The following is a 144,179-nucleotide window of genomic DNA, read 5'->3' as shown; positions in this document are numbered from 1 at the left end:
GTATTACTAAACGTAATGTATTAGTAATGTGTTTGCAAAAGTTCGTACCCTATTTGGGATAAATAACAGTTTTATTAATCAATTATATAGTCTGTAACTCTGTTTTCTATAATTGTCTCCGAACATTTTACAACCTGTGATTTCCTTTTCCGTAGAAGTTGCACGTTTAGTTTCAGACAAGTTCACGAGGTAAATTGAGTATGAGCTTTTGCAATCATCCAATATATGAAATAGTGCATGTTAAATTGAAGTGCTTCAGTTTAACACAGTGTCTGTGATCAGAAACAGGGATCTTGGAAAAATCCGATCCTATAACATCAAATAATCTTTCATTACAAATGACGTACTACATTGCTGCAATTCGTTGAAATATGTTTAAATAAATCATGAGAGCTTTTGATACTTCTTCTCGAACCTTCTTTTTTCGGCGCCCAATCTAGATCGCCTTTGTTATCAAAATTTTATCGTGACAATCGATTTTTTGCAATATTTCGTAATCATATAACACAAGTGTAACGCGTAACATTTACAGAAAAATTTTTTTTTCGAAATTTCGTATTCATAATCGGCGGGGGTCATTTATTTTGTGTCCATTTAAAGGTTCCGTAAACTCAGTTCTTTGGCGCGCGCGAAATTTCATAATCGTAATTGTGGTCCCTTTTTTTATAATCAATTTTAATAAAAATTAACCTGACCTGGATTTTATTTTTTCCTTACAGATGTCAATCCAAACTATATGAAACATTGAAACCGCACTCTTAAATCTAACCGTTTAACACTATTCCTATCCGCACGCAGCCTAAAACCTAAATCCTTAATTGCTAAATTAACTTATTCTATGCCATTTTTCACTACTTTTTGTCGCTCGACACCGCAAATTTATATGGCGACCTTCGGGGGAGGTTCCTGATCCCGCCTGCACCTTTGACCTTGACCTTGACCTTGAAAATCTGAAAAAGATTTCCAAGACCTTTGGCTTTGTCAGAATTTTCAAAGTTAAAGGCACCTCCACTCTGACCTCGGGATCGAGATCCTAATGCCCTCGCGACTCCAAATACATACAGAACTTTTCTAATTTACGAGAAACGCTATACGCCCTTCGGATGACCTCGGAGGCGCACCTAGCCTATGAGGATCAATACCTCTTCCCGAGCTCTTTCAAATGACACCCTACTCGGGGGTGGTAGGAACAAAATACTAAACTTTGCGCCTGTCCTCCACCAGAATTTCCTCTCTTTTTAGTTCAGGACTGAGATTGACTCTGATTCCCTCAAAACTCCCGGTATGACCTAGCGGGTCGGGGGATTTTGTCGGCCTCGGGGCAATCTAAACTAATTTCCCCTCTCCGCGGGGGGGGGGGGGGTGTCAGGGAACATCAATATAAAAAAGAAGTTTTTTTCGACGTTTGAGTTTACAAAGTCTGGACTTCTATCTAATGTACCATCTTTATCGCACTAGTGGCTGCTAGCTTCGTTCCGTCTCTGTCCTAACCATAAGATCCGAAATTTGTTCGAAATTGAGGAATTTAGTTTCCCTAAGCGGTGTGGCGGCCCCTTAATTTCCTCCGTTGCTGTTACGCAATTTCCGCGCGGTTTTTAGAAATCTAGCGTTGGGCTCAAGCTGATCTCAATCCGGACCGACTTACGAACCACTCGCGGATTGAGGAAAATATTGTTGAGGAGCGTATGAGGGTTACTACAATGTGTCTCTGATATGTAAAACTAATCAACATTACAGCATTTACATTAAGCTACTAGTGGCCAGGGGTCCGCGCCGCTTAAGGTTGTATCACACTGCACAAAATAGTGATTGATGTATCTCCTAGAACCGCTCCGTCCGACGGTGGGTTAAACATCATACCTATACCACTCCCTATGTCATTGCAAGAAAACATCTTAAGATGTAAATTTATGTTATCTACATATTTCATAGCGTATTCCAAAATGAAACATTTTCATAAGGTATTCCAAACAGAAACATTTCCCTAGAGTTTGATATACGGCAAACAAATTCAACGATTTATTTCCAGATGCGTGCACTCAACAGCAAGTTAACATAACAATGACAAACATAAATTCATCCGAGCTCGATCCTGATTGGTCGGGTCACCGAACCGGAACAGGCGATCAACCGTAACCAAGGGTATATAAACCCAAAATTTGGAACAGTAGATCATTAGAGATCCTGACGCTGCAGCGGCAACATGGAGTTCTTCAGGTCTTTCCTCCGTGCGCTAGGACTACTGGAACCTGCCAAGTTGGATTTCATTTCTGAACTCCCGCCGGAGATATCCCAGCTGATTCTACGCAAGTTGGAGCCTAAGTCTCTGCTTTGCGCTGCTCAAGTGTCACGGAAATGGTTAAATGTATGTAGGGCGGACAAGATCCTAAGACAAACCGCTAGGCATCATAAGCAACGTGCAATGCGGATAATGAATGAACGTTTTCGAGGGGAAGCTGTGGATGAGCCGAGAACGATTGTACAGAGGGATCTAATAATTCCTGCACAGGTGAGAAGAGTTGTTCCTTTCGTCAGAACCAAAACTGGAGTGGTTCGAAAAATTCCTCGTAATCCAGTGCAGAGTGTGGCGAGCGTGGGTTCAATAACTTCGAGGCGTAGTAGATGTATTAGAATGTAAGATGTTAGTCAATTTTATCTTGACGTGCTCTTATGAGTGAATTGACTAGTTGTTAGGATAATGTAGTCTAAGTAAGTACATATAGTCCATTGTTTGATCACAAGAAAATCTTGTTATAATTTTCCCCTATATGTATAATTGACTGATGTCCAAGTGTGGACAGTATTTTTTTAAAAATCTAACTACTGCTTCCCATAAGCGATGCAGGATATTTTTCGTTGAATATATTAATAATATGTTTATATTTAAGATATAATATCTTTTCGTCATTTTCTAAAGTCCAGGACCAATGATTCTTTACCAGATCCTTTAACAGCCTTCAATCGTTAGCCAATAATGTATTACTAAACGTAATGTATTAGTAATGTGTTTGCAAAAGTTCGTACCCTATTTGGGATAAATAACAGTTTTATTAATCAATTATATAGTCTGTAACTCTGTTTTCTATAATTGTCTCCGAACATTTTACAACCTGTGATTTCCTTTTCCGTAGAAGTTGCACGTTTAGTTTCAGACAAGTTCACGAGGTAAATTGGGTATGAGCTTTTGCAATCATCCAATATATGAAATAGTGCATGTTAAATTGAAGTGCTTCAGTTTAACACAGTGTCTGTGATCAGAAACAGGGATCTTGGAAAAATCCGATCCTATAACATCAAATAATCTTTCATTACAAATGACGTACTACATTGCTGCAATTCGTTGAAATATGTTTAAATAAATCATGAGAGCTTTTGATACTTCTTCTCGAACCTTCTTTTTTCGGCGCCCAATCTAGATCGCCTTTGTTACCAAAATTTTATCGTGACAATCGATTTTTTGCAATATTTCGTAATCATATAACACAAGTGTAACGCGTAACATTTACAGAAAAATTTTTTTTTCGAAATTTCGTATTCATAATCGGCGGGGGTCATTTATTTTGTGTCCATTTAAAGGTTCCGTAAACACAGTTCTTTGGCGCGCGCGAAATTTCATAATCGTAATTGTGGTCCCTTTTTTTATAATCAATTTTAATAAAAATTAACCTGACCTGGATTTTATTTTTTCCTTACAGATGTCAATCCAAACTATATGAAACATTGAAACCGCACTCTTAAATCTAACCGTTTAACACTATTCCTATCCGCACGCAGCCTAAAACCTAAATCCTTAATTGCTAAATTAACTTATTCTATGCCATTTTTCACTACTTTTTGTCGCTCGACACCGCAAATTTATATGGCGACCTTCGGGGGAGGTTCCTGATCCCGCCTGCACCTTTGACCTTGACCTTGACCTTGAAAATCTGAAAAAGATTTCCAAGACCTTTGGCTTTGTCAGAATTTTCAAAGTTAAAGGCACCTCCACTCTGACCTCGGGATCGAGATCCTAATGCCCTCGCGACTCCAAATACATACAGAACTTTTCTAATTTACGAGAAACGCTATACGCCCTTCGGATGACCTCGGAGGCGCACCTAGCCTATGAGGATCAATACCTCTTCCCGAGCTCTTTCAAATGACACCCTACTCGGGGGTGGTAGGAACAAAATACTAAACTTTGCGCCTGTCCTCCACCAGAATTTCCTCTCTTTTTAGTTCAGGACTGAGATTGACTCTGATTCCCTCAAAACTCCCGGTATGACCTAGCGGGTCGGGGGATTTTGTCGGCCTCGGGGCAATCTAAACTAATTTCCCCTCTCCGCGGGGGGGGGGGGTGTCAGGGAACATCAATATAAAAAAGAAGTTTTTTTCGACGTTTGAGTTTACAAAGTCTGGACTTCTATCTAATGTACCATCTTTATCGCACTAGTGGCTGCTAGCTTCGTTCCGTCTCTGTCCTAACCATAAGATCCGAAATTTGTTCGAAATTGAGGAATTTAGTTTCCCTAAGCGGTGTGGCGGCCCCTTAATTTCCTCCGTTGCTGTTACGCAATTTCCGCGCGGTTTTTAGAAATCTAGCGTTGGGCTCAAGCTGATCTCAATCCGGACCGACTTACGAACCACTCGCGGATTGAGGAAAATATTGTTGAGGAGCGTATGAGGGTTACTACAATGTGTCTCTGATATGTAAAACTAATCAACATTACAGCATTTACATTAAGCTACTAGTGGCCAGGGGTCCGCGCCGCTTAAGGTTGTATCACACTGCACAAAATAGTGATTGATGTATCTCCTAGAACCGCTCCGTCCGACGGTGGGTTAAACATCATACCTATACCACTCCCTATGTCATTGCAAGAAAACATCTTAAGATGTAAATTTATGTTATCTACATATTTCATAGCGTATTCCAAAATGAAACATTTTCATAAGGTATTCCAAACAGAAACATTTCCCTAGAGTTTGATATACGGCAAACAAATTCAACGATTTATTTCCAGATGCGTGCACTCAACAGCAAGTTAACATAACAATGACAAACATAAATTCATCCGAGCTCGATCCTGATTGGTCGGGTCACCGAACCGGAACAGGCGATCAACCGTAACCAAGGGTATATAAACCCAAAATTTGGAACAGTAGATCATTAGAGATCCTGACGCTGCAGCGGCAACATGGAGTTCTTCAGGTCTTTCCTCCGTGCGCTAGGACTACTGGAACCTGCCAAGTTGGATTTCATTTCTGAACTCCCGCCGGAGATATCCCAGCTGATTCTACGCAAGTTGGAGCCTAAGTCTCTGCTTTGCGCTGCTCAAGTGTCACGGAAATGGTTAAATGTATGTAGGGCGGACAAGATCCTAAGACAAACCGCTAGGCATCATAAGCAACGTGCAATGCGGATAATGAATGAACGTTTTCGAGGGGAAGCTGTGGATGAGCCGAGAACGATTGTACAGAGGGATCTAATAATTCCTGCACAGGTGAGAAGAGTTGTTCCTTTCGTCAGAACCAAAACTGGAGTGGTTCGAAAAATTCCTCGTAATCCAGTGCAGAGTGTGGCGAGCGTGGGTTCAATAACTTCGAGGCGTAGTAGATGTATTAGAATGTAAGATGTTAGTCAATTTTATCTTGACGTGCTCTTATGAGTGAATTGACTAGTTGTTAGGATAATGTAGTCTAAGTAAGTACATATAGTCCATTGTTTGATCACAAGAAAATCTTGTTATAATTTTCCCCTATATGTATAATTGACTGATGTCCAAGTGTGGACAGTATTTTTTTAAAAATCTAACTACTGCTTCCCATAAGCGATGCAGGATATTTTTCGTTGAATATATTAATAATATGTTTATATTTAAGATATAATATCTTTTCGTCATTTTCTAAAGTCCAGGACCAATGATTCTTTACCAGATCCTTTAACAGCCTTCAATCGTTAGCCAATAATGTATTACTAAACGTAATGTATTAGTAATGTGTTTGCAAAAGTTCGTACCCTATTTGGGATAAATAACAGTTTTATTAATCAATTATATAGTCTGTAACTCTGTTTTCTATAATTGTCTCCGAACATTTTACAACCTGTGATTTCCTTTTCCGTAGAAGTTGCACGTTTAGTTTCAGACAAGTTCACGAGGTAAATTGGGTATGAGCTTTTGCAATCATCCAATATATGAAATAGTGCATGTTAAATTGAAGTGCTTCAGTTTAACACAGTGTCTGTGATCAGAAACAGGGATCTTGGAAAAATCCGATCCTATAACATCAAATAATCTTTCATTACAAATGACGTACTACATTGCTGCAATTCGTTGAAATATGTTTAAATAAATCATGAGAGCTTTTGATACTTCTTCTCGAACCTTCTTTTTTCGGCGCCCAATCTAGATCGCCTTTGTTACCAAAATTTTATCGTGACAATCGATTTTTTGCAATATTTCGTAATCATATAACACAAGTGTAACGCGTAACATTTACAGAAAAATTTTTTTTTCGAAATTTCGTATTCATAATCGGCGGGGGTCATTTATTTTGTGTCCATTTAAAGGTTCCGTAAACACAGTTCTTTGGCGCGCGCGAAATTTCATAATCGTAATTGTGGTCCCTTTTTTTATAATCAATTTTAATAAAAATTAACCTGACCTGGATTTTATTTTTTCCTTACAGATGTCAATCCAAACTATATGAAACATTGAAACCGCACTCTTAAATCTAACCGTTTAACACTATTCCTATCCGCACGCAGCCTAAAACCTAAATCCTTAACTGCTAAATTAACCTATTCTATGCCATTTTTCACTACTTTTTGTCGCTCGACACCGCAAATTCATATGGCGACCTTCGGGGCAGGTTCCTGATCCCGCCTGCACCTTTGACCTTGACCTTGACTTTGAAAATCTGAAAAAGATTTCCAAGACCTTTGGCTTTGTCAGAATTTTCAAAGTCAAAGGCACCTCCACTCTGACCTCGGGATCGAGATCCTAATGCCCTCGCGACTCCAAATACATACAGAACTTTTCTAATTTACGAGAAACGCTATACGCCCTTCGGATGACCTCGGAGGCGCTCCTGGCCTATGAGGCTCAATACCTCTTCCCGAGCTCTTTCAAATGACACCCTACTCGGGGGTGGTAGGAACAAAATACTAAACTTTGCGCCTGTCCTCCACCAGAATTTCCTCTCTTTTTAGTTCAGGACTGAGATTGACTCTGATTCCCTCAAAACTCCCGGTATGACCTAGCGGGTCGGGGGATTTTGTCGGCCTCGGGGCAATCTAAACTAATGACCCCTCTCCGCGGGGGGGGGGGGGTGTCAGGGAACATCAATATAAAAAAGAAGTTTTTTTCGACGTTTGAGTTTACAAAGTCTGGACTTCTATCTAATGTACCATCTTTATCGCACTAGTGGCTGCTAGCTTCGTTCCGTCTCTGTCCTAACCATAAGATCTGAAATTTGTTCGAAATTGAGGAATTTAGTTTCCCTAAGCGGTGTGGCGGCCCCTTAATTTCCTCCGTTGCTGTTACGCAATTTCCGCGCGGTTTTTAGAAATCTAGCGTTGGGCTCAAGCTGATCTCAATCCGGACAGACTTACGAACCACTCGCGGATTGAGGAAAATATTCTTGAGGAGCGTACGAGGGTTAATACAATGTGTCTCTGATATGTAAAACTAATCAACATTACAGCATTTACATTAGGCTACTAGTGGCCAGGGGTTCGCGCCGCTTAAGGATGTATCACACTGCACAAAATAGTGATTGATGTATCTCCTAGAACCGCTCCGTCCGACGGTGGGTTAAACATCATACCTATACCACTCCCTATGTCATTGCAAGAAAACATCTTAAGATGTAAATTTATGTTATCTACATATTTCATAGCGTATTTCAAAATGAAACATTTTCATAAGGTATTCCAAACAGAAACATTTCCCTAGAGTTTGATATACGGCAAACAAATTCAACGATTTATTTCCAGATGCGTGCACTCAACAGCAAGTTAACATAACAATGACAAACATAAATTCATCCGAGCTCGATCCTGATTGGTCGGGTCACCGAACCGGAACAGGCGATCAACCGTAACCAAGGGTATATAAACCCAAAATTTGGAACAGTAGATCATTAGAGATCCTGACGCTGCAGCGGCAACATGGAGTTCTTCAGGTCTTTCCTCCGTGCGCTAGGACTACTGGAACCTGCCAAGTTGGATTTCATTTCTGAACTCCCGCCGGAGATATCCCAGCTGATTCTACGCAAGTTGGAGCCTAAGTCTCTGCTTTGCGCTGCTCAAGTGTCACGGAAATGGTTAAATGTATGTAGGGCGGACAAGATCCTAAGACAAACCGCTAGGCATCATAAGCAACGTGCAATGCGGATAATGAATGAACGTTTTCGAGGGGAAGCTGTGGATGAGCCGAGAACGATTGTACAGAGGGATCTAATAATTCCTGCACAGGTGAGAAGAGTTGTTCCTTTCGTCAGAACCAAAACTGGAGTGGTTCGAAAAATTCCTCGTAATCCAGTGCAGAGTGTGGCGAGCGTGGGTTCAATAACTTCGAGGCGTAGTAGATGTATTAGAATGTAAGATGTTAGTCAATTTTATCTTGACGTGCTCTTATGAGTGAATTGACTAGTTGTTAGGATAATGTAGTCTAAGTAAGTACATATAGTCCATTGTTTGATCACAAGAAAATCTTGTTATAATTTTCCCCTATATGTATAATTGACTGATGTCCAAGTGTGGACAGTATTTTTTTAAAAATCTAACTACTGCTTCCCATAAGCGATGCAGGATATTTTTCGTTGAATATATTAATAATATGTTTATATTTAAGATATAATATCTTTTCGTCATTTTCTAAAGTCCAGGACCAATGATTCTTTACCAGATCCTTTAACAGCCTTCAATCGTTAGCCAATAATGTATTACTAAACGTAATGTATTAGTAATGTGTTTGCAAAAGTTCGTACCCTATTTGGGATAAATAACAGTTTTATTAATCAATTATATAGTCTGTAACTCTGTTTTCTATAATTGTCTCCGAACATTTTACAACCTGTGATTTCCTTTTCCGTAGAAGTTGCACGTTTAGTTTCAGACAAGTTCACGAGGTAAATTGGGTATGAGCTTTTGCAATCATCCAATATATGAAATAGTGCATGTTAAATTGAAGTGCTTCAGTTTAACACAGTGTCTGTGATCAGAAACAGGGATCTTGGAAAAATCCGATCCTATAACATCAAATAATCTTTCATTACAAATGACGTACTACATTGCTGCAATTCGTTGAAATATGTTTAAATAAATCATGAGAGCTTTTGATACTTCTTCTCGAACCTTCTTTTTTCGGCGCCCAATCTAGATCGCCTTTGTTACCAAAATTTTATCGTGACAATCGATTTTTTGCAATATTTCGTAATCATATAACACAAGTGTAACGCGTAACATTTACAGAAAAATTTTTTTTTCGAAATTTCGTATTCATAATCGGCGGGGGTCATTTATTTTGTGTCCATTTAAAGGTTCCGTAAACACAGTTCTTTGGCGCGCGCGAAATTTCATAATCGTAATTGTGGTCCCTTTTTTTATAATCAATTTTAATAAAAATTAACCTGACCTGGATTTTATTTTTTCCTTACAGATGTCAATCCAAACTATATGAAACATTGAAACCGCACTCTTAAATCTAACCGTTTAACACTATTCCTATCCGCACGCAGCCTAAAACCTAAATCCTTAATTGCTAAATTAACTTATTCTATGCCATTTTTCACTACTTTTTGTCGCTCGACACCGCAAATTTATATGGCGACCTTCGGGGGAGGTTCCTGATCCCGCCTGCACCTTTGACCTTGACCTTGACCTTGAAAATCTGAAAAAGATTTCCAAGACCTTTGGCTTTGTCAGAATTTTCAAAGTTAAAGGCACCTCCACTCTGACCTCGGGATCGAGATCCTAATGCCCTCGCGACTCCAAATACATACAGAACTTTTCTAATTTACGAGAAACGCTATACGCCCTTCGGATGACCTCGGAGGCGCACCTAGCCTATGAGGATCAATACCTCTTCCCGAGCTCTTTCAAATGACACCCTACTCGGGGGTGGTAGGAACAAAATACTAAACTTTGCGCCTGTCCTCCACCAGAATTTCCTCTCTTTTTAGTTCAGGACTGAGATTGACTCTGATTCCCTCAAAACTCCCGGTATGACCTAGCGGGTCGGGGGATTTTGTCGGCCTCGGGGCAATCTAAACTAATTTCCCCTCTCCGCGGGGGGGGGGGTGTCAGGGAACATCAATATAAAAAAGAAGTTTTTTTCGACGTTTGAGTTTACAAAGTCTGGACTTCTATCTAATGTACCATCTTTATCGCACTAGTGGCTGCTAGCTTCGTTCCGTCTCTGTCCTAACCATAAGATCCGAAATTTGTTCGAAATTGAGGAATTTAGTTTCCCTAAGCGGTGTGGCGGCCCCTTAATTTCCTCCGTTGCTGTTACGCAATTTCCGCGCGGTTTTTAGAAATCTAGCGTTGGGCTCAAGCTGATCTCAATCCGGACCGACTTACGAACCACTCGCGGATTGAGGAAAATATTGTTGAGGAGCGTATGAGGGTTACTACAATGTGTCTCTGATATGTAAAACTAATCAACATTACAGCATTTACATTAAGCTACTAGTGGCCAGGGGTCCGCGCCGCTTAAGGTTGTATCACACTGCACAAAATAGTGATTGATGTATCTCCTAGAACCGCTCCGTCCGACGGTGGGTTAAACATCATACCTATACCACTCCCTATGTCATTGCAAGAAAACATCTTAAGATGTAAATTTATGTTATCTACATATTTCATAGCGTATTCCAAAATGAAACATTTTCATAAGGTATTCCAAACAGAAACATTTCCCTAGAGTTTGATATACGGCAAACAAATTCAACGATTTATTTCCAGATGCGTGCACTCAACAGCAAGTTAACATAACAATGACAAACATAAATTCATCCGAGCTCGATCCTGATTGGTCGGGTCACCGAACCGGAACAGGCGATCAACCGTAACCAAGGGTATATAAACCCAAAATTTGGAACAGTAGATCATTAGAGATCCTGACGCTGCAGCGGCAACATGGAGTTCTTCAGGTCTTTCCTCCGTGCGCTAGGACTACTGGAACCTGCCAAGTTGGATTTCATTTCTGAACTCCCGCCGGAGATATCCCAGCTGATTCTACGCAAGTTGGAGCCTAAGTCTCTGCTTTGCGCTGCTCAAGTGTCACGGAAATGGTTAAATGTATGTAGGGCGGACAAGATCCTAAGACAAACCGCTAGGCATCATAAGCAACGTGCAATGCGGATAATGAATGAACGTTTTCGAGGGGAAGCTGTGGATGAGCCGAGAACGATTGTACAGAGGGATCTAATAATTCCTGCACAGGTGAGAAGAGTTGTTCCTTTCGTCAGAACCAAAACTGGAGTGGTTCGAAAAATTCCTCGTAATCCAGTGCAGAGTGTGGCGAGCGTGGGTTCAATAACTTCGAGGCGTAGTAGATGTATTAGAATGTAAGATGTTAGTCAATTTTATCTTGACGTGCTCTTATGAGTGAATTGACTAGTTGTTAGGATAATGTAGTCTAAGTAAGTACATATAGTCCATTGTTTGATCACAAGAAAATCTTGTTATAATTTTCCCCTATATGTATAATTGACTGATGTCCAAGTGTGGACAGTATTTTTTTAAAAATCTAACTACTGCTTCCCATAAGCGATGCAGGATATTTTTCGTTGAATATATTAATAATATGTTTATATTTAAGATATAATATCTTTTCGTCATTTTCTAAAGTCCAGGACCAATGATTCTTTACCAGATCCTTTAACAGCCTTCAATCGTTAGCCAATAATGTATTACTAAACGTAATGTATTAGTAATGTGTTTGCAAAAGTTCGTACCCTATTTGGGATAAATAACAGTTTTATTAATCAATTATATAGTCTGTAACTCTGTTTTCTATAATTGTCTCCGAACATTTTACAACCTGTGATTTCCTTTTCCGTAGAAGTTGCACGTTTAGTTTCAGACAAGTTCACGAGGTAAATTGGGTATGAGCTTTTGCAATCATCCAATATATGAAATAGTGCATGTTAAATTGAAGTGCTTCAGTTTAACACAGTGTCTGTGATCAGAAACAGGGATCTTGGAAAAATCCGATCCTATAACATCAAATAATCTTTCATTACAAATGACGTACTACATTGCTGCAATTCGTTGAAATATGTTTAAATAAATCATGAGAGCTTTTGATACTTCTTCTCGAACCTTCTTTTTTCGGCGCCCAATCTAGATCGCCTTTGTTACCAAAATTTTATCGTGACAATCGATTTTTTGCAATATTTCGTAATCATATAACACAAGTGTAACGCGTAACATTTACAGAAAAATTTTTTTTTCGAAATTTCGTATTCATAATCGGCGGGGGTCATTTATTTTGTGTCCATTTAAAGGTTCCGTAAACACAGTTCTTTGGCGCGCGCGAAATTTCATAATCGTAATTGTGGTCCCTTTTTTTATAATCAATTTTAATAAAAATTAACCTGACCTGGATTTTATTTTTTCCTTACAGATGTCAATCCAAACTATATGAAACATTGAAACCGCACTCTTAAATCTAACCGTTTAACACTATTCCTATCCGCACGCAGCCTAAAACCTAAATCCTTAACTGCTAAATTAACCTATTCTATGCCATTTTTCACTACTTTTTGTCGCTCGACACCGCAAATTCATATGGCGACCTTCGGGGCAGGTTCCTGATCCCGCCTGCACCTTTGACCTTGACCTTGACTTTGAAAATCTGAAAAAGATTTCCAAGACCTTTGGCTTTGTCAGAATTTTCAAAGTCAAAGGCACCTCCACTCTGACCTCGGGATCGAGATCCTAATGCCCTCGCGACTCCAAATACATACAGAACTTTTCTAATTTACGAGAAACGCTATACGCCCTTCGGATGACCTCGGAGGCGCTCCTGGCCTATGAGGCTCAATACCTCTTCCCGAGCTCTTTCAAATGACACCCTACTCGGGGGTGGTAGGAACAAAATACTAAACTTTGCGCCTGTCCTCCACCAGAATTTCCTCTCTTTTTAGTTCAGGACTGAGATTGACTCTGATTCCCTCAAAACTCCCGGTATGACCTAGCGGGTCGGGGGATTTTGTCGGCCTCGGGGCAATCTAAACTAATGACCCCTCTCCGCGGGGGGGGGGGGGGTGTCAGGGAACATCAATATAAAAAAGAAGTTTTTTTCGACGTTTGAGTTTACAAAGTCTGGACTTCTATCTAATGTACCATCTTTATCGCACTAGTGGCTGCTAGCTTCGTTCCGTCTCTGTCCTAACCATAAGATCTGAAATTTGTTCGAAATTGAGGAATTTAGTTTCCCTAAGCGGTGTGGCGGCCCCTTAATTTCCTCCGTTGCTGTTACGCAATTTCCGCGCGGTTTTTAGAAATCTAGCGTTGGGCTCAAGCTGATCTCAATCCGGACAGACTTACGAACCACTCGCGGATTGAGGAAAATATTCTTGAGGAGCGTACGAGGGTTAATACAATGTGTCTCTGATATGTAAAACTAATCAACATTACAGCATTTACATTAGGCTACTAGTGGCCAGGGGTTCGCGCCGCTTAAGGATGTATCACACTGCACAAAATAGTGATTGATGTATCTCCTAGAACCGCTCCGTCCGACGGTGGGTTAAACATCATACCTATACCACTCCCTATGTCATTGCAAGAAAACATCTTAAGATGTAAATTTATGTTATCTACATATTTCATAGCGTATTTCAAAATGAAACATTTTCATAAGGTATTCCAAACAGAAACATTTCCCTAGAGTTTGATATACGGCAAACAAATTCAACGATTTATTTCCAGATGCGTGCACTCAACAGCAAGTTAACATAACAATGACAAACATAAATTCATCCGAGCTCGATCCTGATTGGTCGGGTCACCGAACCGGAACAGGCGATCAACCGTAACCAAGGGTATATAAACCCAAAATTTGGAACAGTAGATCATTAGAGATCCTGACGCTGCAGCGGCAACATGGAGTTCTTCAGGTCTTTCCTCCGTGCGCTAGGACTACTGGAACCTGCCAAGTTGGATTTCATTTCTGAACTCCCGCCGGAGATATCCCAGCTGATTCTACGCAAGTTGGAGCCTAAGTCTCTGCTTTGCGCTGCTCAAGTGTCACGGAAATGGTTAAATGTATGTAGGGCGGACAAGATCCTAAGACAAACCGCTAGGCATCATAAGCAACGTGCAATGCGGATAATGAATGAACGTTTTCGAGGGGAAGCTGTGGATGAGCCGAGAACGATTGTACAGAGGGATCTAATAATTCCTGCACAGGTGAGAAGAGTTGTTCCTTTCGTCAGAACCAAAACTGGAGTGGTTCGAAAAATTCCTCGTAATCCAGTGCAGAGTGTGGCGAGCGTGGGTTCAATAACTTCGAGGCGTAGTAGATGTATTAGAATGTAAGATGTTAGTCAATTTTATCTTGACGTGCTCTTATGAGTGAATTGACTAGTTGTTAGGATAATGTAGTCTAAGTAAGTACATATAGTCCATTGTTTGATCACAAGAAAATCTTGTTATAATTTTCCCCTATATGTATAATTGACTGATGTCCAAGTGTGGACAGTATTTTTTTAAAAATCTAACTACTGCTTCCCATAAGCGATGCAGGATATTTTTCGTTGAATATATTAATAATATGTTTATATTTAAGATATAATATCTTTTCGTCATTTTCTAAAGTCCAGGACCAATGATTCTTTACCAGATCCTTTAACAGCCTTCAATCGTTAGCCAATAATGTATTACTAAACGTAATGTATTAGTAATGTGTTTGCAAAAGTTCGTACCCTATTTGGGATAAATAACAGTTTTATTAATCAATTATATAGTCTGTAACTCTGTTTTCTATAATTGTCTCCGAACATTTTACAACCTGTGATTTCCTTTTCCGTAGAAGTTGCACGTTTAGTTTCAGACAAGTTCACGAGGTAAATTGAGTATGAGCTTTTGCAATCATCCAATATATGAAATAGTGCATGTTAAATTGAAGTGCTTCAGTTTAACACAGTGTCTGTGATCAGAAACAGGGATCTTGGAAAAATCCGATCCTATAACATCAAATAATCTTTCATTACAAATGACGTACTACATTGCTGCAATTCGTTGAAATATGTTTAAATAAATCATGAGAGCTTTTGATACTTCTTCTCGAACCTTCTTTTTTCGGCGCCCAATCTAGATCGCCTTTGTTACCAAAATTTTATCGTGACAATCGATTTTTTGCAATATTTCGTAATCATATAACACAAGTGTAACGCGTAACATTTACAGAAAAATTTTTTTTTCGAAATTTCGTATTCATAATCGGCGGGGGTCATTTATTTTGTGTCCATTTAAAGGTTCCGTAAACACAGTTCTTTGGCGCGCGCGAAATTTCATAATCGTAATTGTGGTCCCTTTTTTTATAATCAATTTTAATAAAAATTAACCTGACCTGGATTTTATTTTTTCCTTACAGATGTCAATCCAAACTATATGAAACATTGAAACCGCACTCTTAAATCTAACCGTTTAACACTATTCCTATCCGCACGCAGCCTAAAACCTAAATCCTTAACTGCTAAATTAACCTATTCTATGCCATTTTTCACTACTTTTTGTCGCTCGACACCGCAAATTCATATGGCGACCTTCGGGGCAGGTTCCTGATCCCGCCTGCACCTTTGACCTTGACCTTGACTTTGAAAATCTGAAAAAGATTTCCAAGACCTTTGGCTTTGTCAGAATTTTCAAAGTCAAAGGCACCTCCACTCTGACCTCGGGATCGAGATCCTAATGCCCTCGCGACTCCAAATACATACAGAACTTTTCTAATTTACGAGAAACGCTATACGCCCTTCGGATGACCTCGGAGGCGCTCCTGGCCTATGAGGCTCAATACCTCTTCCCGAGCTCTTTCAAATGACACCCTACTCGGGGGTGGTAGGAACAAAATACTAAACTTTGCGCCTGTCCTCCACCAGAATTTCCTCTCTTTTTAGTTCAGGACTGAGATTGACTCTGATTCCCTCAAAACTCCCGGTATGACCTAGCGGGTCGGGGGATTTTGTCGGCCTCGGGGCAATCTAAACTAATGACCCCTCTCCGCGGGGGGGGGGGGGTGTCAGGGAACATCAATATAAAAAAGAAGTTTTTTTCGACGTTTGAGTTTACAAAGTCTGGACTTCTATCTAATGTACCATCTTTATCGCACTAGTGGCTGCTAGCTTCGTTCCGTCTCTGTCCTAACCATAAGATCTGAAATTTGTTCGAAATTGAGGAATTTAGTTTCCCTAAGCGGTGTGGCGGCCCCTTAATTTCCTCCGTTGCTGTTACGCAATTTCCGCGCGGTTTTTAGAAATCTAGCGTTGGGCTCAAGCTGATCTCAATCCGGACAGACTTACGAACCACTCGCGGATTGAGGAAAATATTCTTGAGGAGCGTACGAGGGTTAATACAATGTGTCTCTGATATGTAAAACTAATCAACATTACAGCATTTACATTAAGCTACTAGTGGCCAGGGGTTCGCGCCGCTTAAGGATGTATCACACTGCACAAAATAGTGATTGATGTATCTCCTAGAACCGCTCCGTCCGACGGTGGGTTAAACATCATACCTATACCACTCCCTATGTCATTGCAAGAAAACATCTTAAGATGTAAATTTATGTTATCTACATATTTCATAGCGTATTCCAAAATGAAACATTTTCATAAGGTATTCCAAACAGAAACATTTCCCTAGAGTTTGATATACGGCAAACAAATTCAACGATTTATTTCCAGATGCGTGCACTCAACAGCAAGTTAACATAACAATGACAAACATAAATTCATCCGAGCTCGATCCTGATTGGTCGGGTCACCGAACCGGAACAGGCGATCAACCGTAACCAAGGGTATATAAACCCAAAATTTGGAACAGTAGATCATTAGAGATCCTGACGCTGCAGCGGCAACATGGAGTTCTTCAGGTCTTTCCTCCGTGCGCTAGGACTACTGGAACCTGCCAAGTTGGATTTCATTTCTGAACTCCCGCCGGAGATATCCCAGCTGATTCTACGCAAGTTGGAGCCTAAGTCTCTGCTTTGCGCTGCTCAAGTGTCACGGAAATGGTTAAATGTCTGTAGGGCGGACAAGATCCTAAGACAAACCGCTAGGCATCATAAGCAACGTGCAATGCGGATAATGAATGAACGTTTTCTAGGGGAAGCTGTGGATGAGCCGAGAACGATTGTACAGAGGGATCTAATAATTCCTGCACAGGTGAGAAGAGTTGTTCCTTTCGACAGAACCAAAACTGGAGTGGTTCGAAAAATTCCTCGAAATCCAGTGCAGAGTGTGGCGAGCGTGGGTTCAATAACTTCGAGGCGTAGTAGATGTATTAGAATGTAAGATGTTAGTCAATTTTATCTTGACGTGCTCTTATGAGTGAATTGACTAGTTGTTAGGATAATGTAGTCTAAGTAAGTACATATAATCCATTGTTTGATCACAAGAAAATCTTGTTATAATTTTCCCCTATATGTATAATTGACTGATGTCCAAGTGTGGACAGTATTTTTTTAAAAATCTAACTACTGCTTCCCATAAGCGATGCAGGATATTTTTCGTTGAATATATTAATAATATGTTTATATTTAAGATATAATATCTTTTCGTCATTTTCTAAAGTCCATGACCAATGATTCTTTACCAGATCCTTTAACAGCCTTCAATCGTTAGCCAATAATGTATTACTAAACGTAATGTATTAGTAATGTGTTTGCAAAAGTTCGTACCCTATTTGGGATAAATAACAGTTTTATTAATCAATTATATAGTCTGTAACTCTGTTTTCTATAATTGTCTCCGAACATTTTACAACCTGTGATTTCCTTTTCCGTAGAAGTTGCACGTTTAGTTTCAGACAAGTTCACGAGGTAAATTGAGTATGAGCTTTTGCAATCATCCAATATATGAAATAGTGCATGTTAAATTGAAGTGCTTCAGTTTAACACAGTGTCTGTGATCAGAAACAGGGATCTTGGAAAAATCCGATCCTATAACATCAAATAATCTTTCATTACAAATGACGTACTACATTGCTGCAATTCGTTGAAATATGTTTAAATAAATCATGAGAGCTTTTGATACTTCTTCTCGAACCTTCTTTTTTCGGCGCCCAATCTAGATCGCCTTTGTTATCAAAATTTTATCGTGACAATCGATTTTTTGCAATATTTCGTAATCATATAACACAAGTGTAACGCGTAACATTTACAGAAAAATTTTTTTTTCGAAATTTCGTATTCATAATCGGCGGGGGTCATTTATTTTGTGTCCATTTAAAGGTTCCGTAAACTCAGTTCTTTGGCGCGCGCGAAATTTCATAATCGTAATTGTGGTCCCTTTTTTTATAATCAATTTTAATAAAAATTAACCTGACCTGGATTTTATTTTTTCCTTACAGATGTCAATCCAAACTATATGAAACATTGAAACCGCACTCTTAAATCTAACCGTTTAACACTATTCCTATCCGCACGCAGCCTAAAACCTAAATCCTTAATTGCTAAATTAACCTATTCTATGCCATTTTTCACTACTTTTTGTCGCTCGACACCGCAAATTTATATGGCGACCTTCGGGGGAGGTTCCTGATCCCGCCTGCACCTTTGACCTTGACCTTGACCTTGAAAATCTGAAAAAGATTTCCAAGACCTTTGGCTTTGTCAGAATTTTCAAAGTTAAAGGCACCTCCACTCTGACCTCGGGATCGAGATCCTAATGCCCTCGCGACTCCAAATACATACAGAACTTTTCTAATTTACGAGAAACGCTATACGCCCTTCGGATGACCTCGGAGGCGCACCTAGCCTATGAGGATCAATACCTCTTCCCGAGCTCTTTCAAATGACACCCTACTCGGGGGTGGTAGGAACAAAATACTAAACTTTGCGCCTGTCCTCCACCAGAATTTCCTCTCTTTTTAGTTCAGGACTGAGATTGACTCTGATTCCCTCAAAACTCCCGGTATGACCTAGCGGGTCGGGGGATTTTGTCGGCCTCGGGGCAATCTAAACTAATTTCCCCTCTCCGCGGGGGGGGGGGGTGTCAGGGAACATCAATATAAAAAAGAAGTTTTTTTCGACGTTTGAGTTTACAAAGTCTGGACTTCTATCTAATGTACCATCTTTATTTCACTAGTGGCTGCTAGCTTCGTTCCGTCTCTGTCCTAACCATAAGATCCGAAATTTGTTCGAAATTGAGGAATTTAGTTTCCCTAAGCGGTGTGGCGGCCCCTTAATTTCCTCCGTTGCTGTTACGCAATTTCCGCGCGGTTTTTAGAAATCTAGCGTTGGGCTCAAGCTGATCTGAATCCGGACCGACTTACGAACCACTCGCGGATTGAGGAAAATATTCTTGAGGAGCGTATGAGGGTTAATACAATGTGTCTCTGATATGTAAAACTAATCAACATTACAGCATTTACATTAAGCTACTAGTGGCCAGGGGTTCGCGCCGCTTAAGGATGTATCACTTTGCACAAAATAGTGATTGATGTATCTCCTAGAACCGCTCCGTCCGACGGTGGGTTAAACATCATACCTATACCACTCCCTATGTCATTGCAAGAAAACATCTTAAGATGTAAATTTATGTTATCTACATATTTCATAGCGTATTCCAAAATGAAACATTTTCATAAGGTATTCCAAACAGAAACATTTCCCTAGAGTTTGATATACGGCAAACAAATTCAACGATTTATTTCCAGATGCGTGCACTCAACAGCAAGTTAACATAACAATGACAAACATAAATTCATCCGAGCTCGATCCTGATTGGTCGGGTCACCGAACCGGAACAGGCGATCAACCGTAACCAAGGGTATATAAACCCAAAATTTGGAACAGTAGATCATTAGAGATCCTGACGCTGCAGCGGCAACATGGAGTTCTTCAGGTCTTTCCTCCGTGCGCTAGGACTACTGGAACCTGCCAAGTTGGATTTCATTTCTGAACTCCCGCCGGAGATATCCCAGCTGATTCTACGCAAGTTGGAGCCTAAGTCTCTGCTTTGCGCTGCTCAAGTGTCACGGAAATGGTTAAATGTCTGTAGGGCGGACAAGATCCTAAGACAAACCGCTAGGCATCATAAGCAACGTGCAATGCGGATAATGAATGAACGTTTTCTAGGGGAAGCTGTGGATGAGCCGAGAACGATTGTACAGAGGGATCTAATAATTCCTGCACAGGTGAGAAGAGTTGTTCCTTTCGACAGAACCAAAACTGGAGTGGTTCGAAAAATTCCTCGAAATCCAGTGCAGAGTGTGGCGAGCGTGGGTTCAATAACTTCGAGGCGTAGTAGATGTATTAGAATGTAAGATGTTAGTCAATTTTATCTTGACGTGCTCTTATGAGTGAATTGACTAGTTGTTAGGATAATGTAGTCTAAGTAAGTACATATAATCCATTGTTTGATCACAAGAAAATCTTGTTATAATTTTCCCCTATATGTATAATTGACTGATGTCCAAGTGTGGACAGTATTTTTTTAAAAATCTAACTACTGCTTCCCATAAGCGATGCAGGATATTTTTCGTTGAATATATTAATAATATGTTTATATTTAAGATATAATATCTTTTCGTCATTTTCTAAAGTCCATGACCAATGATTCTTTACCAGATCCTTTAACAGCCTTCAATCGTTAGCCAATAATGTATTACTAAACGTAATGTATTAGTAATGTGTTTGCAAAAGTTCGTACCCTATTTGGGATAAATAACAGTTTTATTAATCAATTATATAGTCTGTAACTCTGTTTTCTATAATTGTCTCCGAACATTTTACAACCTGTGATTTCCTTTTCCGTAGAAGTTGCACGTTTAGTTTCAGACAAGTTCACGAGGTAAATTGAGTATGAGCTTTTGCAATCATCCAATATATGAAATAGTGCATGTTAAATTGAAGTGCTTCAGTTTAACACAGTGTCTGTGATCAGAAACAGGGATCTTGGAAAAATCCGATCCTATAACATCAAATAATCTTTCATTACAAATGACGTACTACATTGCTGCAATTCGTTGAAATATGTTTAAATAAATCATGAGAGCTTTTGATACTTCTTCTCGAACCTTCTTTTTTCGGCGCCCAATCTAGATCGCCTTTGTTATCAAAATTTTATCGTGACAATCGATTTTTTGCAATATTTCGTAATCATATAACACAAGTGTAACGCGTAACATTTACAGAAAAATTTTTTTTTCGAAATTTCGTATTCATAATCGGCGGGGGTCATTTATTTTGTGTCCATTTAAAGGTTCCGTAAACTCAGTTCTTTGGCGCGCGCGAAATTTCATAATCGTAATTGTGGTCCCTTTTTTTATAATCAATTTTAATAAAAATTAACCTGACCTGGATTTTATTTTTTCCTTACAGATGTCAATCCAAACTATATGAAACATTGAAACCGCACTCTTAAATCTAACCGTTTAACACTATTCCTATCCGCACGCAGCCTAAAACCTAAATCCTTAATTGCTAAATTAACCTATTCTATGCCATTTTTCACTACTTTTTGTCGCTCGACACCGCAAATTTATATGGCGACCTTCGGGGGAGGTTCCTGATCCCGCCTGCACCTTTGACCTTGACCTTGACCTTGAAAATCTGAAAAAGATTTCCAAGACCTTTGGCTTTGTCAGAATTTTCAAAGTTAAAGGCACCTCCACTCTGACCTCGGGATCGAGATCCTAATGCCCTCGCGACTCCAAATACATACAGAACTTTTCTAATTTACGAGAAACGCTATACGCCCTTCGGATGACCTCGGAGGCGCACCTAGCCTATGAGGATCAATACCTCTTCCCGAGCTCTTTCAAATGACACCCTACTCGGGGGTGGTAGGAACAAAATACTAAACTTTGCGCCTGTCCTCCACCAGAATTTCCTCTCTTTTTAGTTCAGGACTGAGATTGACTCTGATTCCCTCAAAACTCCCGGTATGACCTAGCGGGTCGGGGGATTTTGTCGGCCTCGGGGCAATCTAAACTAATTTCCCCTCTCCGCGGGGGGGGGGGTGTCAGGGAACATCAATATAAAAAAGAAGTTTTTTTCGACGTTTGAGTTTACAAAGTCTGGACTTCTATCTAATGTACCATCTTTATTTCACTAGTGGCTGCTAGCTTCGTTCCGTCTCTGTCCTAACCATAAGATCCGAAATTTGTTCGAAATTGAGGAATTTAGTTTCCCTAAGCGGTGTGGCGGCCCCTTAATTTCCTCCGTTGCTGTTACGCAATTTCCGCGCGGTTTTTAGAAATCTAGCGTTGGGCTCAAGCTGATCTGAATCCGGACCGACTTACGAACCACTCGCGGATTGAGGAAAATATTCTTGAGGAGCGTATGAGGGTTAATACAATGTGTCTCTGATATGTAAAACTAATCAACATTACAGCATTTACATTAAGCTACTAGTGGCCAGGGGTTCGCGCCGCTTAAGGATGTATCACTTTGCACAAAATAGTGATTGATGTATCTCCTAGAACCGCTCCGTCCGACGGTGGGTTAAACATCATACCTATACCACTCCCTATGTCATTGCAAGAAAACATCTTAAGATGTAAATTTATGTTATCTACATATTTCATAGCGTATTCCAAAATGAAACATTTTCATAAGGTATTCCAAACAGAAACATTTCCCTAGAGTTTGATATACGGCAAACAAATTCAACGATTTATTTCCAGATGCGTGCACTCAACAGCAAGTTAACATAACAATGACAAACATAAATTCATCCGAGCTCGATCCTGATTGGTCGGGTCACCGAACCGGAACAGGCGATCAACCGTAACCAAGGGTATATAAACCCAAAATTTGGAACAGTAGATCATTAGAGATCCTGACGCTGCAGCGGCAACATGGAGTTCTTCAGGTCTTTCCTCCGTGCGCTAGGACTACTGGAACCTGCCAAGTTGGATTTCATTTCTGAACTCCCGCCGGAGATATCCCAGCTGATTCTACGCAAGTTGGAGCCTAAGTCTCTGCTTTGCGCTGCTCAAGTGTCACGGAAATGGTTAAATGTCTGTAGGGCGGACAAGATCCTAAGACAAACCGCTAGGCATCATAAGCAACGTGCAATGCGGATAATGAATGAACGTTTTCTAGGGGAAGCTGTGGATGAGCCGAGAACGATTGTACAGAGGGATCTAATAATTCCTGCACAGGTGAGAAGAGTTGTTCCTTTCGACAGAACCAAAACTGGAGTGGTTCGAAAAATTCCTCGAAATCCAGTGCAGAGTGTGGCGAGCGTGGGTTCAATAACTTCGAGGCGTAGTAGATGTATTAGAATGTAAGACGCGTAACGCATAACGCATAACGCATAACGCATAACGCATATCGCATAACGTATAACGCTTAACGCATAACGCATAACGCATAACGCCTAACGCATAACGCATAACGCGTAACGCATAACGGATAACGCATAACGGATAACGCATGGCGCATAACGCATAACGCATAACGCATAACGCATAACGCATAACGCATAACGCATAACGCATAACGCATAACGCATAACGCATAACGCATAACGCATAACGCATAACGCATAACGCATAACGCATAACGCATAACGCATAACGCATAACGCATAACGCATAACGCATAACGCATGACGCATAACGCATAACGCATAACGCATAACGCATAACGCATAACGCATAACGCATATCGCATAACGCATAACGCATAACGCATAACGCATAACGCATAACGCATAACGCATAACGCATAACGCATAACGCATAACGCATAACCCATAACGCATAACGCATAACCCATAACGAATAACGCATAACGCTCAATGGAAAAGTCATAACGCATAACGCTCAATGAAAAAGTCATAATGCTTAACGCATAACGCATAACGCATAACGCATAACGCATAACGCATAACGCATAACGCATAACGCATAACGCATAACGCATAACGCATAACGCATAACGCATAACGCATAACGCATAACGCATAACGCATAACGCATAACGCATAACGCATAACGCATAACGCATAACGCATAACGCATAACGCATAACGCATAACGCATAACGCATAACGCATAACGCATAACGCATAACGCATAACGCATAACGCATAACGCATAACGCATAACGCATAACGCATAACGCATAACGCATAACGCATAACGCATAACGCATATCGCATAACGCATAACGCATAACGCATAACGCATAACGCATAACGCATAACGCATACAGCATAACGCATAACGCATATCGCATAACGCATAACGCTCAATGAAAAAGTCATAACGCATAACGCATATCGCATAACCCGTAAAGCACAACGTATAACACATAACGCATAACGCATAACACATAACGCATAACGCATAACGTATAACGCTTAACGCATAACGCATAACGCATAACGCATAACGCATAACGCATAACGCATAACGCATAACGCATAACGCATAACGCATAACGCATAACGCATAACGCATAACGCATAACGCATAACGCATAACGCATAACGCATAACGCATAACGCATAACGCATAACGCATAACGCATAACGCATAACGCATAACGCATAACGCATAACGCATAACGCATAACGCATAACGCATAACGCATAACGCATAACGCATAACGCATAACGCATAACGCATAACGCATAACGCATAACGCATAACGCATAACGCATAACGCATAACGCATAACGCATAACGCATAACGCATAACGCATAACGCATAACGCATAACGCATAACCCATAACGCATAACGCATAACCCATAACGAATAACGCATAACGCTCAATGGAAAAGTCATAACGCATAACGCTCAATGAAAAAGTCATAATGCTTAACGCATAACGCATAACGCATAACGCATAACGCATAACGCATAACGCATAACGCATAACGCATAACGCATAACGCATAACGCATAACGCATAACGCATAACGCATAACGCATAACGCATAACGCATAACGCATAACGCATAACGCATAACGCATAACGCATAACGCATAACGCATAACGCATAACGCATAACGCATAACGCATAACGCATAACGCATAACGCATAACGCATAACGCATAACGCATAACGCATAACGCATAACGCATAACGCATAACGCATAACGCATAACGCATAACGCATAACGCATAACGCATAACGCATAACGCATAACGCATAACGCATAACGCATAACGCATAACGCATAACGCATAACGCATAACGCATAACGCATAACGCATAACGCATAACGCATAACGCATAACGCATAACGCATAACGCATAACGCATAACGCATAACGCATAACGCATAACGCATAACGCATAACGCATAACGCATAACGCATAACGCATAACGCATAACGCATAACGCATAACGCATAACGCATAACGCATAACGCATAACGCGTAACGCGTAACGCATAACGCATAACGCATAACGCATAACGCATAACGCATAACGCATAACGCATATCGCATAACGCATAACGCTCAATGAAAAAGTCATAACGCATAACGCATATCGCATAACCCGTAAAGCACAACGTATAACACATAACGCATAACGCATAACACATAACGCATAACGCATAACGTATAACGCTTAACGCATAACGCATAACGCATAACGCATAACGCATAACGCATAACGCATAACGCATAACGCATAACGCATAACGCATAACGCATAACGCATAACGCATAACGCATAACGCATAACGCATAACGCATAACGCATAACGCATAACGCATAACGCATAACGCATAACGCATAACGCATAACGCATAACGCATAACGCATAACGCATAACCCATAACGCATAACGCATAACCCATAACGAATAACGCATAACGCTCAATGGAAAAGTCATAACGCATAACGCTCAATGAAAAAGTCATAATGCTTAACGCATAACGCATAACGCATAACACATAACGCACATCGCATAACGCATAACGCATAACGCATAACGCATAACGCATAACGCATAACGCATAACGCATAACGCATAACGCATAACGCATAACGCATAACGCATAACGCATAACGCATAACGCATAACGCATAACGCATAACGCATAACGCATAACGCATAACGCATAACGCATAACGCATAACGCATAACGCATAACGCATAACGCATAACGCATAACGCATAACGCATAACGCATAACGCATAACGCATAACGCATAACGCATAACGCATAACGCATAACGCATAACGCATAACGCATAACGCATAACGCATAACGCATAACGCATAACGCATAACGCATAACGCATAACGCATAACGCATAACGCATAACGCATAACGCATAACGCATAACGCATAACGCATAACGCATAACGCATAACGCAAAACGCATAACGCATAACGCATAACGCATAACGCATAACGCATATCGCATAACGCATAACGCTCAATGAAAAAGTCATAACTCATAACGCATAACGCTCAATGAAAAAGTCATAACGCATAACGCATATCGCATAACCCGTAAAGCACAACGCATAACACATAACGCATAACGCATAACACATAACGCATAACGCATAACGTATAACGCTTAACGCATAACGCATAACGCATAACGCATAACGCATAACGCATAACGCGTAACGCATAACGCATAACGCATAACGCATAACACATGACGCATAACGCATAACGCATAACGCATAACGCATAATGCATAACGCATAACGCATAACGCATAACGCATAACGCATAACGCATAACGCATAACGCATAACGCATAACGCATATCGCATAACGCATAACGCATAACGCATAACGCATAACGCATAACGCATAACGCATAACGCATAACGCATAACGCATAACGCATAACGCATAACGCATAACGCATAACGCATAACGCATAACGCATAACGCATAACGCATAACGCATAACGCATAACGCATAACGCATGACGCATAACGCATAACGCATAACGCATAACGCATAACGCATAACGCATAACGCATAACGCATAACGCATAACGAATAACGCATATCGCATAACGCATAACGCATAACGCATAACGCATAACGCGTAACGCATAACGCATAACGCATAACGCATTACGCATAACGCATAACGCATAACGCATAACGGATAACGGATAACGCATGACGCATAACGCATAACGCATAACGCATAACGCATAACGCATAACGCATAACGCATAACGCATATCGCATAACGTATAACGCTTAACGCATAACGCATAACGCATAACGCATAACGCATAACGCATAACGCATAACGCATAACGCATAACGCATAACGCATAACGCATAACGCATAACGCATAACGGATGACGCATAACGCTTAACGCATAACGCATAACGCATAACGCATAACGCATAACGCATAACGCATAACGCATAACGCATAACGCATAACGCATAACGCATAACGCATAACGCATAACGCATAACGCATAACGCATAACGCATAACGCATAACGCATAACGCATAACGCATAACGCATAACGCATAACGCATAACGCATAACGCATAACGCATAACGCATAACGCATAACGCATAACGCATAACGCATAACGCATAACGCATAACGCATAACGCATAACGCATAACGCATAACGCATAACGCATAACGCATAACGCATAACGCATAACGAATAACGCATATCGCATAACGCATAACGCATAACGCATAACGCATAACGCATAACGCATAACGCATAACGCATAACGCATAACGCATAACGCATTACGCATAACGCATAACGCATAACGCATTACGCATAACGCATAACGCATAACGCATAACGGATAACGCATGACGCATAACGCATAACGCATAACGCATAACGCATAACGCATAACGCATATCGCATAACGTATAACGCTTAACGCATAACGCATAACGCATAACGCATAACGCATAACGCATAACGCATAACGCATAACGCATAACGCATAACGCATAACGCATAACGCATAACGCATAACGCATAACGCATAACGCATAACGCATAACGCATAACGCATAACGCATAACGCATAACGCATAACGCATAACGCATAACGCATTACGAATAACGCATATCGCATAACGCATAACGCATAACGCATAACGCATAACGCATAACGCATAACGCATAACGCATAACGCATAACGCATAACGCATAACGCATAACGCATAACGCATAACGCATAACGCATAACGCATGACGCATAACGCATAACGCATAACGCATAACGCATAACGCATAACGCATAACGCATAACGCATAACGCATAACGAATAACGCATATCGCATAACGCATAACGCATAACGCATAACGCATAACGCGTAACGCATAACGCATAACGCATAACGCATTACGCATAACGCATAACGCATAACGCATAACGGATAACGGATAACGCATGACGCATAACGCATAACGCATAACGCATAACGCATAACGCATAACGCATAACGCATAACGCATATCGCATAACGTATAACGCTTAACGCATAACGCATAACGCATAACGCATAACGCATAACGCATAACGCATAACGCATAACGCATAACGCATAACGCATAACGCATAACGCATAACGCATAACGCATAACGCATAACGGATGACGCATAACGCTTAACGCATAACGCATAACGCATAACGCATAACGCATAACGCATAACGCATAACGCATAACGCATAACGCATAACGCATAACGCATAACGCATAACGCATAACGCATAACGCATAACGCATAACGCATAACGCATAACGCATAACGCATAACGCATAACGCATAACGCATAACGCGTAACGCATAACGCATAACGCATAACGCATTACGCATAACGCATAACGCATAACGCATAACGGATAACGGATAACGCATGACGCATAACGCATAACGCATAACGCATAACGCATAACGCATAACGCATTACGCATAACGCATAACGCATAACGCATAACGGATAACGGATAACGCATGACGCATAACGCATAACGCATAACGCATAACGCATAACGCATAACGCATAACGCATAACGCATATCGCATAACGTATAACGCTTAACGCATAACGCATAACGCATAACGCATAACGCATAACGCATAACGCATAACGCATAACGCATAACGCATAACGCATAACGCATAACGCATAACGCATAACGGATGACGCATAACGCTTAACGCATAACGCATAACGCATAACGCATAACGCATAACGCATAACGCATAACGCATAACGCATAACGCATAACGCATAACGCATAACGCATAACGCATAACGCATAACGCATAACGCATAACGCATAACGCATAACGCATAACGCATAACGCATAACGCATAACGCATAACGCATAACGCATAACGCATAACGCATAACGCATAACGCATAACGCATAACGCATAACGCATAACGCATAACGCATAACGCATAACGCATAACGCATAACGCATAACGCATAACGCATAACGCATAACGCATAACGCATAACGCATAACGCATAACGCATAACGCATAACGCATAACGCATAACGCATAACGCATAACGCATAACGCATAACGCATAACGCATAACGCATAACGCATAACGCATAACGCATAACGCATAACGCATAACGCATAACGCATAACGCATAACGCATAACGCATAACGCATAACGCATAACGCATAACGCATAACGCATAACGCATAACGCATAACGCATGACGCATAACGCATAACGCATAACGCATAACGCATAACGCATAACGCATAACGCATAACGCATAACGCATAACGCATAACGAATAACGCATATCGCATAACGCATAACGCATAACGCATAACGCGTAACGCGTAACGCATAACGCATAACGCATAACGCATAACGCATAACGCATAACGCATAACGCATAACGCATAACGCATAACGCATAACGCATAACGCATAACGCATAACGCATAACGCATAACGCATAACGCATAACGCATAACGCATAACGCATAACGCATAACGCATAACGCATAACGAATAACGCATATCGCATAACGCATAACGCATAACGCATAACGCATAACGCATAACGCATAACGCATAACGCATAACGCATAACGCATAACGCATAACGCATAACGCATAACGCATAACGCATAACGCATAACGCATAACGGATAACGCATGACGCATAACGCATAACGCATAACGCATAACGCATAACGCATAACGCATATCGCATAACGTATAACGCATAACGCATAACGCATAACGCATAACGCATAACGCATAACGCATAACGCATAACGCATAACGCATAACGCATAACGCATAACGCATAACGCATAACGCATAACGCATAACGCATAACGCATAACGCATAACGCATAACGCATAACGCATAACGCATAACGCATAACGCATAACGCATAACGCATTACGAATAACGCATATCGCATAACGCATAACGCATAACGCATAACGCATAACGCATAACGCATAACGCATAACGCATAACGCATAACGCATAACGCATAACGCATAACGCATAACGCATAACGCATAACGCATAACGCATAACGCATAACGCATAACGCATAACGCATAACGCATAACGCATAACGCATAACGCATAACGCATAACGAATAACGCATATCGCATAACGCATAACGCATAACGCATAACGCATAACGCATAACGCGTAACGCATAACGCATAACGCATAACGCATTACGCATAACGCATAACGCATAACGCATAACGGATAACGCATGACGCATAACGCATAACGCATAACGCATAACGCATAACGCATAACGCATATCGCATAACGTATAACGCTTAACGCATAACGCATAACGCATAACGCATAACGCATAACGCATAACGCATAACGCATGACGCATAACGCATAACGCATAACGCATAACGCATAACGCATAACGCATAACGCATAACGCATAACGCATAACGCATAACGCATAACGCATAACGCATAACGCATAACGCATAACGCATAACGCATAACGCATAACGCATAACGCATAACGCATAACGCATAACGCATAACGCATAACGCATTACGCATAACGGATAACGCATAACGCATAACGGATAACGCATGACGCATAACGCATAACGCATAACGCATAACGCATAACGCATAACGCATAACGGATATCGCATAACGTATAACGCTTAACGCATAACGCATAACGCATAACGCATAACGCATAACGCATAACGCATAACGCATAACGCATAACGCATAACGCATGACGCATAACGCATAACGCATAACGCATAACGCATAACGCATAACGCATAACGCATATCGCATAACATATAACGCTTAACGCATAACGCATAACGCATAACGCATAACGCATAACGCATAACGCATAACGCATAACGCATAACGCATAACGCATAACGCATAACGCATAACGCATAACGCATTACGAATAACGCATATCGCATAACGCATAACGCATAACGCATAACGCATAACGCATAACGCATAACGCATAACGCATAACGCATAACGCTTAACGCATTACGCATAACGCATAACGCATAACGCATAACACATAACGCATGACGCATAACGCATAACGCATAACGCATAACGCATATCGCATAACGTATAACGCTTAACGCATAACGCATAACTCATAACGCATAACGCATAACGCATAACGCATAACGCATAACGCATAACGCATAACGCATAACGCATAACGCATAACGCAAAACGCATAACGCATAACGCATAACGCATAACGCATAACGCATAACGCATAACGCATAACGAATAACGCATATCGCATAACGCATAACGCATAACGCATAACGCATAACGCATTACGCATAACGCATAACGCATAACGCATAACGCATTACGCATAACGCATAACGCATAACGCATTACGCATAACGCATAACGCATAACGCATAACGGATAACGGATAACGCATGACGCATAACGCATAACGCATAACGCATAACGCATAACGCATAACGCATAACGCATAACGCATAACGCATATCGCATAACATATAACGCTTAACGCATAACGCATAACGCATAACGCATAACGCATAACGCATAACGCATAACGCATAACGCATAACGCATAACGCATAACGCATAACGCATAACGCATAACGCATAACGCATAACGCATAACGCATAACGCATAACGCATAACGCATAACGCATAACGCATAACGCATAACGCATAACGCATAACGCATAACGCATAACGCATAACGCATAACGCATAACGCATAACGCATAACGCATAACGCGTAACGCATAACGCATAACGCATAACGCATAACGCATAACGCATAACGCATAACGCATATCGCATAACGCATAACGCTCAATGAAAAAGTCATAACGCATAACGCATATCGCATAACCCGTAAAGCACAACGTATAACACATAACGCATAACGCATAACACATAACGCATAACGCATAACGTATAACGCTTAACGCATAACGCATAACGCATAACGCATAACGCATAACGCATAACGCATAACGCATAACGCATAACGCATAACGCATAACGCATAACGCATAACGCATAACGCATAACGCATAACGCATAACGCATAACGCATAACGCATAACGCATAACGCATAACGCATAACGCATAACGCATAACGCATAACGCATAACGCATAACCCATAACGCATAACGCATAACCCATAACGAATAACGCATAACGCTCAATGGAAAAGTCATAACGCATAACGCTCAATGAAAAAGTCATAATGCTTAACGCATAACGCATAACGCATAACACATAACGCACATCGCATAACGCATAACGCATAACGCATAACGCATAACGCATAACGCATAACGCATAACGCATAACGCATAACGCATAACGCATAACGCATAACGCATAACGCATAACGCATAACGCATAACGCATAACGCATAACGCATAACGCATAACGCATAACGCATAACGCATAACGCATAACGCATAACGCATAACGCATAACGCATAACGCATAACGCATAACGCATAACGCATAACGCATAACGCATAACGCATAACGCATAACGCATAACGCATAACGCATAACGCAAAACGCATAACGCATAACGCATAACGCATAACGCATAACGCATATCGCATAACGCATAACGCTCAATGAAAAAGTCATAACTCATAACGCATAACGCTCAATGAAAAAGTCATAACGCATAACGCATATCGCATAACCCGTAAAGCACAACGCATAACACATAACGCATAACGCATAACACATAACGCATAACGCATAACGTATAACGCTTAACGCATAACGCATAACGCATAACGCATAACGCATAACGCATAACGCGTAACGCATAACGCATAACGCATAACGCATAACGCATGACGCATAACGCATAACGCATAACGCATAACGCATAATGCATAACGCATAACGCATAACGCATAACGCATAACGCATAACGCATAACGCATAACGCATAACGCATAACGCATAACGCATATCGCATAACGCATAACGCATAACGCATAACGCATAACGCATAACGCATAACGCATAACGCATAACGCATAACGCATAACGCATAACGCATAACGCATAACGCATAACGCATAACGCATAACGCATAACGCATAACGCATAACGCATGACGCATAACGCATAACGCATAACGCATAACGCATAACGCATAACGCATAACGCATAACGCATAACGCATAACGAATAACGCATATCGCATAACGCATAACGCATAACGCATAACGCATAACGCGTAACGCATAACGCATAACGCATAACGCATTACGCATAACGCATAACGCATAACGCATAACGGATAACGGATAACGCATGACGCATAACGCATAACGCATAACGGATAACGCATGACGCATAACGCATAACGCATAACGCATAACGCATAACGCATAACGCATAACGCATAACGCATAACGCATAACGCATATCGCATAACGTATAACGCTTAACGCATAACGCATAACGCATAACGCATAACGCATAACGGATAACGCATAACGCATAACGCATAACGCATAACGCATAACGGATGACGCATAACGCTTAACGCATAACGCATAACGCATAACGCATAACGCATAACGCATAACGCATAACGCATAACGCATAACGCATAACGCATAACGCATAACGCATAACGCATAACGCATAACGCATAACGCATAACGCATAACGCATAACGCATAACGCATAACGCATAACGCATAACGCATAACGCATAACGCATAACGCATAACGCATAACGCATAACGCATAACGCATAACGCATAACGCATAACGCATAACGCATAACGCATAACGCATAACGAATAACGCATATCGCATAACGCATAACGCATAACGCATAACGCATAACGCATAACGCATAACGCGTTACGCATAACGCATTACGCATAACACATAACGCATAACGCATTACGCATAACGCATAACGCATAACGCATAACGGATAACGCATGACGCATAACGCATAACGCATAACGCATAACGCATAACGCATAACGCATATCGCATAACGTATAACGCTTAACGCATAACGCATAACGCATAACGCATAACGCATAACGCATAACGCATAACGCATAACGCATAACGCATAACGCATAACGCATAACGCATTACGAATAACGCATATCGCATAACGCATAACGCATAACGCATAACGCATAACGCATATCGCATAACATATAACGCTTAACGCATAACGCATAACGCATAACGCATAACGCATAACGCATAACGCATAACGCATAACGCATAACGCATAACGCATAACGCATAACGCATAACGCATAACGCATAACGCATAACGCATAACGCATACCGCATAACGCATAACGCATAACGCATAACGCATAACGCATAACGCATAACGCATAACGCATAACGCATAACGCATAACGCATAACGCATAACGCATAACGCATAACGCATAACGCATAACGCATAACGCATAACGCATTACGAATAACGCATATCGCATAACGCATAACGCATAACGCATAACGCATAACGCATAACGCATAACGCATAACGCATAACGCATAACGCATAACGCATAACGCATAACGCATAACGCATAACGCATAACGCATAACGCATAACGCATAACGCATAACGCATAACGCATAACGCATAACGCATAACGCATAACGCATAACGCATAACGCATAACGCATAACGCATAACGCATAACGCATAACGCATAACGCATAACGCATAACGAATAACGCATATCGCATAACGCATAACGCATAACGCATAACGCATAACGCATAACGCGTAACGCATAACGCATAACGCATAACGCATTACGCATAACGCATAACGCATAACGCATAACGGATAACGCATGACGCATAACGCATAACGCATAACGCATAACGCATAACGCATAACGCATAACGCATAACGCATAACGCATAACGCATAACGCATAACGCATAACGCATAACGGATATCGCATAACGTATAACGCTTAACGCATAACGCATAACGCATAACGCATAACGCATAACGCATAACGCATAACGCATAACGCATAACGCATAACGCATGACGCATAACGCATAACGCATAACGCATAACGCATAACGCATAACGCATAACGCATATCGCATAACATATAACGCTTAACGCATAACGCATAACGCATAACGCATAACGCATAACGCATAACGCATAACGCATAACGCATAACGCATAACGCATAACGCATAACGCATAACGCATAACGCATAACGCATAACGCATAACGCATAACGCATAACGCATTACGAATAACGCATATCGCATAACGCATAACGCATAACGCATAACGCATAACGCATAACGCATAACGCATAACGCATAACGCATAACGCATAACGCTTAACGCATTACGCATAACGCATAACGCATAACGCATAACACATAACGCATGACGCATAACGCATAACGCATAACGCATAACGCATATCGCATAACGTATAACGCTTAACACATAACGCATAACTCATAACGCATAACGCATAACGCATAACGCATAACGCATAACGCATAACGCATAACGCATAACGCATAACGCATAACGCATAACGCATAACGCAAAACGCATAACGCATAACGCATAACGCATAACGCATAACGCATAACGCATAACGCATAACGAATAACGCATATCGCATAACGCATAACGCATAACGCATAACGCATAACGCATTACGCATAACGCATAACGCATAACGCATAACGCATTACGCATAACGCATAACGCATAACGCATTACGCATAACGCATAACGCATAACGCATAACGGATAACGGATAACGCATGACGCATAACGCATAACGCATAACGCATAACGCATAACGCATAACGCATAACGCATAACGCATAACGCATAACGCATAACGCATAACGCATATCGCATAACATATAACGCTTAACGCATAACGCATAACGCATAACGCATAACGCATAACGCATAACGCATAACGCATAACGCATAACGCATAACGCATAACGCATAACGCATAACGCATAACGCATAACGCATAACGCATAACGCATAACGCATAACGCATAACGCATAACGCATAACGCATAACGCATAACGCATAACGCGTAACGCATAACGCATAACGCATAACGCATAACGCATAACGCATAACGCATAACGCATATCGCATAACGCATAACGCTCAATGAAAAAGTCATAACGCATAACGCATATCGCATAACCCGTAAAGCACAACGTATAACACATAACGCATAACGCATAACACATAACGCATAACGCATAACGTATAACGCTTAACGCATAACGCATAACGCATAACGCATAACGCATAACGCATAACGCATAACGCATAACGCATAACGCATAACGCATAACGCATAACGCATAACGCATAACGCATAACGCATAACGCATAACGCATAACGCATAACGCATAACGCATAACGCATAACGCATAACGCATAACGCATAACGCATAACGCATAACGCATAACGCATAACGCATAACGCATAACGCATAACCCATAACGCATAACGCATAACCCATAACGAATAACGCATAACGCTCAATGGAAAAGTCATAACGCATAACGCTCAATGAAAAAGTCATAATGCTTAACGCATAACGCATAACGCATAACACATAACGCACATCGCATAACGCATAACGCATAACGCATAACGCATAACGCATAACGCATAACGCATAACGCATAACGCATAACGCATAACGCATAACGCATAACGCATAACGCATAACGCATAACGCATAACGCATAACGCATAACGCATAACGCATAACGCATAACGCATAACGCATAACGCATAACGCATAACGCATAACGCATAACGCATAACGCATAACGCATAACGCATAACGCATAACGCATAACGCATAACGCATAACGCATAACGCAAAACGCATAACGCATAACGCATAACGCATAACGCATAACGCATATCGCATAACGCATAACGCTCAATGAAAAAGTCATAACTCATAACGCATAACGCTCAATGAAAAAGTCATAACGCATAACGCATATCGCATAACCCGTAAAGCACAACGCATAACACATAACGCATAACGCATAACACATAACGCATAACGCATAACGTATAACGCTTAACGCATAACGCATAACGCATAACGCATAACGCATAACGCATAACGCGTAACGCATAACGCATAACGCATAACGCATAACGCATGACGCATAACGCATAACGCATAACGCATAACGCATAACGCATAATGCATAACGCATAACGCATAACGCATAACGCATAACGCATAACGCATAACGCATAACGCATAACGCATAACGCATATCGCATAACGCATAACGCATAACGCATAACGCATAACGCATAACGCATAACGCATAACGCATAACGCATAACGCATAACGCATAACGCATAACGCATAACGCATAACGCATAACGCATAACGCATAACGCATAACGCATAACGCATAACGCATGACGCATAACGCATAACGCATAACGCATAACGCATAACGCATAACGCATAACGCATAACGCATAACGAATAACGCATATCGCATAACGCATAACGCATAACGCATAACGCATAACGCGTAACGCATAACGCATAACGCATAACGCATTACGCATAACGCATAACGCATAACGCATAACGGATAACGGATAACGCATGACGCATAACGCATAACGCATAACGCATAACGCATAACGCATAACGCATAACGCATAACGCATAACGCATAACGCATAACGCATAACGCATAACGCATAACGCATAACGCATAACGCATAACGCATAACGCATAACGCATAACGCATAACGCATAACGCATAACGAATAACGCATATCGCATAACGCATAACGCATAACGCATAACGCATAACGCATAACGCATAACGCATAACGCATAACGCATAACGCATAACGCATAACGCATAACGCAGAACGCATAACGCATAACGCATAACGCATAACGCATAACGCATAACGCATAACGCATTACGCATAACGCATAACGCATAACGCATAACGGATAACGCATGACGCATAACGCATAACGCATAACGCATAACGCATAACGCATAACGCATATCGCATAACGTATAACGCTTAACGCATAACGCATAACGCATAACGCATAACGCATAACGCATAACGCATAACGCATGACGCATAACGCATAACGCATAACGCATAACGCATAACGCATAACGCATAACGCATAACGCATAACGCATAACGCATAACGCATAACGCATAACGCATAACGCATAACGCATAACGCATAACGCATAACGCATAACGCATAACGCATAACGCATAACGCATAACGCATAACGCATAACGCATTACGCATAACGGATAACGCATAACGCATAACGGATAACGCATGACGCATAACGCATAACGCATAACGCATAACGCATAACGCATAACGCATAACGCATAACGGATATCGCATAACGTATAACGCTTAACGCATAACGCATAACGCATAACGCATAACGCATAACGCATAACGCATAACGCATAACGCATGACGCATAACGCATAACGCATAACGCATAACGCATAACGCATAACGCATAACGCATAACGCATAACGCATAACGCATATCGCATAACATATAACGCTTAACGCATAACGCATAACGCATAACGCATAACGCATAACGCATAACGCATAACGCATAACGCATAACGCATAACGCATAACGCATAACGCATAACGCATAACGCATAACGCATAACGCATAACGCATAACGCATAACGCATAACGCATAACGCATAACGCATAACGCATAACGCATTACGAATAACGCATATCGCATAACGCATAACGCATAACGCATAACGCATAACGCATAACGCATAACGCATAACGCATAACGCATAACGCATAACGCATAACGCATAACGCTTAACGCATTACGCATAACGCATAACGCATAACGCATAACACATAACGCATGACGCATAACGCATAACGCATAACGCATAACGCATATCGCATAACGTATAACGCTTAACGCATAACGCATAACGCATAACGCATAACGCATAACGCATAACGCATAACGCATAACGCATAACGCATAACGCATAACGCATAACGCATAACGCATAACGCAAAACGCATAACGCATAACGCATAACGCATAACGCATAACGCATAACGCATAACGCATAACGAATAACGCATATCGCATAACGCATAACGCATAACGCATAACGCATAACGCATTACGCATAACGCATAACGCATAACGCATAACGCATTACGCATAACGCATAACGCATAACGCATTACGCATAACGCATAACGCATAACGCATAACGGATAACGGATAACGCATGACGCATAACGCATAACGCATAACGCATAACGCATAACGCATAACGCATAACGCATAACGCATAACGCATAACGCATAACGCATAACGCATAACGCATAACGCATAACGCATAACGCATAACGCATATCGCATAACATATAACGCTTAACGCATAACGCATAACGCATAACGCATAACGCATAACGCATAACGCATAACGCATAACGCATAACGCATAACGCATAACGCATAACGCATAACGCATAACGCATAACGCATAACGCATAACGCATAACGCATAACGCATAACGCATAACGCATTACGAATAACGCATATCGCATGACGCATAACGCATAACGCATAACGCATAACGCATAACGCATAACGCATAACGGATAACGCATAATGCATAACGCATAACGCTTAACGCATGACGCATATCGCATAACGCATAACGCATAACGCATAACGCATAACGCATAACGCATAACGCATAACGCATAACGCATAACGCATAACGCATAACGCATATCGCATAACGCATAACGCATAACGCATAACGCATTACGCATAACGCATAACGCATAACGCATAACGGATAACGCATGACGCACAACGCATAACGCATAACGCATAACGCATATCGCATAACGTATAACGCTTAACGCATAACGCATAACGCATAACGCATAACGCATAACGCATAACGCATGACGCATAACGCATAACGCATAACGCATAACGCATAACGCATAACGCATAACGCATAACGCATAACGCATAACGCATAACGCATAACGCATAACGCATAACGCATAACGCATAACGCATAACGCATAACGCATAACGCATAACGCATAACGCATAACGCATAACGCATAACGCATAACGCATAACGCATAACGCATAACGCATAACGCTCAATGAAAAAGTCATAACGCATAACGCATATCGCATAACCCGTAAAGCACAACGCATAACACATAACGCATAACGCATAACACATAACGCATAACGCATAACGCATAACGTATAACGCTTAACGCATAACGCATAACGCATAACGCATAACGCATAACGCATAACGCATAACGCATAACGCATAACGCATAACGCATAACGCATAACGCATAACGCATAACGCATAACGCATAACGCATAACGCATAACGCATAACGCATAACGCATAACGCATAACGCATAACGCATAACGCATAACGCATATCGCATAACGCATAACGCATAACGCATAACGCATAACGCATAACGCATAACGCATAACGCATAACGCATAACGCATAACGCATAACGCATAACGCATAACGCATAACGCATAACGCATAACGCATAACGCATAACGCATAACGCATAACGCATAACGCATAACGCATAACGCATAACGCATAACGCATAACGCATAACGCATAACGCATAACGCATAACGCATAACGCATAACGCATAACGCATAACGCATAACGCATAACGCATAACGCATAACGCATAACGCATAACGCATAACGCATAACGCATAACGCATAACGCATAACGCATAACGCATAACGCATAACGCATAACGCATAACGCATAACGCATAACGCATAACGCATAACGCATAACGCATAACGCATAACGCATAACGCATAACGCATAACGCATAACGCATAACCCATAACGCATAACGCATAACCCATAACGAATAACGCATAACGCTCAATGGAAAAGTCATAACGCATAACGCTCAATGAAAAAGTCATAATGCTTAACGCATAACGCATAACGCATACAGCATAACGCACATCGCATAACGCATAACGCATAACGCATAACACATAACGCATAACGCATAACGCATAACGCATAACGCATAACGCATAACGCATAACGCATAACGCATAACGCATAACGCATAACGCATAACGCATAACGCATATCGCATAACGCATAACGCATAACGCATAACGCATAACGCATAACGCATAACGCATAACGTATAACGCATAACGCATAACGCATAACGCATAACGCATAACGCATAACGCATAACGCATAACGCATAACGCATAACGCATAACGCATAACGCATTACGAATAACGCATATCGCATGACGCATAACGCATAACGCATAACGCATAACGCATAACGCATAACGCATAACGCATAACGCATAACGCATAACGCATAACGCATAACGCAGAACGCATAACGCATAACGCATAACGCATAACGCATAACGCATAACGCATAACGCATTACGCATAACGCATAACGCATAACGCATAACGGATAACGCATGACGCATAACGCATAACGCATAACGCATAACGCATAACGCATAACGCATATCGCATAACGTATAACGCTTAACGCATAACGCATAACGCATAACGCATAACGCATAACGCATAACGCATAACGCATGACGCATAACGCATAACGCATAACGCATAACGCATAACGCATAACGCATAACGCATAACGCATAACGCATAACGCATAACGCATAACGCATAACGCATAACGCATAACGCATAACGCATAACGCATAACGCATAACGCATAACGCATAACGCATAACGCATAACGCATAACGCATAACGCATTACGCATAACGGATAACGCATAACGCATAACGGATAACGCATGACGCATAACGCATAACGCATAACGCATAACGCATAACGCATAACGCATAACGCATAACGGATATCGCATAACGTATAACGCTTAACGCATAACGCATAACGCATAACGCATAACGCATAACGCATAACGCATAACGCATAACGCATGACGCATAACGCATAACGCATAACGCATAACGCATAACGCATAACGCATAACGCATAACGCATAACGCATAACGCATATCGCATAACATATAACGCTTAACGCATAACGCATAACGCATAACGCATAACGCATAACGCATAACGCATAACGCATAACGCATAACGCATAACGCATAACGCATAACGCATAACGCATAACGCATAACGCATAACGCATAACGCATAACGCATAACGCATAACGCATAACGCATAACGCATAACGCATAACGCATTACGAATAACGCATATCGCATAACGCATAACGCATAACGCATAACGCATAACGCATAACGCATAACGCATAACGCATAACGCATAACGCATAACGCATAACGCATAACGCTTAACGCATTACGCATAACGCATAACGCATAACGCATAACACATAACGCATGACGCATAACGCATAACGCATAACGCATAACGCATATCGCATAACGTATAACGCTTAACGCATAACGCATAACGCATAACGCATAACGCATAACGCATAACGCATAACGCATAACGCATAACGCATAACGCATAACGCATAACGCATAACGCATAACGCAAAACGCATAACGCATAACGCATAACGCATAACGCATAACGCATAACGCATAACGCATAACGAATAACGCATATCGCATAACGCATAACGCATAACGCATAACGCATAACGCATTACGCATAACGCATAACGCATAACGCATAACGCATTACGCATAACGCATAACGCATAACGCATTACGCATAACGCATAACGCATAACGCATAACGGATAACGGATAACGCATGACGCATAACGCATAACGCATAACGCATAACGCATAACGCATAACGCATAACGCATAACGCATAACGCATAACGCATAACGCATAACGCATAACGCATAACGCATAACGCATAACGCATAACGCATATCGCATAACATATAACGCTTAACGCATAACGCATAACGCATAACGCATAACGCATAACGCATAACGCATAACGCATAACGCATAACGCATAACGCATAACGCATAACGCATAACGCATAACGCATAACGCATAACGCATAACGCATAACGCATAACGCATAACGCATAACGCATTACGAATAACGCATATCGCATGACGCATAACGCATAACGCATAACGCATAACGCATAACGCATAACGCATAACGGATAACGCATAATGCATAACGCATAACGCTTAACGCATGACGCATATCGCATAACGCATAACGCATAACGCATAACGCATAACGCATAACGCATAACGCATAACGCATAACGCATAACGCATAACGCATAACGCATATCGCATAACGCATAACGCATAACGCATAACGCATTACGCATAACGCATAACGCATAACGCATAACGGATAACGCATGACGCACAACGCATAACGCATAACGCATAACGCATATCGCATAACGTATAACGCTTAACGCATAACGCATAACGCATAACGCATAACGCATAACGCATAACGCATGACGCATAACGCATAACGCATAACGCATAACGCATAACGCATAACGCATAACGCATAACGCATAACGCATAACGCATAACGCATAACGCATAACGCATAACGCATAACGCATAACGCATAACGCATAACGCATAACGCATAACGCATAACGCATAACGCATAACGCATAACGCATAACGCATAACGCATAACGCATAACGCATAACGCTCAATGAAAAAGTCATAACGCATAACGCATATCGCATAACCCGTAAAGCACAACGCATAACACATAACGCATAACGCATAACACATAACGCATAACGCATAACGCATAACGTATAACGCTTAACGCATAACGCATAACGCATAACGCATAACGCATAACGCATAACGCATAACGCATAACGCATAACGCATAACGCATAACGCATAACGCATAACGCATAACGCATAACGCATAACGCATAACGCATAACGCATAACGCATAACGCATAACGCATAACGCATAACGCATAACGCATAACGCATATCGCATAACGCATAACGCATAACGCATAACGCATAACGCATAACGCATAACGCATAACGCATAACGCATAACGCATAACGCATAACGCATAACGCATAACGCATAACGCATAACGCATAACGCATAACGCATAACGCATAACGCATAACGCATAACGCATAACGCATAACGCATAACGCATAACGCATAACGCATAACGCATAACGCATAACGCATAACGCATAACGCATAACGCATAACGCATAACGCATAACGCATAACGCATAACGCATAACGCATAACGCATAACGCATAACGCATAACGCATAACGCATAACGCATAACGCATAACGCATAACGCATAACGCATAACGCATAACGCATAACGCATAACGCATAACGCATAACGCATAACGCATAACGCATAACGCATAACGCATAACGCATAACGCATAACGCATAACCCATAACGCATAACGCATAACCCATAACGAATAACGCATAACGCTCAATGGAAAAGTCATAACGCATAACGCTCAATGAAAAAGTCATAATGCTTAACGCATAACGCATAACGCATACAGCATAACGCACATCGCATAACGCATAACGCATAACGCATAACACATAACGCATAACGCATAACGCATAACGCATAACGCATAACGCATAACGCATAACGCATAACGCATAACGCATAACGCATAACGCATAACGCATAACGCATATCGCATAACGCATAACGCATAACGCATAACGCATAACGCATAACGCATAACGCATAACGTATAACGCATAACGCATAACGCATAACGCATAACGCATAACGCATAACGCATAACGCATAACGCATAACGCATAACGCATAACGCATAACGCATAACGCATAACGCATAACGCATAACGCATAACGCATAACGCATAACGCATAACGCATAACGCATAACGCATAACGCGCAACGCATAACGCATAACGCATAACGCATAACGCATAACGCATAACGCATATCGCATAACGCATAACGCTCAATGAAAAAGTCATAACGCATAACGCATATCGCATAACCCGTAAAGCACAACGTATAACACATAACGCATAACGCATAACACATAACGCATAACGCATAACGCATAACGAATAACGCATATCGCATAACGCATAACGCATAACGCATAACGCATAACGCATAACGCATAACGCATAACGCATAACGCATAACGCATAACGCGTAACGCATAACGCATAACGCATAACGCATAACGCATAACGCATAACGCATAACGCATAACGCATAACGCATAACGCATAACGCATAACGCATAACGCATAACGCATAACGCTCAATGAAAAAGTCATAACGCATAACGCATATCGCATAACCCGTAAAGCACAACGCATAACACATAACGCATAACGCATAACACATAACGCATAACGCATAACGCATAACGTATAACGCTTAACGCATAACGCATAACGCATAACGCATAACGCATAACGCATAACGCATAACGCATAACGCGTAACGCATAACGCATAACGCATATCGCATAACGTATAACGCTTAACGCATAACGCATAACGCATAACGTATAACGCATAACGCATAACGCATAACGCATAACGCATAACGCATAACGCATAACGCATAACGCATAACGCATAACGCATAACGCATAACGCATAACGCATAACGCATAACGCATAACGCATAACGCATAACGCATAACGCATATCGCATAACGCATAACGCATAACGCATAACGCATAACGCATAACGCATAACGCATAACGCATAACGCATAACGCATAACGCATAACGCATGACGCATAACGCATAACGCATAACGCATAACGCATAACGCATAACGCATAACGCATAACGCATAACGCATAACGCATAACGCATAACGCATAACGCATAACGCATAACGCATAACGCATAACGCATAACGCATAACGCATAACGCATAACGCATAACGCATAACGCATAACGCATAACGCATAACGCATAACGCATAACGCATAACGCATAACGCATAACGCATAACGCATAACGCATAACGCATAACGCATAACGCATAACGCATAACGCATAACGCATAACGCATAACGCATAACGCATAACGCATAACGCATAACGCATAACGCATAACGCATAACGCATAACGCATAACGCATAACGCATAACGCATAACGCATAACGCATAACGCATAACGCATAACGCATAACGCATAACGCATAACGCATAACGCATAACGCATAACGCATAACGCATAACGCATAACGCATAACGCATAACGCATAACGCATAACGCATAACGCATAACGCATAACGCATAACGCATAACGCATAACGCATAACGCATAACGCATAACGCATAACGCATAACCCATAACGCATAACGCATAACCCATAACGAATAACGCATAACGCTCAATGGAAAAGTCATAACGCATAACGCTCAATGAAAAAGTCATAATGCTTAACGCATAACGCATAACGCATACAGCATAACGCACATCGCATAACGCATAACGCATAACGCATAACACATAACGCATAACGCATAACGCATAACGCATAACGCATAACGCATAACGCATAACGCATAACGCATAACGCATAACGCATAACGCATAACGCATAACGCATAACGCATAACGCATAACGCATATCGCATAACGCATAACGCATAACGCATAACGCATAACGCATAACGCATAACGCATAACGTATAACGCATAACGCATAACGCATAACGCATAACGCATAACGCATAACGCATAACGCATAACGCATAACGCATAACGCATAACGCATAACGCATAACGCATAACGCATAACGCATAACGCATAACGCATAACGCATAACGCATAACGCATAACGCGCAACGCATAACGCATAACGCATAACGCATAACGCATAACGCATAACGCATATCGCATAACGCATAACGCTCAATGAAAAAGTCATAACGCATAACGCATATCGCATAACCCGTAAAGCACAACGTATAACACATAACGCATAACGCATAACACATAACGCATAACGCATAACGCATAACGAATAACGCATATCGCATAACGCATAACGCATAACGCATAACGCATAACGCATTACGCATAACGCATAACGCATAACGCATAACGCATAACGCATAACGCATAACGCATAACGCATAACGCATAACGCATAACGCATAACGCATAACGCATAACGCTCAATGAAAAAGTCATAACGCATAACGCATATCGCATAACCCGTAAAGCACAACGCATAACACATAACGCATAACGCATAACACATAACGCATAACGCATAACGCATAACGTATAACGCTTAACGCATAACGCATAACGCATAACGCATAACGCATAACGCATAACGCATAACGCATAACGCATAACGCGTAACGCATAACGCATAACGCATATCGCATAACGTATAACGCTTAACGCATAACGCATAACGCATAACGTATAACGCATAACGCATAACGCATAACGCATAACGCATAACGCATAACGCATAACGCATAACGCATAAAGCATAACGCATAACGCATAACGCATAACGCATAACGCATAACGCATAACGCATAACGCATAACGCATAACGCATAACGCATAACGCATAACGCATAACGCATAACGCATAACGCATAACGCATAACGCATAACGCATAACGCATAACGCATAACGCATAACGCATAACGAATAACGCATATCGCATAACGCATAACGCATAACGCATAACGCATAACGCGTAACGCATAACGCATAACGCATAACGCATTACGCATAACGCATAACGCATAACGCATAACGGATAACGCATGACGCATAACGCATAACGCATAACGCATAACGCATAACGCATAACGCATAACGCATAACGCATAACGCATAACGCATAACGCATAACGCATAACGCATAACGGATATCGCATAACGTATAACGCTTAACGCATAACGCATAACGCATAACGCATAACGCATAACGCATAACGCATAACGCATAACGCATAACGCATAACGCATGACGCATAACGCATAACGCATAACGCATAACGCATAACGCATAACGCATATCGCATAACATATAACGCTTAACGCATAACGCATAACGCATAACGCATAACGCATAACGCATAACGCATAACGCATAACGCATAACGCATAACGCATAACGCATAACGCATAACGCATAACGCATAACGCATAACGCATAACGCATTACGAATAACGCATATCGCATAACGCATAACGCATAACGCATAACGCATAACGCATAACGCATAACGCATAACGCATAACGCATAACGCATAACGCTTAACGCATTACGCATAACGCATAACGCATAACGCATAACACATAACGCATGACGCATAACGCATAACGCATAACGCATAACGCATATCGCATAACGTATAACGCTTAACACATAACGCATAACTCATAACGCATAACGCATAACGCATAACGCATAACGCATAACGCATAACGCATAACGCATAACGCATAACGCATAACGCATAACGCATAACGCAAAACGCATAACGCATAACGCATAACGCATAACGCATAACGCATAACGCATAACGAATAACGCATATCGCATAACGCATAACGCATAACGCATAACGCATAACGCATTACGCATAACGCATAACGCATAACGCATAACGCATTACGCATAACGCATAACGCATAACGCATTACGCATAACGCATAACGCATAACGCATAACGGATAACGGATAACGCATGACGCATAACGCATAACGCATAACGCATAACGCATAACGCATAACGCATAACGCATAACGCATAACGCATAACGCATAACGCATAACGCATATCGCATAACATATAACGCTTAACGCATAACGCATAACGCATAACGCATAACGCATAACGCATAACGCATAACGCATAACGCATAACGCATAACGCATAACGCATAACGCATAACGCATAACGCATAACGCATAACGCATAACGCATAACGCATAACGCATAACGCATAACGCATAACGCATAACGCATAACGCGTAACGCATAACGCATAACGCATAACGCATAACGCATAACGCATAACGCATAACGCATATCGCATAACGCATAACGCTCAATGAAAAAGTCATAACGCATAACGCATATCGCATAACCCGTAAAGCACAACGTATAACACATAACGCATAACGCATAACACATAACGCATAACGCATAACGTATAACGCTTAACGCATAACGCATAACGCATAACGCATAACGCATAACGCATAACGCATAACGCATAACGCATAACGCATAACGCATAACGCATAACGCATAACGCATAACGCATAACGCATAACGCATAACGCATAACGCATAACGCATAACGCATAACGCATAACGCATAACGCATAACGCATAACGCATAACGCATAACGCATAACGCATAACGCATAACCCATAACGCATAACGCATAACCCATAACGAATAACGCATAACGCTCAATGGAAAAGTCATAACGCATAACGCTCAATGAAAAAGTCATAATGCTTAACGCATAACGCATAACGCATAACACATAACGCACATCGCATAACGCATAACGCATAACGCATAACGCATAACGCATAACGCATAACGCATAACGCATAACGCATAACGCATAACGCATAACGCATAACGCATAACGCATAACGCATAACGCATAACGCATAACGCATAACGCATAACGCATAACGCATAACGCATAACGCATAACGCATAACGCATAACGCATAACGCATAACGCATAACGCATAACGCATAACGCATAACGCATAACGCATAACGCATAACGCATAACGCAAAACGCATAACGCATAACGCATAACGCATAACGCATAACGCATATCGCATAACGCATAACGCTCAATGAAAAAGTCATAACTCATAACGCATAACGCTCAATGAAAAAGTCATAACGCATAACGCATATCGCATAACCCGTAAAGCACAACGCATAACACATAACGCATAACGCATAACACATAACGCATAACGCATAACGTATAACGCTTAACGCATAACGCATAACGCATAACGCATAACGCATAACGCATAACGCGTAACGCATAACGCATAACGCATAACGCATAACGCATGACGCATAACGCATAACGCATAACGCATAACGCATAATGCATAACGCATAACGCATAACGCATAACGCATAACGCATAACGCATAACGCATAACGCATAACGCATAACGCATATCGCATAACGCATAACGCATAACGCATAACGCATAACGCATAACGCATAACGCATAACGCATAACGCATAACGCATAACGCATAACGCATAACGCATAACGCATAACGCATAACGCATAACGCATAACGCATAACGCATAACGCATGACGCATAACGCATAACGCATAACGCATAACGCATAACGCATAACGCATAACGCATAACGCATAACGAATAACGCATATCGCATAACGCATAACGCATAACGCATAACGCATAACGCGTAACGCATAACGCATAACGCATAACGCATTACGCATAACGCATAACGCATAACGCATAACGGATAACGGATAACGCATGACGCATAACGCATAACGCATAACGCATAACGCATAACGCATAACGCATAACGCATAACGCATAACGCATAACGCATAACGCATAACGCATAACGCATAACGCATAACGCATAACGCATAACGCATAACGCATAACGCATAACGCATAACGCATAACGCATAACGCATAACGCATAACGAATAACGCATATCGCATAACGCATAACGCATAACGCATAACGCATAACGCATAACGCATAACGCATAACGCATAACGCATAACGCATAACGCATAACGCATAACGCAGAACGCATAACGCATAACGCATAACGCATAACGCATAACGCATAACGCATAACGCATTACGCATAACGCATAACGCATAACGCATAACGGATAACGCATGACGCATAACGCATAACGCATAACGCATAACGCATAACGCATAACGCATATCGCATAACGTATAACGCTTAACGCATAACGCATAACGCATAACGCATAACGCATAACGCATAACGCATAACGCATGACGCATAACGCATAACGCATAACGCATAACGCATAACGCATAACGCATAACGCATAACGCATAACGCATAACGCATAACGCATAACGCATAACGCATAACGCATAACGCATAACGCATAACGCATAACGCATAACGCATAACGCATAACGCATAACGCATAACGCATAACGCATAACGCATAACGCATTACGCATAACGGATAACGCATAACGCATAACGGATAACGCATGACGCATAACGCATAACGCATAACGCATAACGCATAACGCATAACGCATAACGCATAACGGATATCGCATAACGTATAACGCTTAACGCATAACGCATAACGCATAACGCATAACGCATAACGCATAACGCATAACGCATAACGCATGACGCATAACGCATAACGCATAACGCATAACGCATAACGCATAACGCATAACGCATAACGCATAACGCATAACGCATATCGCATAACATATAACGCTTAACGCATAACGCATAACGCATAACGCATAACGCATAACGCATAACGCATAACGCATAACGCATAACGCATAACGCATAACGCATAACGCATAACGCATAACGCATAACGCATAACGCATAACGCATAACGCATAACGCATAACGCATAACGCATAACGCATTACGAATAACGCATATCGCATAACGCATAACGCATAACGCATAACGCATAACGCATAACGCATAACGCATAACGCATAACGCATAACGCATAACGCATAACGCATAACGCTTAACGCATTACGCATAACGCATAACGCATAACGCATAACACATAACGCATGACGCATAACGCATAACGCATAACGCATAACGCATATCGCATAACGTATAACGCTTAACGCATAACGCATAACGCATAACGCATAACGCATAACGCATAACGCATAACGCATAACGCATAACGCATAACGCATAACGCATAACGCATAACGCATAACGCATAACGCAAAACGCATAACGCATAACGCATAACGCATAACGCATAACGCATAACGCATAACGCATAACGAATAACGCATATCGCATAACGCATAACGCATAACGCATAACGCATAACGCATTACGCATAACGCATAACGCATAACGCATAACGCATTACGCATAACGCATAACGCATAACGCATTACGCATAACGCATAACGCATAACGCATAACGGATAACGGATAACGCATGACGCATAACGCATAACGCATAACGCATAACGCATAACGCATAACGCATAACGCATAACGCATAACGCATAACGCATAACGCATAACGCATAACGCATAACGCATAACGCATAACGCATAACGCATATCGCATAACATATAACGCTTAACGCATAACGCATAACGCATAACGCATAACGCATAACGCATAACGCATAACGCATAACGCATAACGCATAACGCATAACGCATAACGCATAACGCATAACGCATAACGCATAACGCATAACGCATAACGCATAACGCATTACGAATAACGCATATCGCATGACGCATAACGCATAACGCATAACGCATAACGCATAACGCATAACGCATAACGGATAACGCATAATGCATAACGCATAACGCTTAACGCATGACGCATATCGCATAACGCATAACGCATAACGCATAACGCATAACGCATAACGCATAACGCATAACGCATAACGCATAACGCATAACGCATAACGCATATCGCATAACGCATAACGCATAACGCATAACGCATTACGCATAACGCATAACGCATAACGCATAACGGATAACGCATGACGCACAACGCATAACGCATAACGCATAACGCATATCGCATAACGTATAACGCTTAACGCATAACGCATAACGCATAACGCATAACGCATAACGCATAACGCATGACGCATAACGCATAACGCATAACGCATAACGCATAACGCATAACGCATAACGCATAACGCATAACGCATAACGCATAACGCATAACGCATAACGCATAACGCATAACGCATAACGCATAACGCATAACGCATAACGCATAACGCATAACGCATAACGCATAACGCATAACGCATAACGCATAACGCATAACGCATAACGCATAACGCTCAATGAAAAAGTCATAACGCATAACGCATATCGCATAACCCGTAAAGCACAACGCATAACACATAACGCATAACGCATAACACATAACGCATAACGCATAACGCATAACGTATAACGCTTAACGCATAACGCATAACGCATAACGCATAACGCATAACGCATAACGCATAACGCATAACGCATAACGCATAACGCATAACGCATAACGCATAACGCATAACGCATAACGCATAACGCATAACGCATAACGCATAACGCATAACGCATAACGCATAACGCATAACGCATAACGCATAACGCATATCGCATAACGCATAACGCATAACGCATAACGCATAACGCATAACGCATAACGCATAACGCATAACGCATAACGCATAACGCATAACGCATAACGCATAACGCATAACGCATAACGCATAACGCATAACGCATAACGCATAACGCATAACGCATAACGCATAACGCATAACGCATAACGCATAACGCATAACGCATAACGCATAACGCATAACGCATAACGCATAACGCATAACGCATAACGCATAACGCATAACGCATAACGCATAACGCATAACGCATAACGCATAACGCATAACGCATAACGCATAACGCATAACGCATAACGCATAACGCATAACGCATAACGCATAACGCATAACGCATAACGCATAACGCATAACGCATAACGCATAACGCATAACGCATAACGCATAACGCATAACCCATAACGCATAACGCATAACCCATAACGAATAACGCATAACGCTCAATGGAAAAGTCATAACGCATAACGCTCAATGAAAAAGTCATAATGCTTAACGCATAACGCATAACGCATACAGCATAACGCACATCGCATAACGCATAACGCATAACGCATAACACATAACGCATAACGCATAACGCATAACGCATAACGCATAACGCATAACGCATAACGCATAACGCATAACGCATAACGCATAACGCATAACGCATAACGCATATCGCATAACGCATAACGCATAACGCATAACGCATAACGCATAACGCATAACGCATAACGTATAACGCATAACGCATAACGCATAACGCATAACGCATAACGCATAACGCATAACGCATAACGCATAACGCATAACGCATAACGCATAACGCATAACGCATAACGCATAACGCATAACGCATAACGCATAACGCATAACGCATAACGCGCAACGCATAACGCATAACGCATAACGCATAACGCATAACGCATAACGCATATCGCATAACGCATAACGCTCAATGAAAAAGTCATAACGCATAACGCATATCGCATAACCCGTAAAGCACAACGTATAACACATAACGCATAACGCATAACACATAACGCATAACGCATAACGCATAACGAATAACGCATATCGCATAACGCATAACGCATAACGCATAACGCATAACGCATAACGCATAACGCATAACGCATAACGCATAACGCATAACGCGTAACGCATAACGCATAACGCATAACGCATAACGCATAACGCATAACGCATAACGCATAACGCATAACGCATAACGCATAACGCATAACGCATAACGCATAACGCATAACGCTCAATGAAAAAGTCATAACGCATAACGCATATCGCATAACCCGTAAAGCACAACGCATAACACATAACGCATAACGCATAACACATAACGCATAACGCATAACGCATAACGTATAACGCTTAACGCATAACGCATAACGCATAACGCATAACGCATAACGCATAACGCATAACGCATAACGCGTAACGCATAACGCATAACGCATATCGCATAACGTATAACGCTTAACGCATAACGCATAACGCATAACGTATAACGCATAACGCATAACGCATAACGCATAACGCATAACGCATAACGCATAACGCATAACGCATAACGCATAACGCATAACGCATAACGCATAACGCATAACGCATAACGCATAACGCATAACGCATAACGCATAACGCATATCGCATAACGCATAACGCATAACGCATAACGCATAACGCATAACGCATAACGCATAACGCATAACGCATAACGCATAACGCATAACGCATGACGCATAACGCATAACGCATAACGCATAACGCATAACGCATAACGCATAACGCATAACGCATAACGCATAACGCATAACGCATAACGCATAACGCATAACGCATAACGCATAACGCATAACGCATAACGCATAACGCATAACGCATAACGCATAACGCATAACGCATAACGCATAACGCATAACGCATAACGCATAACGCATAACGCATAACGCATAACGCATAACGCATAACGCATAACGCATAACGCATAACGCATAACGCATAACGCATAACGCATAACGCATAACGCATAACGCATAACGCATAACGCATAACGCATAACGCATAACGCATAACGCATAACGCATAACGCATAACGCATAACGCATAACGCATAACGCATAACGCATAACGCATAACGCATAACGCATAACGCATAACGCATAACGCATAACGCATAACGCATAACGCATAACGCATAACGCATAACGCATAACGCATAACGCATAACGCATAACGCATAACGCATAACGCATAACGCATAACGCATAACGCATAACGCATAACGCATAACCCATAACGCATAACGCATAACCCATAACGAATAACGCATAACGCTCAATGGAAAAGTCATAACGCATAACGCTCAATGAAAAAGTCATAATGCTTAACGCATAACGCATAACGCATACAGCATAACGCACATCGCATAACGCATAACGCATAACGCATAACACATAACGCATAACGCATAACGCATAACGCATAACGCATAACGCATAACGCATAACGCATAACGCATAACGCATAACGCATAACGCATAACGCATAACGCATAACGCATAACGCATAACGCATATCGCATAACGCATAACGCATAACGCATAACGCATAACGCATAACGCATAACGCATAACGTATAACGCATAACGCATAACGCATAACGCATAACGCATAACGCATAACGCATAACGCATAACGCATAACGCATAACGCATAACGCATAACGCATAACGCATAACGCATAACGCATAACGCATAACGCATAACGCATAACGCATAACGCATAACGCATAACGCATAACGCGCAACGCATAACGCATAACGCATAACGCATAACGCATAACGCATAACGCATATCGCATAACGCATAACGCTCAATGAAAAAGTCATAACGCATAACGCATATCGCATAACCCGTAAAGCACAACGTATAACACATAACGCATAACGCATAACACATAACGCATAACGCATAACGCATAACGAATAACGCATATCGCATAACGCATAACGCATAACGCATAACGCATAACGCATTACGCATAACGCATAACGCATAACGCATAACGCATAACGCATAACGCATAACGCATAACGCATAACGCATAACGCATAACGCATAACGCATAACGCTCAATGAAAAAGTCATAACGCATAACGCATATCGCATAACCCGTAAAGCACAACGCATAACACATAACGCATAACGCATAACACATAACGCATAACGCATAACGCATAACGTATAACGCTTAACGCATAACGCATAACGCATAACGCATAACGCATAACGCATAACGCATAACGCATAACGCATAACGCATAACGCGTAACGCATAACGCATAACGCATATCGCATAACGTATAACGCTTAACGCATAACGCATAACGCATAACGTATAACGCATAACGCATAACGCATAACGCATAACGCATAACGCATAACGCATAACGCATAACGCATAAAGCATAACGCATAACGCATAACGCATAACGCATAACGCATAACGCATAACGCATAACGCATATCGCATAACGCATAACGCATAACGCATAACGCATAACGCATAACGCATAACGCATAACGCATAACGCATAACGCATAACGCATAACGCATAACGCATAACGCATAACGCATAACGCATAACGCATAACGCATAACGCATAACGCATAACGCATAACGCATAACGCATAACGCATAACGCATAACGCATAACGCATAACGCATAACGCATAACGCATAACGCATAACGCATAACGCATAACGCATAACGCATAACGCATAACGCATAACGCATAACGCATAACGCATAACGCATAACGCATAACCCATAACGCATAACGCATAACCCATAACGAATAACGCATAACGCTCAATGGAAAAGTCATAACGCATAACGCTCAATGAAAAAGTCATAATGCTTAACGCATAACGCATAACGCATACAGCATAACGCACATAGCATAACGCACATAGCATAACGCATAACGCATAACGCATAACACATAACGCATAACGCATAACGCATAACGCATAACGCATAACGCATAACGCATAACGCATAACGCATAACGCATAACGCATATCGCATAACGCATAACGCATAACGCATAACGCATAACGCATAACGCATAACGCATAACGCATAACGTATAACGCATAACGCATAACGCATAACGCATAACGCATAACGCATAACGCATAACGCATAACGCATAACGCATAACGCATAACGCATAACGCATAACGCATAACGCATAACGCATAACGCATAACGCATAACGCATAACGCATAACGCATAACGCATAACGCGCAACGCATAACGCATAACGCATAACGCATAACGCATAACGCATAACGCATATCGCATAACGCATAACGCTCAATGAAAAAGTCATAACGCATAACGCATATCGCATAACCCGTAAAGCACAACGTATAACACATAACGCATAACGCATAACACATAACGCATAACGCATAACGCATAACGAATAACGCATATCGCATAACGCATAACGCATAACGCATAACGCATTACGCATAACGCATAACGCATAACGCATAACGCATTACGCATAACGCATAACGCATAACGCATTACGCATAACGCATAACGCATAACGCATAACGGATAACGGATAACGCATGACGCATAACGCATAACGCATAACGCATAACGCATAACGCATAACGCATAACGCATAACGCATAACGCATAACGCATAACGCATATCGCATAACATATAACGCTTAACGCATAACGCATAACGCATAACGCATAACGCATAACGCATAACGCATAACGCATAACGCATAACGCATAACGCATAACGCATAACGCATAACGCATTACGAATAACGCATATCGCATGACGCATAACGCATAACGCATAACGCATAACGCATAACGCATAACGGATAACGCATAATGCATAACGCATAACGCTTAACGCATGACGCATATCGCATAACGCATAACGCATAACGCATAACGCATAACGCATAACGCATAACGCATAACGCATAACGCATAACGCATAACGCATAACGCATAACGCATAACGCATATCGCATAACGCATAACGCATAACGCATAACGCATTACGCATAACGCATAACGCATAACGCATAACGGATAACGCATGACGCACAACGCATAACGCATAACGCATAACGCATATCGCATAACGTATAACGCTTAACGCATAACGCATAACGCATAACGCATAACGCATAACGCATAACGCATAACGCATAACGCATAACGCATAACGCATAACGCATAACGCATAACGCATAACGCATAACGCATAACGCATAACGCATAACGCATAACGCATAACGCATAACGCATAACGCATAACGCATAACGCATAACGCATAACGCATAACGCATAACGCATAACGCATAACGCATAACGCATAACGCATAACGCATAACGCATAACGCATAACGCATAACGCATAACGCATAACGCATAACGCATAACGCATAACGCATAACGCATAACGCATAACGCTCAATGAAAAAGTCATAACGCATAACGCATATCGCATAACCCGTAAAGCACAACGCATAACACATAACGCATAACGCATAACACATAACGCATAACGCATAACGCATAACGTATAACGCTTAACGCATAACGCATAACGCATAACGCATAACGCATAACGCATAACGCGTAACGCATAACGCATAACGCATATCGCATAACGTATAACGCTTAACGCATAACGCATAACGCATAACGTATAACGCATAACGCATAACGCATAACGCGTAACGCATAACGGATAACGCATAACGGATAACGCATGGCGCATAACGCATAACGCATAACGCATAACGCATAACGCATAACGCATAACGGATAACGCATAACGCATAACGCATAACGCATAACGCATAACGCATAACGCATAACGCATAACGCATAACGCATAACGCATAACGCATAACGCATAACGCATAACGCATAACGCATAACGCATAACGCATAACGCATAACGCATAACGCATAACGCATAACGCATAACGCATAACGCATAACGCATAACGCATAACGCATAACGCATAACGCATAACGCATAACGCATAACGCATATCGCATAACGCATAACGCATAACGCATAACGCATAACGCATAACGCATAACGCATAACGCATAACGCATAACGCATAACGCATAACGCATAACGCATAACGCATAACGCATAACGCATAACGCATAACGCATAACGCATAACGCATAACGCATAACGCATAACGCATAACGCATAACGCATAACGCATAACGCATAACGCATAACGCATAACGCATAACGCATAACGCATAACGCATAACGCATAACGCATAACGCATAACGCATAACGCATAACGCATAACGCATAACGCATAACGCATAACGCATAACGCATAACGCATAACGCATAACGCATATCGCATAACCCGTAAAGCACAACGTATAACACATAACGCATAACGCATAACACATAACGCATAACGCATAACGCATAACGAATAACGCATATCGCATAACGCATAACGCATAACGCATAACGCATAACGCATAACGCATAACGCATTACGCATAACGCATAACGCATAACGCATAACGCATTACGCATAACGCATAACGCATAACGCATTACGCATAACGCATAACGCATAACGCATAACGGATAACGGATAACGCATGACGCATAACGCATAACGCATAACGCATAACGCATAACGCATAACGCATAACGCATAACGCATAACGCATAACGCATATCGCATAACATATAACGCTTAACGCATAACGCATAACGCATAACGCATAACGCATAACGCATAACGCATAACGCATAACGCATAACGCATAACGCATAACGCATAACGCATAACGCATAACGCATTACGAATAACGCATATCGCATGACGCATAACGCATAACGCATAACGCATAACGCATAACGCATAACGCATAACGGATAACGCATAATGCATAACGCATAACGCTTAACGCATGACGCATATCGCATAACGCATAACGCATAACGCATAACGCATAACGCATAACGCATAACGCATAACGCATAACGCATAACGCATAACGCATAACGCATAACGCATAACGCATAACGCATAACGCATATCGCATAACGCATAACGCATAACGCATAACGCATTACGCATAACGCATAACGCATAACGCATAACGGATAACGCATGACGCACAACGCATAACGCATAACGCATAACGCATATCGCATAACGTATAACGCTTAACGCATAACGCATAACGCATAACGCATAACGCATAACGCATAACGCATAACGCATAACGCATAACGCATAACGCATAACGCATAACGCATAACGCATAACGCATAACGCATAACGCATAACGCATAACGCATAACGCATAACGCATAACGCATAACGCATAACGCATAACGCATAACGCATAACGCATAACGCATAACGCATAACGCATAACGCATAACGCATAACGCTCAATGAAAAAGTCATAACGCATAACGCATATCGCATAACCCGTAAAGCACAACGCATAACACATAACGCATAACGCATAACACATAACGCATAACGCATAACGCATAACGTATAACGCTTAACGCATAACGCATAACGCATAACGCATAACGCATAACGCATAACGCATAACGCATAACGCGTAACGCATAACGCATAACGCATATCGCATAACGTATAACGCTTAACGCATAACGCATAACGCATAACGTATAACGCATAACGCATAACGCATAACGCGTAACGCATAACGGATAACGCATAACGGATAACGCATGGCGCATAACGCATAACGCATAACGCATAACGCATAACGCATAACGCATAACGGATAACGCATAACGCATAACGCATAACGCATAACGCATAACGCATAACGCATAACGCATAACGCATAACGCATAACGCATAACGCATAACGCATAACGCATAACGCATAACGCATAACGCATAACGCATAACGCATAACGCATAACGCATAACGCATAACGCATAACGCATAACGCATAACGCATAACGCATAACGCATAACGCATATCGCATAACGCATAACGCATAACGCATAACGCATAACGCATAACGCATAACGCATAACGCATAACGCATAACGCATAACGCATAACGCATAACGCATAACGCATAACGCATAACGCATAACGCATAACGCATAACGCATAACGCATAACGCATAACGCATAACGCATAACGCATAACGCATAACGCATAACGCATAACGCATAACGCATAACGCATAACCCATAACGCATAACGCATAACGCTCAATGGAAAAGTCATAACGCATAACGCTCAATGAAAAAGTCATAATGCTTAACGCATAACGCATAACGCATACAGCATAACGCACATCGCATAACGCATAACGCATAACGCATAACACATAACGCATAACGCATAACGCATAACGCATAACGCATAACGCATAACGCATAACGCATAACGCATAACGCATAACGCATAACGCATAACGCATAACGCATAACGCATAACGCATAACGCATAACGCATAACGCATAACGCATAACGCATAACGCATAACGCATAACGCATAACGCATAACGCATAACGCATAACGCATAACGCATAACGCATAACGCATAACGCATAACGCATAACGCATAACGCATAACGCATAACGCGCAACGCATAACGCATAACGCATAACGCATAACGCATAACGCATAACGCATATCGCATAACGCATAACGCTCAATGAAAAAGTCATAACGCATAACGCATATCGCATAACCCGTAAAGCACAACGTATAACACATAACGCATAACGCATAACACATAACGCATAACGCATAACGTATAACGCTTAACGCATAACGCATAACGCATAACGCATAACGCATAACGCATAACGCATAACGCATAACGCATAACGCATAACGCATAACGCATAACGCATAACGCATAACGCATAACGCATAACGCATAACGCATAACGCATAACGCATAACGCATAACGCATAACGCATAACGCATAACGCATAACGCATAACGCATAACGCATAACGCATAACGCATAACGCATAACGCATAACCCATAACGCATAACGCATAACCCATAACGAATAACGCATAACGCTCAATGGAAAAGTCATAACGCATAACGCTCAATGAAAAAGTCATAATGCTTAACGCATAACGCATAACGCATAACACATAACGCACATCGCATAACGCATAACGCATAACGCATAACGCATAACGCATAACGCATAACGCATAACGCATAACGCATAACGCATAACGCATAACGCATAACGCATAACGCATAACGCATAACGCATAACGCATAACGCATAACGCATAACGCATAACGCATAACGCATAACGCATAACGCATAACGCATAACGCATAACGCATAACGCATAACGCATAACGCATAACGCATAACGCATAACGCATAACGCATAACGCATAACGCATAACGCATAACGCATAACGCATAACGCATAACGCATAACGCATAACGCATAACGCGTAACGCATAACGCATAACGCATAACGCATAACGCAAAACGCATAACGCATAACGCATAACGCATAACGCATAACGCATATCGCATAACGCATAACGCATAACGCATAACGCATAACGCATAACGCATAACGCATAACGCATAACGCATAACGCATAACGCATAACGCATAACGCATAACGCATAACCCATAACGCATAACGCATAACCCATAACGAATAACGCATAACGCTCAATGGAAAAGTCATAACGCATAACGCTCAATGAAAAAGTCATAATGCTTAACGCATAACGCATAACGCATAACACATAACGCACATCGCATAACGCATAACGCATAACGCATAACGCATAACGCATAACGCATAACGCATAACGCATAACGCATAACGCATAACGCATAACGCATAACGCATAACGCATAACGCATAACGCATAACGCATAACGCATAACGCATAACGCATAACGCATAACGCATAACGCATAACGCATAACGCATAACGCATAACGCATAACGCATAACGCATAACGCATAACGCATAACGCGTAACGCATAACGCATAACGCATAACGCATAACGCATAACGCATATCGCATAACGCATAACGCTCAATGAAAAAGTCATAACTCATAACGCATAACGCTCAATGAAAAAGTCATAACGCATAACGCATATCGCATAACCCGTAAAGCACAACGCATAACACATAACGCATAACGCATAACGCATAACACATAACGCATAACGCATAACGTATAACGCTTAACGCATAACGCATAACGCATAACGCATAACGCATAACGCATAACGCATAACGCGTAACGCATAACGCATAACGCATAACGCATAACGCATGACGCATAACGCATAACGCATAACGCATAACGCATAATGCATAACGCATAACGCATAACGCATAACGCATAACGCATAACGCATAACGCATAACGCATAACGCATAACGCATAACGCATAACGCATATCGCATAACGCATAACGCATAACGCATAACGCATAACGCATTACGCATAACGCATAACGCATAACGCATAACGGATAACGCATGACGCATAACGCATAACGCATAACGCATAACGCATAACGCATTACGCATAACGCATAACGCATAACGCATAACGGATAACGCATGACGCATAACGCATAACGCATAACGCATAACGCATAACGCATATCGCATAACGTATAACGCTTAACGCATAACGCATAACGCATAACGCATAACGCATAACGCATAACGCATAACGCATAACGCATGACGCATAACGCATAACGCATAACGCATAACGCATAACGCATAACGCATAACGCATAACGCATATCGCATAACGCATAACGCATAACGCATAACGCATAACGAATAACGCATATCGCATAACGCATAACGCATAACGCATAACGCATAACGCATAACGCGTAACGCATAACGCATAACGCATAACGCATTACGCATAACGCATAACGCATAACGGATAACGGATAACGCATGACGCATAACGCATAACGCATAACGCATAACGCATAACGCATAACGCATAACGCATAACGCATAACGCATAACGCATAACGCATATCGCATAACGTATAACGCTTAACGCATAACGCATAACGCATAACGCATAACGCATAACGCATAACGGATGACGCATAACGCTTAACGCATAACGCATAACGCATAACGCATAACGCATAACGCATAACGCATAACGCATAACGCATAACGCATAACGCATAACGCATAACGCATAACGCATAACGCATAACGCATAACGCATAACGCATAACGCATAACGCATAACGCATAACGCATAACGCATAACGCATAACGCATAACGCATAACGCATAACGCATAACGCATAACGCATAACGCATAACGCATAACGCATAACGCATAACGCATAACGCATAACGCATAACGCATAACGCATAACGCATAACGCATAACGCATAACGCATAACGCATAACGCATAACGCATAACGCATAACGCATAACGCATAACGCATAACGCATAACGCATAACGCATAACGCATAACGCATAACGAATAACGCATATCGCATAACGCATAACGCATAACGCATAACGCATAACGCATAACGCATAACGCATAACGCATAACGCATAACGCATAACGCATAACGCATAACGCATAACGCATAACGCATAACGCATAACGCATAACGCATAACGCATAACGCATAACGCATAACGCATAACGCATAACGCATAACGCATAACGCATAACGCATATCGCATAACGCATAACGCATAACGCATAACGCATAACGCATAACGCATAACGCATAACGCATAACGCATAACGCATAACCCATAACGCATAACGCATAACCCATAACGAATAACGCATAACGCTCAATGGAAAAGTCATAACGCATAACGCTCGATGAAAAAGTCATAATGCTTAACGCATAACGCATAACGCATAACACATAACGCACATCGCATAACGCATAACGCATAACGCATAACGCATAACGCATAACGCATAACGCATAACGCATAACGCATAACGCATAACGCATAACGCATAACGCATAACGCATAACGCATAACGCATAACGCATAACGCATAACGCATAACGCATAACGCATAACGCATAACGCATAACGCATAACGCATAACGCATAACGCATAACGCATAACGCATAACGCATAACGCATAACGCATAACGCATAACGCATAACGCATAACGCATAACGCATAACGCATAACGCATAACGCATAACGCATAACGCATAACGCATAACGCATAACGCATAACGCATAACGCATAACGCATAACGCATAACGCATAACGCATAACGCATAACGCATAACGCATAACGCATAACGCATAACGCATAACGCATAACGCATAACGCATAACGCATAACGCATAACGCATTACGAATAACGCATATCGCATAACGCATAACGCATAACGCATAACGCATATCGCATAACGTATAACGCTTAACGCATAACGCATAACGCATAACGCATAACGCATAACGCATAACGCATAACGCATGACGCATAACGCATAACGCATAACGCATAACGCATAACGCATAACGCATAACGCATAACGCATAACGCATAACGCATAACGCATAACGCATAACGCATAACGAATAACGCATATCGCATAACGCATAACGCATAACGCATAACGCATAACGCATAACGCATAACGCATAACGCATAACGCATAACGCATTACGCATAACGCATAACGCATAACGCATTACGCATAACGCATAACGCATAACGCATAACGGATAACGCATAACCCATAACGAATAACGCATAACGCTCAATGGAAAAGTCATAACGCATAACGCTCAATGAAAAAGTCATAATGCTTAACGCATAACGCATAACGCATACAGCATAACGCACATCGCATAACGCATAACGCATAACGCATAACACATAACGCATAACGCATAACGCATAACGCATAACGCATAACGCATAACGCATAACGCATAACGCATAACGCATAACGCATAACGCATAACGCATAACGCATAACGCATAACGCATAACGCATAACGCATAACGCATAACGCATAACGCATAACGCATAACGCATAACGCATAACGCATAACGCATAACGCATAACGCATAACGCATAACGCATAACGCATAACGCATAACGCATAACGCATAACGCATAACGCATAACGCATAACGCATAACGCGCAACGCATAACGCATAACGCATAACGCATAACGCATAACGCATAACGCATATCGCATAACGCATAACGCTCAATGAAAAAGTCATAACGCATAACGCATATCGCATAACCCGTAAAGCACAACGTATAACACATAACGCATAACGCATAACACATAACGCATAACGCATAACGTATAACGCTTAACGCATAACGCATAACGCATAACGCATAACGCATAACGCATAACGCATAACGCATAACGCATAACGCATAACGCATAACGCATAACGCTCAATGGAAAAGTCATAACGCATAACGCTCAATGAAAAAGTCATAATGCTTAACGCATAACGCATAACGCATAACACATAACGCACATCGCATAACGCATAACGCATAACGCATAACGCATAACGCATAACGCATAACGCATAACGCATAACGCATAACGCATAACGCATAACGCATAACGCATAACGCATAACGCATAACGCATAACGCATAACGCATAACGCATAACGCATAACGCATAACGCATAACGCATAACGCATAACGCATAACGCATAACGCATAACGCATAACGCATAACGCATAACGCATAACGCATAACGCATAACGCATAACGCATAACGCATAACGCATAACGCATAACGCATAACGCGTAACGCATAACGCATAACGCATAACGCATAACGCAAAACGCATAACGCATAACGCATAACGCATAACGCATAACGCATATCGCATAACGCATAACGCATAACGCATAACGCATAACGCATAACGCATAACGCATAACGCATAACGCATAACGCATAACGCATAACGCATAACGCATAACGCATAACGCATAACCCATAACGCATAACGCATAACCCATAACGAATAACGCATAACGCTCAATGGAAAAGTCATAACGCATAACGCTCAATGAAAAAGTCATAATGCTTAACGCATAACGCATAACGCATAACACATAACGCATATCGCATAACGCATAACGCATAACGCATAACGCATAACGCATAACGCATAACGCATAACGCATAACGCATAACGCATAACGCATAACGCATAACGCATAACGCATAACGCATAACGCATAACGCATAACGCATAACGCATAACGCATAACGCATAACTCATAACGCATAACGCATAACGCATAACGCATAACGCATAACGCGTAACGCATAACGCATAACGCATAACGCATAACGCATAACGCATATCGCATAACGCATATCGCATAACGCATAACGCTCAATGAAAAAGTCATAACTCATAACGCATAACGCTCAATGAAAAAGTCATAACGCATAACGCATATCGCATAACCCGTAAAGCACAACGCATAACACATAACGCATAACGCATAACGCATAACACATAACGCATAACGCATAACGTATAACGCTTAACGCATAACGCATAACGCATAACGCATAACGCATAACGCATAACGCATAACGCGTAACGCATAACGCATAACGCATAACGCATAACGCATGACGCATAACGCATAACGCATAACGCATAACGCATAATGCATAACGCATAACGCATAACGCATAACGCATAACGCATAACGCATAACGCATAACGCATAACGCATAACGCATAACGCATAACGCATAACGCATAACGCATATCGCATAACGCATAACGCATAACGCATAACGCATAACGCATAACGCATAACGCATAACGCATAACGCATAACGCATAACGCATAACGCATATCGCATAACGCATAACGCATAACGCATAACGCATAACGCATAACGCATTACGCATAACGCATAACGCATAACGCATAACGGATAACGCATAACGCATAACGCATAACGCATAACGCATAACGCATTACGCATAACGCATAACGCATAACGCATAACGGATAACGCATGACGCATAACGCATAACGCATAACGCATAACGCATATCGCATAACATATAACGCTTAACGCATAACGCATAACGCATAACGCATAACGCATAACGCATAACGCATAACGCATAACGCATAACGCATAACGCATAACGCATAACGCATAACGCATAACGCATAACGCGTAACGCATAACGCATAACGCATAACGCATAACGCAAACGCATAACGCATAACGCATAACGCATAACGCATAACGCATATCGCATAACGCATAACGCATAACGCATAACGCATAACGCATAACGCATAACGCATAACGCATAACGCATAACGCATAACGCATAACGCATAACGCATAACGCATAACGCATAACGCATAACCCATAACGCATAACGCATAACCCATAACGAATAACGCATAACGCTCAATGGAAAAGTCATAACGCATAACGCTCAATGAAAAAGTCATAATGCTTAACGCATAACGCATAACGCATAACACATAACGCATATCGCATAACGCATAACGCATAACGCATAACGCATAACGCATAACGCATAACGCATAACGCATAACGCATAACGCATAACGCATAACGCATAACGCATAACGCATAACGCATAACGCATAACGCATAACGCATAACGCATAACTCATAACGCATAACGCATAACGCATAACGCATAACGCATAACGCGTAACGCATAACGCATAACGCATAACGCATAACGCATAACGCATAACGCATATCGCATAACGCATAACGCTCAATGAAAAAGTCATAACTCATAACGCATAACGCTCAATGAAAAAGTCAACCCAAAGAACGCATAACGCATATCGCATAACCCGTAAAGCACAACGCATAACACATAACGCATAACGCATAACGCATAACACATAACGCATAACGCATAACGTATAACGCTTAACGCATAACGCATAACGCATAACGCATAACGCATAACGCATAACGCATAACGCGTAACGCATAACGCATAACGCATAACGCATAACGCATGACGCATAACGCATAACGCATAACGCATAACGCATAATGCATAACGCATAACGCATAACGCATAACGCATAACGCATAACGCATAACGCATAACGCATAACGCATAACGCATAACGCATAACGCATATCGCATAACGCATAACGCATAACGCATAACGCATAACGCATAACGCATTACGCATAACGCATAACGCATAACGCATAACGGATAACGCATAACGCATAACGCATAACGCATAACGCATAACGCATTACGCATAACGCATAACGCATAACGCATAACGGATAACGCATGACGCATAACGCATAACGCATAACGCATAACGCATAACGCATATCGCATAACGTATAACGCTTAACGCATAACGCATAACGCATAACGCATAACGCATAACGCATAACGCATAACGCATAACGCATGACGCATAACGCATAACGCATAACGCATAACGCATAACGCATAACGCATAACGCATAACGCATAACGCATAACGCATAACGCATAACGCATAACGCATAACTAATAACGCATATCGCATAACGCATAACGCATAACGCATAACGCATAACGCATAACGCGTAACGCATAACGCATAACGCATAACGCATTACGCATAACGCATAACGCATAACGCATAACGGATAACGGATAACGCATGACGCATAACGCATAACGCATAACGCATAACGCATAACGCATAACGCATAACGCATAACGCATAACGCATAACGCATATCGCATAACGTATAACGCTTAACGCATAACGCATAACGCATAACGCATAACGCATAACGCATAACGGATGACGCATAACGCTTAACGCATAACGCATAACGCATAACGCATAACGCATAACGCATAACGCATAACGCATAACGCATAACGCATAACGCATAACGCATAACGCATAACGCATAACGCATAACGCATAACGCATACGCATAACGCATAACGCATAACGCATAACGCATAACGCATAACGCATAACGCATAACGCATAACGCATAACGCATAACGCATAACGCATAACGCATAACGCATAACGCATAACGCATAACGCATAACGCATAACGCATAACGCATAACGCATAACGCATAACGCATAACGCATAACGCATAACGCATAACGCATAACGCATAACGCATAACGCATAACGCATAACGCATAACGCATAACGCATAACGCATAACGCATAACGCATAACGCATAACGCATAACGCATAACGCATAACGCATAACGCATAACGCATAACGCATAACGCATAACGCATAACGCATAACGCATAACGCATAACGCATAACGCATAACGCATAACGCATAACGAATAACGCATAACGCATAACGCATAACGCATAACGCATAACGCATAACGCATAACGCATAACGCATAACGCATAACGCATAACGCATAACGCATACGCATAACGCATAACGCATACGCATAACGCATAACGCATAACGCATAACGCATAACGCATAACGCATAACGCATAACGCATAACGCATAACGCATAACGCATAACGCATAACGCATATCGCATAACGCATAACGCATACGAACGCATAACGCATAACGCATAACGCATAACGCATAACGCATAACGCATAACGCATAACGCATAACGCATAACCCATAACGCATAACGCATAACCCATAACGAATAACGCATAACGCTCAATGGAAAAGTCATAACGCATAACGCTCGATGAAAAAGTCATAATGCTTAACGCATAACGCATAACGCATAACACATAACGCACATCGCATAACGCATAACGCATAACGCATAACGCATAACGCATAACGCATAACGCATAACGCATAACGCATAACGCATAACGCATAACGCATAACGCATAACGCATAACGCATAACGCATAACGCATAACGCATAACGCATAACGCATAACGCATAACGCATAACGCATAACGCATAACGCATAACGCATAACGCATAACGCATAACGCATAACGCATAACGCATAACGCATAACGCATAACGCATAACGCATAACGCATAACGCATAACGCATAACGCATAACGCATAACGCATAACGCATAACGCATAACGCATAACGCATAACGCATAACGCATAACGCATAACGCATAACGCATAACGCATAACGCATAACGCATAACGCATAACGCATAACGCATAACGCATAACGCATAACGCATAACGCATAACGCATAACGCATAACGCATTACGAATAACGCATATCGCATAACGCATAACGCATAACGCATAACGCATATCGCATAACGTATAACGCTTAACGCATAACGCATAACGCATAACGCATAACGCATAACGCATAACGCATAACGCATAACGCATGACGCATAACGCATAACGCATAACGCATAACGCATAACGCATAACGCATAACGCATAACGCATAACGCATAACGCATAACGCATAACGCATAACGCATAACGAATAACGCATATCGCATAACGCATAACGCATAACGCATAACGCATAACGCATAACGCATAACGCATAACGCATAACGCATAACGCATTACGCATAACGCATAACGCATAACGCATTACGCATAACGCATAACGCATAACGCATAACGGATAACGCATAACCCATAACGAATAACGCATAACGCTCAATGGAAAAGTCATAACGCATAACGCTCAATGAAAAAGTCATAATGCTTAACGCATAACGCATAACGCATACAGCATAACGCACATCGCATAACGCATAACGCATAACGCATAACACATAACGCATAACGCATAACGCATAACGCATAACGCATAACGCATAACGCATAACGCATAACGCATAACGCATAACGCATAACGCATAACGCATAACGCATAACGCATAACGCATAACGCATAACGCATAACGCATAACGCATAACGCATAACGCATAACGCATAACGCATAACGCATAACGCATAACGCATAACGCATAACGCATAACGCATAACGCATAACGCATAACGCATAACGCATAACGCATAACGCATAACGCATAACGCATAACGCATAACGCAAAACGCATAACGCATAACGCATAACGCATAACGCATAACGCATATCGCATAACGCATAACGCATAACGCATAACGCATAACGCATAACGCATAACGCATAACGCATAACGCATAACGCATAACGCATAACGCATAACGCATAACGCATAACGCATAACCCATAACGCATAACGCATAACCCATAACGAATAACGCATAACGCTCAATGGAAAAGTCATAACGCATAACGCTCAATGAAAAAGTCATAATGCTTAACGCATAACGCATAACGCATAACACATAACGCATATCGCATAACGCATAACGCATAACGCATAACGCATAACGCATAACGCATAACGCATAACGCATAACGCATAACGCATAACGCATAACGCATAACGCATAACGCATAACGCATAACGCATAACGCATAACGCATAACGCATAACGCATAACTCATAACGCATAACGCATAACGCATAACGCATAACGCATAACGCGTAACGCATAACGCATAACGCATAACGCATAACGCATAACGCATATCGCATAACGCATAACGCTCAATGAAAAAGTCATAACTCATAACGCATAACGCTCAATGAAAAAGTCATAACGCATAACGCATATCGCATAACCCGTAAAGCACAACGCATAACACATAACGCATAACGCATAACGCATAACACATAACGCATAACGCATAACGTATAACGCTTAACGCATAACGCATAACGCATAACGCATAACGCATAACGCATAACGCATAACGCGTAACGCATAACGCATAACGCATAACGCATAACGCATGACGCATAACGCATAACGCATAACGCATAACGCATAATGCATAACGCATAACGCATAACGCATAACGCATAACGCATAACGCATAACGCATAACGCATAACGCATAACGCATAACGCATAACGCATAACGCATAACGCATAACGCATAACGCATAACGCATAACGCATAACGCATAACGCATAACGCATAACGCATAACGCATAACGCATAACGCATAACGCATAACTCATAACGCATAACGCATAACGCATAACGCATAACGCATAACGCGTAACGCATAACGCATAACGCATAACGCATAACGCATAACGCATATCGCATAACGCATAACGCTCAATGAAAAAGTCATAACTCATAACGCATAACGCTCAATGAAAAAGTCATAACGCATAACGCATATCGCATAACCCGTAAAGCACAACGCATAACACATAACGCATAACGCATAACGCATAACACATAACGCATAACGCATAACGTATAACGCTTAACGCATAACGCATAACGCATAACGCATAACGCATAACGCATAACGCATAACGCGTAACGCATAACGCATAACGCATAACGCATAACGCATGACGCATAACGCATAACGCATAACGCATAACGCATAATGCATAACGCATAACGCATAACGCATAACGCATAACGCATAACGCATAACGCATAACGCATAACGCATAACGCATAACGCATAACGCATAACGCATAACGCATATCGCATAACGCATAACGCATAACGCATAACGCATAACGCATAACGCATAACGCATAACGCATAACGCATAACGCATAACGCATAACGCATATCGCATAACGCATAACGCATAACGCATAACGCATAACGCATAACGCATTACGCATAACGCATAACGCATAACGCATAACGGATAACGCATAACGCATAACGCATAACGCATAACGCATAACGCATTACGCATAACGCATAACGCATAACGCATAACGGATAACGCATGACGCATAACGCATAACGCATAACGCATAACGCATATCGCATAACATATAACGCTTAACGCATAACGCATAACGCATAACGCATAACGCATAACGCATAACGCATAACGCATAACGCATATCGCATAACGCATAACGCATAACGCATAACGCATAACGCATAACGCATAACGCATAACGCATAACGCATAACGCATAACGCTCGATGAAAAAGTCATAATGCTTAACGCATAACGCATAACGCATAACACATAACGCACATCGCATAACGCATAACGCATAACGCATAACGCATAACGCATAACGCATAACGCATAACGCATAACGCATAACGCATAACGCATAACGCATAACGCATAACGCATAACGCATAACGCATAACGCATAACGCATAACGCATAACGCATAACGCATAACGCATAACGCATAACGCATAACGCATAACGCATAACGCATAACGCATAACGCATAACGCATAACGCATAACGCATAACGCATAACGCATAACGCATAACGCATAACGCATAACGCATAACGCATAACGCATAACGCATAACGCATAACGCATAACGCATAACGCATAACGCATAACGCATAACGCATAACGCATAACGCATAACGCATAACGCATAACGCATAACGCATAACGCATAACGCATAACGCATAACGCATAACGCATAACGCATAACGCATAACGCATAACGCATAACGCATTACGAATAACGCATATCGCATAACGCATAACGCATAACGCATAACGCATATCGCATAACGTATAACGCTTAACGCATAACGCATAACGCATAACGCATAACGCATAACGCATAACGCATAACGCATAACGCATGACGCATAACGCATAACGCATAACGCATAACGCATAACGCATAACGCATAACGCATAACGCATAACGCATAACGCATAACGCATAACGCATAACGCATAACGAATAACGCATATCGCATAACGCATAACGCATAACGCATAACGCATAACGCATAACGCATAACGCATAACGCATAACGCATAACGCATTACGCATAACGCATAACGCATAACGCATTACGCATAACGCATAACGCATAACGCATAACGGATAACGCATAACCCATAACGAATAACGCATAACGCTCAATGGAAAAGTCATAACGCATAACGCTCAATGAAAAAGTCATAATGCTTAACGCATAACGCATAACGCATACAGCATAACGCACATCGCATAACGCATAACGCATAACGCATAACACATAACGCATAACGCATAACGCATAACGCATAACGCATAACGCATAACGCATAACGCATAACGCATAACGCATAACGCATAACGCATAACGCATAACGCATAACGCATAACGCATAACGCATAACGCATAACGCATAACGCATAACGCATAACGCATAACGCATAACGCATAACGCATAACGCATAACGCATAACGCATAACGCATAACGCATAACGCATAACGCATAACGCATAACGCATAACGCATAACGCATAACGCATAACGCATAACGCATAACGCATAACGCAAAACGCATAACGCATAACGCATAACGCATAACGCATAACGCATATCGCATAACGCATAACGCATAACGCATAACGCATAACGCATAACGCATAACGCATAACGCATAACGCATAACGCATAACGCATAACGCATAACGCATAACGCATAACGCATAACCCATAACGCATAACGCATAACCCATAACGAATAACGCATAACGCTCAATGGAAAAGTCATAACGCATAACGCTCAATGAAAAAGTCATAATGCTTAACGCATAACGCATAACGCATAACACATAACGCATATCGCATAACGCATAACGCATAACGCATAACGCATAACGCATAACGCATAACGCATAACGCATAACGCATAACGCATAACGCATAACGCATAACGCATAACGCATAACGCATAACGCATAACGCATAACGCATAACGCATAACGCATAACGCATAACTCATAACGCATAACGCATAACGCATAACGCATAACGCATAACGCGTAACGCATAACGCATAACGCATAACGCATAACGCATAACGCATATCGCATAACGCATAACGCTCAATGAAAAAGTCATAACTCATAACGCATAACGCTCAATGAAAAAGTCATAACGCATAACGCATATCGCATAACCCGTAAAGCACAACGCATAACACATAACGCATAACGCATAACGCATAACACATAACGCATAACGCATAACGTATAACGCTTAACGCATAACGCATAACGCATAACGCATAACGCATAACGCATAACGCATAACGCGTAACGCATAACGCATAACGCATAACGCATAACGCATGACGCATAACGCATAACGCATAACGCATAACGCATAATGCATAACGCATAACGCATAACGCATAACGCATAACGCATAACGCATAACGCATAACGCATAACGCATAACGCATAACGCATAACGCATAACGCATAACGCATATCGCATAACGCATAACGCATAACGCATAACGCATAACGCATAACGCATAACGCATAACGCATAACGCATAACGCATAACGCATAACGCATATCGCATAACGCATAACGCATAACGCATAACGCATAACGCATAACGCATTACGCATAACGCATAACGCATAACGCATAACGGATAACGCATAACGCATAACGCATAACGCATAACGCATAACGCATTACGCATAACGCATAACGCATAACGCATAACGGATAACGCATGACGCATAACGCATAACGCATAACGCATAACGCATATCGCATAACATATAACGCTTAACGCATAACGCATAACGCATAACGCATAACGCATAACGCATAACGCATAACGCATAACGCATAACGCATAACGCATAACGCATAACGCATAACGCATAACGCATAACGCGTAACGCATAACGCATAACGCATAACGCATAACGCAAAACGCATAACGCATAACGCATAACGCATAACGCATAACGCATATCGCATAACGCATAACGCATAACGCATAACGCATAACGCATAACGCATAACGCATAACGCATAACGCATAACGCATAACGCATAACGCATAACGCATAACGCATAACGCATAACGCATAACCCATAACGCATAACGCATAACCCATAACGAATAACGCATAACGCTCAATGGAAAAGTCATAACGCATAACGCTCAATGAAAAAGTCATAATGCTTAACGCATAACGCATAACGCATAACACATAACGCATATCGCATAACGCATAACGCATAACGCATAACGCATAACGCATAACGCATAACGCATAACGCATAACGCATAACGCATAACGCATAACGCATAACGCATAACGCATAACGCATAACGCATAACGCATAACGCATAACGCATAACTCATAACGCATAACGCATAACGCATAACGCATAACGCATAACGCGTAACGCATAACGCATAACGCATAACGCATAACGCATAACGCATAACGCATATCGCATAACGCATAACGCTCAATGAAAAAGTCATAACTCATAACGCATAACGCTCAATGAAAAAGTCATAACGCATAACGCATATCGCATAACCCGTAAAGCACAACGCATAACACATAACGCATAACGCATAACGCATAACACATAACGCATAACGCATAACGTATAACGCTTAACGCATAACGCATAACGCATAACGCATAACGCATAACGCATAACGCATAACGCGTAACGCATAACGCATAACGCATAACGCATAACGCATGACGCATAACGCATAACGCATAACGCATAACGCATAATGCATAACGCATAACGCATAACGCATAACGCATAACGCATAACGCATAACGCATAACGCATAACGCATAACGCATAACGCATAACGCATATCGCATAACGCATAACGCATAACGCATAACGCATAACGCATAACGCATTACGCATAACGCATAACGCATAACGCATAACGGATAACGCATAACGCATAACGCATAACGCATAACGCATAACGCATTACGCATAACGCATAACGCATAACGCATAACGGATAACGCATGACGCATAACGCATAACGCATAACGCATATCGCATAACGTATAACGCTTAACGCATAACGCATAACGCATAACGCATAACGCATAACGCATAACGCATAACGCATAACGCATGACGCATAACGCATAACGCATAACGCATAACGCATAACGCATAACGCATAACGCATAACGCATAACGCATAACGCATAACGCATAACGCATAACGCATAACGCATAACTAATAACGCATATCGCATAACGCATAACGCATAACGCATAACGCATAACGCATAACGCGTAACGCATAACGCATAACGCATAACGCATTACGCATAACGCATAACGCATAACGCATAACGGATAACGGATAACGCATGACGCATAACGCATAACGCATAACGCATAACGCATAACGCATAACGCATAACGCATAACGCATAACGCATAACGCATATCGCATAACGTATAACGCTTAACGCATAACGCATAACGCATAACGCATAACGCATAACGCATAACGGATGACGCATAACGCTTAACGCATAACGCATAACGCATAACGCATAACGCATAACGCATAACGCATAACGCATAACGCATAACGCATAACGCATAACGCATAACGCATAACGCATAACGCATAACGCATAACGCATAACGCATAACGCATAACGCATAACGCATAACGCATAACGCATAACGCATAACGCATAACGCATAACGCATAACGCATAACGCATAACGCATAACGCATAACGCATAACGCATAACGCATATCGCATAACGCATAACGCATAACGCATAACGCATAACGCATAACGCATAACGCATAACGCATAACGCATAACGCATAACCCATAACGCATAACGCATAACCCATAACGAATAACGCATAACGCTCAATGGAAAAGTCATAACGCATAACGCTCGATGAAAAAGTCATAATGCTTAACGCATAACGCATAACGCATAACACATAACGCACATCGCATAACGCATAACGCATAACGCATAACGCATAACGCATAACGCATAACGCATAACGCATAACGCATAACGCATAACGCATAACGCATAACGCATAACGCATAACGCATAACGCATAACGCATAACGCATAACGCATAACGCATAACGCATAACGCATAACGCATAACGCATAACGCATAACGCATAACGCATAACGCATAACGCATAACGCATAACGCATAACGCATAACGCATAACGCATAACGCATAACGCATAACGCATAACGCATAACGCATAACGCATAACGCATATCGCATAACGTATAACGCTTAACGCATAACGCATAACGCATAACGCATAACGCATAACGCATAACGCATGACGCATAACGCATAACGCATAACGCATAACGCATAACGCATAACGCATAACGCATAACGCATAACGCATAACGCATAACGCATAACGCATAACGCATAACGCATAACGCATAACGCATAACGCATAACGCATAACGCATAACGCATAACGCATAACGCATAACGCATAACGCATAACGCATAACGCATAACGCATAACGCATAACGCATAACGCATAACGCATAACGCATAACGCATATCGCATAACGTATAACGCTTAACGCATAACGCATAACGCATAACGCATAACGCATAACGCATAACGCATGACGCATAACGCATAACGCATAACGCATAACGCATAACGCATAACGCATAACGCATAACGCATAACGCATAACGCATAACGCATAACGCATAACGCATAACGCATAACGCATAACGCATAACGCATAACGCATAACGCATAACGCATAACGCATAACGCATAACGCATAACGAATAACGCATATCGCATAACGCATAACGCATAACGCATAACGCATAACGCATAACGCATAACGCATAACGCATAACGCATAACGCATAACGCATAACGCATAACGCATAACGCATAACGCATAACGCATAACGCATAACGCATAACGCATAACGCATAACGCATAACGCATAACGCATAACGCATAACGCATAACGCATATCGCATAACGCATAACGCATAACGCATAACGCATAACGCATAACGCATAACGCATATCGCATAACGCATAACGCATAACGCATAACGCATAACGCATTACGCATAACGCATAACGCATAACGCATAACGGATAACGCATAACGCATAACGCATAACGCATAACGCATAACGCATAACGCATAACGCATAACGCATAACGCATAACGCATAACGCATAACGCATAACGCATAACGCATTACGAATAACGCATATCGCATAACGCATAACGCATAACGCATAACGCATAACGCATATCGCATAACATATAACGCTTAACGCATAACGCATAACGCATAACGCATAACGCATAACGCATAACGCATAACGCATAACGCATAACGCATAACGCATAACGCATAACGCATAACGCATAACGCATAACGCATAACGCATAACGCATAACGCATAACGCATAACGCATAACGCATAACGCATAACGCATAACGCATAACGCATAACGCATAACGCATAACGCATAACGCATAACGCATAACGCATAACGCATAACGCATAACGCATAACGCATAACGCATAACGCATAACGCATAACGCATAACGCATAACGCATAACGCATAACGCATAACGCATAACGCATAACGCATAACGCATAACGCATAACGCATAACGCATAACGCATAACGCATAACGCATAACGCATAACGCATTACGAATAACGCATATCGCATAACGCATAACGCATAACGCATAACGCATAACGCATAACGCATAACGCATAACGCATAACGCATAACGCATAACGCATAACGCATAACGCATAACGCATAACGCATAACGCATAACGCATAACGCATAACGCATAACGCATAACGCATAACGCATAACGCATAACGCATAACGCATAACGCATAACGCATAACGCATAACGCATAACGCATAACGCATAACGAATAACGCATATCGCATAACGCATAACGCATAACGCATAACGCGTAACGCATAACGCATAACGCATAACGCATTACGCATAACGCATAACGCATAACGCATAACGGATAACGCATGACGCATAACGCATAACGCATAACGCATAACGCATAACGCATAACGCATATCGCATAACGTATAACGCTTAACGCATAACGCATAACGCATAACGCATAACGCATAACGCATAACGCATAACGCATGACGCATAACGCATAACGCATAACGCATAACGCATAACGCATAACGCATAACGCATAACGCATAACGCATAACGCATAACGCATAACGCATAACGCATAACGCATAACGCATAACGCATAACGCATAACGCATAACGCATAACGCATAACGCATAACGCATAACGCATAACGCATAACGCATAACGCATAACGCATAACGCATAACGCATAACGCATAACGCATAACGCATTACGCATAACGGATAACGCATAACGCATAACGGATAACGCATGACGCATAACGCATAACGCATAACGCATAACGCATAACGCATAACGCATAACGGATATCGCATAACGTATAACGCTTAACGCATAACGCATAACGCATAACGCATAACGCATAACGCATAACGCATGACGCATAACGCATAACGCATAACGCATAACGCATAACGCATAACGCATAACGCATATCGCATAACATATAACGCTTAACGCATAACGCATAACGCATAACGCATAACGCATAACGCATAACGCATAACGCATAACGCATAACGCATAACGCATAACGCATAACGCATAACGCATAACGCATAACGCATAACGCATAACGCATAACGCATAACGCATTACGAATAACGCATATCGCATAACGCATAACGCATAACGCATAACGCATAACGCATAACGCATAACGCATAACGCATAACGCATAACGCATAACGCTTAACGCATTACGCATAACGCATAACGCATAACGCATAACACATAACGCATGACGCATAACGCATAACGCATAACGCATAACGCATATCGCATAACGTATAACGCTTAACGCATAACGCATAACGCATAACGCATAACGCATAACGCATAACGCATAACGCATAACGCATAACGCATAACGCATAACGCATAACGCATAACGCATAACGCATAACGCAAAACGCATAACGCATAACGCATAACGCATAACGCATAACGCATAACGCATAACGCATAACGAATAACGCATATCGCATAACGCATAACGCATAACGCATAACGCATAACGCATTACGCATAACGCATAACGCATAACGCATAACGCATTACGCATAACGCATAACGCATAACGCATTACGCATAACGCATAACGCATAACGCATAACGGATAACGGATAACGCATGACGCATAACGCATAACGCATAACGCATAACGCATAACGCATAACGCATAACGCATAACGCATAACGCATAACGCATAACGCATATCGCATAACATATAACGCTTAACGCATAACGCATAACGCATAACGCATAACGCATAACGCATAACGCATAACGCATAACGCATAACGCATAACGCATAACGCATAACGCATAACGCATAACGCATAACGCATAACGCATTACGAATAACGCATATCGCATGACGCATAACGCATAACGCATAACGCATAACGCATAACGCATAACGGATAACGCATAATGCATAACGCATAACGCTTAACGCATGACGCATATCGCATAACGCATAACGCATAACGCATAACGCATAACGCATAACGCATAACGCATAACGCATAACGCATAACGCATAACGCATAACGCATATCGCATAACGCATAACGCATAACGCATAACGCATTACGCATAACGCATAACGCATAACGCATAACGGATAACGCATGACGCACAACGCATAACGCATAACGCATAACGCATATCGCATAACGTATAACGCTTAACGCATAACGCATAACGCATAACGCATAACGCATAACGCATAACGCATAACGCATAACGCATAACGCATAACGCATAACGCATAACGCATAACGCATAACGCATAACGCATAACGCATAACGCATAACGCATAACGCATAACGCATAACGCATAACGCATAACGCATAACGCATAACGCATAACGCATAACGCATAACGCATAACGCATAACGCATAACGCATAACGCATAACGCATAACGCATAACGCATAACGCATAACGCATAACGCTCAATGAAAAAGTCATAACGCATAACGCATATCGCATAACCCGTAAAGCACAACGCATAACACATAACGCATAACGCATAACACATAACGCATAACGCATAACGCATAACGTATAACGCTTAACGCATAACGCATAACGCATAACGCATAACGCATAACGCATAACGCATAACGCATAACGCGTAACGCATAACGCATAACGCATAACGCATAACGCATAACGCATATCGCATAACGTATAACGCTTAACGCATAATGCATAACGCATAACGTATAACGCATAACGCATAACGCATAACGCGTAACGCATAACGGATAACGCATAACGGATAACGCATGGCGCATAACGCATAACGCATAACGCATAACGCATAACGCATAACACATAACGGATAACGCATAACGCATAACGCATAACGCATAACGCATAACGCATAACGCATAACGCATAACGCATAACGCATAACGCATAACGCATAACGCATAACGCATAACGCATAACGCATAACGCATAACGCATAACGCATAACGCATAACGCATAACGCATAACGCATAACGCATAACGCATAACGCATAACGCATAACGCATAACGCATAACGCATAACGCATAACGCATAACGCATAACGCATAACGCATAACGCATAACGCATAACGCATAACGCATAACGCATAACGCATAACGCATAACGCATAACGCATAACGCATAACGCATAACGCATAACGCATAACGCATAACGCATAACGCATAACGCATAACGCATAACGCATAACGCATAACGCATAACGCATAACGCATAACGCATAACGCATAACGCATAACGCATAACGCATAACGCATAACGCATAACGCATAACGCATAACGCATAACGCATAACGCATAACGCATAACGCATAACGCATAACGCATAACGCATAACGCATAACGCATAACGCATAACGCATAACGCATAACGCATAACGCATAACGCATAACGCATAACGCATAACGCATAACGCATAACGCATAACGCATAACGCATAACGCATAACGCATAACGCATAACGCATAACGCATAACGCATAACGCATAACGCATAACGCATAACGCATAACGCATAACGCATAACGCATAACGCATAACGCATAACGCATAACGCATAACGCATAACGCATAACGCATAACGCATAACGCATAACGCATAACGCATAACCCATAACGCATAACGCATAACCCATAACGAATAACGCATAACGCTCAATGGAAAAGTCATAACGCATAACGCTCAATGAAAAAGTCATAATGCTTAACGCATAACGCATAACGCATACAGCATAACGCACATCGCATAACGCATAACGCATAACGCATAACACATAACGCATAACGCATAACGCATAACGCATAACGCATAACGCATAACGCATAACGCATAACGCATAACGCATAACGCATAACGCATAACGCATAACGCATAACGCATAACGCATAACGCATAACGCATAACGCATAACGCATAACGCATAACGCATAACGCATAACGCATAACGCATAACGCATAACGCATAACGCATAACGCATAACGCATAACGCATAACGCATAACGCATAACGCATAACGCATAACGCATAACGCATAACGCATAACGCATAACGCATAACGCATAACGCATAACGCATAACGCATAACGCATAACGCATAACGCATAACGCGCAACGCATAACGCATAACGCATAACGCATAACGCATAACGCATAACGCATATCGCATAACGCATAACGCTCAATGAAAAAGTCATAACGCATAACGCATATCGCATAACCCGTAAAGCACAACGTATAACACATAACGCATAACGCATAACACATAACGCATAACGCATAACGCATAACGAATAACGCATATCGCATAACGCATAACGCATAACGCATAACGCATAACGCATTACACATAACGCATAACGCATAACGCATAACGCATTACGCATAACGCATAACGCATAACGCATTACGCATAACGCATAACGCATAACGCATAACGGATAACGCTTAACGCATAACGCATAACGCATAACGCATAACGCATAACGCATAACGCATAACGCATAACGCATAACGCATAACGCATTACGAATAACGCATATCGCATGACGCATAACGCATAACGCATAACGCATAACGCATAACGCATAACGCATAACGCATAACGCATAACGCATAACGCATAACGCATAACGCATAACGCATAACGCATAACGCATAACGCATAACGCATAACGCATAACGCATAACGCATAACGCATAACGCATAACGCATAACGCATAACGCATAACGCATAACGCATAACGCATAACGCATAACGCATAACGCATAACGCATAACGCATAACGCATAACGCATAACGCATAACGCATAACGCATAACGCATAACGCGCAACGCATAACGCATAACGCATAACGCATAACGCATAACGCATATCGCATAACGCATAACGCTCAATGAAAAAGTCATAACGCATAACGCATATCGCATAACCCGTAAAGCACAACGTATAACACATAACGCATAACGCATAACACATAACGCATAACGCATAACGCATAACGAATAACGCATATCGCATAACGCATAACGCATAACGCATAACGCATAACGCATTACACATAACGCATAACGCATAACGCATAACGCATTACGCATAACGCATAACGCATAACGCATTACGCATAACGCATAACGCATAACGCATAACGGATAACGGATAACGCATGACGCATAACGCATAACGCATAACGCATAACGCATAACGCATAACGCATAACGCATAACGCATAACGCATAACGCATAACGCATAACGCATAACGCATATCGCATAACATATAACGCTTAACGCATAACGCATAACGCATAACGCATAACGCATAACGCATAACGCATAACGCATAACGCATAACGCATAACGCATAACGCATTACGAATAACGCATATCGCATGACGCATAACGCATAACGCATAACGCATAACGCATAACGCATAACGCATAACGGATAACGCATAATGCATAACGCATAACGCTTAACGCATGACGCATATCGCATAACGCATAACGCATAACGCATAACGCATAACGCATAACGCATAACGCATAACGCATAACGCATAACGCATAACGCATAACGCATAACGCATAACGCATATCGCATAACGCATAACGCATAACGCATAACGCATTACGCATAACGCATAACGCATAACGCATAACGGATAACGCATGACGCACAACGCATAACGCATAACGCATAACGCATATCGCATAACGTATAACGCTTAACGCATAACGCATAACGCATAACGCATAACGCATAACGCATAACGCATAACGCATAACGCATAACGCATAACGCATAACGCATAACGCATAACGCATAACGCATAACGCATAACGCATAACGCATAACGCATAACGCATAACGCATAACGCATAACGCATAACGCATAACGCATAACGCATAACGCATAACGCATAACGCATAACGCATAACGCATAACGCATAACGCATAACGCATAACGCATAACGCATAACGCATAACGCATAACGCTCAATGAAAAAGTCATAACGCATAACGCATATCGCATAACCCGTAAAGCACAACGCATAACACATAACGCATAACGCATAACACATAACGCATAACGCATAACGCATAACGTATAACGCTTAACGCATAACGCATAACGCATAACGCATAACGCATAACGCATAACGCATAACGCATAACGCATAACGCATAACGCGTAACGCATAACGCATAACGCATATCGCATAACGTATAACGCTTAACGCATAACGCATAACGCATAACGTATAACGCATAACGCATAACGCATAACGCGTAACGCATAACGGATAACGCATAACGGATAACGCATGGCGCATAACGCATAACGCATAACGCATAACGCATAACGCATAACGCATAACGCATAACGCATAACGGATAACGCATAACGCATAACGCATAACGCATAACGCATAACGCATAACGCATAACGCATAACGCATAACGCATAACGCATAACGCATAACGCATAACGCATAACGCATAACGCATAACGCATAACGCATAACGCATAACGCTCAATGAAAAAGTCATAACGCATAACGCATATCGCATAACCCGTAAAGCACAACGCATAACACATAACGCATAACGCATAACACATAACGCATAACGCATAACGCATAACGTATAACGCTTAACGCATAACGCATAACGCATAACGCATAACGCATAACGCATAACGCATAACGCATAACGCATAACGCATAACGCATAACGCATAACGCATATCGCATAACGTATAACGCTTAACGCATAACGCATAACGCATAACGTATAACGCATAACGCATAACGCATAACGCGTAACGCATAACGGATAACGCATAACGGATAACGCATGGCGCATAACGCATAACGCATAACGCATAACGCATAACGCATAACGCATAACGCATAACGCATAACGGATAACGCATAACGCATAACGCATAACGCATAACGCATAACGCATAACGCATAACGCATAACGCATAACGCATAACGCATAACGCATAACGCATAACGCATAACGCATAACGCATAACGCATAACGCATAACGCATAACGCATAACGCATAACGCATAACGCATAACGCATAACGCATAACGCATAACGCATAACGCATAACGCATAACGCATAACGCATAACGCATAACGCATAACGCATATCGCATAACGCATAACGCATAACGCATAACGCATAACGCATAACGCATAACGCATAACGCATAACGCATAACGCATAACGCATAACGCATAACGCATAACGCATAACGCATAACGCATAACGCATAACGCATAACGCATAACGCATAACGCATAACGCATAACGCATAACGCATAACGCATAACGCATAACGCATAACGCATAACGCATAACGCATAACGCATAACGCATAACGCATAACGCATAACGCATAACGCATAACGCATAACGCATAACGCATAACGCATAACGCATAACGCATAACGCATAACGCATAACGCATAACGCATAACGCATAACGCATAACGCATAACGCATAACGCATAACGCATAACGCATAACGCATAACGCATAACGCATAACGCATAACGCATAACGCATAACGCATAACGCATAACGCATAACGCATAACGCATAACGCATAACGCATAACGCATAACGCATAACGCATAACGCATAACGCATAACGCATAACGCATAACGCATAACGCATAACGCATAACGCATAACGCATAACGCATAACGCATAACGCATAACGCATAACGCATAACGCATAACGCATAACGCATAACGCATAACCCATAACGCATAACGCATAACGCTCAATGGAAAAGTCATAACGCATAACGCTCAATGAAAAAGTCATAATGCTTAACGCATAACGCATAACGCATACAGCATAACGCACATCGCATAACGCATAACGCATAACGCATAACACATAACGCATAACGCATAACGCATAACGCATAACGCATAACGCATAACGCATAACGCATAACGCATAACGCATAACGCATAACGCATAACGCATAACGCATAACGCATAACGCATAACGCATAACGCATAACGCATAACGCATAACGCATAACGCATAACGCATAACGCATAACGCATAACGCATAACGCATAACGCATAACGCATAACGCATAACGCATAACGCATAACGCATAACGCATAACGCATAACGCATAACGCATAACGCATAACGCATAACGCATAACGCATAACGCATAACGCATAACGCGCAACGCATAACGCATAACGCATAACGCATAACGCGTAACGCATAACGCATAACGCATAACGCATAACGCATGACGCATAACGCATAACGCATAACGCATAACGCATAATGCATAACGCATAACGCATAACGCATATCGCATAACGCATAACGCATAACGCATAACGCATAACGCATTACGCATAACGCATAACGCATAACGCATAACGCATAACGCATAACGCATAACGCATAACGCATAACGCATAACGCATAACGCATAACGCATAACGCATAACGCATAACGCATAACGCATAACGCATAACGCATAACGCATAACGCATAACGCATAACGCATAACGCATAACGCATAACGCATAACGCATAACGCATAACGCATAACGCATAACGCATAACGCATAACGCATAACGCATAACGCATAACGCAAAACGCATAACGCATAACGCATAACGCATAACGCATAACGCATAACGCGTAACGCATAACGCATAACGCATAACGCATAACGCAAAACGCATAACGCATAACGCATAACGCATAACGCATAACGCATATCGCATAACGCATAACGCATAACGCATAACGCATAACGCATAACGCATAACGCATAACGCATAACGCATAACGCATAACGCATAACGCATAACGCATAACGCATAACGCATAACCCATAACGCATAACGCATAACCCATAACGAATAACGCATAACGCTCAATGGAAAAGTCATAACGCATAACGCTCAATGAAAAAGTCATAATGCTTAACGCATAACGCATAACGCATAACACATAACGCACATCGCATAACGCATAACGCATAACGCATAACGCATAACGCATAACGCATAACGCATAACGCATAACGCATAACGCATAACGCATAACGCATAACGCATAACGCATAACGCATAACGCATAACGCATAACGCATAACGCATAACGCATAACGCATAACGCATAACGCATAACGCATAACGCATAACGCATAACGCATAACGCATAACGCATAACGCATAACGCATAACGCATAACGCATAACGCATAACGCATAACGCATAACGCATAACGCATAACGCATAACGCATAACGCATAACGCATAACGCATAACGCATAACGCATAACGCATAACGCATAACGCATAACGCATAACGCATAACGCATAACGCATAACGCATAACGCATAACGCATAACGCATAACGCATAACGCATAACGCATAACGCATAACGCATAACGCATAACGCATAACGCATAACGCATAACGCATAACGCATAACGCATATCGCATAACGCATAACGCATAACGCATAACGCATAACGCATAACGCATAACGCATAACGCATAACGCATAACGCATAACGCATAACGCATAACGCATAACGCATAACGCATAACGCATAACGCATAACGCATTACGCATAACGCATAACGCATAACGCATAACGGATAACGCATGACGCATAACGCATAACGCATAACGCATAACGCATAACGCATATCGCATAACGTATAACGCTTAACGCATAACGCATAACGCATAACGCATAACGCATAACGCATAACGCATAACGCATGACGCATGACGCATAACGCATAACGCATAACGCATAACGCATAACGCATAACGCATAACGCATAACGCATAACGCATAACGCATAACGAATAACGCATATCGCATAACGCATAACGCATAACGCATAACGCATAACGCATAACGCGTAACGCATAACGCATAACGCATAACGCATTACGCATAACGCATAACGCATAACGCATAACGGATAACGGATAACGCATGACGCATAACGCATAACGCATAACGCATAACGCATAACGCATAACGCATAACGCATAACGCATAACGCATAACGCATATCGCATAACGTATAACGCTTAACGCATAACGCATAACGCATAACGCATAACGCATAACGCATAACGGATGACGCATAACGCTTAACGCATAACGCATAACGCATAACGCATAACGCATAACGCATAACGCATAACGCATAACGCATAACGCATAACGCATAACGCATAACGCATAACGCATAACGCATAACGCATAACGCATAACGCATAACGCATAACGCATAACGCATAACGCATAACGCATAACGCATAACGCATAACGCATAACGCATAACGCATAACGCATAACGCATAACGCATAACGCATAACGCATAACGCATAACGCATAACGCATAACGCATAACGCATAACGCATAACGCATAACGCATAACGCATAACGCATAACGCATAACGCATAACGCATAACGCATAACGCATAACGCATAACGCATAACGCATAACGCATAACGAATAACGCATATCGCATAACGCATAACGCATAACGCATAACGCATAACGCATAACGCATAACGCATAACGCATAACGCATAACGCATAACGCATAACGCATAACGCATAACGCATAACGCATAACGCATAACGCATAACGCATAACGCATAACGCATAACGCATAACGCATAACGCATAACGCATAACGCATAACGCATAACGCATAACGCATATCGCATAACGCATAACGCATAACGCATAACGCATAACGCATAATGCATAACGCATAACGCATAACGCATAACGCATAACCCATAACGCATAACGCATAACCCATAACGAATAACGCATAACGCTCAATGGAAAAGTCATAACGCATAACGCTCGATGAAAAAGTCATAATGCTTAACGCATAACGCATAACGCATAACACATAACGCACATCGCATAACGCATAACGCATAACGCATAACGCATAACGCATAACGCATAACGCATAACGCATAACGCATAACGCATAACGCATAACGCATAACGCATAACGCATAACGCATAACGCATAACGCATAACGCATAACGCATAACGCATAACGCGTAACGCATAACGCATAACGCATAACGCATAACGCATGACGCATAACGCATAACGCATAACGCATAACGCATAATGCATAACGCATAACGCATAACGCATAACGCATAACGCATAACGCATAACGCATATCGCATAACGCATAACGCATAACGCATAACGCATAACGCATTACGCATAACGCATAACGCATAACGCATAACGGATAACGCATGACGCATAACGCATAACGCATAACGCATAACGCATAACGCATAACGCATAACGCATAACGCATAACGCATAACGCATAACGCATAACGCATAACGCATAACGCATAACGCATAACGCATAACGCATAACGCATAACGCATAACGCATAACGCATAACGCATAACGCATAACGCATAACGCATAACGCATAACGCATAACGCATAACGCATAACGCATAACGCATAACGCATAACGCATAACGCATAACGCATAACGCATAACGCATATCGCATAACGCATAACGCATAACGCATAACGCATAACGCATTACGCATAACGCATAACGCATAACGCATAACGGATAACGCATGACGCATAACGCATAACGCATAACGCATAACGCATAACGCATTACGCATAACGCATAACGCATAACGCATAACGGATAACGCATGACGCATAACGCATAACGCATAACGCATAACGCATAACGCATATCGCATAACGTATAACGCTTAACGCATAACGCATAACGCATAACGCATAACGCATAACGCATAACGCATAACGCATAACGCATGACGCATAACGCATAACGCATAACGCATAACGCATAACGCATAACGCATAACGCATAACGCATAACGCATAACGCATAACGCATAACGAATAACGCATATCGCATAACGCATAACGCATAACGCATAACGCATAACGCATAACGCGTAACGCATAACGCATAACGCATAACGCATTACGCATAACGCATAACGCATAACGCATAACGGATAACGGATAACGCATGACGCATAACGCATAACGCATAACGCATAACGCATAACGCATAACGCATAACGCATAACGCATAACGCATAACGCATAACGCATAACGCATAACGAATAACGCATATCGCATAACGCATAACGCATAACGCATAACGCATAACGCATAACGCGTAACGCATAACGCATAACGCATAACGCATTACGCATAACGCATAACGCATAACGCATAACGGATAACGGATAACGCATGACGCATAACGCATAACGCATAACGCATAACGCATAACGCATAACGCATAACGCATAACGCATAACGCATATCGCATAACGTATAACGCTTAACGCATAACGCATAACGCATAACGCATAACGCATAACGCATAACGGATGACGCATAACGCTTAACGCATAACGCATAACGCATAACGCATAACGCATAACGCATAACGCATAACGCATAACGCATAACGCATAACGCATAACGCATAACGCATAACGCATAACGCATAACGCATAACGCATAACGCATAACGCATAACGCATAACGCATAACGCATAACGCATAACGCATAACGCATAACGCATAACGCATAACGCATAACGCATAACGCATAACGCATAACGCATAACGCATAACGCATAACGCATAACGCATAACGCATAACGCATAACGCATAACGCATAACGCATAACGCATAACGCATAACGCATAACGCATAACGCATAACGCATAACGAATAACGCATATCGCATAACGCATAACGCATAACGCATAACGCATAACGCATAACGCATAACGCATAACGCATAACGCATAACGCATAACGCATAACGCATAACGCATAACGCATAACGCATAACGCATAACGCATAACGCATAACGCATAACGCATAACGCATAACGCATAACGCATAACGCATAACGCATAACGCATAACGCATAACGCATAACGCATAACGCATATCGCATAACGCATAACGCATAACGCATAACGCATAACGCATAACGCATAACGCATAACGCATAACGCATAACGCATAACCCATAACGCATAACGCATAACCCATAACGAATAACGCATAACGCTCAATGGAAAAGTCATAACGCATAACGCTCGATGAAAAAGTCATAATGCTTAACGCATAACGCATAACGCATAACACATAACGCACATCGCATAACGCATAACGCATAACGCATAACGCATAACGCATAACGCATAACGCATAACGCATAACGCATAACGCATAACGCATAACGCATAACGCATAACGCATAACGCATAACGCATAACGCATAACGCATAACGCATAACGCATAACGCATAACGCATAACGCATAACGCATAACGCATAACGCAAAACGCATAACGCATAACGCATAACGCATAACGCATAACGCATATCGCATAACGCATAACGCATAACGCATAACGCATAACGCATAACGCATAACGCATAACGCATAACGCATAACGCATAACGCATAACGCATAACGCATAACGCATAACCCATAACGCATAACGCATAACCCATAACGAATAACGCATAACGCTCAATGGAAAAGTCATAACGCATAACGCTCAATGAAAAAGTCATAATGCTTAACGCATAACGCATAACGCATAACACATAACGCATATCGCATAACGCATAACGCATAACGCATAACGCATAACGCATAACGCATAACGCATAACGCATAACGCATAACGCATAACGCATAACGCATAACGCATAACGCATAACGCATAACGCATAACGCATAACGCATAACGCATAACGCATAACGCATAACGCATAACGCATAACGCATAACGCATAACGCGTAACGCATAACGCATAACGCATAACGCATAACGCATAACGCATATCGCATAACGCATAACGCTCAATGAAAAAGTCATAACTCATAACGCATAACGCTCAATGAAAAAGTCATAACGCATAACGCATATCGCATAACCCGTAAAGCACAACGCATAACACATAACGCATAACGCATAACGCATAACACATAACGCATAACGCATAACGTATAACGCTTAACGCATAACGCATAACGCATAACGCATAACGCATAACGCATAACGCATAACGCGTAACGCATAACGCATAACGCATAACGCATAACGCATGACGCATAACGCATAACGCATAACGCATAACGCATAATGCATAACGCATAACGCATAACGCATAACGCATAACGCATAACGCATAACGCATAACGCATAACGCATAACGCATAACGCATAACGCATAACGCATATCGCATAACGCATAACGCATAACGCATAACGCATAACGCATTACGCATAACGCATAACGCATAACGCATAACGGATAACGCATAACGCATAACGCATAACGCATAACGCATAACGCATTACGCATAACGCATAACGCATAACGCATAACGGATAACGCATGACGCATAACGCATAACGCATAACGCATAACGCATATCGCATAACGTATAACGCTTAACGCATAACGCATAACGCATAACGCATAACGCATAACGCATAACGCATAACGCATGACGCATAACGCATAACGCATAACGCATAACGCATAACGCATAACGCATAACGCATAACGCATAACGCATAACGCATAACGCATAACGCATAACGCATAACGCATAACGAATAACGCATATCGCATAACGCATAACGCATAACGCATAACGCATAACGCGTAACGCATAACGCATAACGCATAACGCATTACGCATAACGCATAACGCATAACGCATAACGGATAACGGATAACGCATGACGCATAACGCATATCGCATAACGCATAACGCATAACGCATAACGCATAACGCATAACGCATAACGCATAACGCATAACGCATAACGCATATCGCATAACGTATAACGCTTAACGCATAACGCATAACGCATAACGCATAACGCATAACGCATAACGCATAACGGATGACGCATAACGCTTAACGCATAACGCATAACGCATAACGCATAACGCATAACGCATAACGCATAACGCATAACGCATAACGCATAACGCATAACGCATAACGCATAACGCATAACGCATAACGCATAACGCATAACGCATAACGCATAACGCATAACGCATAACGCATAACGCATAACGCATAACGCATAACGCATAACGCATAACGCATAACGCATAACGCATAACGCATAACGCATAACGCATAACGCATAACGCATAACGCATAACGCATAACGCATAACGCATAACGCATAACGCATAACGAATAACGCATATCGCATAACGCATAACGCATAACGCATAACGCATAACGCATAACGCATAACGCATAACGCATAACGCATAACGCATAACGCATAACGCATAACGCATAACGCATAACGCATAACGCATAACGCATAACGCATAACGCATAACGCATAACGCATAACGCATAACGCATAACGCATAACGCATAACGCATAACGCATAACGCATATCGCATAACGCATAACGCATAACGCATAACGCATAACGCATAACGCATAACGCATAACGCATAACGCATAACGCATAACGCATAACCCATAACGCATAACGCATAACCCATAACGAATAACGCATAACGCTCAATGGAAAAGTCATAACGCATAACGCTCGATGAAAAAGTCATAATGCTTAACGCATAACGCATAACGCATAACACATAACGCACATCGCATAACGCATAACGCATAACGCATAACGCATAACGCATAACGCATAACGCATAACGCATAACGCATAACGCATAACGCATAACGCATAACGCATAACGCATAACGCATAACGCATAACGCATAACGCATAACGCATAACGCATAACGCATAACGCATAACGCATAACGCATAACGCATAACGCATAACGCATAACGCATAACGCATAACGCATAACGCATAACGCATAACGCATAACGCATAACGCATAACGCATAACGCATAACGCATAACGCATAACGCATAACGCATAACGCATATCGCATAACGCATAACGCATAACGCATAACGCATAACGCATAACGCATAACGCATAACGCATAACGCATAACGCATAACGCATAACCCATAACGCATAACGCATAACCCATAACGAATAACGCATAACGCTCAATGGAAAAGTCATAACGCATAACGCTCGATGAAAAAGTCATAATGCTTAACGCATAACGCATAACGCATAACACATAACGCACATCGCATAACGCATAACGCATAACGCATAACGCATAACGCATAACGCATAACGCATAACGCATAACGCATAACGCATAACGCATAACGCATAACGCATAACGCATAACGCATAACGCATAACGCATAACGCATAACGCATATCGCATAACGCATAACGCATAACGCATAACGCATAACGCATAACGCATAACGCATAACGCATAACGCATAACGCATAACCCATAACGCATAACGCATAACCCATAACGAATAACGCATAACGCTCAATGGAAAAGTCATAACGCATAACGCTCGATGAAAAAGTCATAATGCTTAACGCATAACGCATAACGCATAACACATAACGCACATCGCATAACGCATAACGCATATCGCATAACGTATAACGCTTAACGCATAACGCATAACGCATAACGCATAACGCATAACGCATGACGCATAACGCATAACGCATAACGCATAACGCATAACGCATAACGCATAACGCATAACGCATAACGCATAACGCATAACGCATAACGCATAACGCATAACGCATAACGCATAACGCATAACGCATAACGCATAACGCATAACGCATAACGCATAACGCATAACGCATAACGCATAACGCATAACGCATAACGCATAACGCATAACGCATAACGCATAACGCATAACGCATAACGCATTACGAATAACGCATATCGCATAACGCATAACGCATAACGTATAACGCATATCGCATAACGTATAACGCTTAACGCATAACGCATAACGCATAACGCATAACGCATAACGCATAACGCATAACGCATAACGCATGACGCATAACGCATAACGCATAACGCATAACGCATAACGCATAACGCATAACGCATAACGCATAACGCATAACGCATAACGCATAACGCATAACGAATAACGCATATCGCATAACGCATAACGCATAACGCATAACGCATAACGCATAACGCATAACGCATAACGCATAACGCATAACGCATAACGCATTACGCATAACGCATAACGCATAACGCATTACGCATAACGCATAACGCATAACGCATAACGGATAACGCATGACGCATAACGCATAACGCATAACGCATAACGCATAACGCATAACGCATAACGCATAACGCATAACGCATAACGCATAACGCATATCGCATAACATATAACGCTTAACGCATAACGCATAACGCATAACGCATAACGCATAACGCATAACGCATAACGCATAACGCATAACGCATAACGCATAACGCATAACGCATAACGCATAACGCATAACGCATAACGCATAACGCATAACGCATAACGCATAACGCATAACGCATAACGCATAACGCATAACGCATAACGCATAACGCATAACGCATAACGCATAACGCATAACGCATAACGCATAACGCATAACGCATTACGAATAACGCATATCGCATAACGCATAACGCATAACGCATAACGCATAACGCATAACGCATAACGCATAACGCATTACGCATAACGCATAACGCATAACGCATAACACATAACGCATGACGCATAACGCATAACGCATAACGCATAACGCATAACGCATATCGCATAACGTATAACGCTTAACGCATAACGCATAACGAATAACGCATAACGCATAACGCATAACGCATAACGCATAACGCATAACGCATAACGCATAACGCATAACGCATAACGCATAACGCATAACGCATAACGCATAACGCATAACGCATAACGCATAACGCATAACGCATAACGCATAACGCATAACGCATAACGCATAACGCATAACGCATAACGCATAACGCATAACGCATAACGCATAACGCATAACGCATAACGCATAACGCATAACGCATAACGCATAACGCATAACGCATAACGCATAACGCATAACGCATAACGCATAACGCATAACGCATAACGCATAACGCATAACGAATAACGCATATCGCATAACGCATAACGCATAACGCATAACGCATAACGCATTACGCATAACGCATAACGCATAACGCATAACGCATTACGCATAACGCATAACGCATAACGCATTACGCATAACGCATAACGGATAACGCATGACGCACCACGCATAACGCATAACGCATAACGCATAACGCATATCGCATAACGTATAACGCTTAACGCATAACGCATAACGCATAACGCATAACGCATAACGCATAACGCATAACGCATAACGCATAACGCATAATGCATAACGCATTACGCATAACGCATAACGCTCAATGAAAAAGTCATAACGCATAACGGATATCGCATAACCCGTAAAGCACAACGCATAACACATAACGCATAACGCATAACGCATAACGCATAACGCATAACGCATAACGCATAACGCATAACGCATAACGCATAACGCATAACGCATAACGCATAACGCATAACGCATAACGCATAACGCATAACGCATAACGCATAACGCATAACGCATAACGCATAACGCATAACGCATAACGCATAACGCATAACGCATAACGCATAACGCATAACGCATAACGCATAACGGATAACGCATAATGCATAACGCATAACGCTTAACGCATGACGCATATCGCATAACGCATAACGCATAACGCATAACGCATAACGCATAACGCATAACGCATAACGCATAACGCATAACGCATAACGCATAACGCATAACGCATAACGCATAACGCATAACGCATAACGCATAACGCATAACGCATAACGCATAACGCATAACGCATAACGCATAACGCATAACGCATAACGCATAACGCATAACGCATAACGCATATCGCATAACGCATAACGCATAACGCATAACGCATAACGCATAACGCATAACGCATAACGCATAACGCATAACGCATAACGCATAACGCATAACGCATAACGCATAACGCATAACGCATAACGCATAACGCATAATGCATAACGCATAACGCATAACGCATAACGCATAACGCATAACGCATAACGCATAACGCATAACGCATAACCCATAACGCATAACGCATAACCCATAACGAATAACGCATAACGCTCAATGGAAAAGTCATAACGCATAACGCTCAATGAAAAAGTCATAATGCTTAACGCATAACGCATAACGCATAACGCATAACGCATAACGCATAACGCATAACGCATAACGCATAACGCATATCGCATAACCCGTAAAGCACAACGCATAACACATAACGCATAACGCATAACACATAACGCATAACGCATAACGTATAACGCTTAACGCATAACGCATAACGCATAACGCATAACGCATAACGCATAATGCATAACGCATAACGCATAACGCATAACGCATAACGCATAACGCATAACGCATAACGCATAACGCATAACGCATAACGCATAACCCATAACGCATAACGCATAACCCATAACGAATAACGCATAACGCTCAATGGAAAAGTCATAACGCATAACGCTCAATGAAAAAGTCATAATGCTTAACGCATAACGCATAACGCATAACGCACATCGCATAACGCATAACGCATAACGCATAACGCATAACGCATAACGCATAACGCATAACGCATAACGCATAACGCATAACGCATAACGCATAACGCATAACGCATAACGCATAACGCATAACGCATAACGCATAACGCATAACGCATAACGCATAACGCATAACGCATAACGCATAACGCATAACGCATAACGCATAACGCATAACGCATAACGCATAACGCATAACGCATAACGCATAACGCATAACGCATAACGCATAACGCATAACGCATAACGCATAACGCATAACGCATAACGCATAACGCATAACGCATAACGCATAACGCATAACGCATAACGCATAACGCATAACGCATAACGCATAACGCATAACGCATAACGCATAACGCATAACGCATAACGCATAACGCATAACGCATAACGCATAACGCATAACCCATAACGCATAACGCATAACGCTCAATGGAAAAGTCATAACGCATAACGCTCAATGAAAAAGTCATAATGCTTAACGCATAACGCATAACGCATAACGCATAACGCACATCGCATAACGCATAACGCATAACGCATAACGCATAACGCATAACGCATAACGCATAACGCATAACGCATAACGCATAACGCATAACGCATAACGCATAACGCATAACGCATAACGCATAACGCATAACGCATAACGCATAACGCATAACGCATAACGCATAACGCATAACGCATAACGCATATCGCATAACGTATAACGCTTAACGCATAACGCATAACGCATAACGCATAACGCATAATGCATAACGCATTACGCATAACGCATAACGCTCAATGAAAAAGTCATAACGCATAACGGATATCGCATAACCCGTAAAGCACAACGCATAACACATAACGCATAACGCATAACGCATAACGCATAACGCATAACGCATAACGCATAACGCATAACGCATAACGCATAACGCATAACGCATAACGCATAACGCATAACGGATAACGCATAATGCATAACGCATAACGCTTAACGCATGACGCATATCGCATAACGCATAACGCATAACGCATAACGCATAACGCATAACGCATAACGCATAACGCATAACGCATAACGCATAACGCATAACGCATAACCCATAACGCATAACGCATAACCCATAACGAATAACGCATAACGCTCAATGGAAAAGTCATAACGCATAACGCTCAATGAAAAAGTCATAATGCTTAACGCATAACGCATAACGCATAACGCATAACGCATAACGCATAACGCATAACGCATAACGCATAACGCATAACGCATAACGCATAACGCATAACGCATAACGCATAACGCATAACGCATAACGCATAACGCATAACGCATAACGCATAACGCATATCGCATAACGCATAACGCTCAATGAAAAAGTCATAACGCATAACGCATATCGCATAACCCGTAAAGCACAACGCATAACACATAACGCATAACGCATAAAACATAACGCATAACGCATAACGCATAACGTATAACGCTTAACGCATAACGCATAACGCATAACGCATAACGCATAACGCATAACGCATAATGCATAACGCATAACGCATAACGCATAACGCATAACGCATAACGCATAACGCATAACCCATAACGCATAACGCATAACCCATAACGAATAACGCATAACGCTCAATGGAAAAGTCATAACGCATAACGCTCAATGAAAAAGTCATAATGCTTAACGCATAACGCATAACGCATAACGCACATCGCATAACGCATAACGCATAACGCATAACGCATAACGCATAACGCATAACGCATAACGCATAACGCATAACGCATAACGCATAACGCATAACGCATAACGCATAACGCATAACGCATAACGCATAACGCATAACGCATAACGCATAACGCATAACGCATAACGCATAACGCATAACGCATAACGCATAACGCATAACGCATAACGCATAACGCATAACGCATAACGCATAACGCATAACGCATAACGCATAACGCATAACGCATAACGCATAACGCATAACGCATAACGCATAACGCATAACGCATAACGCATAACGCATAACGCATAACGCATAACGCATAACGCATAACGCATAACGCATAACGCATAACGCATAACGCATAACGCATAACGCATAACGCATAACGCATAACGCATAACGCATAACGCATAACGCATAACGCATAACGCGTAACGCATAACGCATAACGCATAACACATAACGCATAACGCATAACGCATAACGCATAACGCGTAACGCATAACGCATAACGCATAACGCATAACGCATACCGCATAACGCATATCGCATAACGCATAACGCTCAATGAAAAAGTCAAAACGCATAACGCATATCGCATAACCTGTAAAGCACAACGCATAACACATAACGCATAACGCATAACACATAACTCATAACGCATAACGTATAACGCTTAACGCATAACGCATAACGCATAACGCATAACGCATAACGCATAACGCATAACGCATAACGCATAACGCATAACGCATAACGCATAACGCATAACGCATAACGCATAACGCATAACGCATAACGCATAACGCATAACGCATAACGCATGACGCATAAGGCATAACGCATAACGCATAACGCATAACGCATAACGCATAACGCATAACGCATAACGCATAACGCATAACGCATAACGCATAACGCATAACGCATAACGCATAACGAATAACGCATACCGCTCAATGGAAAAGTCATAACGCATAACGCATAACGCATAACGCATAACGCACATCGCATAACGCATAACGCATAACGCATAACGCATAACGCATAACGCATAACGCATAACGCATAACGCATAACGCATAACGCATAACGCATAACGCATAACGCATAACGCATAACGCATAACGCATAACGCATAACGCATAACGCATAACGCATAACGCAAAACGCATAACGCATAACGCATATCGCATAACGCATAACGCTCAATGAAAAAGTCATAACGCATAACGCATATCGCATAACCTGTAAAGCACAACGCATAACACATAACGCATAACGCATAACACATAACGCATAACGCATAACGTATAACGCTTAACGCATAACGCATAACGCATAACGCATAACGCATAACGCATAACGCATAACGCATAACGCATAACGCATAACGCATAACGCATAACGCATAACGCATAACGCATAACGCATAACGCATAACGCATAACGCATAACGCATAACGCATAACGCATAACGCATAACGCATATCGCATAACCCGTAAAGCACAACGCATAACACATAACGCATAACGCATAACACATAACGCATAACGCATAACGTATAACGCTTAACGCATAACGCATAACGCATAACGCATAACGCATAACGCATAATGCATAACGCATAACGCATAACGCATAACGCATAACGCATAACGCATAACGCATAACGCATAACGCATAACGCATAACGCATAACCCATAACGCATAACGCATAACCCATAACGAATAACGCATAACGCTCAATGGAAAAGTCATAACGCATAACGCTCAATGAAAAAGTCATAATGCTTAACGCATAACGCATAACGCATAACGCACATCGCATAACGCATAACGCATAACGCATAACGCATAACGCATAACGCATAACGCATAACGCATAACGCATAACGCATAACGCATAACGCATAACGCATAACGCATAACGCATAACGCATAACGCATAACGCATAACGCATAACGCATAACGCATAACGCATAACGCATAACGCATAACGCATAACGCATAACGCATAACGCATAACGCATAACGCATAACGCATAACGCATAACGCATAACGCATAACGCATAACGCATAACGCATAACGCATAACGCATAACGCATAACGCATAACGCATAACGCATAACGCATAACGCATAACGCATAACGCATAACGCATAACGCATAACGCATAACGCATAACGCATAACGCATAACGCATAACGCATAACGCATAACGCATAACCCATAACGCATAACGCATAACGCTCAATGGAAAAGTCATAACGCATAACGCTCAATGAAAAAGTCATAATGCTTAACGCATAACGCATAACGCATAACGCATAACGCACATCGCATAACGCATAACGCATAACGCATAACGCATAACGCATAACGCATAACGCATAACGCATAACGCATAACGCATAACGCATAACGCATAACGCATAACGCATAACGCATAACGCATAACGCATAACGCATAACGCATAACGCATAACGCATAACGCATAACGCATAACGCATAACGCATATCGCATAACGTATAACGCTTAACGCATAACGCATAACGCATAACGCATAACGCATAATGCATAACGCATTACGCATAACGCATAACGCTCAATGAAAAAGTCATAACGCATAACGGATATCGCATAACCCGTAAAGCACAACGCATAACACATAACGCATAACGCATAACGCATAACGCATAACGCATAACGCATAACGCATAACGCATAACGCATAACGCATAACGCATAACGCATAACGCATAACGCATAACGGATAACGCATAATGCATAACGCATAACGCTTAACGCATGACGCATATCGCATAACGCATAACGCATAACGCATAACGCATAACGCATAACGCATAACGCATAACGCATAACGCATAACGCATAACGCATAACGCATAACGCATAACCCATAACGCATAACGCATAACCCATAACGAATAACGCATAACGCTCAATGGAAAAGTCATAACGCATAACGCTCAATGAAAAAGTCATAATGCTTAACGCATAACGCATAACGCATAACGCATAACGCATAACGCATAACGCATAACGCATAACGCATAACGCATAACGCATAACGCATAACGCATAACGCATAACGCATAACGCATAACGCATAACGCATAACGCATAACGCATAACGCATAACGCATATCGCATAACGCATAACGCTCAATGAAAAAGTCATAACGCATAACGCATATCGCATAACCCGTAAAGCACAACGCATAACACATAACGCATAACGCATAAAACATAACGCATAACGCATAACGCATAACGTATAACGCTTAACGCATAACGCATAACGCATAACGCATAACGCATAACGCATAACGCATAATGCATAACGCATAACGCATAACGCATAACGCATAACGCATAACGCATAACGCATAACCCATAACGCATAACGCATAACCCATAACGAATAACGCATAACGCTCAATGGAAAAGTCATAACGCATAACGCTCAATGAAAAAGTCATAATGCTTAACGCATAACGCATAACGCATAACGCACATCGCATAACGCATAACGCATAACGCATAACGCATAACGCATAACGCATAACGCATAACGCATAACGCATAACGCATAACGCATAACGCATAACGCATAACGCATAACGCATAACGCATAACGCATAACGCATAACGCATAACGCATAACGCATAACGCATAACGCATAACGCATAACGCATAACGCATAACGCATAACGCATAACGCATAACGCATAACGCATAACGCATAACGCATAACGCATAACGCATAACGCATAACGCATAACGCATAACGCATAACGCATAACGCATAACGCATAACGCATAACGCATAACGCATAACGCATAACGCATAACGCATAACGCATAACGCATAACGCATAACGCATAACGCATAACGCATAACGCATAACGCATAACGCATAACGCATAACGCATAACGCATAACGCATAACGCATAACGCATAACGCATAACGCGTAACGCATAACGCATAACGCATAACACATAACGCATAACGCATAACGCATAACGCATAACGCGTAACGCATAACGCATAACGCATAACGCATAACGCATACCGCATAACGCATATCGCATAACGCATAACGCTCAATGAAAAAGTCAAAACGCATAACGCATATCGCATAACCTGTAAAGCACAACGCATAACACATAACGCATAACGCATAACACATAACTCATAACGCATAACGTATAACGCTTAACGCATAACGCATAACGCATAACGCATAACGCATAACGCATAACGCATAACGCATAACGCATAACGCATAACGCATAACGCATAACGCATAACGCATAACGCATAACGCATAACGCATAACGCATAACGCATAACGCATAACGCATGACGCATAAGGCATAACGCATAACGCATAACGCATAACGCATAACGCATAACGCATAACGCATAACGCATAACGCATAACGCATAACGCATAACGCATAACGCATAACGCATAACGAATAACGCATACCGCTCAATGGAAAAGTCATAACGCATAACGCATAACGCATAACGCATAACGCACATCGCATAACGCATAACGCATAACGCATAACGCATAACGCATAACGCATAACGCATAACGCATAACGCATAACGCATAACGCATAACGCATAACGCATAACGCATAACGCATAACGCATAACGCATAACGCATAACGCATAACGCATAACGCAAAACGCATAACGCATAACGCATATCGCATAACGCATAACGCTCAATGAAAAAGTCATAACGCATAACGCATATCGCATAACCTGTAAAGCACAACGCATAACACATAACGCATAACGCATAACACATAACGCATAACGCATAACGTATAACGCTTAACGCATAACGCATAACGCATAACGCATAACGCATAACGCATAACGCATAACGCATAACGCATAACGCATAACGCATAACGCATAACGCATAACGCATAACGCATAACGCATAACGCATAACGCATAACGCATAACGCATAACGCATAACGCATAACGCATAACGCATAACGCATAACGCATAACGCATAACGCATAACACATAACGCATAACGCATAACGCATAACGCATAACGCGTAACGCATAACGCATAACGCATAACGCATAACGCATAACGCATAACGCATATCGCATAACGCATAACGCTCAATGAAAAAGTCAAAACGCATAACGCATATCGCATAACCTGTAAAGCACAACGCATAACACATAACGCATAACGCATAACACATAACGCATAACGCATAACGTATAACGCTTAACGCATAACGCATAACGCATAACGCATAACGCATAACGCATAACGCATAACGCATAACGCATAACGCATAACGCATAACGCATAACGCATAACGCATAACGCATAACGCATAACGCATAACGCATAACGCATAACGCATAACGCAAAACGCATAACGCATAACGCATATCGCATAACGCATAACGCTCAATGAAAAAGTCATAACGCATAACGCATATCGCATAACCTGTAAAGCACAACGCATAACACATAACGCATAACGCATAACACATAACGCATAACGCATAACGTATAACGCTTAACGCATAACGCATAACGCATAACGCATAACGCATAACGCATAACGCATAACGCATAACGCATAACGCATAACGCATAACGCATAACGCATAACGCATAACGCATAACGCATAACGCATAACGCATAACGCATAACGCATAACGCATAACGCATAACGCATAACGCATAACGCATAACGCATAACGCATAACGCATAACGCATAACGCATAACGCATAACGCATAACGCATAACGCATAACGCATAACGCATAACGCATAACGCATATCGCATAACGCATAACGCTCAATGAAAAAGTCATAACGCATAACGCATATCGCATAACCTGTAAAGCACAACGCATAACACATAACGCATAACGCATAACACATAACGCATAACGCATAACGCATAACGCATAACGCATAACACATAACGCATAACGCATAACGCATAACGCATAACGCATAACGCATAACGCATAACGCATAACGCATAACGCATAACGCATAACGCATAACGCATAACGCATAACGCATAACGCATAACGCATAACGCATAACGCATAACGCATAACGCATAACGCATAACGCATAACGCATAACGCATAACGCATAACGCATAACGCATAACGCATAACGCATAACGCATAACGCATAACGCATAACGCATAACGCATAACCCATAACGCATAACGCATAACGCTCAATGGAAAAGTCATAACGCATAACGCTCAATGAAAAAGTCATAATGCTTAACGCATAACGCATAACGCATAACGCATAACGCACATCGCATAACGCATAACGCATAACGCATAACGCATAACGCATAACGCATAACGCATAACGCATAACGCATAACGCATAACGCATAACGCATAACGCATAACGCATAACGCATAACGCATAACGCATAACGCATAACGCATAACGCATAACGCATAACGCATAACGCATAACGCATAACGCATAACGCATATCGCATAACGTATAACGCTTAACGCATAACGCATAACGCATAACGCATAACGCATAATGCATAACGCATTACGCATAACGCATAACGCTCAATGAAAAAGTCATAACGCATAACGGATATCGCATAACCCGTAAAGCACAACGCATAACACATAACGCATAACGCATAACGCATAACGCATAACGCATAACGCATAACGCATAACGCATAACGCATAACGCATAACGCATAACGCATAACGCATAACGCATAACGGATAACGCATAATGCATAACGCATAACGCTTAACGCATGACGCATATCGCATAACGCATAACGCATAACGCATAACGCATAACGCATAACGCATAACGCATAACGCATAACGCATAACGCATAACGCATAACCCATAACGCATAACGCATAACCCATAACGAATAACGCATAACGCTCAATGGAAAAGTCATAACGCATAACGCTCAATGAAAAAGTCATAATGCTTAACGCATAACGCATAACGCATAACGCATAACGCATAACGCATAACGCATAACGCATAACGCATAACGCATAACGCATAACGCATAACGCATAACGCATAACGCATAACGCATAACGCATAACGCATAACGCATAACGCATAACGCATATCGCATAACGCATAACGCTCAATGAAAAAGTCATAACGCATAACGCATATCGCATAACCCGTAAAGCACAACGCATAACACATAACGCATAACGCATAAAACATAACGCATAACGCATAACGTATAACGCTTAACGCATAACGCATAACGCATAACGCATAACGCATAACGCATAACGCATAATGCATAACGCATAACGCATAACGCATAACGCATAACGCATAACGCATAACGCATAACCCATAACGCATAACGCATAACCCATAACGAATAACGCATAACGCTCAATGGAAAAGTCATAACGCATAACGCTCAATGAAAAAGTCATAATGCTTAACGCATAACGCATAACGCATAACGCACATCGCATAACGCATAACGCATAACGCATAACGCATAACGCATAACGCATAACGCATAACGCATAACGCATAACGCATAACGCATAACGCATAACGCATAACGCATAACGCATAACGCATAACGCATAACGCATAACGCATAACGCATAACGCATAACGCATAACGCATAACGCATAACGCATAACGCATAACGCATAACGCATAACGCATAACGCATAACGCATAACGCATAACGCATAACGCATAACGCATAACGCATAACGCATAACGCATAACGCATAACGCATAACGCATAACGCATAACGCATAACGCATAACGCATAACGCATAACGCATAACGCATAACGCATAACGCATAACGCATAACGCATAACGCATAACGCATAACGCATAACGCATAACGCATAACGCATAACGCATAACGCATAACGCATAACGCATAACGCATAACGCATAACGCATAACGCATAACGCATAACGCATAACGCATAACGCATAACGCATAACGCATAACGCATAACGCATAACGCATAACGCATAACGCATAACGCATAACACATAACGCATAACGCATAACGCATAACGCATAACGCGTAACGCATAACGCATAACGCATAACGCATAACGCATACCGCATAACGCATATCGCATAACGCATAACGCTCAATGAAAAAGTCAAAACGCATAACGCATATCGCATAACCTGTAAAGCACAACGCATAACACATAACGCATAACGCATAACACATAACTCATAACGCATAACGTATAACGCTTAACGCATAACGCATAACGCATAACGCATAACGCATAACGCATAACGCATAACGCATAACGCATAACGCATAACGCATAACGCATAACGCATAACGCATAACGCATAACGCATAACGCATAACGCATGACGCATAAGGCATAACGCATAACGCATAACGCATAACGCATAACGCATAACGCATAACGCATAACGCATAACGCATAACGCATAACGCATAACGCATAACGCATAACGCATAACGAATAACGCATACCGCTCAATGGAAAAGTCATAACGCATAACGCATAACGCATAACGCATAACGCACATCGCATAACGCATAACGCATAACGCATAACGCATAACGCATAACGCATAACGCATAACGCATAACGCATAACGCATAACGCATAACGCATAACGCATAACGCATAACGCATAACGCATAACGCATAACGCATAACGCAAAACGCATAACGCATAACGCATATCGCATAACGCATAACGCTCAATGAAAAAGTCATAACGCATAACGCATATCGCATAACCTGTAAAGCACAACGCATAACACATAACGCATAACGCATAACACATAACGCATAACGCATAACGTATAACGCTTAACGCATAACGCATAACGCATAACGCATAACGCATAACGCATAACGCATAACGCATAACGCATAACGCATAACGCATAACGCATAACGCATAACGCATAACGCATAACGCATAACGCATAACGCATAACGCATAACGCATAACGCATAACGCATAACGCATAACGCATAACGCATAACGCATAACGCATAACGCATAACGCATAACGCATAACGCATAACCCATAACGCATAACGCATAACGCATAACGCATAACGCGTAACGCATAACGCATAACGCATAACGCATAACGCATAACGCATAACGCATATCGCATAACGCATAACGCTCAATGAAAAAGTCAAAACGCATAACGCATATCGCATAACCTGTAAAGCACAACGCATAACACATAACGCATAACGCATAACACATAACGCATAACGCATAACGTATAACGCTTAACGCATAACGCATAACGCATAACGCATAACGCATAACGCATAACGCATAACGCATAACGCATAACGCATAACGCATAACGCATAACGCATAACGCATAACGCATAACGCATAACGCATAACGCATAACGCATAACGCATAACGCATAACGCAAAACGCATAACGCATAACGCATATCGCATAACGCATAACGCTCAATGAAAAAGTCATAACGCATAACGCATATCGCATAACCTGTAAAGCACAACGCATAACACATAACGCATAACGCATAACACATAACGCATAACGCATAACGTATAACGCTTAACGCATAACGCATAACGCATAACGCATAACGCATAACGCATAACGCATAACGCATAACGCATAACGCATAACGCATAACGCATAACGCATAACGCATAACGCATAACGCATAACGCATAACGCATAACGCATAACGCATAACGCATAACGCATAACGCATAACGCATAACGCATAACGCATAACGCATAACGCATAACGCATAACGCATAACGCATAACGCATAACGCATAACGCATAACGCATAACGCATAACGCATAACGCATAACGCATAACGCATAACGCATAACGCATAACGCATAACGCATAACGCATAACGCATAACGCATAACGCATAACGCATAACGCATAACGCATAACGCATAACGCATAACGCATAACGCATAACGCATAACGCATAACGCATAACGCATAACGCATAACGCATAACGCATAACGCATAACGCATAACGCATAACGCATAACGCATGACGCATAAGGCATAACGCATAACGCATAACGCATAACGCATAACGCATAACGCATAACGCATAACGCATAACGCATAACGCATAACGCATAACGCATAACGCATAACGCATAACGCATAACGCATAACGCATAACGCATAACGCATAACGCATAACGCATAACGCATAACCCATAACGCATAACGCATAACGCATAACGCGTAACGCGTAACGCATAACGCATAACGCATAACGCATAACGCATAACGCATAACGCATAACGCATAACGCATATCGCATAACGCATAACGCTCAATGAAAAAGTCAAAACGCATAACGCATATCGCATAACCTGTAAAGCACAACGCATAACACATAACGCATAACGCATAACACATAACTCATAACGCATAACGTATAACGCTTAACGCATAACGCATAACGCATAACGCATAACGCATAACGCATAACGCATAACGCATAACGCATAACGCATAACGCATAACGCATAACGCATAACGCATAACGCATAACGCATAACGCATAACGCATAACGCATAACGCATAACGCATAACGCATAACGCATAACGCATAACGCATAACGCATAACGCATAACGCATAACGCATAACGCATAACGCATAACGCATAACGCATAACGCATAACGCATAACGCATAACGCATAACGCATAACGCATAACGCATAACGCATAACGCATAACGCATAACGAATAACGCATACCGCTCAATGGAAAAGTCATAACGCATAAGGCATAACGCATAACGCATAACGCACATCGCATAACGCATAACGCATAACGCATAACGCATAACGCATAACGCATAACGCATAACGCATAACGCATAACGCATAACGCATAACGCATAACGCATAACGCATAACGCATAACGCATAACGCATAACGCATAACGCATAACGCATAACGCATAACGCATAACGCATAACGCATAACGCATAACGCATAACGCATAACGCATAACGCATAACGCATAACGCATAACGCATAACGCATAACGCATAACGCATAACGCATAACGCATAACGCATAACGCATAACGCATAACGCATAACGCAAAACGCATAACGCATAACGCATATCGCATAACGCATAACGCTCAATGAAAAAGTCATAACGCATAACGCATATCGCATAACCTGTAAAGCACAACGCATAACACATAACGCATAACGCATAACACATAACGCATAACGCATAACGTATAACGCTTAATGCATAACGCATAACGCATAACGCATAACGGATATCGCATAACCCGAAAAGCACAACGCATAACACATAACGCATAACGCATAACGCATAACGCATAACGCATAACGCATAACGCATAACGCATAACGCATAACGCATAACGCATAACGCATAACGCATAACGCATAACGCATAACGCATAACGCATAACGGATAACGCTTAACGCATGACGCATATCGCATAACGCATAACGCATAACGCATAACGCATAACGGATAACGCATAACGCATAATGCATAACGCATAACGCATAACGCATAACGCATAACGCATAACGCATAACGCATAACGCATAACGCATAACGCATAACGCATAACGCATAACGCATAACGCATAACGCATAACGCATAACGCATAACGCATAACGCATAACGCATAACGCATAACGCATATCGCATAACGTATAACGCTTAACGCATAACGCATAACGCATAACGCATAACGGATAACGCATAACGGATAACGCATGGCGCATAACGCATAACGCATAACGCATAACGCATAACGCATAACGCATAACGGATAACGCATAACGCATAACGCATTACGCATAACGCATAACGCATAACGCATAACGCATAACGCATAACGCATAACGCATAACGCATAACGCATAACGCATAATGCATAACGCATAACGCATAACGCATAACGCATAACGCATAACGCATAACGCATAACGCATAACGCATAACGCATAACGCATAACGCATAACGCATAGCGCATAACGCATAACGCATAACGCATAACGCATAACGCATAACGCATAACGCATAACGCATAAAGCAAAACGCATAACGCATAACGCATAACGCATAACGCATAACGCATAACGCATATCGCATAACGCATAACGCATAACGCATAACGCATAACGCATAACGCATAACGCATAACGCATAACGCATAACGCATAACGCATAACGCATAACTCATAACGCATAACGCATAACGCATAACGCATAACGCATAACGCATAACGCATAACGCATAACGCATAACGCATAACGCATAACGCATAACCCATAACGCATAACGCATAACGCTCAATGGAAAAGTCATAACGCATAACGCTCAATGAAAAAGTCATAATGCTTAACGCATAACGCATAACGCATAACGCATAACGCACATCGCATAACGCATAACGCATAACGCATAACGCATAACGCATAACGCATAACGCATAACGCATAACGCATAACGCATAACGCATAACGCATAACGCATAACGCATAACGCACATCGCATAACGCATAACGCATAACGCATAACGCATAACGCATAACGCATAACGCATAACGCATAACGCATAACGCATAACGCATAACGCATAACGCATAACGCATAACGCATAACGCATAACGCATAACGCATAACGCATAACGCATAACGCATAACGCATAACGCATAACGCATAACGCATAACGCATAACGCATAACGCATAACGCATAACGCATATCGCATAACGCATAACGCTCAATGAAAAAGTCATAACGCATAACGCATATCGCATAACCCGTAAAGCACAACGCATAACACATAACGCATAACGCATAACACATAACGCATAACGCATAACGTATAACGCTTAACGCATAACGCATAACGCATAACGCATAACGCATAACGCATAATGCATAACGCATAACGCATAACGCATAACGCATAACGCATAACGCATAACGCATAACGCATAACGCATAACCCATAACGCATAACGCATAACCCATAACGAATAACGCATAACGCTCAATGGAAAAGTCATAACGCATAACGCTCAATGAAAAAGTCATAATGCTTAACGCATAACGCATAACGCATAACGCACATCGCATAACGCATAACGCATAACGCATAACGCATAACGCATAACGCATAACGCATAACGCATAACGCATAACGCATAACGCATAACGCATAACGCATAACGCATAACGCATAACGCATAACGCATAACGCATAACGCATAACGCATAACGCATAACGCATAACGCATAACGCATAACGCATAACGCATAACGCATAACGCATAACGCATAACGCATAACGCATAACGCATAACGCATAACGCATAACGCATAACGCATAACGCATAACGCATAACGCATAACGCATAACGCATAACGCATAACGCATAACGCATAACGCATAACGCATAACGCATAACGCATAACGCATAACGCATAACGCATAACGCATAACGCATAACGCATAACGCATAACGCATAACGCATAACGCATAACGCATAACGCATAACGCATAACGCATAACGCATAACGCATAACGCATAACGCATAACGCATAACGCATAACGCATAACGCATAACGCATAACGCATAACGCATAACGCATAACGCATAACGCATAACGCATAACCCATAACGCATAACGCATAACGCTCAATGGAAAAGTCATAACGCATAACGCTCAATGAAAAAGTCATAATGCTTAACGCATAACGCATAACGCATAACGCATAACGCACATCGCATAACGCATAACGCATAACGCATAACGCATAACGCATAACGCATAACGCATAACGCATAACGCATAACGCATAACGCATAACGCATAACGCATAACGCACATCGCATAACGCATAACGCATAACGCATAACGCATAACGCATAACGCATAACGCATAACGCATAACGCATAACGCATAACGCATAACGCATAACGCATAACGCATAACGCATAACGCATAACGCATAACGCATAACGCATAACGCATAACGCATAACGCATAACGCATATCGCATAACGTATAACGCTTAACGCATAACGCATAACGCATAACGCATAACGGATAACGCATAACGGATAACGCATGGCGCATAACGCATAACGCATAACGCATAACGCATAACGCATAACGCATAACGGATAACGCATAACGCATAACGCATTACGCATAACGCATAACGCATAACGCATAACGCATAACGCATAACGCATAACGCATAACGCATAACGCATAACGCATAATGCATAACGCATAACGCATAACGCATAACGCATAACGCATAACGCATAACGCATAACGCATAACGCATAACGCATAACGCATAACGCATAACGCATAGCGCATAACGCATAACGCATAACGCATAACGCATAACGCATAACGCATAACGCATAACGCATAAAGCAAAACGCATAACGCATAACGCATAACGCATAACGCATAACGCATAACGCATATCGCATAACGCATAACGCATAACGCATAACGCATAACGCATAACGCATAACGCATAACGCATAACGCATAACGCATAACGCATAACGCATAACGCATAACGCATAACGCATAACGCATAACGCATAACGCATAACGCATAACGCATAACGCATAACGCATAACGCATAACGCATAACGCATAACGCATAACGCATAACGCATAACCCATAACGCATAACGCATAACGCTCAATGGAAAAGTCATAACGCATAACGCTCAATGAAAAAGTCATAATGCTTAACGCATAACGCATAACGCATAACGCATAACGCACATCGCATAACGCATAACGCATAACGCATAACGCATAACGCATAACGCATAACGCATAACGCATAACGCATAACGCATAACGCATAACGCATAACGCATAACGCATAACGCACATCGCATAACGCATAACGCATAACGCATAACGCATAACGCATAACGCATAACGCATAACGCATAACGCATAACGCATAACGCATAACGCATAACGCATAACGCATAACGCATAACGCATAACGCATAACGCATAACGCATAACGCATAACGCATAACGCATAACGCATAACGCATAACGCATAACGCATATCGCATAACGCATAACGCTCAATGAAAAAGTCATAACGCATAACGCATATCGCATAACCCGTAAAGCACAACGCATAACACATAACGCATAACGCATAACGTATAACGCTTAACGCATAACGCATAACGCATAACGCATAACGCATAACGCATAATGCATAACGCATAACGCATAACGCATAACGCATAACGCATAACGCATAACGCATAACGCATAACCCATAACGCATAACGCATAACCCATAACGAATAACGCATAACGCTCAATGGAAAAGTCATAACGCATAACGCTCAATGAAAAAGTCATAATGCTTAACGCATAACGCATAACGCATAACGCACATCGCATAACGCATAACGCATAACGCATAACGCATAACGCATAACGCATAACGCATAACGCATAACGCATAACGCATAACGCATAACGCATAACGCATAACGCATAACGCATAACGCATAACGCATAACGCATAACGCATAACGCATAACGCATAACGCATAACGCATAACGCATAACGCATAACGCATAACGCATAACGCATAACGCATAACGCATAACGCATAACGCATAACGCATAACGCATAACGCATAACGCATAACGCATAACGCATAACGCATAACGCATAACGCATAACGCATAACGCATAACGCATAACGCATAACGCATAACGCATAACGCATAACGCATAACGCATAACGCATAACGCATAACGCATAACGCATAACGCATAACGCATAACGCATAACGCATAACGCATAACGCATAACGCATAACGCATAACGCATAACGCATAACGCATAACGCATAACGCATAACGCATAACGCATAACGCATAACGCATAACGCATAACGCATAACGCATAACGCATAACGCATAACGCATAACGCATAACGCGTAACGCATAACGCATAACGCATAACGCATAACGCATAACGCATATCGCATAACGCATAACGCTCAATGAAAAAGTCAAAACGCATAACGCATATCGCATAACCTGTAAAGCACAACGCATAACACATAACGCATAACGCATAACACATAACTCATAACGCATAACGTATAACGCTTAACGCATAACGCATAACGCATAACGCATAACGCATAACGCATAACGCATAACGCATAACGCATAACGCATAACGCATAACGCATAACGCATAACGCATAACGCATAACGCATAACGCATAACGCATAACGCATAACGCATAACGCATAACGCATAACGCATAACGCATAACGCATAACGCATAACGCATGACGCATAACGCATAACGCATAACGCATAACGCATAACGAATAACGCATACCGCTCAATGGAAAAGTCATAACGCATAACGCATAACGCATAACGCATAACGCACATCGCATAACGCATAACGCATAACGCATAACGCATAACGCATAACGCATAACGCATAACGCATAACGCATAACGCATAACGCATAACGCATAACGCATAACGCATAACGCATAACGCATAACGCATAACGCATAACGCATAACGCATAACGCATAACGCATAACGCATAACGCATAACGCATAACGCATAACGCATAACGCATAACGCATAACGCATAACGCATAACGCAAAACGCATAACGCATAACGCATATCGCATAACGCATAACGCATAACGCATAACGCATAACGCATAACGCATAACGCATAACGCATAACGCATAACGCATAACGCATAACGCATAACGCATAACGCATAACGCATAACGCATAACGCATAACGCATAACGCATAACGCATAACGCATAACGCATAACGCATAACGCATAACGCATAACGCATAACGCATGACGCATAACGCATAACGCATAACGCATAACGCATAACGCATAACGCATAACGCATAACGCATAACGCATATCGCATAACGCATAACGCATAACGCATAACGCATAACGCATAACGCATAACGCATGACGCATAACGCATAACGCATAACGCATAACGCATAACGCATAACGCATAACGCATAACGCATAACGCATAACGCATAACGCATAACGCATAACGCATAACGAATAACGCATATCGCATAACGCATAACGCATAACGCATAACGCATAACGCATAACGCATAACGCATTACGCATAACGCATAACGCATAACGCATAACGGATAACGCATGACGCATAACGCATAACGCATAACGCATAACGCATAACGCATATCGCATAACGTATAACGCTTAACGCATAACGCATAACGCATTACGAATAACGCATATCGCATAACGCATAACGCATAACGCATAACGCATAACGCATAACGCATAACGCATAACGCATAACGCATAACGCATAACGCATAACGCATAACGCATAACGCATAACGCATAACGCATAACGCATGACGCATAACGCATAACGCATAACGCATAACGCATAACGCATAACGCATAACGCATAACGCATAACGCATAACGCATAACGCATAACGCATAACGCATAACGCATAACGCATAACGCATAACGCATAACGCATAACGCATAACGCATAACGAATAACGCATATCGCATAACGCATAACGCATAACGCATAACGCATAACGCATAACGTATAACGCATAACGCATAACGCATTACGCATAACGCATAACGCATAACGGATAACGCATGAAGCATAACGCATAACGCATAACGCATAACGCATAACGAATAACGCATAACGCATAACGCATATCGCATAACGTATAACGCTTAACGCATAACGCATAACGCATAACGCTTAACGCATAACGCATAACGCATAATGCATAACGCATTACGCATAACGCATAACGCTCAATGAAAAAGTCATATCGCATAACGGATATCGCATAACCCGAAAAGCACAACGCATAACACATAACGCATAACGCATAACGCATAACGCATAACGCATAACGCATAACGCATAACGCATAACGCATAACGCATAACGCATAACGCATAACGCATAACGCATAACGCATAACGCATAACGCATAACGCATAACGCATAACGCATAACGCATAACGCATAACGGATAACGCTTAACGCATGACGCATATCGCATAACGCATAACGCATAACGCATAACGCATAACGGATAACGCATAACGCATAATGCATAACGCATAACGCATAACGCATAACGCATAACGCATAACGCATAACGCATAACGCATAACGCATAACGCATAACGCATAACGCATAACGCATAACGCATAACGCATAACGCATAACGCATAACGCATAACGCATAACGCATAACGCATAACGCATAACGCATATCGCATAACGTATAACGCTTAACGCATAACGCATAACGCATAACGCATAACGGATAACGCATAACGGATAACGCATGGCGCATAACGCATAACGCATAACGCATAACGCATAACGCATAACGCATAACGGATAACGCATAACGCATAACGCATTACGCATAACGCATAACGCATAACGCATAACGCATAACGCATAACGCATAACGCATAACGCATAACGCATAACGCATAATGCATAACGCATAACGCATAACGTATAACGCATAACGCATAACGCATAACGCATAACGCATAACGCATAACGCATAACGCATAACGCATAACGCATAACGCATAGCGCATAACGCATAACGCATAACGCATAACGCATAACGCATAACGCATAACGCATAACGCATAACGCATAAAGCAAAACGCATAACGCATAACGCATAACGCATAACGCATAACGCATAACGCATATCGCATAACGCATAACGCATAACGCATAACGCATAACGCATAACGCATAACGCATAACGCATAACGCATAACGCATAACGCATAACGCATAACGCATAACGCATAACGCATAACGCATAACGCATAACGCATAACGCATAACGCATAACGCATAACGCATAACGCATAACGCATAACGCATAACCCATAACGCATAACGCATAACGCTCAATGGAAAAGTCATAACGCATAACGCTCAATGAAAAAGTCATAATGCTTAACGCATAACGCATAACGCATAACGCATAACGCACATCGCATAACGCATAACGCATAACGCATAACGCATAACGCATAACGCATAACGCATAACGCATAACGCATAACGCATAACGCATAACGCATAACGCATAACGCATAACGCATAACGCATAACGCATAACGCATAACGCATAACGCATAACGCATAACGCATAACGCATAACGCATAACGCATAACGCATAACGCATATCGCATAACGCATAACGCTCAATGAAAAAGTCATAACGCATAACGCATATCGCATAACCCGTAAAGCACAACGCATAACACATAACGCATAACGCATAACACATAACGCATATCGCATAACGCATAACGCATAACGCATAACGCATAACGCATAACGCATAACGCATGACGCATAACGCATAACGCATAACGCATAACGCATAACGCATAACGCATAACGCATAACGCATATCGCATAACGCATAACGCTCAATGAAAAAGTCATAACGCATAACGCATATCGCATAACCTGTAAAGCACAACGCATAACACATAACGCATAACGCATAACACATAACGCATAACGCATAACGCTTAACGCATAACGCATAACGCATAACGCATAACGCATAACGCATAACGCATAACGCATAACGCATAACGCATAACGCATAACGCATAACGCATAACGCATAACGCATAACGCATAACGCATAACGCATAACGCATAACGCATAACGCATAACGCATAACGCATAACGCATAACGCATAACGCATAACGCATAACGCATAACGCATAACGCATAACGCATAACGAATAACGCATACCGCTCAATGGAAAAGTCATAACGCATAACGCTCAATGAAAAAGTCATAATGCTTATCGCATAACGCATAACGCATAACGCGTAACGCATAACGCATAACGCATAACGCATAACGCATAACGCATAACGCATAACGCATAACGCATGACGCATAACGCATAACGCATAACGCATAACGCATAACGCATAACGCATAACGCATAACGCATAACGCATAACGCATAACGCATAACGCATAACGCATAACGCATAACGCATAACGCATAACGCATAACGCATAACGCATGACGCATAACGCATAACGCATAACGCATAACGCATAACGCATAACGCATAACGCATAACGCATAACGCATAACGCATATCGCATAACGCATAACGCATAACGCATAACGCATAACGCATAACGCATAACGCATGACGCATAACGCATAACGCATAACGCATAACGCATAACGCATAACGCATAACGCATAACGCATAACGCATAACGCATAACGCATAACGAATAACGCATATCGCATAACGCATAACGCATAACGCATAACGCATAACGCATAACGCATAACGCATTACGCATAACGCATAACGCATAACGCATAACGCATAACGCATAACGCATAACGCATAACGCATAACGCATAACGCATAACGCATAACGCATGACGCATAACGCATAACGCATAACGCATAACGCATAACGCATAACGCATAACGCATAACGCATAACGCATAACGCATAACGCATAACGCATAACGCATAACGCATAACGCATAACGCATAACGCATAACGCATAACGCATAACGCATAACGCATAACGAATAACGCATATCGCATAACGCATAACGCATAACGCATAACGCATAACGTATAACGCATAACGCATAACGCATTACGCATAACGCATAACGCATAACGGATAACGCATGAAGCATAACGCATAACGCATAACGCATAACGCATAACGAATAACGCATAACGCATAACGCATATCGCATAACGTATAACGCTTAACGCATAACGCATAACGCATAACGCTTAACGCATAACGCATAACGCATAATGCATAACGCATTACGCATAACGCATAACGCTCAATGAAAAAGTCATATCGCATAACGGATATCGCATAACCCGAAAAGCACAACGCATAACACATAACGCATAACGCATAACGCATAACGCATAACGCATAACGCATAACGCATAACGCATAACGCATAACGCATAACGCATAACGCATAACGCATAACGCATAACGCATAACGCATAACGCATAACGGATAACGCTTAACGCATGACGCATATCGCATAACGCATAACGCATAACGCATAACGCATAACGGATAACGCATAACGCATAATGCATAACGCATAACGCATAACGCATAACGCATAACGCATAACGCATAACGCATAACGCATAACGCATAACGCATAACGCATAACGCATAACGCATAACGCATAACGCATAACGCATAACGCATAACGCATAACGCATAACGCATAACGCATAACGCATAACGCATATCGCATAACGTATAACGCTTAACGCATAACGCATAACGCATAACGCATAACGGATAACGCATAACGGATAACGCATGGCGCATAACGCATAACGCATAACGCATAACGCATAACGCATAACGCATAACGGATAACGCATAACGCATAACGCATTACGCATAACGCATAACGCATAACGCATAACGCATAACGCATAACGCATAACGCATAACGCATAACGCATAACGCATAATGCATAACGCATAACGCATAACGCATAACGCATAACGCATAACGCATAACGCATAACGCATAACGCATAACGCATAACGCATAACGCATAACGCATAACGCATAGCGCATAACGCATAACGCATAACGCATAACGCATAACGCATAACGCATAACGCATAACGCATAAAGCAAAACGCATAACGCATAACGCATAACGCATAACGCATAACGCATAACGCATATCGCATAACGCATAACGCATAACGCATAACGCATAACGCATAACGCATAACGCATAACGCATAACGCATAACGCATAACGCATAACGCATAACGCATAACGCATAACGCATAACGCATAACGCATAACGCATAACGCATAACGCATAACGCATAACGCATAACGCATAACGCATAACGCATAACCCATAACGCATAACGCATAACGCTCAATGGAAAAGTCATAACGCATAACGCTCAATGAAAAAGTCATAATGCTTAACGCATAACGCATAACGCATAACGCATAACGCACATCGCATAACGCATAACGCATAACGCATAACGCATAACGCATAACGCATAACGCATAACGCATAACGCATAACGCATAACGCATAACGCATAACGCATAACGCATAACGCACATCGCATAACGCATAACGCATAACGCATAACGCATAACGCATAACGCATAACGCATAACGCATAACGCATAACGCATAACGCATAACGCATAACGCATAACGCATAACGCATAACGCATAACGCATAACGCATAACGCATAACGCATAACGCATAACGCATAACGCATAACGCATAACGCATAACGCATATCGCATAACGCATAACGCTCAATGAAAAAGTCATAACGCATAACGCATATCGCATAACCCGTAAAGCACAACGCATAACACATAACGCATAACGCATAACACATAACGCATAACGCATAACGTATAACGCTTAACGCATAACGCATAACGCATAACGCATAACGCATAACGCATAACGCATAATGCATAACGCATAACGCATAACGCATAACGCATAACGCATAACGCATAACGCATAACGCATAACCCATAACGCATAACGCATAACCCATAACGAATAACGCATAACGCTCAATGGAAAAGTCATAACGCATAACGCTCAATGAAAAAGTCATAATGCTTAACGCATAACGCATAACGCATAACGCACATCGCATAACGCATAACGCATAACGCATAACGCATAACGCATAACGCATAACGCATAACGCATAACGCATAACGCATAACGCATAACGCATAACGCATAACGCATAACGCATAACGCATAACGCATAACGCATAACGCATAACGCATAACGCATAACGCATAACGCATAACGCATAACGCATAACGCATAACGCATAACGCATAACGCATAACGCATAACGCATAACGCATAACGCATAACGCATAACGCATAACGCATAACGCATAACGCATAACGCATAACGCATAACGCATAACGCATAACGCATAACGCATAACGCATAACGCATAACGCATAACGCATAACGCATAACGCATAACGCATAACGCATAACGCATAACGCATAACGCATAACGCATAACGCATAACGCATAACGCATAACGCATAACGCATAACGCATAACGCATAACGCATAACGCATAACGCATAACGCATAACGCATAACGCATAACGCATAACGCATAACGCATAACGCATAACGCATAACGCATAACGCATAACGCATAACGCATAACGCATAACGCATAACGCATAACGCATAACGCATAACGCATAACGCATAACGCATAACGCATAACGCATAACGCATAACGCATAACGCATAACGCATAACGCATAACGCATAACGCGTAACGCATAACGCATAACGCATAACGCATAACGCATAACGCATATCGCATAACGCATAACGCTCAATGAAAAAGTCAAAACGCATAACGCATATCGCATAACCTGTAAAGCACAACGCATAACACATAACGCATAACGCATAACACATAACTCATAACGCATAACGTATAACGCTTAACGCATAACGCATAACGCATAACGCATAACGCATAACGCATAACGCATAACGCATAACGCATAACGCATAACGCATAACGCATAACGCATAACGCATAACGCATAACGCATAACGCATAACGCATAACGCATAACGCATAACGCATAACGCATAACGCATAACGCATAACGCATAACGCATGACGCATAACGCATAACGCATAACGCATAACGCATAACGCATAACGCATAACGCATAACGCATAACGCATAACGCATAACGCATAACGCATAACGAATAACGCATACCGCTCAATGGAAAAGTCATAACGCATAACGCATAACGCATAACGCATAACGCACATCGCATAACGCATAACGCATAACGCATAACGCATAACGCATAACGCATAACGCATAACGCATAACGCATAACGCATAACGCATAACGCATAACGCATAACGCATAACGCATAACGCATAACGCATAACGCATAACGCATAACGCATAACGCATAACGCTCAATGAAAAAGTCATAACGCATAACGCATATCGCATAACCTGTAAAGCACAACGCATAACACATAACGCATAACGCATAACACATAACGCATAACGCATAACGTATAACGCTTAACGCATAACGCATAACGCATAACGCATAACGCATAACGCATAACGCATAACGCATAACGCATAACGCATAACGCATAACGCATAACGCATAACGCATAACGCATAACGCATAACGCATAACGCATAACGCATAACGCATAACGCATAACGCATAACGCATAACGCATAACGCATAACGCATAACGCATAACGCATAACGCATAACGCATAACGCATAACGCATAACGCATAACGCATAACGCATAACGCATAACGCATAACGCATAACGCATAACGCATAACGCATAACGCATAACGCATAACGCATAACGCATAACGCATAACGCATAACGCATAACGCATAACGCATGACGCATAACGCATAACGCATAACGCATAACGCATAACGCATAACGCATAACGCATAACGCATAACGCATAACGCATATCGCATAACGCATAACGCATAACGCATAACGCATAACGCATAACGCATAACGCATGACGCATAACGCATAACGCATAACGCATAACGCATAACGCATAACGCATAACGCATAACGCATAACGCATAACGCATAACGCATAACGCATAACGCATAACGCATAACGAATAACGCATATCGCATAACGCATAACGCATAACGCATAACGCATAACGCATAACGCATAACGCATTACGCATAACGCATAACGCATAACGCATAACGGATAACGCATGACGCATAACGCATAACGCATAACGCATAACGCATAACGCATATCGCATAACGTATAACGCTTAACGCATAACGCATAACGCATTACGAATAACGCATATCGCATAACGCATAACGCATAACGCATAACGCATAACGCATTACGCATAACGCATAACGCATAACGCATAACGCATAACGCATAACGCATAACGCATAACGCATAACGCATAACGCATAACGCATGACGCATAACGCATAACGCATAACGCATAACGCATAACGCATAACGCATAACGCATAACGCATAACGCATAACGCATAACGCATAACGCATAACGCATAACGCATAACGCATAACGCATAACGCATAACGCATAACGCATAACGAATAACGCATATCGCATAACGCATAACGCATAACGCATAACGCATAACGCATAACGTATAACGCATAACGCATAACGCATTACGCATAACGCATAACGCATAACGGATAACGCATGAAGCATAACGCATAACGCATAACGCATAACGCATAACGAATAACGCATAACGCATAACGCATATCGCATAACGTATAACGCTTAACGCATAACGCATAACGCATAACGCTTAACGCATAACGCATAACGCATAATGCATAACGCATTACGCATAACGCATAACGCTCAATGAAAAAGTCATATCGCATAACGGATATCGCATAACCCGAAAAGCACAACGCATAACACATAACGCATAACGCATAACGCATAACGCATAACGCATAACGCATAACGCATAACGCATAACGCATAACGCATAACGCATAACGCATAACGCATAACGCATAACGCATAACGCATAACGCATAACGCATAACGCATAACGCATAACGCATAACGCATAACGGATAACGCTTAACGCATGACGCATATCGCATAACGCATAACGCATAACGCATAACGCATAACGGATAACGCATAACGCATAATGCATAACGCATAACGCATAACGCATAACGCATAACGCATAACGCATAACGCATAACGCATAACGCATAACGCATAACGCATAACGCATAACGCATAACGCATAACGCATAACGCATAACGCATAACGCATAACGCATAACGCATAACGCATAACGCATAACGCATATCGCATAACGTATAACGCTTAACGCATAACGCATAACGCATAACGCATAACGGATAACGCATAACGGATAACGCATGGCGCATAACGCATAACGCATAACGCATAACGCATAACGCATAACGCATAACGGATAACGCATAACGCATAACGCATAACGCATAACGCATAACGCATAACGCATAACGCATAACGCATAACGCATAACGCATAACGCATAACGCATAACGCATAACGCATAACGGATAACGCTTAACGTATAACGCATAACGCATAACGCATAACGCATAACGCATAACGCATAACGGATAACGCATAACGCATAATGCATAACGCATAACGCATAACGCATAACGCATAACGCATAACGCATAACGCATAACGCATAACGCATAACGCATAACGCATAACGCATAACGCATAACGCATAACGCATAACGTATAACGCATAACGCATAACGCATTACGCATAACGCATAACGCATAACGGATAACGCATGAAGCATAACGCATAACGCATAACGCATAACGCATAACGAATAACGCATAACGCATAACGCATATCGCATAACGTATAACGCTTAACGCATAACGCATAACGCATAACGCTTAACGCATAACGCATAACGCATAATGCATAACGCATTACGCATAACGCATAACGCTCAATGAAAAAGTCATATCGCATAACGGATATCGCATAACCCGAAAAGCACAACGCATAACACATAACGCATAACGCATAACGCATAACGCATAACGCATAACGCATAACGCATAACGCATAACGCATAACGCATAACGCATAACGCATAACGCATAACGCATAACGCATAACGCATAACGCATAACGCATAACGCATAACGCATAACGCATAACGGATAACGCTTAACGCATGACGCATATCGCATAACGCATAACGCATAACGCATAACGCATAACGGATAACGCATAACGCATAATGCATAACGCATAACGCATAACGCATAACGCATAACGCATAACGCATAACGCATAACGCATAACGCATAACGCATAACGCATAACGCATAACGCATAACGCATAACGCATAACGCATAACGCATAACGCATAACGCATAACGCATAACGCATAACGCATAACGCATAACGCATAACGCATATCGCATAACGTATAACGCTTAACGCATAACGCATAACGCATAACGCATAACGGATAACGCATAACGGATAACGCATGGCGCATAACGCATAACGCATAACGCATAACGCATAACGCATAACGCATAACGGATAACGCATAACGCATAACGCATTACGCATAACGCATAACGCATAACGCATAACGCATAACGCATAACGCATAACGCATAACGCATAACGCATAACGCATAATGCATAACGCATAACGCATAACGTATAACGCATAACGCATAACGCATAACGCATAACGCATAACGCATAACGCATAACGCATAACGCATAACGCATAGCGCATAACGCATAACGCATAACGCATAACGCATAACGCATAACGCATAACGCATAACGCATAAAGCAAAACGCATAACGCATAACGCATAACGCATAACGCATAACGCATAACGCATATCGCATAACGCATAACGCATAACGCATAACGCATAACGCATAACGCATAACGCATAACGCATAACGCATAACGCATAACGCATAACGCATAACGCATAACGCATAACGCATAACGCATAACGCATAACGCATAACGCATAACGCATAACGCATAACGCATAACGCATAACGCATAACCCATAACGCATAACGCATAACGCTCAATGGAAAAGTCATAACGCATAACGCTCAATGGAAAAGTCATAACGCATAACGCTCACTGAAAAAGTCATAATGCTTAACGCATAACGCATAACGCATAACGCATAACGCACATCGCATAACGCATAACGCATAACGCATAACGCATAACGCATAACGCATAACGCATAACGCATAACGCATAACGCATAACGCATAACGCATAACGCATAACGCACATCGCATAACGCATAACGCATAACGCATAACGCATAACGCATAACGCATAACGCATAACGCATAACGCATAACGCATAACGCATAACGCATAACGCATAACGCATAACGCATAACGCATAACGCATAACGCATAACGCATAACGCATAACGCATAACGCATAACGCATAACGCATAACGCATAACGCATAACGCATAACGCATATCGCATAACGCATAACGCTCAATGAAAAAGTCATAACGCATAACGCATATCGCATAACCCGTAAAGCACAACGCATAACACATAACGCATAACGCATAACACATAACGCATAACGCATAACGTATAACGCTTAACGCATAACGCATAACGCATAACGCATAACGCATAACGCATAATGCATAACGCATAACGCATAACGCATAACGCATAACGCATAACGCATAACGCATAACGCATAACCCATAACGCATAACGCATAACCCATAACGAATAACGCATAACGCTCAATGGAAAAGTCATAACGCATAACGCTCAATGAAAAAGTCATAATGCTTAACGCATAACGCATAACGCATAACGCACATCGCATAACGCATAACGCATAACGCATAACGCATAACGCATAACGCATAACGCATAACGCATAACGCATATCGCATAACGCATAACGCATAACGCATAACGCATAACGCATAACGCATAACGCATGACGCATAACGCATAACGCATAACGCATAACGCATAACGCATAACGCATAACGCATAACGCATAACGCATAACGCATAACGCATAACGCATAACGCATAACGCATAACGAATAACGCATATCGCATAACGCATAACGCATAACGCATAACGCATAACGCATAACGCATAACGCATTACGCATAACGCATAACGCATAACGCATAACGGATAACGCATGACGCATAACGCATAACGCATAACGCATAACGCATAACGCATATCGCATAACGTATAACGCTTAACGCATAACGCATAACGCATTACGAATAACGCATATCGCATAACGCATAACGCATAACGCATAACGCATAACGCATTACGCATAACGCATAACGCATAACGCATAACGCATAACGCATAACGCATAACGCATAACGCATAACGCATAACGCATAACGCATGACGCATAACGCATAACGCATAACGCATAACGCATAACGCATAACGCATAACGCATAACGCATAACGCATAACGCATAACGCATAACGCATAACGCATAACGCATAACGCATAACGCATAACGCATAACGCATAACGCATAACGAATAACGCATATCGCATAACGCATAACGCATAACGCATAACGCATAACGCATAACGTATAACGCATAACGCATAACGCATTACGCATAACGCATAACGCATAACGGATAACGCATGAAGCATAACGCATAACGCATAACGCATAACGCATAACGAATAACGCATAACGCATAACGCATATCGCATAACGTATAACGCTTAACGCATAACGCATAACGCATAACGCTTAACGCATAACGCATAACGCATAATGCATAACGCATTACGCATAACGCATAACGCTCAATGAAAAAGTCATATCGCATAACGGATATCGCATAACCCGAAAAGCACAACGCATAACACATAACGCATAACGCATAACGCATAACGCATAACGCATAACGCATAACGCATAACGCATAACGCATAACGCATAACGCATAACGCATAACGCATAACGCATAACGCATAACGCATAACGCATAACGCATAACGCATAACGCATAACGCATAACGCATAACGGATAACGCTTAACGCATGACGCATATCGCATAACGCATAACGCATAACGCATAACGCATAACGGATAACGCATAACGCATAATGCATAACGCATAACGCATAACGCATAACGCATAACGCATAACGCATAACGCATAACGCATAACGCATAACGCATAACGCATAACGCATAACGCATAACGCATAACGCATAACGCATAACGCATAACGCATAACGCATAACGCATAACGCATAACGCATAACGCATATCGCATAACGTATAACGCTTAACGCATAACGCATAACGCATAACGCATAACGGATAACGCATAACGGATAACGCATGGCGCATAACGCATAACGCATAACGCATAACGCATAACGCATAACGCATAACGGATAACGCATAACGCATAACGCATAACGCATAACGCATAACGCATAACGCATAACGCATAACGCATAACGCATAACGCATAACGCATAACGCATAACGCATAACGCATAACGGATAACGCTTAACGTATAACGCATAACGCATAACGCATAACGCATAACGCATAACGCATAACGGATAACGCATAACGCATAATGCATAACGCATAACGCATAACGCATAACGCATAACGCATAACGCATAACGCATAACGCATAACGCATAACGCATAACGCATAACGCATAACGCATAACGCATAACGTATAACGCATAACGCATAACGCATTACGCATAACGCATAACGCATAACGGATAACGCATGAAGCATAACGCATAACGCATAACGCATAACGCATAACGAATAACGCATAACGCATAACGCATATCGCATAACGTATAACGCTTAACGCATAACGCATAACGCATAACGCTTAACGCATAACGCATAACGCATAATGCATAACGCATTACGCATAACGCATAACGCTCAATGAAAAAGTCATATCGCATAACGGATATCGCATAACCCGAAAAGCACAACGCATAACACATAACGCATAACGCATAACGCATAACGCATAACGCATAACGCATAACGCATAACGCATAACGCATAACGCATAACGCATAACGCATAACGCATAACGCATAACGCATAACGCATAACGCATAACGCATAACGCATAACGCATAACGCATAACGGATAACGCTTAACGCATGACGCATATCGCATAACGCATAACGCATAACGCATAACGCATAACGGATAACGCATAACGCATAATGCATAACGCATAACGCATAACGCATAACGCATAACGCATAACGCATAACGCATAACGCATAACGCATAACGCATAACGCATATCGCATAACGTATAACGCTTAACGCATAACGCATAACGCATAACGCATAACGGATAACGCATAACGGATAACGCATGGCGCATAACGCATAACGCATAACGCATAACGCATAACGCATAACGCATAACGGATAACGCATAACGCATAACGCATTACGCATAACGCATAACGCATAACGCATAACGCATAACGCATAACGCATAACGCATAACGCATAACGCATAACGCATAATGCATAACGCATAACGCATAACGTATAACGCATAACGCATAACGCATAACGCATAACGCATAACGCATAACGCATAACGCATAACGCATAACGCATAGCGCATAACGCATAACGCATAACGCATAACGCATAACGCATAACGCATAACGCATAACGCATAAAGCAAAACGCATAACGCATAACGCATAACGCATAACGCATAACGCATAACGCATATCGCATAACGCATAACGCATAACGCATAACGCATAACGCATAACGCATAACGCATAACGCATAACGCATAACGCATAACGCATAACGCATAACGCATAACGCATAACGCATAACGCATAACGCATAACGCATAACGCATAACGCATAACGCATAACGCATAACGCATAACGCATAACCCATAACGCATAACGCATAACGCTCAATGGAAAAGTCATAACGCATAACGCTCAATGGAAAAGTCATAACGCATAACGCTCACTGAAAAAGTCATAATGCTTAACGCATAACGCATAACGCATAACGCATAACGCACATCGCATAACGCATAACGCATAACGCATAACGCATAACGCATAACGCATAACGCATAACGCATAACGCATAACGCATAACGCATAACGCATAACGCATAACGCACATCGCATAACGCATAACGCATAACGCATAACGCATAACGCATAACGCATAACGCATAACGCATAACGCATAACGCATAACGCATAACGCATAACGCATAACGCATAACGCATAACGCATAACGCATAACGCATAACGCATAACGCATAACGCATAACGCATAACGCATAACGCATAACGCATAACGCATAACGCATAACGCATATCGCATAACGCATAACGCTCAATGAAAAAGTCATAACGCATAACGCATATCGCATAACCCGTAAAGCACAACGCATAACACATAACGCATAACGCATAACACATAACGCATAACGCATAACGTATAACGCTTAACGCATAACGCATAACGCATAACGCATAACGCATAACGCATAATGCATAACGCATAACGCATAACGCATAACGCATAACGCATAACGCATAACGCATAACGCATAACCCATAACGCATAACGCATAACCCATAACGAATAACGCATAACGCTCAATGGAAAAGTCATAACGCATAACGCTCAATGAAAAAGTCATAATGCTTAACGCATAACGCATAACGCATAACGCACATCGCATAACGCATAACGCATAACGCATAACGCATAACGCATAACGCATAACGCATAACGCATAACGCATAACGCATAACGCATAACGCATAACGCATAACGCATAACGCATAACGCATAACGCATAACGCATAACGCATAACGCATAACGCATAACGCATAACGCATAACGCATAACGCATAACGCATAACGCATAACGCATAACGCATAACGCATAACGCATAACGCATAACGGATAACGCTTAACGCATGACGCATATCGCATAACGCATAACGCATAACGCATAACGCATAACGGATAACGCATAACGCATAACGCATAACGCATAACGCATAACGCATAACGCATAACGCATAACGCATAACGCATAACGCATAACGCATAACGCATAACGCATAACGCATAACGCATAACGCATAACGCATAACGCATAACGCATAACGCATAACGCATAACGCATAACGCATAACGCATAACGCATAACGCATAACGCATAACGCATATCGCATAACGTATAACGCTTAACGCATAACGCATAACGCATAACGCATAACGGATAACGCATAACGGATAACGCATGGCGCATAACGCATAACGCATAACGCATAACGCATAACGCATAACGCATAACGGATAACGCATAACGCATAACGCATAACGCATAACGCATAACGCATAACGCATAACGCATAACGCATAACGCATAACGCATAACGCATAACGCATAACGCATAACGCATAACGGATAACGCTTAACGTATAACGCATAACGCATAACGCATAACGCATAACGCATAACGCATAACGGATAACGCATAACGCATAATGCATAACGCATAACGCATAACGCATAACGCATAACGCATAACGCATAACGCATAACGCATAACGCATAACGCATAACGCATAACGCATAACGCATAACGTATAACGCATAACGCATAACGCATTACGCATAACGCATAACGCATAACGGATAACGCATGAAGCATAACGCATAACGCATAACGCATAACGCATAACGAATAACGCATAACGCATAACGCATATCGCATAACGTATAACGCTTAACGCATAACGCATAACGCATAACGCTTAACGCATAACGCATAACGCATAATGCATAACGCATTACGCATAACGCATAACGCTCAATGAAAAAGTCATATCGCATAACGGATATCGCATAACCCGAAAAGCACAACGCATAACACATAACGCATAACGCATAACGCATAACGCATAACGCATAACGCATAACGCATAACGCATAACGCATAACGCATAACGCATAACGCATAACGCATAACGCATAACGCATAACGCATAACGCATAACGCATAACGCATAACGCATAACGCATAACGCATAACGCATAACGCATAACGGATAACGCTTAACGCATGACGCATATCGCATAACGCATAACGCATAACGCATAACGCATAACGGATAACGCATAACGCATAATGCATAACGCATAACGCATAACGCATAACGCATAACGCATAACGCATAACGCATAACGCATAACGCATAACGCATAACGCATAACGCATAACGCATAACGCATAACGCATAACGCATAACGCATAACGCATAACGCATAACGCATAACGCATAACGCATAACGCATAACGCATAACGCATAACGCATATCGCATAACGTATAACGCTTAACGCATAACGCATAACGCATAACGCATAACGGATAACGCATAACGGATAACGCATGGCGCATAACGCATAACGCATAACGCATAACGCATAACGCATAACGCATAACGGATAACGCATAACGCATAACGCATTACGCATAACGCATAACGCATAACGCATAACGCATAACGCATAACGCATAACGCATAACGCATAACGCATAACGCATAATGCATAACGCATAACGCATAACGTATAACGCATAACGCATAACGCATAACGCATAACGCATAACGCATAACGCATAACGCATAACGCATAACGCATAGCGCATAACGCATAACGCATAACGCATAACGCATAACGCATAACGCATAACGCATAACGCATAAAGCAAAACGCATAACGCATAACGCATAACGCATAACGCATAACGCATAACGCATATCGCATAACGCATAACGCATAACGCATAACGCATAACGCATAACGCATAACGCATAACGCATAACGCATAACGCATAACGCATAACGCATAACGCATAACGCATAACGCATAACGCATAACGCATAACGCATAACGCATAACGCATAACGCATAACGCATAACGCATAACGCATAACCCATAACGCATAACGCATAACGCTCAATGGAAAAGTCATAACGCATAACGCTCAATGGAAAAGTCATAACGCATAACGCTCACTGAAAAAGTCATAATGCTTAACGCATAACGCATAACGCATAACGCATAACGCACATCGCATAACGCATAACGCATAACGCATAACGCATAACGCATAACGCATAACGCATAACGCATAACGCATAACGCATAACGCATAACGCATAACGCATAACGCATAACGCACATCGCATAACGCATAACGCATAACGCATAACGCATAACGCATAACGCATAACGCATAACGCATAACGCATAACGCATAACGCATAACGCATAACGCATAACGCATAACGCATAACGCATAACGCATAACGCATAACGCATAACGCATAACGCATAACGCATAACGCATAACGCATAACGCATAACGCATATCGCATAACGCATAACGCTCAATGAAAAAGTCATAACGCATAACGCATATCGCATAACCCGTAAAGCACAACGCATAACACATAACGCATAACGCATAACACATAACGCATAACGCATAACGTATAACGCTTAACGCATAACGCATAACGCATAACGCATAACGCATAACGCATAATGCATAACGCATAACGCATAACGCATAACGCATAACGCATAACGCATAACGCATAACGCATAACCCATAACGCATAACGCATAACCCATAACGAATAACGCATAACGCTCAATGGAAAAGTCATAACGCATAACGCTCAATGAAAAAGTCATAATGCTTAACGCATAACGCATAACGCATAACGCACATCGCATAACGCATAACGCATAACGCATAACGCATAACGCATAACGCATAACGCATAACGCATAACGCATAACGCATAACGCATAACGCATAACGCATAACGCATAACGCATAACGCATAACGCATAACGCATAACGCATAACGCATAACGCATAACGCATAACGCATAACGCATAACGCATAACGCATAACGCATAACGCATAACGCATAACGCATAACGCATAACGCATAACGCATAACGCATAACGCATAACGCATAACGCATAACGCATAACGCATAACGCATAACGCATAACGCATAACGCATAACGCATAACGCATAACGCATAACGCATAACGCATAACGCATAACGCATAACGCATAACGCATAACGCATAACGCATAACGCATAACGCATAACGCATAACGCATAACGCATAACGCATAACGCATAACGCATAACGCATAACGCATAACGCATAACGCATAACGCATAACGCATAACGCATAACGCATAACGCATAACGCATAACGCATAACGAATAACGCATATCGCATAACGCATAACGCATAACGCATAACGCATAACGCATAACGCATAACGCATTACGCATAACGCATAACGCATAACGCATAACGGATAACGCATGACGCATAACGCATAACGCATAACGCATAACGCATAACGCATATCGCATAACGTATAACGCTTAACGCATAACGCATAACGCATTACGAATAACGCATATCGCATAACGCATAACGCATAACGCATAACGCATAACGCATTACGCATAACGCATAACGCATAACGCATAACGCATAACGCATAACGCATAACGCATAACGCATAACGCATAACGCATAACGCATGACGCATAACGCATAACGCATAACGCATAACGCATAACGCATAACGCATAACGCATAACGCATAACGCATAACGCATAACGCATAACGCATAACGCATAACGCATAACGCATAACGCATAACGCATAACGCATAACGCATAACGCATAACGAATAACGCATATCGCATAACGCATAACGCATAACGCATAACGCATAACGCATAACGTATAACGCATAACGCATAACGCATTACGCATAACGCATAACGCATAACGGATAACGCATGAAGCATAACGCATAACGCATAACGCATAACGCATAACGAATAACGCATAACGCATAACGCATATCGCATAACGTATAACGCTTAACGCATAACGCATAACGCATAACGCTTAACGCATAACGCATAACGCATAATGCATAACGCATTACGCATAACGCATAACGCTCAATGAAAAAGTCATATCGCATAACGGATATCGCATAACCCGAAAAGCACAACGCATAACACATAACGCATAACGCATAACGCATAACGCATAACGCATAACGCATAACGCATAACGCATAACGCATAACGCATAACGCATAACGCATAACGCATAACGCATAACGCATAACGCATAACGCATAACGCATAACGCATAACGCATAACGCATAACGCATAACGCATAACGGATAACGCTTAACGCATGACGCATATCGCATAACGCATAACGCATAACGCATAACGCATAACGGATAACGCATAACGCATAATGCATAACGCATAACGCATAACGCATAACGCATAACGCATAACGCATAACGCATAACGCATAACGCATAACGCATAACGCATAACGCATAACGCATAACGCATAACGCATAACGCATAACGCATAACGCATAACGCATAACGCATAACGCATAACGCATATCGCATAACGTATAACGCTTAACGCATAACGCATAACGCATAACGCATAACGGATAACGCATAACGGATAACGCATGGCGCATAACGCATAACGCATAACGCATAACGCATAACGCATAACGCATAACGCATAACGGATAACGCATAACGCATAACGCATTACGCATAACGCATAACGCATAACGCATAACGCATAACGCATAACGCATAACGCATAACGCATAACGCATAACGCATAATGCATAACGCATAACGCATAACGTATAACGCATAACGCATAACGCATAACGCATAACGCATAACGCATAACGCATAACGCATAACGCATAACGCATAGCGCATAACGCATAACGCATAACGCATAACGCATAACGCATAACGCATAACGCATAACGCATAAAGCAAAACGCATAACGCATAACGCATAACGCATAACGCATAACGCATAACGCATAACGCATAACGCATAACGCATAACGCATAACGCATAACGCATAACGCATAACGCATAACGCATAACGCATAACACATAACGCATAACGCATAACGCATAACGCATAACGCGTAACGCATAACGCATAACGCATAACGCATAACGCATAACGCATAACGCATATCGCATAACGCATAACGCTCAATGAAAAAGTCAAAACGCATAACGCATATCGCATAACCTGTAAAGCACAACGCATAACACATAACGCATAACGCATAACACATAACGCATAACGCATAACGTATAACGCTTAACGCATAACGCATAACGCATAACGCATAACGCATAACGCATAACGCATAACGCATAACGCATAACGCATAACGCATAACGCATAACGCATAACGCATAACGCATAACGCATAACGCAAAACGCATAACGCATAACGCATATCGCATAACGCATAACGCTCAATGAAAAAGTCATAACGCATAACGCATAACGCATAACGCATAACGCATAACGCATAACGCAAAACGCATAACGCATAACGCATATCGCATAACGCATAACGCTCAATGAAAAAGTCATAACGCATAACGCATATCGCATAACCTGTAAAGCACAACGCATAACACATAACGCATAACGCATAACACATAACGCATAACGCATAACGTATAACGCTTAACGCATAACGCATAACGCATAACGCATAACGCATAACGCATAACGCATAACGCATAACGCATAACGCATAACGCATAACGCATAACGCATAACGCATAACGCATAACGCATAACGCATAACGCATAACGCATAACGCATAACGCATAACGCATAACGCATAACGAATAACGCATACCGCTCAATGGAAAAGTCATAACGCATAACGCTCAATGAAAAAGTCATAATGCTTATCGCATAACGCATAACGCATAACGCATAACGCATAACGCGTAACGCATAACGCATAACGCATAACGCGTAACGCATAACGCATAACGCATAACGCATAACGCATAACGCATAACGCATAACGCATATCGCATAACGCATAACGCTCAATGAAAAAGTCAAAACGCATAACGCATATCGCATAACCTGTAAAGCACAACGCATAACACATAACGCATAACGCATAACACATAACTCATAACGCATAACGTATAACGCTTAACGCATAACGCATAACGCATAACGCATAACGCATAACGCATAACGCATAACGCATAACGCATAACGCATAACGCATAACGCATAACGAATAACGCATACCGCTCAATGGAAAAGTCATAACGCATAACGCATAACGCATAACGCATAACGCACATCGCATAACGCATAACGCATAACGCATAACGCATAACGCATAACGCATAATGCATAACGCATAACGCATAACGCATAACGCATAACGCATAACGCATAACGCATAACGCATAACGCATAACGCATAACGCATAACGCATAACGCATAACGCAAAACGCATAACGCATAACGCATATCGCATAACGCATAACGCTCAATGAAAAAGTCATAACGCATAACGCATATCGCATAACCTGTAAAGCATAACGCATAACACATAACGCATAACGCATAACACATAACGCATAACGCATAACGTATAACGCTTAACGCATAACGCATAACGCATAACGCATAACGCATAACGCATAACGCATAACGCATAACGCATAACGCATAACGCATAACGCATAACGCATAACGCATAACGCATAACGCATAACGCATAACGCATTACGCATAACGCATAACGCATAACGCATAACGCATAACGCATAACGCATAACGCATAACGCATAACGCATAACGCATAACGCATAACGCATAACGCATAACGCATAACGCATAACGCATAACGCATAACGCATAACGCATAACGCATGACGCATAAGGCATAACGCATAACGCATAACGCATAACGCATAACGCATAACGCATAACGCATAACGCATAACGCATAACGCATAACGCATAACGCATAACGCATAACGCATAACCCATAACGCATAACGCATAACGCATAACGCGTAACGCGTAACGCATAACGCATAACGCATAACGCATAACGCATAACGCATAACGCATAACGCATAACGCATAACGCATAACGCATATCGCATAACGCTCAATGGAAAAGTCAAAACGCATAACGCATAACGCTCAATGGAAAAGTCAAAACGCATAACGCATATCGCATAACCTGTAAAGCACAACGCATAACACATAACGCATAACGCATAACACATAACTCATAACGCATAACGTATAACGCTTAACGCAT

The sequence above is a fragment of the Lasioglossum baleicum genome, unplaced genomic scaffold (genome assembly GCF_051020765.1).
Source record: "Lasioglossum baleicum unplaced genomic scaffold, iyLasBale1 scaffold0069, whole genome shotgun sequence".
NCBI lineage: Eukaryota > Metazoa > Arthropoda > Insecta > Hymenoptera > Halictidae > Lasioglossum > Lasioglossum baleicum.
The sequence above is the reverse complement of the archived record's forward strand: the minus strand, read 5'-3'. Positions refer to the sequence as shown.